This window comes from Sciurus vulgaris, assembly GCF_902686455.1.
Source record: "Sciurus vulgaris genome assembly, chromosome: 8".
NCBI lineage: Eukaryota > Metazoa > Chordata > Mammalia > Rodentia > Sciuridae > Sciurus > Sciurus vulgaris.
In genome coordinates this window covers 124,931,985-125,058,414 of record NC_136468.1, presented here as the reverse complement: position 1 = coordinate 125,058,414, position 126,430 = coordinate 124,931,985, and the positions used below count along the sequence as shown (strand labels likewise).

The following is a 126,430-nucleotide window of genomic DNA, read 5'->3' as shown; positions in this document are numbered from 1 at the left end:
TGCATTCTTAGAGGATATGTTCTAAGACCCCCAGTGGATGCCTGAAATCTTGGGTAATATTAAATCCTACATATACTTCGCGTACATGCCTCTGATTAAGTTTCAAATTAGGTACACTAAGAGATTAACAACAATAACTAAAAATAAAATAGAACAACTACACCAATATATGGTGGTCTTATGTAAATGATTTGGTATTCTTTTACTGGATCTATTGCTGAAGTCTTATAGGTTCAAAGCTTTCTGCTATGAATAGATTTTCTTTTTATGTCTCCCACCCATAAATGTAATGCATTTTTTTTTTTTTTTTAGTACTGGGAATTGAACCCCAGGGCACTTTACTACTGAGTATAACACCAGTCCCCTTTTATTTGTGAGACAGGGTCTCACTAAGTAGATGAGGGTATTGCTAAGTTGCAGAGGCTGGCCACAGACTCCTGAGATGCTCAGATTACAGGCAGGCATCACTGTGCCTAGCCACTTTTCATCTTAACTCAGTACTAATCACACATTGTAGCTCTATGTGTCCCAGTTTTTGGTAAATCAGTAAAACTAGCACAAGGTAACCCTTCTTCCTTCAATACATATATTTCCAAATAATTTTAACTTGCCTGTGGGTTGGGTCCTTAATAGGAAAGCCACCTTTTCAACCACAGAGTGGGGGAAGCAAACTTTGCTGAGAACCCGACACATGATGACAAATTTCTCAAGAATAATAAAGCAAGAATGGGGCTGGGGAGATAGCTCAGTCGGTAGAGTGCTTGCCTTGTGTGCACAAGGCCCTGGGTTCGATCCCCAGCACCGCAAAAAAAAAAAAAAAAAAAAAAGCAAGAATGAGTTCATTTCACAGATGGCCAAGACTTAGCCAAAGACCGACCACCATCTTGAATTTCATACCCAATCCTCAGCCCCTCCTTTGGAAATCCTCTTACTTGTATGGGCTGTTGGATGTGTTTGAACTGCAAGACCCAGTGAAGGTGGTCACCCAAAGGACATTGGATTGGATTTTGGCTCTGAGATGTTTCAGGCTGGTGTCAGCCAGCCCTGTGGCCCCCTACAGCCAGGGGCAGCAAGAAGCAGGCATAGGCAGCAGAGAGGGTTGACACTCCCCAAGGACTATCAGCCCCCTAGCTCCCTGTGCTCTTTGCACTTGGACTTGCATGAGAGCTGTTCCTCAGAGCCAACTGGGAGGCATCTGAGCCAGAACCAGGAGTAGCAAGTCCTCTCTGTTTAACAGCCAGCCATTTTGCTGTCCCAACAGAAATCTCCTTCAAAATGTGGAACTGTATCCTTTGGTGCCTTTTCAGAGGTTTAATGGTCATTTTCTAGAAAGAGGTCTCCCTTCTGCCCTGCTGGTAAGTCTGTGACCTATGTGATTGACTTGGACACCTCAGAGACCCTTAGCCAGGAGGCTGAGCCCCTGAGTGTGGTGCCCCAGGACTCCTTGTACTTCAGCCTTTACAAAGACTATTGTCTTTCTGGGTTTCCTTCCATTCTTTTTGTTCTTGAGGTTAGAATTACTATAATGAAATATACAGATCCTAAGGTAGCCTCTCCTTATCTGAAGTTTCTCTTTTCATGGTTTCAGTTACCCATGGTCAAACACAGACCGAAAATACTATATAAAAAATTCCATAAATAAACAATTTATAATTCTTAAATTACATGTCATTCTGAGTACCGAAATCTAGCACTGTCCCACTCCACCTACCCCAGGATGACCATCCCTTTGTTCAGCATATCCATGCTGTATACACGACGCAATGATTAGTCACTTAGTAGTTGTCTCATTTATCTGACTGACTTTCATGGTATTGCAGTACTTGTACTCAAGTATTTCTTATTTTATTTAATAATGGCCCCCATGCACAAGAATAGTGATATTGGCAATTTGGATATGCCAAAGAGAAGTTATAAATGCTTCCTTTGTTCTTTTGAGTAAAAAAGTGAAATTTCTCAATAAGAAAAAGATTTATGCTGAGGTTGCTAAGACTCATGGTAAGAACAGGTAGACTCACGTGCCTCCCAGTTGGCCCTGAGGAACAGCTCTCATGCAAGTCTAAGTGCAAAGAGCACAGGGAGCTAGGGGGCTGATAGTCCTTGGGGAGTGTCAACCCTCTCTGCTGCCTATGCCTGCTTCTTGCTGCCCCTGGCTGTAGGGGGCCACAGGGCTAATACCAGCCTGAAACATCTCAGAGCCAAAATCCAATCCAATGTCCTTTGGGTGACCACCTTCACTGGGTCTTGCAGTTCAAACACATCCAACAGCCCATACAAGTAAGAGGATTTCCAAAGGAGGGGCTGAGGATTGGGTATGAAATTCAAGATGGTGGTCGGTCTTTGGCTAAGTCTTGGCCATCTGTGAAATGAACTCATTCTTGCTTTATTATCCTTGAGAAATTTGTCATCATGTGTTGGGTTCTCAGCAAAGTTTGCTTCCCCCACTCTGTGGTTGAAAAGGTGGCTTTCCTATTAAGGACCCAACCCACAGGCATGTTAAAATTATTTGGAAATATAATGTACTGACGTCAATGTGATGCATCACATTAGTAGAGCAAAGAAAAAAAAACTGTGTGATCATTTCAATACATAAAAAGTATTTGACAAAACTCAACACTTTTCAAGACAAAAATACTCAACAGGGATGCTTCTTCAAAATAGTAAAGCTCATACATGAAAAACCCACAGTCAATATCATATTCCATGATGAAAGACTAAAAGCTATTCTTCTAAGACAGGGGACAAAACAAGGATGCACACTTCTGCCACATCTATTCTTGATATGGTTTAGAGATGAAGTCCCAAAAGTTCATGTGTGAGACAATGTAGGAAAGTTTAGAGGTGAAATGATTGGGTTTTGAGAGCTTTAACCTTATCAGAACATTAATCCACTGATGGGTTAACTGTGTGGTAAATGTAGGCAGGTGGAGTGGCTAGAGGAGGTAGGTCTCTGGGGATGTGCCTTTGGGCTTTTATTTTGTCCCTGGTGAGCAGAGCTCTCTCTGTTTCCTGATTGTTATGGCCTGAGCTGTTTTCCTCCTCCACACTCTTCCACCAAGATGTTCTGCCTCACCTGGGGCCTAGAGCAAAGATATGGGCCATCTATGGTCTGAGACCTCTGAAACCATGAGCACCAAATAAGCTTCCTTCTCTAAAATTGTTCCTATTGGGTCTTTTGGTCACAGCAGCAAAAAAGCTGACTAAAACAGCACTGGAAGTCCTAGCTAGAATAATTAGGCAAGAAAAGAAAATCCAAGTTGGAAAGAAAGAAGTAAAGATTGCTGTTCACAGATGATATGGTCTTACTAGAAAACCCTTAAGTTCCTTGAAAGCATTAAAACTACTAAGCTGGGGGTGATGGTGCCCCCAGTAATCCCAGCAACTTGGAAGGCTGAGGCAGGAGGATTGCAAGTCAGAGGTCAGCCTCAACAACTTAGTGAGGCCTTAAACAACTTAGCAAAACCCTGTCTCAAAATAAAACATAAAAAGGGCTGGGGATGAAGATCAGTAGTAAATTGCCCTGGATTAAATCTCCAGTAAACCCCCCCCCCCCCCCCCCCAGTTGCTGAAAGGAATTAAAGAAAACCTAAATAAAAAGAAAAGGCATAAAATAAAAGCTAAAAATAAAAGACTAAAATAACTTCCCCCCAGAGTTAAAGTATTGTACATAAGGCCTCATACATGCTAGGCAAGTGTTCTACCACTGAGCTCCAGCTCCAGCCCAATATTGTAAAGATGTCAATACTATTCAAGTTGATCTACAGATTCAATGAATTGCGATTAAAATCTTAATGGTGATTTTGCAGAAATAGAAAAACCTATCCTGAAATTCATATGGAATCTCAAGGGATCCCTAATAGCCAAAACAATCTCAAAAAGGAAATAACTTGGGAGGTCTCACACTTCCTTTGAAAACTTACTACGAATCTATAGTAATCAAAACATTGTGGTACTGGCATTAAGAGAAACATAGCCAGAAGTAGTGGTGCATCCCTGTAATTGCAGCTACTCCAAAGGCCAACCTGGGCAACTAAGTGAGACTCTGATTAGAATAAAAAAGGGCTGGGGATGTAGCTCAGTGGTAAAGTGCCCCTGAGTTCAATCCCTAGTACATAATAATAATTTAAAAATTAAAGGACACATAAACCAATGGAAATAAAAAGTCTAGAAATAAACCCTCACATATAATGATTTTTTGTTGTTGTTGTTGGTACCAGAGATTGAATCCAGAGGCACTTAATCACTGAGCCACATCCCCAGCCCTTTTTATTTTTCATTTTGAGGCAAGTTCTCACTAAGTTGCTTAGGGCCTTGCTAAGTTGCAGAGGCTGGCTTTGAACTTGTGATACTCCTGCCTCAGCCTCCCAGGCTGCTGGGATTATGGGAGTGTACCATTATGCCCACCACATATGATTTTGACAAGGGTACTAAGATCATTCAATGGGGAAAGGACAGTCTGTTTAACAAATAGTGCTGGAAGAATTGAATATTCACATACAAAAGAACGAAGCCCAGACCCTTACCAAACACCATACACAAAAGAAAAGAAAAATTAATTCAAAATGGATCAAAGACCTAAATTTAAAACCTAAAACTATAAAATTCTTAGAGGAAATTCATAGGGCAAAAGCTTCACAATATTGGATTTGGCAGTGATTTCTTGGTTAGAACATCAAAAGTACAGCAACTAAAGAAACATGTAGACAAACTGGACTTCACAAAAATTTTTAAATTTCTGTGTATTAAAGGACACTATCAATAGGATGAAAGGCAACCTGTGAAATGGGAGAAATATTAGCAAAATATATATCTATATACATATAATTCTCTAGAATATATAGAAAACTCTTAAAACTTAAAAATAAACAAAAGTTTAATTAAAAATAGGCATGATTTAAGTAGACTTTTTTTTCCAGTGGAGACATACAAATGGACAATAACAGGAAAAGGTACTATCACTAGTCATTTAGGGAAATGCAAATCAAAACTACTATGAGGGGCTGGGGATGTAGCTCAGTGGCAGAGTGCTTGCTTAGCATGTGTGAGGCACCGGGTTTGATCCTTAGCACCACATAAAATAAACATATAAAATAAAGGCATGCTGTCTATCTACAACCACAAAATTACAAAAAACACTATGAGATACCACATAATGTCCATCAAGATTGCTATTGTTGAAAAACCCAGAAAGTAATCAAGTGCTGGGAAGAATGTGGAGAAACTGGAACCCTTATGCACTGCTGGTAGGAATGTAAAATGGAAATGGAAAACACTTTGGTCGTTCCTCAAGAAGTGATACAGATCCTGTGTACATATATGAGTATACCACAGTCAATCTCACCACTGTGAACATCCACAAGAAATTAATTTAAAAAAATAACTATGGGTAAATGGCAGAAAGATTAACAGAGGGAAGGGAACAAGAGTGGGGGAGAGGGAAGGGGAAGGAGAGCTATTGGGATCTAAATTAGAATGAGATAGGTTCCATGCTTGCATAATTATGTTAAAATGAATTCCACTGTCATGTATAACTAAAAAGAACCAATAAAAATATGTAAATACAATAAAGGGGGAAAAAAGTGATACAGAATTACTATAACATCCAGTAATTCCACTCTTTTAGGCAAGTATTTAAAAGAATTGAAATCAGGGACCCAAAACAGAACTTTGTACAGCAATGTTCACAGCAGCATTATTCACAATTGCCAAAAGGTGGAAACAATACCAAGTGTCCATGGAGAGATGAGTGAATAAACAAAATGTATATAGGCGCAACACCTTTTAAAAGGAGTAAAATTCCAACACATGCTACAACATGAGTGCACCTTGAAAACATTATACTAAGTGAAATATGACAGCCACAAATATTTTGAGCCCACATAATGTGAGGTACCTAGAATAGTCAAATTCATAGAGACAGAATGTAAAATGTAGATGCAAGGGGTGGGGGTGGGCTGGATGAGGAGCTAGTGTTTAAGTGATACAGTTTCTGGGGTAATGAAAAAGGGCTGGGAATAGTAGTGATGATAAAATAATATGGATGTATGTATGCCACTGAATAGAATACCTAACAATGGTTAAGATGGTAAATTTTGTTATGTATATTTTACCACAACACACACACACACACACACACACACACACACACACGTACACACGGGGGAGAATGGCCTAAAACAACAAAAAAGCAACAAGGACTCTTTTTTTTTGGTCTTGTTGGATTAGTGTTTTGCACAAGCCTGCTGCCCATTCTGCTGTAGGCCCTGAGTTGGCCTGAGCTGCCCGGAGCTTGAGGTAAGCTGAATTCACAGGAACTGCCCTTCTCCCTCGAGGGAGGAAGTTTAAATTATCAGGTCAATTAGGAAAGATACAACCGAAAAATCCAAGTTTCATTCACACTTCAAGGAGGCGTTTCCTGGCTGGGTGCCACTTTTATTATTTTTGGCCCAGACGACTGAAAGCCCCACAGACCCAGAGAAGGCACAATGTGATCTTTGATTCGCGTTTCAAGGATCAAAGCAAGTGAGTTTGGGTGTAAATGCAGATAACATTTCAGAGATCTTTCATGAAAGGAGTCACTAGACCAGGGCCAAAAGGGAGCTGATATATTGTGTGTGCCTTTAGAAGCTTTGTTTTTCAGCAAATTCTGCTGCCCCTAACCCTAGAACTACTCCCCAACCCCTGCCCGCCTACATCCAGGTCCTTGGCCCATGATCATTAGGTACTGGGCTGGGGTGCTGGTATCCTCTCCCATCCCTTCTCTAGGTAGCTCGAAGTTGCAGGGAAGTAGTGTTGGACAGCCTGTCCACAGGCAAAGGAAGAGTACAGGATTTCATCCCCTCCTGGCTCTCGAAGGGTCTGGGTTCTGACGGGGCTCACCAATGCTGGGCGGTACACTTGGACTGGTTATGGCCCTGTGGCAAGGCGGCCCTGGCAGTATGCCCTATCTTTTCTGGGTCCAGCCTCAGCTGGAGCAGGGCAGCACACACCCACCCACAACAAGACCATACGCATTCAGATGGCCAGTCCTTGTAGCCAGCCCTCCCTCCCTCTCGCACCTGGGCTGGAAGTACTAGATCCATGTCCCAACTAGGTTTCGAGCACCGGCACTGGGTGGTAATACTCTGTGGGTCTAACATTCTCAGGAAGCTCTTAAGTATAGGCCCAGCAGCCCCTCTATACCCAAACCTCCCCCCGCCAGGAGCATCCTGGCTATCAGAAGTCCTGCTCACATCAGTGTCCAACTGATTCAGTACCGCGGACTGAGAAGTTATTGGTCCGCCTCTAGATCTTAGTTGCAGGAGGGTCCAAGGGAATTACAGCCAGGGGCAACTACAGCTCACCCGACCTGCGCCTGCGCAGGCGGCCCTGCTTGCTCTCGTGGCACTTGGCGCGGCGTGGTAAAGGGCGCGCGCTCCCATCACGCCCCGCGCTTCGCTGCCGCGCTGGCAAGACCCAGAAGCGCCTGCGCAGCAGAGGCCCCAAGGCGCAAGGCGCAGACGCGGAGGGGAGAAGGCGCGCGCGCGGCAGGGCAGGGAGGCTGTCTTGGGCTGTCACGGGACCCTGAGCGGGGACGTAGGGGGCGGCCGCGCGCACGCTGGGGGTGTGGCTGCACGACGCGGTTTTCTCTTGGGTTGCTCGCTCGTACCAGCGGGCGTCCAGGACTTTGTCTGAAGGGTCAGTGTTGCTGCGCGAGCCCGGGAGGCCGGCGGGGCAATACTGTGTTCACGCCCAACTTAGTCCTCTTTGTTCTTTCTCAACTCCCGGTCCACGGAGGGGCGCTCGGCGTCCCTGGCCAGGGTTCTGGTGTGCTTCGGGCCCTCGGGGCTCAGTTTCTCGGTCCGCACCGGGGACTGAGGAGCACTCGGAGATTTGGGGACAGTTCCCGCCGTCTCGGGACGTCGCTCCCGCCTCCGCCTTGCCTAGCTCAGGCTCCTCTTGTTCTCTGCTTTCTAGGAGCCGCGTGGATTTTCGCTCTCCAAGAGAGGCCCGTCCCTACGGTCTCCAGTTTCGAATCCCTGGACCCTCTCTGCGGGTGCCTCGCGTATTTGCAGGTACTTGGGCTTTATTGCTTTGGGGCTTTGAGCTCATATTTCTTGCATGGCGGGTGCTTGGGGGCGGGTGGGCGAGCGGTGCAGTCGTTTGCCTTCGACTTGCTTTGAGGCTTTGGGTATATTCTTTCCCTGGGTTTCTAAGGAGTAAAGAAGGCTCCAGCATTCTAGGTACTAACTTTAGCATTGCGGAGGTAAATACACACGCGCCACACATGCTTTTTTAATTGAGCGCTGTCCAGTTCAGGAGAAGGACTGAAATTCCCCAGTGCCTTGCAGGGAGGAGAGAGAAGCAAGAGGGACCAACATACCGATAGGTGAGGTGGGCATGGGAGGGCCAAGGTTTACAAAACGATGAGAGTCTGGTCCAATGTTAGGAAGGCTTAAAGCAAAGCAGGGCTCTCTGGCTAGTACAGGGTATCCCTCTCCCTGAGGCTGCAAGGGGCATACAGGTATGCAGGTGAATGGGCAGGGTGACAGCTAAATTTCCTAGTGTGGGTGGGAGTTGAAGACAGGGAAGAAGGACTGACAGAGGTCTGGATAGTACTAAGATCATCCCATGGCATGGAATATGATTTTGGAGTGGGTGGTCTCCTGACACCTATTCTTAGGCAGGTGGCAGGCACTAGGGCCTGAATTATAGACACTGCAGTTTTAGAACTCAGTTAAAAACAGGACTGAACTCGTGAATGAACTCCTCTCATATGCTGTCTTGTGGGGTACTGCTGCTGCAGGGCCTAGTGTATTCTTTTCTTGTAGTAGGTTGGGAAGCCAGGGTCAGTGGCTGGGCTTTCAGGGTGAAGTGGGGGGGATGTTTCTGAGGCATTCCAGAGAGCTTGGGTGGCAGAGTTTGGTGCTGGTAGTCCTGTCAACTTTGAGTGTTGCAGACCACGGAGGTACTGGGTACAAAGACCAACATAACTGTACCTCTGTGGAGGAACCTGAGATATGTTTACTATATGTGGAACTGGACGTAAAGATGGGTGTAGGCCATGGTGCTCCTAGGTGTGAACTAGTAGAAGATTGGGATATGTATGCAGGGATGAAGCAGAGAGACTTTCATGAAGGTCTCTATTTCTAGAGAGCCTGGGGAGGGAACTGGGACAGAGTGAGAGCCCCAGAGGATTCCCTGTCCTGGAAGAGAACTGTAGTTGCCAATGGTTTGGCCTCCTTGGTGACCTCTGCTTGGAAGGGGGCCAGTTCAGCCTTGTGAGAGGGTCTCTCCAGGCCCTCGGCATGGGTGATTGGAATGGTGGGAGCAGACACAGCAAAAGGGACATGGTTTCATAGGTGCTGACTGTAGACTGTGATAGCAAATGTAGGGAGATGTGTTTGGGGTAGAGGTAGCATTGCCTGTAGGTGATACTCAGTAAAAAGCATGGGAGAGGACAGTGCTGGAGGGAGCAAGTAATAGCTGGGGACCCTGCTTCTGTTGGGTGTGCCTGGTGCTGCAAGAACCTTAAGACATACTGTGTGTACTTAGTTTATAGTGTTTGGGGAGCCTGGAGCTTACTCAGCAGACTGAAGCATAGTCTATAACCTGTATGATATTGTGGTTAGACCTGTGGCCTCTACAACCCTATTCCACTGCTTTCTCTGTTACTTACTAGTTGGTGTGTAGCTACAGAACAAGTCCCTTTGCCATTCTTCCTTAGTTACCATAGTAGTACCAGCCTCATGCTGATGGTGGGGGGAGGAGGGGTCAATGTTCAGCTCAAATGGAGGACTCTTGTAAAGGTTTTTACTCTCATTGTCCTGAAATTCCCCAATAGTTCTGATCTGACCCCTTTTATTCTCCTGAGATCGACAGCATCTGTCATTATCCCTTTGCCTTGAAAGTCACAGGTGACATTTTCCTATCTTCTTGGACATCCCAGGCCAACCCCCTGGGCCCTTCCTTCTACTCAGAGCTCTTCGTTGGGTGCCAGGGGTTTGCTTGCTTGTTGCCTTCTCCTGCCAGCCTGTGATGGTTGGGCCTAGTTCCTGCTCTTCCTCACCTTGTTTTTGGACAGATTGCCTTGGATGATGGTCTGCGTCTGACAGTCCCCTCGGCTCACCTCTGCTCTCCTGAGGTCGCAGTTGTCAGCTCCTCTGGTCCTCAGCACTTGCCTGGAACTGCTGGGTCTGCCACATCCTGTCCAGCCGATCCCTATCCTGTTGTGCTGCCTGGGTCCACACCCTCCTTGTGCCAGCTCTTCCTCCTTTCTCCCCTCTGCTTCCAGCATGCCTCGGGGTCGTCGCCGTCGGCAGGGCCCTCGCATTCCCATCCGGGCAGCTGCCAATTATGCCAACGCACACCCTTGGCAGCAGATGGACCAGGCCTCTCCTGGGGTGGCATATACTCCCCTTGTGGATCCCTGGATTGAGCGGCCCTGCTGTGGGGACCCCGTGTGTGTACGCACAACCATGGAGCAGAAGAGCACAACTAGTGATTCTGTTGGTGGTAAGCCCACAGAAAGGGGCGTCCCGGCTGCACGCATGCCCGGCCCTTGGCCCCTCAGGATGGACTTCCACTGGGTGCCCGGCTCGGACCCAGGCACCTTTGACGGCTCTCCATGGCTGCTGGACCGCTTTTTGGCCCAGCTAGGCGATTACATGTCCTTCCGCTTTGAGCATTATCAAGACAACCTAAGCCGTGTCTGTGAGATTCTTGGACGCCTGACTGGACGAGCCAGGGCATGGGCAGCCCCCTACCTTGATGGGGACCTTCCCTTGCCTGATGATTATGAGCTGTTCTGCCAGGATCTTGAGGAAGTTATTCAAGACCCAAACAATTTTGCTGAGTACCATGCTGCAGTGCCCTGTCCCTTACCCCCAGCCTCAAGCCAGCCACCAGTGGCCCCGCAGCTGCCTGTGGTGAGAGAGTATTTAGCTAGGTTCTCAGAGGCCCTGGCACTCAACATGGGCACCCCTAGGCCTGTCTCAGCTGCTCTGGCCACCCCTGCTGTGTCTAGGCCCCTCTCTACATCCAGAAATGTCCTGGTGAAGGAGAGCACCCTTAGGTCCCAGGAGGTCCCTTCACTGTCCAGTTCTGCTTGTAGCCCTGATCCTGGTCCTGTTGGGCTAGCTGCCTTCCAGCCAGAGGAGGCAAACCCCACACCTGTCCATACACTTTCAAAATCTAATGCCCCTGCCCAGACAACAGACATAGCTTACCCAGAGGGTTCCGAAACCCAGAAAATAGAGGAGGAAGTTTCTGAGACTGAGGAAGTTCAGGATGTATCCTTAGGTGCACCACAGAGGGTGGTGGAGACCTCAGAAGAGACACCATTTTCTCCTGTTTGCCAGCATGCATCTATGGGCTCAGAACATAGCCCCGGCAGGAGCAATAGTGCACTTTGTGATCAAGTGGCCTGTGTTGCTAAGGAGCTCCACAATCCCCAGTCAGGACAGAGTGGTGTCCCCAGATGACTCCAGACAACTTCATAGCAAGGTTAGTAGATGCACCCATTTTGGACTTCTCCCTGTTGGAGCACAAGCAGTAACCCCGATCCCAAGCAGAACAAGGGCCTTTGTCCTGTGTTCTCATTCTCTGTTCCTGCTGGGTTTCCAGCTGTGTTCTCACCCTTTGTCTGGGAGTACTGTCTTACTGGGCCCATGCCCACTAGTTGGATAGTTCTGTAGATTAGCCCCCTCAGATATTTACACCACCCATGTTACCTGTTAACTCTCACAAAACACCACCCTTGGCATTTTTCAACAGTAGCTGGGACTGGACTGGGTCTGCCATGTCTGTCCTATTTGGACATGGTCCCTACATAGTGTCTGTGCTTCTGTCCCCTACCCGCAACATTCCTGTTCTCTGTGGCATATTGAGCTCCCGGTTGGAATCTAAGAAAGGCTGTGTGGAGGAAATGGCCACTTTTAAAAAATACTGTGCATACTTACATGGAATATAGTGTGATAATTTGATATACACATGTACATGTGTAATGATCAGGACAATTGGCATTTCCATCTCCTTAAGTGTTTATTATTTCTTTGTGTTGTGAACCTTTGAACTCCTAGTTCTTTATATAATACATTATTATAAACTAGGCACCCTGCTGTGTCATAGAATACTGGAACAACTTCTTACATAAGTGTATTTTGGTACTTGTTATCTAACCTCCATCTGTCTCTCCTGCCTCCATCCTTCCCAGCCCCTAGTTCTATGAAATCAACTTTTTTAAGCTTCCACATACAACAACATAGGGTATTTGTCTTTATGTGCCTGGCTTTTTTCACTAAATGTTTTCTAGTTCTGTGTTGCTTTATTTTGTTCTTTTTATGGTTGAATAATATTCCATTATGTAAAAATGCCACATTTACTTTATCCATTCTTCCATCAGTAGGCACTGTTGATTCCATACCTTGGCCTCTGTATATAATGGGGAAGCAGCAATCAATGTCCTGAATCCTGAATGAGTAAGATGGCATCTTGGCTTCCTTGTGGATTTACCAACAGCCCAAGCCAGCTGAAAGTGGGATCCAGGCCTCATTGCCTAGTTGAACTCTAGGCATTCTTCCCTCCGTATACTAATATGGACACACCAGTTTTCTTAAGAATTTGACACAGATCTCAATGTTTCTGTGCTACTCCCTGCCCCCCACCCCTTTTTAATTTTTTTGATATGGTGGATTGCTGTATTGCCCAGACTGTCTTCAAACTCCTGAACTTAAGCAGTCTTCTCAGCCCCCAAAGAGGCTATTATAGGCACATGCCACTATGCCTGGCTGTCTCCCCTTTATTCTTTTCTTTTTTAAAATTTAGCATATTATAAATATACATAATAGTGGGATTTATTGTTATATATTCATGTATGCATACAGTATAACTATGATTTGGTCAGTTTCATTCCTTAGTACCTGCCCTTCCCTATCCTTCCCCTGGTCTTTCTCTGCTCTCTTCTTTTTGCATGAGATTCCCACCTGACCACCACCACCACCTTTGCTTTTTTCTAATTTGCACATGAGAGAAAATACACAACCCTTGACTTTCTGAGTTCGGAATATTGCACTTAATATTCTCAAGTTCTATCCATTTTCCTGTAAATAACAATTTCATTCTTTATTGCCCCCTCTCCCTTTTCTAAAGCAGTATATGCCCTCCCCCATGTACTCTTGCCTATTGTTGATGCAGCGTTTAAAACCCCATTGATGTAAATAACTTGTATCTCCCAGCAGACTGTGAGCCTCTAGGGCAGGGACCTCAGTCTTAGCTTTGTGTCCCTGATACACAATTGGTGCTCATTAAAGATATGTTGGATCCACTGCTAAATGTGTGATGTGGTGGTTGCTGCTTAATAGAATCCTTGTTTTGTCAACAGAGGCCCAACTTTAAGCATCCCAGGTCAGTGTCACAGGTGTGGTTCCCACTGGGTACTTTGAGGATTGAGGGATCTGGTGGGAGGAGTTGGGGCCTAATGGGTGGGGATGGGAGGCTTGGCAGGTGAAGGATGGCCTTGAGAACTGACTTCTGAGAGCTGTAGGTAAAGTGAGTAGCAGGCATCAGATTAGAGCTTGGAGGCCCTGGGCCAGGGATTGGAATGAAGAAAGACCTGTTCTGCATGGAATGGGTTTTCTAGTGACAGCTGAGTGTGGAAGCGCCTTTAAACCAAGTTTACCTGAGGATGGGGTCTCAAGTCATCCCAGTGTACAGTGTGTGCCTACTCAGGTGCTTACACAAGAGTCTCAAACTCAGTTTTACCTTTGTGAAAAAACAACAACAAAAAAAGATGCCTTCCTGGAAAGTAGGATGAAAAAGTGGACACTAAAATTGAAAACAGCCAGTTATTTTAGGGAAAAACAGTAATAAGCAAACATCTGGTAAGATATTTTCAGAAAAGTAGAAATTGGCATTACTTTATTTGGTTACTTATTTTAAAAGGCTCTGGGTTCAGATGGTTTTATGTGTATTATTTCAGCTGGAAATCTTGGAAGTAGGTGAGAAGCTATTTTTAGGAAGCAGATATAAACCTGATAACAAAACAAGCAACCTGACAGAAGAATCTGATGTGCCTTCTTGATTGACATTTAGAAATCTCGATATCCTGGCCCAACCCTAGTCCTGTTCAGGGTCACACAACTGTCCCACCATGTGATTGTTGAAGGCCAGGACAGAATGTTCTACACCTCTCCAGCCGGCTGTGGCATGGCCTGGCCTGCCTATGACTCTGACCATAGAACTTGGGGCCACTAGAATAGATACCTCAGTCATCCAACTGACCTCCCACATTTTTCTGACATCTATACAACTGCCTTCTCTGTGTCCATCTGATGAACCTTCAGCTTGAGGTTGCCCTCTTCCCTGCTGTCTCATGTCCTGCCAGGGCAGCTCCTCAAGGCTTGGTTATAGTCCACCATACCTCTATCTAGGCAGGGAAGACAAATACTTAGGAGAGTTCATATGAGCTGTTTTTAATTTGGAAAATGTGTCCTATTCATTGTGATTGGGCCTTCTCAAAAAGAAAAGGAGTGTGGGCATTGCAGCAGCAGCTCCAAGGTTGTCCATTTCTGAGTGCCTATGCAGATGGTGTGGAGGAAAGAATGGGGGACTACAACTTGCCCTTGTTGCAAGGTGCCTTAGTTACCAGAAGCAGCTGCACCTGCCAGTGAGAGGCAATTACTGAGCGGCTCTCCCACTCCTTGGAAAGGAAGGCAAACAAAGGTCTTGAGAGAAGGCTATGCATGCATGGCCCATGTAAGGAGACCTTGTGTCATTTGCTCCTGCTGGCACCTGCATACAGGGCAAATGATGCTAGACATGCTCAGGGATGGACGTAGGTACTGATCCTGCCTTCCATGTGTCTATTCCTCACCTTTCTTAGAAATACTCAGAGGTTTTATTCCCTAAAGATAAAATGTGGAAGGTACTAGCATAGGGTTTTTTTTAAAAAGTATCTGTCTCCAAGGAAAATCTTAAAACAGGAAGTACTGAGGATGAAAGGTCATGTAAGATGTTGAGAGTATTTTATAAAACTATATAATTTAATGTTGGGTATCTGTATGGAGAGATGAACAGACAATAGTGAACTCTGAAATAGAACCACATAAATAGGAAAATTGTATATTCTTGAGTTATTTCAAATTAATGTGGGGTAAAATGAGTTGTTCAGTAAAATCAGTTGGAACTACTGGTTCACCATCTGGAAAATAGTAAAACTGAATATTTAGTACCTCTTGGGGACTATGTATATTCCAGATGGACTAAATATATCAATATAGCAACATTTTTAAAAAGTCATAAAAGTATTGCAGAAAATTATGGGTGTTTTTTTTTTTTTTTTTTCTTTCTTTCTTATGATTCCAGGATTTTAAGTTTTAGGTAGGCAGAATTGCTAAAGGTGAAGGTTTGGAGAAGCAGACTTTGTCTTGCTGTTGGTGGGTATATAAAACCCTTCAGTTCTACCCAAACAGTTCTGGGTACACATGTACTCTGATCATACCTGCCCATAGGCACAGAGGCTCATACCACAGGTAGTTGTGGCATGGTGCCGCCATAGTGTGTGGGTTCCAAGGGTGGACTTGTGCTTGGTTACATCTGGCCTCCTCACCTGACTATTAAAATATTTCTCTAAACTATTAAAATATTTTGTCCTCCTTGGGCATTCAGGAGGGTCTAATGAAGATGATGTTCTTCAGTACCTTGCCTAGGGCCTGAGCTGTTATGACTGCCTCATGGGTGTCATTGCATTATTATCAGCAAAACTGGGATAGCCCACAGATCCAACAATATGGGGTAAAGCAGATAAAACTGTTTATCCCTGCAGTGTCTTTTGGCATGAGTCAGATTGTGCTGCAGTGACAAAAGCCTCCAATGTCCTAGCAACTGGAGTGGCTCCACTGATTTCTTGTGCATGCCACATATCCAGTAGGGATGGTCTGGGATATACTCTGCCTTCTGGGTTCTCTTGGTAACCCATGTCAGGATCTCCATCTGGACATAATTCTTTTCATAATCACAGATGCAAGGGAAAGACCACAGTGAGCCAAAAAGGATATGAATCATCCCATTTAGGCCACTATGGCCAAAGAAAGCCACAGGTCCTTTTGTGAACTGGGTCACTCAGTACTGAGATGTGTGAGCCATTTTTTGTGCCACTGAATAGTGCTGCCATGGAGGGAAGAAAGGAGGGAAAAAGGCACGGGCCTATGGGAAGATGCCTGTGTTAATATGCGTAGGCCATGACAAAATACCACAAGCTGAGTGACTTAGACACAGAAAATTATTTCCTCACAGTTCTGGAAACTAGAAACCCAAGTCAAGGTGTCGGCAGGGTTGTTTTCTCCTGAGGCCTGAGACTTGTAGGTGGCTGTCTTCTTCCTGTGGCTTCACACAGTCCTTCTTTATATGCCTTTCCTAATCTCTTATAGGACCCCAGGCACATTGAATCAGGGCCTACCCTAGTGACATTATTTTACTTAATCACCTCTTTAAAGACCTTCTCCGAATATAGTCATGTTTTGATGAATTGAGGGTTAGGATTCTAACATAAGAATTTAGGGGGGCAAAATTCAGCTAATAACAATGTTCAAGATGTGTTTCTTTGGTTTTGTTTTTCATTTTCACAGTTTTGGACTGCTATTATGAGAGCCCTTTGTGGCTATGTACAGGGTTCATCCAGGGCCTGATGCCTTTGCCTAGGCATGGGATTGCTGAGTCTCTTCTGCCCTTGAATAGGCAATGCTTAACTGTTCTGTCTGTGGAACTCTTTTCATTACTTAAATTTAAGGAATTTTCTCCTTCATGGGGCTGAAAGACATTATCTAAGGTGTTGTCTTTTACAATAAACCTGGAGTCTACTTATCAGTGTAACTGGTGGAGGGAGAGTCCGTTGACATCATTGAGGGCCTGTGATGGGCAGAGTGTCTCTGCCAACTTCAATGGATGGGTAATATGAGCAAGAAATAAATTTTTGATGTGTTAAGCTGCTAAGTTGGGGGCTTGTGTTTTCCAGAGCATAACCTGTTATATCTTAAGTGGTAGAGGATCTCATTTCTCCTTTTTCCATAAGGCATGGAACTGCCCAGGCCATTGGCCACTGGGTGCCATCCTAGCCACAAATCAATAGAACTCTGGTCTGGTCTATCCCATATTAGTTATTTTGACTTTATAAGTAGTGCTGATTTTATGGTAGAGAAATGTCCACCACTGCCCTTGTTCTCCAGATTGTTTTGACTAATTTAAGAAACATTTGGTCACAAACACAATAGGGTACTCTGGGTGCTAGTGAGCCCCTCTCCCAGCTCCAGTAATGCCTTGCAGGTCCCTGGAAGTGCTATGCCTATGGGCAGCCTAGCCAAGCTCAGAAAGGATAGAGGGAGCCCTGAGCTCCCATAGTTTTTTTTTTTTTTTTTTCTGAGCCACAGTGTCCTCTGTAGAGGGACCACGCATCACTAGGAGACATTGGGTGGCCAGTAGAGGAAGAGCCCTGACCTGCAGGGTTTCCTCAGCAGCTAAATTCTTCCCTCCTGGTCTCAGGGGTCCCACAGTACAGGACTGGGTTCAGTGGTGGGAGTGAGTATATACTTGCCAGATTGTTATGTCCTTCCACTGACTGGGCCACTAGATGGGTGGAAAGGGATGTCTGGACCCACCACCCCCATTCTGTTTCTGTTTCTCTGTGTCTTTATGCTGCCCAGTCTTGGGCTTTTGGAGTAGCCCTATCCCTGTGAGGGCAGGTGGACAGTGGAAGCATGACTGGGTGCTTGAGAGCCCACCACATGATGGGGGCCCAGTGGGGACACTTTGCCAGAGTATCTTGCATCATCCTGGAGGCTGGGTGGTGGTTTGTGTGAGCCACAGAGATGGGTCCTTTGTTGCATGCTGTGCATATAGGGATTCCTCAGTGAGGGAAGTGCCTGCTTATAGTGCCCAGGGAAGCTGAGTTTCACCCTCATTTTTTTTGAATGTGGGTGTGGTAGACATATTGCTGTGGAATGTGTGAGCATGTGCACAACCAGAAGTGCACCAGGTGTGGGTACTCTGGAGTCCATAAGGCACACAGCTGGCCACACTGTCCCCAGGAGTGTGATGAACTCCTGCCACCTTAGGTGGCTTCTACCATGGGAGATACCAGATATGCAAGTATTTGTCAGAACGTGTCACCACCATTGTGGTTAGGGGTCCCTCTTATAAGTTAGACTATGTTCCCTTGAGCTGCCCGGGCATATCTCCAAGGGGATTGGCCCCCAACCCTACCCTGCATGAGTGTTTCTCTCTGATGGGACAGACAGTGGCCTCTGGTGGACTGGGCATCCTCGCTGTGGTGAGCTGCAGCTGGTTTTAGCACATGGGAATGGTCATGCTTTCTGTAGAGCACTAATTTTTCCCCCCATGTTTTCTAGACACAGTAAAGCTGGTGACCCATTACTGGCTGGGTTCCTACCTCTGCCCATAAGTGCCTGGAGGCAGACTGCTAAAAATCCCTCCTCAGTCAGGCTTCCTTCCTGTTGTCTCACAGGCTTCTCAAACCTGCTCCTGGTTGATGGATGTCCTCAGCCTCAGCTTGAGTCCCCTATTCATGGAGAGATACCCCCCTACCTGCTCCTGCAACCCAGCAGCCCCTCACCCTGCATTTCTTCTGACCCCAGTCTGTGACTTGTGCCCTCAAAACTACAGGTTGCCTTTGCAACTGAAGCTGACCAGCCCATCACCTCTCACATGCTCCAGCCAAGAGGATTCCAGACCTCACCAAGGAAGAAAACCAACCCATGCCTAGGTCTCCATGAGGTCACTCCAATTACCTCAGCTGGCCAGCATGATGGTAGCCACAAGATCTCAGTGCTGGTTGAATTCCCAACAGGGACTTGCTGGTGTCACCACTGGGGAGAAGAGCAGGCCTTGGGCTGGCAGGGGGACTACTATCAATTCTATTTGACATTAGCCCACTTGGGCCATGTCTTCAGCAGAGGAGACCATTCAGGAACACAGGGCTGTAACTTGCCCCCCTCCCCTAATCAGTGGGGCCTGTCTGGAAGGGGCATGTACAGACCCAGTCAGGTGTTCAAACATTGTATCAGGTGCTGACCTGCTTAGAGTGGCAGCATCTTCTCAGGTAGCCAGAGTGGTGTTTTGTGGGAGCTAAAGGCTTCTGTGGTGGAGCAAACAGAGCATTTTCCCTGGGTGAAAGGAGAGGCTCAGGCCCAGGCCCTGCAGGAAGGATGACTACTCCCTCCAGCAGGTCCTTCAGGACTACAGTTGGCTCCAGCATGGAAATCATGTCTATGACTAGAACCCAAGTTCTTTGTTGGTTTTGTTTTTGGGACTGAGAATTGAACCCAGGTGAACTTTACCACTAAGCTACATCCCCAGTCTTTTTGTATTTTTTATTTTGAGACCAGGTTTCACTAAGTTGCTGAGATTGGCTTCAAACTTGAAATCCCTCTGCCTGAGCCTCCCAAGTCACTGGGATTATAGACATGTGCCACTATGCCAGTCCAAGTTCTGTTGTTTTGGATACACCAGCTCTCAGGAGATGCCCTGCTACTGTGGTGCCCAGGTTAACTGCCTGGCCTCAGAATAGGGTTCCCTGAAGCTGAGGCTTGGCCTTCTCTCCTAGGTGTTTTTCCTGAACACACTTACTGAGCTGGTGCAGGGCCTCACTGGGCCTCAGGCCAAGCTGTCAGTCAAGGCTGCAGTCTGCTTGCCTCTTCTGGAAATGGATGTGCTAGATGCAGGCCTGGGGGGGCCACATTGTCCTCCAGGAGAAGGAGCTATTGAGGGCCCTATCAACTCCCACCCCCCTCCATAAGCACAAAGATTGACATCAGTCAGCCCTGGCAGGTGGGAGTGACTGTGATTGGGGTGTGTCCTCACTGCCCTGTGGCGGAAGGTGCCTAGCTCCCACCTTTGGCACTGGTATTGGGCTGCATAGCACTCACCCTCCCTGCTTCCCTGCATCCCCGGAATTCCTCCCCAGGATCCACATCTTTGAAGCTGCTACCTCCCTGCCCGCTTGGGCGCTTCCCAAGGTGGATACTGACAGAGGATTCAATGAATCGAAGGTCGCCAGTCAGGGCGTTGACAGATGCCCGACCATGATACTATTTCTGATTTAATAACCGAATGGGAGGCCGGCCCTTTGTAATAATTAGGGCTAATTACTGAGGAGGTGTTGACAGACGGGCTGAGAGGAAACAAACTACCTTTATCCCGTGGCTTAGAGTCAGATTACCAGCCCAGTGCTATCTGCCCCTCAGAAAGTAGACGCTTCAATCACTCAGCAAGGCTTCAAAGGGGAAAGGGCCCTGACAATGCATAGGATTTGGAAAGGAGCTATGAAGTGCGCCTTTGACTCTGAATTGCCAAACGGAGCCCCATTCCAGAAATGGTTTCTTTGTGTAGTCTGAGTTACTATGGCCAGACCTGCTTCCCAGGCTTAAGACCAGGGAGGGAGAGCTGTGTGGGCATGGGCAGGACTGTGGCTGTGGCTGATGCTGTGGTGGGACTGGCTTACTTAGATCCTTTCCAGGCTGGTCCTGAGCTGGGTGATACCAGTAGAGAACTGGGTGTCCCTCATGGCTGGCTCTGGCAGCCCATGTGCCCAAGCAGGGTGTGCAGTGTATTTTTCTCGACCTGGGAGCATATTCAGTTCTTGTGGCCATGGGTGGCAGGTAATGGCATAGTGATCTTGTCATCCCAGTAGGCTTGTACCTTCTCTTGTTTTCATCTGGAATACAGTCTTTCTATAGCCCACATAGGCAAGTCTGGTCTCTTTTGGTGATGGTTTTGTCCTAGGTTTTCTTTAAGGCAGGACCACTCCTCAGGGGCCTCACTATCTCAGTTTCTTCCCACTCATCTTGGGCTCAGAGCTAAGGCCATGGAAGTGATACTGACTTTGGGATCCCTCTTGGGCAGATTTTGATAAAGGAGTTGGAGCTGGTTTCTGATGGACTATATGCATGCCCACTGACTCCCCTAGATCTCCACGCATTTCAAAGACGGGGAGGGGTGTTTCTGGGTTTTCTGGTTTGATGCAGCAGCAATGTGCAGTGTGCCAGTGAGCGGGCCTAGACATCCCAGAGCTTTATCTGTGATGCAGTGCCGTGGGGTGAGCTGTGTGGGGCTGGCTGGAAGAGTGAAAATGCTGGCTGAGGCCATAGTGCGGGGCCAATTCTGAGGGTGTCATCTATTCTTATCAGGAAGACGAGGGGAGGACAACAGGAAAGGGAGCACCTTTCCTGTTCCAGGTGTAGCCTGGGAGAGGAGCAGGAGGTAGGAGGAAGCCCTGCTTCCTACTTGAATGCCACTTACATGCTTGCCCTGAGCCTTGTTGCCATGTCCTTGCTGGCCTGCAAACCTGGTTGGTTTTAACTCTATCTCAAAGACAGATAAAGTGGGGTAGGCTAAAGGAGACAACATGGGCCTTCTTTCTTTGCCTGGCATGATGCTCTGCTTACATTAGTAAAAGGTGTCTTTTGGAAGAAACAATGATAAAAGTCATTGCTAATATGCTTCACCAAATGAGGAGGAACTTTTGATAATTTGAATAAATCTACATTTGGACAGAAATAAGATGATGAATTATTTTATGTAGGAATTTATTTACTTAAAATTGAAAACTTTAATCTGTTTATAGTCACCTTGAGCAGAATTAGGTATTGTCTCTAAAGCCAAAAACCTGAGTTTTCATAATGTTAGTAGTAAATTAAACACCATTAACTATAACACAAGAAAAATAGCACAAGAATAGCACATATTTTATTTGAAATATAGCATCTCAGAAAATGGCCAAGAGAGCAGGGGCCCACTGTTAACTTGTGCATAGAAGCCTTTCTGAGTCCTCTTGACCTTGTTAACATCTTAAGTTGGGTATAACTAAGGAACTAGTATCCATACATTGTTAATGACTTAAACCCAGATTGTATTCAGGTTTCCCAAGTTTTTACCTCATGTCCTTTTTTTCTGTTCCCGGGTCCTGCCCAGGATCTCATGTTACATTTAGTATTTTGTCTCCCTTGATCCTTGTTTTTTTTTTTTAATTGTTGATTTGACTTTTTTTTTAAATTCATTTTTATTGTAAACAAATGAGAAAAAATAACAGAATGAATCCCTTGATTCTTCTTAACTGTGAGTTTCTTCAACTTCCTTATCCTCAATGACCTTGACAATTTTGAGACACAAAAGTCTGGGACTTTGTAGAAAGTCCCTCAGTTGAGTTTTGTCACCTGCTTTTTCATGATTAGACTGAGGTTATAGGTTTGGGGAAGAAATACCACAAAGATAAAGTGCCATTCTTATTTTCATATCATATCATTGATTCATATCATCAACATGACTTATCACTGTTGACACTGACCTTGATGACCTGGTGGAGTAGTGTTTACCAGGTTTTTCCACTGTAAAATAACTGTTTTCCCCCCTTTTCTTACTGTACTCTTAGGAAAAAAGTCACTGCATAGTCCACATTTGAAGGGTAACAGTTTTACACTCCTTCCTTAAGAGGGGAAATAGCTACGTAAAGTGGAATTCTGCATGGGAGATTTGTTTTCCTTCCTCATTTTAAAGCTTATTCAGTTATTTCTTTACCTCAGTATGGACTCAGGGATATTTTATTATTAGATATACTTACAATGTAACACTTATCTTTGCCAGCACCATCTCAATTGGGACCAGAAAACTGCCCCTTCCCTCAAAATCCTCCCTCTTGCGGCCTTTGGCAGTGAGCCCCTTCCCTTTTCTGCCCCTTGGCAGCCGTTGATTTGTCCTCATACCCTCTTTTTTGCCTTTCTCAGAATGCCATCTAAATAGAACTATACTTTACTCAACATAATTCTCTGGAGACTCATTCATGTTGTTGTGTATATCAGTAGCTTTTTTGTTATTGCTGAATAGTATTCCACTCATCTAAGGATGGTCGTTGGGGTTGTTTTCTATTTGGGGTGATTATGAAAGAAACTAAACATCCATGTACAGTTTTTCATTTGCACACAAGTTTTCATTTTTTCTAAATATCCAGGAGTAGAGTGGTTGGGTAGTAGAACACATATTTATTTTTGTAGGAAGCTGCCAAGCTGTTTTTCAGAGTACTCACACCACTTTCCATTCTCACCAACAATGTCTGAAAGTTCCTGTTGCTGCACATTCTTGCCAGCCCTTGGTTTCTTTCTTTTTCTTCCCCTTAATTTTAACCATTCAAATGGGTATGTAGTTGTATTTCATTATGGGTTTAATTTACATTTCCCTAACAGCTAATGTTGAGCATCTTTTTGTAATTGTGATCTTTATCTTCTTAGGTGAAATGACTGTTCCAATCTTTTGTATATTTCAAATTGGTTTGTTTAATGCTAATGGCTTTTTTTTTACCCAAGGTATAATTATATACAATAAACTTCACATATTTAAAATTTTCACCAACTGTGACACCATCCCCACTCCCAAGATAATGAGTGTGTCCATTGTCCCTGAGGTTTCCTTCTGTCCCTTTGTGTGTTTCTCTCTTCCCCTTCCCTCATTTTCCCATCCCCAAGTCTTCACTAATTAGCTTTTCCATCACTCTAGCTCACTTAGCATTTCCTAGAATTTTATATAAATAGAATCACGGTATTCACTCTTTTTTCTGGCTTCTTTCATACAGTATGATTATTTTGAGATTTATTCACATTGAAGTGTGTGTTAATACTTCCTACAATTTGGAGAGTTGCCCACAGTTCACAAGGCTGTCATAGGATCTCACACTGTACACCCTCTAACTACCATGACCTAAACTGCTATGTCTTACTGCCATCTTGAAACTGGATCTTCTGCTAGAATGCCGGTCACCTAGAGGACTAGGGGCCACAGTGTGTCTTCATTCTTGAGACTCTACCATCATTCTGCTATGCTCATATGAGTAACTGCAGAACCACAACCCCAATTGCTAAAAACCCAGGTCTATCAAAAAAGGCAGAGACCCTGGCTTCCAAAGGCTCTTGGTACCCCATGTCCCAGGGAACTTTTGAACTTGCAAAGGGAGAGCTGACACACAACCAGGGACTTCTTTGTACATCTGTGCATGGCCTGACAGCTATCAAGGTAACAGCCTCATCCTGTACCCTGTGGACCAGCTGCATAGCTGACCATCTTGCAACAACAGGGTACACCTGAACCCAGCCTGACAGCCATCTAGGTGGCAACTCCTCCTCTCCAGCGAGCCTACTACATAGCTAGCTAGCCCATAAGTATGCAAACCCAACCTGTTAGCCAACCAAGTAAAGAGCCTGCCACACAACCACTGGCCGGCAGCATCTGTGGACCCCATGTTTGGTTTAACAACCTGCCAGGTAGCAGCCTTATCCCTAGCAAAAGCACACCACACCACCACAGTTACAATCACCCACAAACAACCAGAGATATCACTTGAGAGGATGTAGTTGAAGAAACTGTACAGAAACCACACTACTGTCTCTACTCAGAATCAGTTCTAACACATCATACCGAACTGACACTCTCACACCTATCCATAGGAAAGAGTCTCCATACCAGGGTGGGGGTGGTAAACTCTCCATAAAGTTGGAAAAGGCACAGATATCAACATAAGGACACAGGAAACATGAAAAAGGAAGAAAACATGTTACCCCCAAAGGAACCCAATAATTCTCCAGTAACAGAACCCAAGGAAAAGGAAATTTATGAAGTACCTGAAAAGGAATTAAAAATAATTATCTTAAGGAAGTTTGGTGAGATACAAGGGAATATGGACAAATGGTTTAATGAAATCAGGAAAGGATTTTATGTGTCGAATGAGATATTTAACAAGAAACTATAAAAAGGGATCAAACAGAAGTCTTTCAGCAAAAGAATTCAGTGAATAAAATAAATACAAAATAAATACAACTGAGAGCCACAACAACAGGCCAGTCAAGCAGAAAAAGTAATTTCTGAACTTTAAGACAGATCTTTAGGATTAACAGAAAGACAAAAAGAATGAAAAAGTGAAGAAAGCCAGCCTATGGCACTTATGGGATGACTTTAAGTAAACGTATACTCACATTTTAGGAACTTCAGGGGAACAAGAGTGGAAAAGTCACAAAAAACATTTAACATAATATTGCCTAAAAACTTCCCAAGTCTTGGGAGAGATTTGGACATTTAGATCCATGAAGCTCAAGGAACCCCAATTAGTCTGAACCCAAAGAGATCCTCTCCAAGGCACATTATAGTCAAACTGTCAAAAATCAAAGATGTATTTCTAAAAGCAGCAAGAGAAAAAAATGATAAATCACATATAAGGGAATCCCCATTAGACCAAGAGATTTCTCAGCAGAAACCTTGAAGGCAGGAGAAAATGGTATGATATATTCAGAGTGCTGAAAGAAAAAAAATTATTTGCCAAGAATACAATACCTAGCAAAGAAAGCTATTCTTCAGCAATGAAGAAGAAATATGTCTTTCTTAGATAAGCAAAAACAGGGAATTCCTTACCACTAGACTAGCCTTACAAGAAATGCTGGGGGAAGTTTTACAACTAGAAGTATAATGACAATAACTACCAACATGAAAACATACAAAATTATAAAACTCACTAGTAGAGTAGGTAAAAAAGTAGAAGTAAAGCAAACCTTATCACTACAAAAAAACCATCAAACCACAAATATTAATAATAAGAGAAGAAGAAAGGAACAAGAAATATACAAAACAACCAGACAACAATGAGCAAAATGACTTGAATATATTGTTATATATCAATAATTACTTTAAAGGTAAATGGGTTAAATTCCCCAAATTAAAAAGAAATACTACTTGAATGAATGAAAACATAAGACCCAGCTCTATGCTGCCTACAAAGGACCCACTTCACTAGTAAAGATACACACAGATTAAAAATGAAGGCATGGAAAAATAAACCAAACAGAAACTAAAAGCGAAACCAGGCACAGTGGCTGCATATCTGTAATCCCAGCAACTTGGGAGGCTGAGGCAGGAGGATTGCAAGTTCGAGGTCAGCTTCAGCAATTTAGCAAGGCCCTAAGCAACTTAGTGAAACCCTGTCTCAAAATTTAAAAAAATAAATAAGTGCTGGGGATATACCTTAAAAAAAGGAAAAAAAAAAAAAAAAAAAAAAAAAGCTGAGGATGTAACTCAGTGTTCAATTCCAAGTTCTGCAAAAAGCAAAACAAAACAAAAAACCAAAAGTGAGCAAGAGTTGCCATACTCAGGTAAAACAGGCTTTAAGTCAAAAGAGCCAGGTGCAGTGGCACATGCCTGTAATCCTATCAGCTTGTGAGGCTGAGGTAGGATGATGCTGAGTTCAAAGCTAGATACAGCAATTTATCTAGGCCCTAAGCAATTTAGTGAGACCCTGTCTCAAAATAAGATATAAAAAAGGAATGGGGATGTGGCTCAGTGATTAAGTGCCCCTGGGTTCAATACCTGGCACCAAACCCCCCCACTCCAAACACATAAAAACCCAAAACCAAAAAAAAAGAAAAAAGGAACAAACTGTAAAAAGAGACAAGGAAAGTCATTATATGATAATAAAAGGATCAATTTAACAAAAGGCTATAACAATAAAAAATGTGTATGTACCCACCACCAAGCCACCTAAATATGTAAAGTAAATATTACTAGATCTAAAGGGAAAGGTAGACTCCTCTACAATAATAGTTGGGAACTTCAACATCCCACTTTCATCAATGGACAGATTATCCACACAGAAAATGAACAATGAAACATTGGCGTTAAACTATATTATAGACTAAATGGACCTGACATACTTCATAGATCATTTTGTCTAATAGCTGAAGAATACACATTCTTCTCATTAGCACATTTTCCAGGATATGTCACGTGGTAGGTCACAAAACATATCTCAATACATTTTTAAAAACTGAAATCACACATTTATCTTCTCTGACCACAATGGAATAAAATTAGAAATCAACAAGAGGAACTGTGGAATTTATACAACTATATGGAAATTAGACTCTAGGCTCCTGAATAACAAATAGGTCAGTGAATTAAAAGTTTTTTTTAAACTTCTTGAAACAAATTAAATTTGAAACAGCATAACAAAACCTATGGAATACAGCAAAAGTAGTACTAAGATGTTAATGGTTACATCAAATGATTACATCAAATTATAAATGATTACATCAAAAAAGTAGATTTCAAATAAACAATCTAACAGTGCAACAACTCGAACTAGAAAAGCAAAATCAAACTCAGACCAATGGAACAGAAGACACAGAGACACCCACATAAATACAGTCATCTCATACTAGACAAAGGAACCATAAACACATTGGGGAGCAGATAGCCTCATCAACAAATGGTGCTGAGAAAACTGGAAATCCATATGTAGTAGAATGAAATTTAACCCCTATCTCTCACACTGCACAAAACTCAAAGTGGATCAAGGACCTAGGCATTGGACCAGAGACCTTGCGCCTACTAGAAGAAAAAGTAGGCCCAACTTTCCATCATCTTAGCTTAGGAACTGACTTCCTCAACAAGACTCCTAAAGCACAAGAAGTAAAATCAAGAATCAATAAGTGGGATGGTATCAAACAAAAAAGCTTTTTCACAGCAAAGGAAACAATCAAAATGTGGAGAGCCTACAAAATGAAAGGAAATCTTTGCCATTTGAACCTCAGATCATTAATCTCCAGGATATACAAGGAACTCAAAAAACTTAACACTGAAAAAACAAATAACCCAATCAATAAATGGGCAAAGGAACTGAACAGGTACTTCACAGAAGAAGAAATATGAATGATACAGAAATATATGAAAAAATGTTCAACATCTCTGGCAATTTGAGAAATTCAAATTAAAACTACACGGAGATTCCATCTCACTCCAGTCAGAAGGACAATTATCAGGAAAACAAATAACAATAAAAGTTGGTTAGGATGTGGGGAAAAGGTTCACTCATATGTTGGTACAACCACTATGGAAAGCAGTATAGAGATTCCTCATAATACGTGGAATGGAACCACCATTTGACCAGTTATCCCACCTCTTGGCTTATACCCAAAGGACTTAAAATCAGCACACTGCATACATCAATGTTTATAGCAGCTCAGTTCACAATAACTAAGCTATGGAACCCACCTAGGTGCCCTTCAACTGATGAATGGATAAAGAAAATGTGGTATATATATGCAGTGAAATATTAGTCATAAAAAAAAATAAAATTGTGGCATTTGCTGGTAAATGGATGGAACTGGAAACTATCATCCTAAGTGATATAAGCCAATTCCTAAACACCAAAGGCTGAATGTTTTCTCTGATATGTGGATGCTAACACATAATTAGGGAGGGGGAGAGAATAGAAGTTCATTGGATTAGACAAAGGCGAATGAAGGGAAGAGAGAGGGGATGGGAGTAGGAAACACAGTAGAATAAACTGGACATTACCTTCCTATGTTCATGTATGAATACATGACCAGTGAAACTCCATGTCATGTACAACCATAAAAATGGGATCCTAATTAGAATAAGTTGTACCTCACTTATGTATAATATGTCAAAATACACTCTACTGTCATGTATATCTAAAAAGACCAAATAAATTTTTTTTTCAGAAATCAAACCAAACTCAAAATTAGTAGAGGGAAAGAAAGAACAAGGCAGAAATAAATGAAACTGAGACACAAAAATCACTGAAACTAGTTATTTGAAAAGAAGCAAAATCAACAAATCTTTAGCTAGACTAATAAGAAAAGAGAGACGACCCAAATAAATGAAATGACAAAAAAAAAAAAAAAAAGGAGATATTACAACTGATACCACAGAAGTACAAAAGAGATTAAGGGAACATTATGAAAAACTATATGCCAATAAATTGGAAATCCTAGAAGAAATGGTTAAATTCCTGGACATATAACTTACCAAGAGTGAAACATGAAGAAATAGAAAACCTAAACACTAAAAGCAAGCAATGAAATTGAATCAGTAGTTTTAAAAAATCTCCTAGCCAGAAACAGTGATGCACAACTATAATCCCAGCTACTCAGGAGATTGAGACAGGAAGATTACAAATTTGGAACCAGCTTTGGCAATTTATTGAGACTCTGTCTCAAAATTTTTAAAAAAGTTAAAGAGCTGGGGATGTAGCTCAGTTGTAAAACACCTGCTGGATTCAATTCCCAATACCAAAAAAAAAAAAAAAAAAAAAAAAAAAAAAAACCAAAAAAAACCAAAAACAAAAACCAAACCAAACAAAAACTCAACCTCTCAGCAAAGAAAAGTTCAGGAATGAATTCTACTAAACTTTTAAAGAACTAGCACAATTCTTAAACTATTCCAGTAAATTAAGAGGGAGGGAATTCTTACAAACTTATTGCCCAGACAAGTATATAGCACCACCAAAATTATAGACCGATACCCTGATGACCACAGATGCAAAAATTCTCAGCAGAATAGTAGCAAACCAAATCCAACAGCACATCAAAAAGATTTTACACATGATCAAGTGGGATTTATCCCAGGGATGCAACACTGGTTCAATATACACAAATCAATTAACTTGATGTATTACATCAATGGAATGATAGAAATATATGATTGTGTAAATAGATACAGAAAACAGCATTTGGTAAAATTCAACAACCCTTCATGATAAAAACTCTCAATAAATTAGGTACAGAAGGAACATACATAAGCCCAATTAAGGTAGTAAATGACAAACCCATTAGTAACAGCATAACACTGGGAAATGTGTTTCCTCTAAGACCTTCAATAAGACAAAGATGACTACTTTCACTGCTCTCATTCAAATTAGTACTAGAAGTCCTAGCTAGAGCGATGAAATAAGATAAAGAAATACAGGGCATCCAAATTAGAAAGAAGGAGGATAAACTATCCCTATTTATGGATGACATAAAAACCTACATACTACCAAAAAAGTGTTAGAACTGATAAATGAATTCATTAAAGTTACAGGATATAAGATCAGTACACAAAATTGGTAGTGTTTCTATTTACCAATAATGAACTAGATGAAAAAGAAGTCAAGAAAGCAATCTCATTTGCAGTAGCTACAAAAAACTCAAAATGCCTTGTAATAAATTTAACTGAGGTGAAAGAACTCTATAGTGAAAACTATAATTGATGAAAGAAACTAAAAAATGGAAAGATACCCCATATTCTTAAATTGGAAGAATTAATATTGTTAAAAGATTCTTATTATCCCAAGCAACCTACAGATTCAATGCAATCCCTATAAAAATATCAATGATATTCTTCACAGAAATGGAAAAAAATCCTAAAATTCCTATGGAACTGTAGAAGACATTGAATAGCCAAAATATGCCTGAGCAAAAAGACAAAACTGGAGGCATCATAATACTTGACTTCCAAATGTACAATGAAGTTGTAGTAACCAGAATAGCATGGTACTGGCATAAAGACAGACACACAGGCCAGTGGAGGCAAATAGGAAACAGAGGTACCAAGAAAGGAAACTTAAACAAAGGACAACCTCTTCAATAAAGAGTGCTGGGGAAAGTGTATATCCATAGGCAGGAGAATGAAACTAGATCACTTTCATGATGTATATACTAGTTAACTTTGTTACTGTAACAGTATACCCAAGGTAATTAACTTGTGAGAAAAGGCTTATTTATTGGCTCACAGGTCTGGAGGTTCTAGTCCAAGATTAGGCCGGTCCATTGCTTTGGGCTTCTGGTGGGTATGCCAGATGGTAGTGGTAGGGGAGCACATGGCAGAGAAAACTGTTTACTTCAGGGCCAAGAAGCATAAAAGAAAGAGGAAAAAGCCAGGATCCCACAGTCCCCTTTCAGGGGCCTGCACCTGATGACCTAAGGACCTCCCACTGAGTCCCAACTGCTAAAGGTTCCTGCCTCCCAGTAGCAGTACCTTGGGGAACAAGCCTTTAAAACACAAACTTTTGGGGAAACATTCGACAGAGTGGAGAGACAAGCAGTAGAATGGGAGAAAATATTTGCAAACTATTTATCTGACAAGGGATTAATATCCAGAACATATGAAACTAAACAACTAAAACAATACAAAAACAAGTAATATAATTAAAAACTGGACAAATTATCAGAATAGACACTTCTCAAAAGAAGAAATACAAATGGCTAACAAGAACATGAAAAACTGGTCAACGTCACTAGAAGAAGGGAAATGCAAACTAAAACCATTATTATCTCACCCCAGAGTGGTTATAAAAAAAAAAAAAATAACAAATACTTGCAAGGATGTGGACAAAGAAGGGCTCTCCTACACTATTGGTAGGAATATAAATTAGTGCAGCCATTATAGAAAGTAGTATGGAGAGTTCTGGAAAAATTAGAAACAAAACTACCATATAATCTGGCAATTCCACTACTGGGTCTTTATCTGAAGGAAATGAAATTGATATGTTGAAGAGATCTGTACTCCCATGTTTTTCGTTTAATTGTTTGTTTGTTTTTGGTTTTGTTTAACCAGGAATTGAACCCAGGGGCAATTAACGACCTGAGCTACATCCCCTTTTGATTTTTAATTCTGAGACAAGGTCTCCCTAAATTGCTTAGATCCTCAACAAGTTGCCCAGGGTGGCCTTGAACTTGTGATCCTCCTGCCTCATCCTCCTGAGTAGGGAGATTACAGGCAAGCAACACCATGATTGACTCAGGCATTTTTTTATTCAAGTAATTTTTCTGCTCTATTTTCTCTCTTCTTGGACTCCACTATCCTAAATATTAGACTTCTACTGTATTTAACAAGTCCCTAATAGTCCTATTGTTTTTTCAGTCTTTTTTCTTTCTGATCTTATTCTGAATAATTTCTATTGATCAATCTTTGTGTTCTCTCTGTCATCTGCCATTCTATTATCAGATTTTTTTTAGTTTCAGATATTGTATTATTCAATTCTGAAATGTCTATTTTTTTAAAAGGTAATTTCTATTTCTCTGTCAAGAACTATGTTTATTCATGAATGTTTACCTTTGCCTCATGAAGCACAATCAAAAACTACCTTAATATCTTTTTCTGAATGGGGTACAGTGGTGCTCACCTGAAATCCCAGCAACTCTGGAATCTGAGGCAGGAGGATCAGAGATTCAAGGCCAGCCTCAGCAATTTAGCAAGGCCCTAAGCAGTAATAAGAAAATTGCTTAATGAGACCCTGAAAGTAAAAAAATTAAAAGGGCTGGGGATATAGCTCAGTGGTAAAGCCCTCCTGGATTCAATTTCCAGTAACAACCCCCCACACATTAAAAAATCTTTTTCTGATATTTCCAACTTCTAAGTCCTCTCAAGGATGACATCTATAAATTGTCTTTACCTTAAGAATTGCTCTCAGTTTTCCTGGTTCTTTGAATGTTCAATAATTTGGGATTATATCCTAGACATATCCTAGATTGAGTATTAGGTAGGATCTTTGGAAAAATGGTTTGTGTTAGCAGGAATTTCACAAAGTTAGATGTACATCATAGAGTCAATTTTCACCTATGGACTATTTTTCATGTGCTTATTGGACATTTATGTTGCTTATGCATTTCCATTTTCAGATTTTTTTACACCACTGAGTGACATACCCAACCCTTTTTAAAAATTTATTTTTAGTATTGTTTATTTGTTCTAATTTGTTGTGTATGACAGTAGAATGCATTTATACATTTTGGTAGATCATACATAAATGGAGTACCCAACCCTTTTTTAAAATTTTTTATTTTATTTTTTATTTTTTAAATTTTTTTGTGGTGCTGGGGATTGAACCCAGGGTCTTGTGTTTGCAAGGCAAGCACTCTACCGACTGAGCTAGCTCCCCAGCCCCGCTTTTTATTTTTTATGTTAAGTCAGGTCTGGATTATTCAGGCTGGTCTCAAACTTGTGATCCTCCTGCCTCAGGCTCCTTATTACCTGGGATTGCTGGTAGGCACCACTATGCCTCACTCACTTAAGAGTTGGTTTAATTAATGGTTCTTAATTTCTAGTTGGGGGGTGCCTTTTGGTATTTACTTTGTTAATCTGTATTCTATTGCATTGGCATCATACAATCTTATTGATACTTATTTCTTCTTTATAAAACCCACTGATGTTTCTTTGTGGCCTCATATATAATTTTTACATGTTTCATGAGCACTTGAGAAGAAGGTATAGGCTGTATATCAGAGTATACATTGAACATGGATTCATTATCTCTTCTCTGTCATTCGTGTTGTTTGGGTCATCTCATTATTATTGTGTACTTTTTCTGACTTGTACTAAGAATAGTATGTCATAATCTCTAATCATTAGTAAGCTTCTTTCTGTAACTCCTTGCATCTTCTGTAGTTTCTGTTTTATAAAAGTGATTTCAGGCTGGGGCTGGGGCTCAGTGGTAGAGTGCTTGCCTAGCATATGTGAGGCACTGGGTTCAATCCTCAGCACCACATAAATAAATATTGATGGTATTGTGTCCCTCTACAACTAAAATAATATTTTTTTAAAAAGCAATATCTGTTATTTACTGAATTCATATTCAAAGTTGTTGTGTCTTCATTGTGGATCACAAACTTCAAAGTGTTAGGGTTTGTCAATCAAAGGTTTTTGGTTAGAATTCAGCTGTGTGATATTAATATTTCAACCCTAACTTTATTATTATGTTTGCCTCATATACCTTTGCCTAGCTCTAATTTTAGCATTTTGCTTATTTTCGTTTTCTTATTGACATATATTCTGAGTCAGTAGTATATTCTGAACATGAATTCTTTAACAAATGTGTATTATGAATGTTTTCTTCCTATTTGTAGCCTCTTTTTTTTTTTCCATTTCTGTAATGTCTCTTGATGAGAATTAAGATTTTGAACTTCATCCATGTAAGACTGGAGTTTATTCTTTTCAGTTCTATGAAGTATTCTAGTATATGAATTTACTAAACTAATCCTATTCTGCAGTTGATAGCCACTTTGATTGTTTCTAGTTTTTGTTACTATGCACAATACTGCTGTGAACATTCATGTTCTCTTTGTGCACATCTGAGAATTTCTTTAGTGTATTTAAGAGTCACAAAGTGTACAAGATAGTACCAGATTGTTTTCTAAAATGGTTGTTTCAATTTATGCTCCTTTCAGCATGGTAGAAGGCTTCCAGTTGTTCTGTATCTTTTTCAGCATTTGACAGACTGTTTAATATTTTGTTAATTGGTCAGGAGTATAATTATACACATTGTGATTTTGACAAGCATTTTCGAGATTATTAATTTGCTTAAACATCCTTTTGTATGTTTATTGGACATTTATGTTGCTTATGCAGTATCTGTTCAAGTCTTTTGCACATTTTTCTTTTTTGGGTTTGCTCCTCCACCCCCATTCTGGTGTTTGCTCTTTTATTGCATTGACCTGTATATTCTGAATGAGTCTAATATGAACTTATCTATATCCCTGTCCCCTAGGATGCTGTTATACTTTTAAACCTACAGGAAAGTTTCAAATGTGGTATCAAATGCCTGTATACACTTGACCTGTGTTCACCAATTGTTAGCATTTTGCAACATTTGCTTTATTTCTGTGCCTGTACATAGTTATCCCCCTGTGTTCATAGGTCTCACATCTGTGGATTCAACCATTTGTGTTTGTACCAAATATGTACAGGCATTTTCCTCTAAATAATATAACAACCATTTATGTTGCATTTATGTTATATTGAATATTCTAAATATCTACAAATGATTTAAAGTATATGGGAGAATGCACATAGGTTCCACCCAAATACTAAACCATATAAGAAACTTACGCATCCTTAGATTTTGATATCTACATCGTAGGGCCAGGGGATGTCCTGGAACCAATCTCCCACAGATACTGAGGGACAACAGTACTCAGTAGATAGATACAGGTTAAGAGATATTTTTTCTGAAACGTTTTGGAAATAAATTGCTGATATGATGACTATTTACACCTAAATCCTTTAGGATTTAGGAATAAGACATTCTTCTGTATGAAATATCAATGCTATTGTCTGTCTCAAGAAAATAATTCTGCATGATCTGTAGTCTATATTCAGATTATCCCAAAGTCCCAAAAATGTCCTTTATAGTCCCCCCCCCTTTTTTGATCCAGGACCTAATTTAATATCTAGGATCATATGTTGCATTTGGTTGTGCTCTCTCTTTTGCTCCCCCCCCCCCCGATCTTGACCTTTTTCATGAGTTTAAGCTAGCTATCTTGTCCAGTGTCCCATATCTGCATGTATTTGATTGTTTCCTCATGGCCAGGTTCAAGTTGAACATTGTTGGCACAAATATGCAAGGCTGGTGCCATGACTTCTTATTGCATCATGTCAGGAGATAAGTGATGCCTGTTGTTTGCTATTGGCAGCACCACCTTCTATCAGTTGGTGAAGGTGGTGACAGCCAGATATCTCCATTGTAAAGATATTTTCTTTTTGCGATTAGTAAATAATCTGGAGAGTAACACCTTGGCATAATGCAAATCAGTTCCCCAGCAACCTTTTACCAGATTGGATCCTATTCAAATCTGTGGTGATTTTTTGTCTTGCTTTCTACTTGTAGCTACAGTTTCCTATTTTTATTTACTTAAAACTATGAAACATTCTTATTTTATATACTCGGGTGCTTTGCTCTGTTCACCCAGTTCTACTTCCTTTTGTTTCTGATGGCTCTCACTCATGGTGCCCTGTGTCCTTGTTGTTTTTATGATTTCTGACCACCAGACTGTATCTGTGATTTCACTGACACCTGGGTGGAAGGTGGAGTCTCTGAAAAGAGACTGAAGTTTTGGAGAGTTTCCAAGGTGATGTGAATTGAGGGTGAAACCTTAGGCCAGCATCTTTCTGGCACTTGTGGATGATGTGAGTTTAGTTCTGGTTTAGCTTAAGCATGAAGTGAACATATATCCTTGTAGGTTCTCATCTTTATTGGGGTTCTTCTATGAGACTAACTACCTTGAGAGGGCCCTAAGCTTTGTCTTTTGTTATCCCAGAGGCCATCAGAACCCAAATCCCAGGTTATCAGGTCACTCAGAGAAGGTGCCAGCTACAGGCTTCGCAGACCCCACTAGGTTGCATTTTTTACTTAGTGTTTGGCCTTTGAAGGTTTCAGACCTTCAAAGTGTGTCAACTTGTGCCACACTGGAAATTTTGTTTTCTATGTTTTCAACATTTTTATTTATTTACTTGTGGAGGACCCATCAAAGCATCCATCCTGCTGGAAAGTGCCATCTACTGAATCCATGGATACATATACACATACATATACAGTGATGGGGGCTGGAGGATTCCATGGGAGGTGCTCCTGCATCCTATGTAGTCTGTCTTGGTGTCATTACACACACACACACACACACACACACACACATACACGAAACTGGTGGGCTGTGGCAGGCAGGGGCAGTGCTCAGGTTGTCTCTGGGTGGTGACGCCCCGATTTAGTTTGCTTCTTGGTGTTTTTTGCTGATTTCCAAACTTACCCAGTGAACAGTGGTCCTATTATAGTGAAATGAGAGTGCTGGGCACAGGACAATGCAACCCTGATTGTGGCACAGGTGCCTAGGGATGACCTTTAGCCTGCCTCTCTGGGTCAGGCTATGGGGCACATGGGTTAAACCTCAACAACCTGAAGAAAATGTCTTGGGCCTGTGGTCTCTGAGTACCAGCCACACCTCAGGTCCTGCCTTATCTGCCTTGAATTGCATGAACCTGTCTGAGTTGACTGTATCCAGCCCCCCATGGGCTACAGGTCTGTGTCAGCATGCTGGTCATTTGCATACCTGCTCTACCTTCCTCTTGGGGTTGTCCTTGGATCACCTTGGCTGCTATGCCTGTCCAGGCTAGAAAGGTGGGATGCAACCTGTCCCCAGCCACCCACTGTTGGGGTCTCCTCTCCAAGGGAATAACCCTGAGGCCTGCTGGGCTGCTGCTGCTGTGGTGTCTCAACAGCATACTATCATGGTCCATTGTGTGCCATAGCCAAGGGCCTGTGGGACTTTCAGGGTGTTTGTAGTACCTTAAGAAAGCCTGTCAGAGTTATACAGATTATATCAGATTCTTTCCTTTTAATTTTTGAAAGAATCTGTCTGACTTTGACATTTTGAAGAGCAGGAAGAACCAAAGTTGTGCTCTGGATTAATTTCCTGTTCCTTTGCCCTTTGGGAAGAAAAGACAAGGGCTAGAACCAGGCACTGCATAGCACCCTGTGGCTGGTACTGCCGACAAGCTGTATGCAGGGGCCGCAGCCTCCACCCCAGGAGGCCTGGTGCCAGAGGAGATAGGATAATGCGATTATTCTCAATTAGATTAATAAAGAATAATTAGATGTCATAAATCAAATAATCATAGGATATTGTCATGGGAAAAATATGTAGGTAGAATTAATTAGTTTTCAAATAAAGCGTTTATTTTAATTGCTTGAAATGATGGAGCCCTTAATTGCTAATGCATCATTTTGGCCTGAGCATTTCAGCTGTTGTAACAACGTGACGGGTTTGTTCCCTGAAGTTCTGGGGAAACAATAGAGGAGAACTTGATTTCATCACCTCACAGTGAGTCTTCTGCTGTGAAGTTCTGGAAACTCCCACCAGGCCGCAGGCAGGTGGCAAGTGTGGGCCGGGCTTTGGCTGGCACTGCCTGAGGCCACTATGCTGTGTCTGTGAGTGTGTGTGTGTACTCTTTTTTTTTTTTTTTTTTTTTTTTTGGGTGCTGGGGATCGAACCCAGGGCCTTGTGCTTACAAGGCAAGCACTCTACCGACTGAGCTATCTCCCCAGCCCCCTGTGTATTCTTATATATGTGTGAAATGTATATTTTTGTGAGCCTGTGTGGATACGTATGAATTGTGAATGTGTAGCTATGTGTATATTTGCATGAGTGTGTGCATGAGTACATGTATGAGTGCATATAGGTAGGTATACATCTGTGGGTGTGTGAGTGTGCATATGTGAGTACAAGCATGTATATGTGTGTGTGTGTGTGTGTGTGTGTGTGTGTGTGTGTATAATGAATTTAAGACTTTAAGCATGTATGCATGTGAATATGAGTGTATGTGTGTGCCTGTATGTGTCCTATGTGTGAGTTATGCACATGTGTATGTGCCCTGTGTACATGCATGTGTGTGCACACTTTCCTACATTGTCTGGGCTACACATGAGAGCCTGTGCAGAGATGACCTGTCAGAGCCTGCTGCCTGGACTACCATGGTGGGAGGGATGCTCATCCTGACTTGGTGCTTTCCTGTAGGTTGAATTACTTAAGCTGGGGCAGCATTCTTGGGCCCCTTTGAACTGAGACCTACAGCTTTGGATCTGGCAGGGCATCCACTTCTCAGGGCTCAAAAGCTACCACTCTGAACTTGTCCTCCAGGCCAGCCTGCCTGGGAGCAGTCCTTCCAGTGTTTACAGCCCTGTCAAGGGCCATAGTGGGGGTGTGAGTCCTGGGAGTAATGTGGGGTTGGGTCTCTCTCCTCCTGCAAGAAGTACCCTTGCATTTGGGAAAAGTTAGCTGACTTTTAGCCAAAAGTCAGAGGGGCTGTTTGACTAAAACCCCCTTCCAGCAACCTCATTCTTTTTGAAAGCCCTTGAGAGAAGCAGGTTTGGTGTTGGATTGCCACCTGAGGTCCAAGAAAGGCAGACACTCATCCTGGAGTCAGAGTCTGTTCCTGGACCTGGCCTTGTGGGTTGCAGCCCTAGCCTCTTATGCCCAGCAGTTCACTCTGCCCAGGCTCTGGTGATCTTTTGAGACCCTTGCTCTGGCCATTGCCTACTTTCTATGCTCTGTGCATCTTGGAACCTACTCCTTGCTTCTTTTGTAGAAAGAGAGAGATAAGGGCTTAGAATAGCTTTGGGGACCGACTTTAGTGGGTAAGCAGCAGGGCTTGGTGGTGGAGACATAGCTGAAAAAAGGTGCTGTATGTGGGCTGCCCACTCAAGAGTTCCTCCCCTTTTCTTTCTCTCTACCTACTCATGTGCTATATGTGACCTCAACTGTATGTCCTCTACCTTCCTCTCACACACTGCTCTGGCCTCCCAACCAAAGCTTGGTTTTGAAGGAATTCTTTCTATTTTCTTTGCTCCCATTTTTTTTTTTTTACTTGCCACAGTCCTTCTGATGGCTGTGGTGGCCTCCCCAGTGGAGCAGGGCTATTCCTTCCCATTGTGTGCTGCCTGCACAGGGTAGATTTGGGACTATTCCAGAGCCCAGTGGAAAAGGCCCCCAAGACACACTGCTGTAGCCTTTCAGCTATCTACTTTTGCCCTTTTCCTCTGTACCCTCTACTTAGCACCAACACATGTGCCCTTGGCCTTTGGGACAGGTCACTTCTAGCTCTAGGGCCACCCCTGCCTGTCAAGAGCATCAACCTGTGAAACTGAGGTGGCATGGAAGGCTCTGCAGGGTTAAATGAGTGGAGTGGGCTCTGAAGGAACATTGGAAGCCTCTCCTTTGTGGGGTGGATCTTAACAGGTTTTAAACACAGACCCTACAATTTGGGAAGTGGCTTCTTATCTTCCCATGGGAAGCAGCTAGGCAACTCTGCTCTGGCCTCTGTCCATATACTGCTGTGCTGGCTGCTGTGCCCCTTAGTGATGGCACACAGGCTCTAGGGCACTAAAACCTAAGCCCAAAGGGCCTGGGGTAGCTCACCCAAACTATTTCCTGTCTCAAATTTCCCAAAGCCAAGGAGTGCTGCTTCTTCACAGTTTGGTTGTAATAATTAGAAATTTGTGACAATTCATCTCAGGACCCAGTGAGGCTATTTGCTCTAGAGGTGAGGAGGACACCTCTCCTTCAGCCCCACTAGGACCTTGTGTGGCTTCTGTCTGTTCAGCACATATCTGCTGAGTGGGTGCTAGGGGAGGGAGTAGTCCTTCACAGCCCCTGCTCCCTAAGCTGGCCATGGGGCAGAAGTGGCAGCATGTTCTGGCACATTATTACCATACTGCAGGGAAAGAGAAGAGGTACTCAAGGATGGAACTTTCAGGAGGGTGAAGAGGGGAGGGGTTTTGAGGGAGACACTGGATGGGGATAGGACTCAGTCTGGCACAGTATCTGGACAAGCAACTCCAGTGTTCAGGGGGCAGGAGCAGAGAAATACAGGTGTGATTGATAGAATCTGGGCAGCCAGAGGGTACAGCCAGTGTCAAAACAAAACAAAACAAAAGCAAAAATAAAACATGATTAAATGACACTAAAACATGGTAAGGCAGATTTTATTCAGGACTGTCTAGATAGGTACAGGGATCATGGCAATGAGGCTTAGCAGCAGAGAAGAGAAATTAGTCTCAACTTTGAATACAGTTAGGTAGGAATGTATAGTCAAGAGCAGAATGAGGATGAGTGAGTAAGAGGAAACATCAGGGGTCAGGGGGATTCTGATTAAACCAACCTAACAGAACTCTCACTGAAGGCAGGGTTGAGCAGTCAGAGTCATCATCTGGAGATGCTGAGAAACCTAATCAGATATGGAGGGCAGGCAGATTGGGTCTGGGATAGAGGGGGATTCTTGCCTAACTAACTTAGCAGAATTCTTGCTGAAACTGGATTTTACAAAGAATTGCACAGATAGGCCTGGGAGAAGGTTCAGGAGCCCGAATTAAGCAAAGGATCTTTTTTTGTACTATTGCTTACACTTACACTTTCTACACAAGTGCTGTACCACTGAGCTCTACCTCCAGCCCCAAGAAAAGAATCTTTACCACTGGCAGTGGACTGGAAGCCTTGGAGACAGCATGGGTCTCTGTATAGGACACCCAGGGCCATAAATGCCACGGGTGGGCATGAGTGCTCTGTACTTGCCCAGGGAAGGTACAGATTGGGACCTTGGGTGCAGAAGCTAACAGACAGGATGGGGTTAGGATGTCTAGGGAGGGTTCCCAGATCCCAGGAGAAACAACTAGAAGAAGCTGGCTGTTGGGAAAGGGTGAATCTCTTACCTATGGCAGAGACTCCAGTGGCCCATGCAAGGGTTGTTTCCTCTACAACCACAGAACCATTCAATACTTTTGGGGAACAGGGAGTCTCCTCCCAGGAAGACCAGGAGCATTAAGCAGGGCAGTGTCCCAAACACCTCTTTCCTGGCTCCCTTCCTGGAGAAGGAGAGAGGATTCTCTCACTCATATGTCTTCCTTTGTTTCCAGGTGGATATACCCTTCCCAGCATGGCAGCCCCCCTTTTACCACCACCACCAGATCCCCAGTTTGTCCTCCGAGGCACACAGTCAGCAGTGAATGCTCTTCATTTCTGTGGAGGAACCCAGGCTCAGGGGTGCCCTCTCCTCTTCTCAGGGTGAGTAGCAGCTGCCTCTACATAAGATCAGGAGTGAAGTCAAGTAGTCATGGGCTAGAATGAAGCCCATCACTTGTTTGGGTGCTGGCAGAGAGCTTCAACCACCTGTCACCTATGCTCACTGAACTTTTAGAGACTGTTTGATATGTTTGGGAACCCCTAGGAGGAGCAGGATACATGGTCTTGCTCCTACATGGTCTTTACATTTTTGTGGCCTGGCCCACCCTCTACTTCAGAGTAGTACATACCACCCAAGTTCCCAGGCAAAGGCCCTCTCCTCCCTATCTTGTAAAGAAGTCAGTTTTACCCTGGGTTCACAGTTAAAGCTGTCAGCTTTTAACACTTAAAATTCTTTGTCTACTGAAGAGCCCATATCTACCAGCTGTGTGTGGTATCCAGGTCAGCCCCAGAGTGAGCTCAGAATGTCTGCCTTACTCTAGCACCTGTTTCTAACCTATGCGTGGCTTTTCTCTAACAGGTCTCAGAGTGGCTTGGTGCATATCTGGAGCCTGCAGACACGGAGAGCAATCGCCACCCTGGATGGTCATGGGGGTCAGAGTGTGACCTGGCTGCAGACACTGCCCCAGGGACCGCAGCTCCTCAGGTAGGTCATAGTAGCAGTGAATAAGTTCCCAAAGGAGTCCCATCAGACCATCTAGCAGGAAACAAGAGCTCCCTGTCAGAGGCTCTTGAGGTTCCCACCTGGCTGCTAGAGAAGAATGGGGGTGACCTAAAGGGGTTAGGGGGCAGCGGCCAGCTTAACCATCATGCGGAGGTGCAGGGGCAACCTTTTGTCCTTGGGAAGGCATGCAGATGTGACTTCTGAAGCACCATCATCCTCACTGGGGCCCTTTGCTGCTCTGAGGTGGGTCTGGGAGGTGATATCTCAGGAGATCAGAAAGCTGGAGCTGGTGACATCGGGGGGCCTGCTGCCAGTCTGGGTGTGAGGTGGTGAAGGCCAGGCTTCATGGAGGGCACCAGGATGTGGCTTGGAGATAGGCAGAGGTAACAGCACCACATATTGAGAGGAAGGGAGTGGAATGAAGTATATGTTTGGAGACTAAGAGTAGGTAAGGAAATAAGTGAACACAGCAAGTCAAAGACTGCTTGGACTGGACCTGGAGCCTTGGCCTTGTGTCCTTTTACTAAGTTATAATAGCCCACCTAACTGTCACATTGTCTTTTGTTTTGGTGTACTTCTGAAGTAGGTGCTGTGACGTGGCCAATTACCTACGCATAGGCCCTACAGCATTTCCTATGTTTTTTGCCCATTTAGTCTCCTTCCAATGTTCTGGGCCCATGTGTGAGAGACTGTGTGTGTGTTTGTGTACATGTTCTGTCTCCTACAAATCACTTGGGCATCATTTATGTAGGCTTCACTATAGCTGGAAAGGACCATAGAGGTTGCCTATCCCCATCGAGATATTCACTAGCCCAAGAGTGGGGTTCTGGTACAAGGGTCTGTTGCCAGGCAGTGTGTTCAGGGTGTGCTGGCTGTTGGTCACCCAACACTCTTAACTGTGGTGCTATCTGGACAGGTAACTACTTAGAAGAACCTGATAAATGTATAAGGATGGCTCTTCCTGCAGCTTGGTGCCAGCCTGTGGCTTCAACACAGCAGGATCTTTTTGTAGAGGAGACCACATGTGCAGAGGCCACAGAGAGCCTGGCCAGTGAGCATCATAAGGGGATATGAGGGATTTGGGGCTGGGAAACCTCAGGAACCTCAAGCCAGAGGCAACCCTTGGTATTTGACTGGGACTACATTTTGGCATTGTCACTGCAGCCTTGTGGAGATGATGGAACCAGGGACACTAGGCAGGCCAGGCAGGAGCAGGAAGGGGCAGATAGATGGATAAGAGACTTTCCATGGGGAGAGGAAAGGACAGAGCATCATGGAGAGAGGGAGAATATGCAGGGAATTAGCAACAAGTCCTCTTCCCAGGGCTACCTGGCTGCCGCAGCAGGCCATTGTCCTCAATCACAGGAATATCTGCCCCTGCACAGGTACCACTGTCGTCAGCCCAGAAGTACACCAAGTGAAATTGCTACCTTCTTGAGCAGCCTCTGGCCCCTCATGGGCTTTGTGCTACCCTCTGAGACTTGGCACCCTTCACATTCAGGCATTCATCTGCCATTACCTTCATGACCCAGAACTCCAGAAGGACAGGTTTGTCTTCCTGTTCCAGACTTGATATCCAGGATTCCTGGGTGCTGTGGAGTCTAGGCCCCAGAGTACAAGGCCTATCTGGCCTCTGACAGTCTGCAGAGCACTTTTTTTTTTTTTTCGTGGTGCTAGGGATTGAACCCAGGGCCTCATGTATACTAGGCAAGTACCAACTGAGCTACATACCCACCCCTGCAGAGCACTTTTGTGCCTGACTCAGGCTGTATCACCACTCCAAAGATGGCTGGCAGTTGACTGAGGGATCAGAGTTGTCCAAGAAGGTGATGGCTCTGACCTTTGTGCTTGTAGAGTCCTTACTGAGGGAGCTTAACTCCTTTCTGACTAAGCTGCCCCAGCTCTCCCCACTTTGGCACAGAGAACTCTGTGTAGTTTTGATCTTTCATTGATTTTCAGAGTAGACCTAATTTCCATATACCCACTAAGCCACTTGCATGAGGAGTGGTCATTTGTAAATGTTCTCCCTGAGTTTTTAGCTGAGAGATAGGCTGTTGGTGGCCTTCTGTTTCTCCTGGACCCAGACACCTGGGTGACCTTGGGCAGTCCTTTGGGCTGGGGCCATGGGAGGCACACTCAGAGGGCAGCCTGGGACCAGTGTTTGATGGTGCCTCTTCTCCCAGCTAGGATGGTGCTTCAGCAGGCCCTTTCCAGGTAGGGCCCCTCTCTGAGTAGGGCTCCTCTCCAAGTAGGCCAGGCCATGGGTCAGGAAGCCTGCAGATGGCAACTGCAGGTGTGGAATGCCCAGGTGCGTTTACATTGCTCTAGAGACTACAGCCCTGCTATACTTGGCCTGTAATCAGCTGAGTTTGGAAGTCAAGTCTCTCCAAGTGGCCCTTGAAGTGGGCCATGCACTTTCATGTTTTGGGGAGGCTAGAAGATAATACCCAACTCCACCTGCACCTGTGCCATGACAGCTGCCTCAGCAGGACATTTCTTTTACTTTTTTTATACTTAAATGTAACACACTTAGAGCAATGTGAAAGAATGAGTATATAGACCATTGCATCATCACAGAGGCAGCACCTGGGTGTTGCCAGTCCTGCAACCCCACTCCCCCAATCCCACCTGCCACCCTTATAAGTGCTACCTGCCCTCCCCAATGGCAGAGGGTGGCCTTATGCCTTGTTCTTGCTTTGCCTTTTTTTTTTTTTTTTCAGCAGTGCAGGGAATTGAACCCAGGGCCTTTTGCTTGCAAGGCAAGCACTCTACCAACTGAGCTATGTCCTCAACCCTTGCTTTTCCTTCTTAATATGTGTCTCAAAAAAGTATAGATTAGTTTTTTTCTGTTTTTTTTTTTTTTTTTAACTTAAAGAAAAAATAAAAACAAACATAAGGAGCAACTTCGTCTGTGCCTGATTTCTGTCACTTGTCCTCATCTCTGCAAGGTCCACCATGGTACATATAGCCACAAGTAGTTGTGTTATGGCTGTTTTCTTTTTGGTACCTACTAGATGCATCTGCCTGTATCATTTACTGTGCTCCTGTAGGTGAAAATCTGGATTGCCTACTTGGGGCTGTTGTGAATGAAACTGCCAGGATGACTCCTGTCTGAGTCTCCTGGTACCCAGATGCAGACATGTCTATGGGTTGGAACTCTGTACCTAAAGCTGGGATATCTGGGCCACAGTGCCTACACACATTGGATTTGTCAGCAGATACTCATCTGTACCCCTGAGCAAGAGTACCTCATTCCTCTGCTTCCATTCAGGACAGGGATATTTCTGAGTACAGTTCAAATTGAGTTTTCTAATCACAGTGGACCTTGTTCTTGTGTATCAGCCATTGGGAATAAACTCTCTTAAATACCTCTTTGATCTCTTGCCTGTTCTGTCATATTGACTGCCTTTTTCTTACTGATGTATAGAGTTCTTTTTCATAGTCTAGATGTGATAGAATTTTTATATCAAAAATTCTTTCTCCAACACGGTGGCTTACATTTTTCATTTACTTAATGGTGTCTTCAGTGAACCAAAGTTCTTCATTTTAATGGAGTCACATTTGCCAGGCTTGCCCCTCCTGGTCTGTGCTTCTGGTTCTTATGGTGGAATCTTGCCATTGAAGGCCCCTCCCTTTCTTGTCACCATTCGTTTTTAGATCCAGTTTCTCTGGAATTCACTGCTAGTGTGTTCCGTGTTTCCATAGGAAAACCTGATAGCCCCATTTTTCCTTCCCTCATTCCCCTCCAGATTCAGCCATGTTGACCTCTGAGGTCACAGACAGGAAAGGATGGTGCCAGGTTGGGAAAGAAGGTGGGCAGGTTGGGAAGTCTGGAGGTCAGTCATATCACACAAACAAGCTCACAAGTTGGGCATGTCAGTAAATGTCTGGAAAATAATGGGAATTGGGGTTTTTCCTGTGCAGGGAAGAGAGTTACAAACATGCAAGGGGGGAAGGGTGACATGGAGGTGGCATTAGTGAGTACTTAGGTTGGGGTCCTTTGAGGACATCAGAATATCTTCCCCCACAGAATCATAATCAGACAAGGGGAAATGGTGGCTTTGTTGTGGACAGGCCTAGTGGGGACCATTTTGACCTAGTGGACAGGATTGCTATCCCCAGCAGTGGGCAAATTGTATCATGTGCCCCCTGGTTAGATAGATGACTAAGACAGGTGCAGCATTGTCCTCATGGTCTGTCTCCCATCCCCAAAATGTGGCTTGTGACTTGTGACTAGGCAGCATCACCCTAAGGAACAAAGGTATGCCAGGGTCATGATAGGTGGGAAAAGGAGGGACTGTGGCAGGTTGTCAGAGGCAAATGAGTACCGGCAGCCAGTGCAGTGTGCATCCCATGTGGGGCTTGATGGGCAGCACTAAGACACTGGAACAGTGTGCCTCCGGGGACTACCTCTAGAGGGGGGATGTTGGTGATGAGGTGGTGTCCTTGTTTGAGGAGGGGCACAGGGAGAGAATGGGCACAAGTATATATATATGGAACAGACAAGAGGCTGAAGAAGGTCTGAGCTGGGATAAGTAAGTTACTAAGCAGAAGGCCTTCATACTCTTCTCACAATTCTCTTATGAGTACAAAACTGATGTAAGAAGTTATAATCATCTTTTGGCATCTACAGGAGATTGGTCCCAGGATCCCCTGGAGATAGCAAAATCTGTAGATATTCAAATTCCTTTTATAAAATGGTGTAGTATTTGCATATAACCTATGCACTTCCTCCTGTATACTTTAAATCATCTCTATAATACCTGGTACAATGTTAATGCTATACAAGTAGTTATTATGATGTATTGTTTGGAAATAATGACTAGAAAAAAGTCTGTTCATGGTCAGTATAGACACAAACTTTTTTCCAAAGTCATTTCTGATCTGCAGTTAGTTGAATCCACAGATTCAGACCCCACCGATACAGAGAAACAATGTATTTGAAAAATAGATTAGTACCTTTGCTCACTGCCTGGTACACACTGGTCTACCTGCTACCTCCAGGTGTGAGCATAACTGCCTTCTCCATCTTGGGCTTCCTTGTGTCAAGGACACCTTCCTGTTGTCCTTGTTGTCATAGGTTTATGCTGGACCTTACCATCCAGCAGAGCATCATGAAAGCCATGTGAGTAATAATTCTCCTTATGTCCAGTTACATTTAAACTTCAGTCTAGCAGGTTCTCCAGAGACCAAGTAAAGATTGCGACTGAGTTGCTCTGGGTCAGCACAGGGAGATTGTCCTCCACAGTGCCAGGTTCTCTGAAGCATGGGCATCTCACATAAGATTGCTCACACAATGTTGGTACATTTAGAAATTAAGTCCAGCTTTGTTCAATTTCTTCAGTTTCCCATTGATGTCTTCTTGTGCAGCATGGTCCACTGAGTTTTCCTGGGTCCTTTGTCCCTTCTGGACTGAGATTGTTTCTCTGTTCCTTATTTTTCATGACTTTGACATTTTTAAAAAGCACTGCTCAGGTGTTTCATAAGATGTCCTTCCGGTTTCCTCAGGATTAAAAGAGAGTCATGGTTTGGGGGAGGAAACCCACAGAGTCAAATGCCCTTCTTGTCAAGAAGGCATCTCCATGACTCATTGTAGGTGAAGTTGACCTTGATCACTTAAGTTGGGAGGTATCTGCTGTGGCCTACTGTCAACATCTAACAGATGAGCATCCTTAATCCAGAAATCCAAAGTCCAAGGTGCTCTGAAGTCTGAAACTTTTTCCGTGTCATGTCAGCTCTCGAGATACTTAGGATTTCGGAGCATTTCAAGTTTGATATTTTTGGATTAAGAATGCCAAACCAGCAAAGTGTATGAAAATATTCCAAAATCTGTAAAACTAAAATCTGGTCCCAAGACCAGATTTTATGTTCCCAAGAATTTTAGATAAGAGGTCCTCTTCCTGTATTGCTCCCTGGGTTCCTGAGAAGCAGATCACTATGTCCTGTCCACACTCATGTGAGGAGAATTGTGTTCTAAATCCTGATGGGAGGAGGTTCAAGAACATGCAGGCCTTTGTTAAAACCAACACAGTTAAGAAATATTTAGGGGAAGACATTTTGAGCCTATACAAATGCCCTATGTCTCCTTAAGATCTCACCCACTAATGTGAGTGGATTCTGCCACTGTAGTGGCTATACTGGAATATTCTTATGGGGGCTTTTTATTTGGGAGGGGTACTAGGGATTGAACTCAGGTGCTCTACCACTAAGCTATATCCCCAGCTTTCCCCACCCTGTTGAGACAAGTTTTCTCAAAGTTGCTGAGGCTGACTGAGTTTATAATCCTCCTGCCTTAGCCTCCTAGGTCTCTTGGATTACAGGTGTGTGCCACCATGTCTGGCTCTCATGGGGACCTTTTATTTCTATCATTTCTCCTCATTTTCCTTTTGGTAGAATACTATGTAGTTGAAACATGGAACCAACCTATAAGGAAGGTTTGTTCCTACTTCCACATTTATTTATATGTTCACTCAAAAGAAGGGGCTCAGGTAGATTTGCTTCATTCTTTGGGTTAAAATATAATATTATCAAAATTTGTTACTCAATTGTTATAGCTCTGGGGCCTACATCCTTTTCATGTGCCCCTATCCTATATTTTATTTTTTAAAAAGTACTTCCTTACTTTCTAGCATTAGATGCTGAAATTCATCTTAAGGTTTTCCCCTTACCCCAGCTCTAAAATCAGCTATTTCTCCAGAAACCTGGATCCTGTATTTGAAGAATAGGAGAAACTGAACCTGGGGCACAAGTGTGCTCATTGCTTCTAGGTCTCCCAGTGGGCAGTGCTAGTACACCTGGGGACATGCCACCCACACTTGCATACATATCCACATTTATCTCTATGTCTGCACATGTATGTAACTACACACACATTCATACTGACCTCTTGACTTTGATACAGCCCCACAGGTCTATCAGGCTTACCTGCTTTGTAATAACTCTCTGTGAAAGGCAAACAAGGCTTTGGCCATCCACCACTGATTCAAGTATTTGTTTCACCCTGCCAGACACGTACTAAGGATTCAGAACTGCTGCCTACCTGCTGTGAGAAACCAAGTTACCATTTGGACCACCATGTCTCTACAGGGTTATCTTTAACTTTACAGTTGGGACACTTCCTCAAATTCCTTTGGTTGACTTCTGTTTACCCTCTCCCCCAAGTGCGTTATCCAGTTTGTCACAGTGCACCATCCTTCCTGGGGCCCCTGATATGCTGCTTGGTTGGCTGGTTGTTTTTAATGCACATACATTGAAGTTTATTGGGGGAGGGGGTGTCCAGAGGTTTAGCAGATACATTGTCATGAACCCCCTTCCCCAAAGCCACAAGGAACATCTGTGTGCCTGACATTGGGTGCCTTGAATGCAGACTCAGTTGTGAATACCAGGAGATCTGATATTCATAACAGCTGCTGTCTCTGGAAACATGTTTACCTTTGACCTTGGGGGACTGAAGGCTCAATGTTGGTCCAAGTGGGTGTGCCTGTCTGTACTCACTGGACGTCTCACAGCATTTCCTCATGATTTGCCAGTCAGGGCCGGGACCTGCAGCTGTGCTTGTGGGACCTGGCAGAGGGCAGGAACACCATCGTGGACTCTGTGCACCTGAAAAGTGTGGGCTTCTGCAGGAGCTCCATCCTGGTTGAGGAGCAGCTGCACTGGATGCTTGCTGTGCCAGGGAAGGACAATGATGAGGTGAGGACCCTTGAGGCTCCTTGTTCCATGAGCCTCTGGCTCTGGGCTCTTAACAGGTATGCTCATGAGGTATGTGTCCCCTGGTGAGGGGACACACTGCTGCTTGTAGGACTCTATGGAGCTACTGGGTGCAGGTCTAGGGACTACCAACTTCACTGTAGCTCCAGCGACCAGTGAGTACATGGCTGGCTCCACCTTGGTCTGTTCACCTGTGAGGTGGCCCTGGTGGTAAGCCATTCTCCCAGGGGAGTGATAAGAATCCAAAAGGGGCCTGCCCAGAAAGAGGGGCCTGTATCTCAGGCCTTGTTACCCTTGTTATGTTATCCACGGAGGAGTGCTTGGAATAGCTAAATATTTAGGCCCAAGGCCTCCAAGGGCATTTGGGGGAGAAACCACTCACATCCTCAGGGGTCTTAGACTAGAGCAGAAGGAATGTTTAGGTGGATGGGAAAAAGTGGTGGACAAGAGACCAAGGTCCTGGTGAAGTTAGAAGTAGGGCATTACAGCAGTAATCGTAATTGCAGGGGAGGGGGAAGGTAAGCAAGAAGATGGGGTTCAATGGGAGCAGGGAGGTCATAGTCAGAGTGACCAGAGGCATTGGTGATGAGGAATTGGTCAGCTGCATAGTGGTATCCAAACCCCCAGGATCAGAGGAAGCAGAGTCCACCAAGGGAAGGGGTATCCATGACACGAGGAAGGGCAGGGAACAGGAAACCAGGGTGGAGGGTGGTGTATAGGAGTAGGGTGGGGCTATAGACTCAGCTTCTGGGGGAGATGAAGGGAAAGTGGAGAAAAACCTGAGAGTGCTGATTTTCTGGCCTGGTAAGTGTGCAGTACAGCTGCTCCAGGGCCCAGAGGGTAAGGGAGGAAAAGGAGAGAACTTTCGTCTATCACCCTGTCTTCTGTGGGCCTGTGGGCCTTTGTGGCCTGTGGTGCTGGGCAGGGTGGCTCCTACTGGTGCTGGCAGATGAAGCCCCATGTACTCAGTTAGACTTGGCCCCCACCCAAGAAAAGTCATTTTGTCTTCAAGTAGATCCAGTTCATAAATAATGAGATAGGAACAGGCATTTATTTGTTCATGATTGCATTTAAATCACCAATTAGGAACTACATACACTTTTCTTGCCAATTTGCCAAAAACCTGTTAAAAGTTTTATTAATGTGAGAAGGAGGGGCATGCTTCCCCCTGAACAGTGGAAGCAGTTCATGCCAGATCCTTTTGAGCTACATAGTCACATAATGCCATCCTGAAGTGTGTGAAAGCTCTTCCCCAAGGTGGTGCTATTGGCCATCCTGTGTGTTCATCTCAGCCACCCCTAGCCAGCACACAGTCAGCCTACCATTTTTCTTTCTGTAGGCTATCCATCTCTGCATGGTTTTAACCAGCTTCCTGGCCCCTGGCTCTCCCAGTGCAGGTGGTATTGGTATTTTTCAGGAGCAACCAGTCTGGGGACTATGTACATCCTGGGAAAATGGTTTGTTTCCACATTCCCACCTGGAATCTGCCTGGACTGGGCCCTGGAAAAGAATTGCTGGCCTGTGCCCAGACAATGCCTGGGGAGCATGCTCCTGCCATGCTTGGCCGTCTGGGTGGCCACACTTGCCCAAACTCAACATTTTTCCTTCTGGAAACAAAAGTTGCAGTCGGGTGCCAGATGGAAAGTTCTTGGTTTCTGTAGGAGGCTCTGAATACAGGTCAGGAATTCTTCCTCTAACCCCTCAGAGGCCTGGGCTGGGGCACCCAGACCAGGTAGATGTGGGCTTACCTTAGGTGCCCAGACCCTGAGCTCTCTGCTGTCTTGCACACAAGTTGCGGGTCATGGTACCGCCACTCCCCCATCCTCCCTCCCACAATTTTCAGCTTAGTTTCTCAGGACCTCCCTCGTTTTTACTCTCCCCTTTTCCCTAGACAAAGAACAGACTTGCTATATGACTTACACCTGCCCGCTGACCTGCTGGAGTCCCCTTATCCTTGAGCCCCACTTCACTGCAACCAGAGGAGTCTTCTTGAGCCTGCAGATGGGAACAGGCCCTCCTTTATTGACATGTAGGCTGTGTGAATTTCTGCCTCCTTACACATGCATGTACTGTGGCATCTCTTCCTGTCCACTGTATTTGGGTTGCAGTTCTAGCCCTTGCCTGCTGGCTGCTCCCTACAGGCTACACCCTGTACCTATAGCTCTTCACATAGTGACTGGTTGATTCTGCAAGGAGAAAGCTGAGACTGAAGCACTGTGGGGACCTTGATGAGAGTACCCTGCCCAAAGAACCTAGCCTGCCAGTGGTAGGTGCATTGGCTGACTCTAGCTGAAGACACAGGCTGCTCAGTACTCTACCCTGCCCAGAGACTACTCTGGACTTGGCCCTACCAGCACATGCATGGTGGAACTAGAATTCAGAATTAGGGACCGAGGCCTCTTGTGCTAGACGGTTGGTGAAAGCAATGCAGCTCTTACCTGCATGGGCACTGGGCCCTCAGACATTGTCCTCCAACCCAGCCTGAGAGGTTGAGTCAGTAGGTATAAGTTCTGTCCAGCTGATACCTCCAACCTCTCTGGACCTTAGATTCCTCATGTGCAAACCAGAGGATACCTGTGTTGGCTGGCCTTTTTTTTTTTTTTTTCAGGGTGGCTGAATATCAATGTGCTTGTTACTTTATTGATAGTGATCCACTCTGACCAGTACCTAGAGAAATAAATTCAGGGCCAGCAGAGACCCTCCCACCCCCAATTTGGAGAGTGATGGCAGAAGGCACAAACAGGCTTCACTTGCTATAGAACTACTTGACAACGCAAAATACAAGGCAGGAGGAGCATTTGGCCAGCTCTATGCTACATGTGTCTTGAGGGAACCCCTTATTCCTATGAGATCAGAGGAGGTGCTGCCCTGTCCCCATTAGATGATGCAGGAGCTCAATGACTCAGGGACACAGAACAACTAGGACCTGACTCTGGCCATTGATGCTTCAGAGCCCAAGTCCAATTCTTGTGGCTTTGGCTATCTTCTAGGGACAGAGTTGGGTAGAGCCTAGCCTATCTGGTCAGACGGGTAGTTCACTCAGGTTGACAGACCTGCACATGAGGCTGGACTATATTGGCCACAAGGTATGTCTCCCAACCTGGTTGTAAGAGGGCCTGGCACCTATGCAGGATAGGTACTCAGGGACTGGAAAGCCAGGATCCAAATGAACTTGCCCTAGGCACCCACACATTGTGCTCATTTGTAGGCTGGTGGTGGATCCTAGGTCCTATGCAAGTCATTGCACCACTTGATGTGTCTGAGATGGTTCAGAGTGGTTCCTGTATAAAACCTATGCCAGGAAAGAAAGACAAACAGGAGGAATAATGGCCAAGGTAAGTCAGGGTCAGTTGAGCTAGGCCTGTTCTGCCTAGATGGCAAAAATCAGGAGAGGCCAAAGGCAGCCATCAGTTGGTAATGGGCTGGTCACTCAGGAATGATGCGAACATTTGTTTCGCAATGGCCCTGGCAGCACCCAAGCCCACGAGCCTTTGCAGCCTAATTAGGAGACTCAGCTTCCAGGTCCCCACAGGGAGGGGAATAGACAGAAACTCGCAGCAGCCTTGGTTAATCGCCTTAAAAGTCTCTTGTTTGTATAGCACAAACTCAACTTGGCATTGACCCAAATCACCTTGTTTTCTTACTGTCAGGTTCAGATTCTGGAGATGCCATCCAAGACGTCGGTGTGCACCCTGAAGCCAGAGGCAGATGCCAAGCCAGGCATGCCCATGTGCCTGGGGCTGTGGCAGGTAAGGCAAGTGCGTACCAGCCACGCCCTGCTGCCACACCCGCCAGACTGTGAGTCATGCCCCATTCAGGATTTGATTTGTTGTCAAACCAATTGGACAGTATCCCCCTTCAGAGAATATGTGTACCTGCTACCACAGCCCCAATGTCCATGGCCGGGCCTCTGCTCTTCTCTCCACATCTCCACACTCCTAGCTGCTGATGCTGCTACTTCAAAAGGGCTCCTGCAAATTTCACAGAGAACCCTGGTTTTGGTGCTTATCCTCTGCAGGCTTGATTGGGCTCACCTCACAGAGTACCCTCCTGCTAGTAGTGGTAAAGAGGGCACAGTAGGGTCAGTTGCCTTCCAGTGGGGATTCAAACCCTCTCCTCAACACCTTGGTCCCAGGTTCTTAACTAACTTTGACAACCCCTCATGGCCCTCAATGTGCTTGGAATTAATTCGTGGACCTTTCTTAGAGGTAGGAGTGGGCTTGACACTTTGACTTTCCCTGCAGCCACCTGGGAATTTCTGATCTGCAGTCATTTTCTTCTTAGTTGTATTTTCTGGTTAGAGAGAATTAGGAGGCATCTCCTGGTGTTGGTAACAGAAACTGAGACCCCAGTTTTTCAGTCTAGGGCCTGGGATGGATCCTCCCCCAGGCAGCCCCTTTGGAGGTAAGGCCTCCTTCCTAGCCATATGCCTAGGTCAGCACTGGCTCATTGGTTCTCCTCCTGGGGTCACTGGAGCAGCAAAGCGGATGGTCTAATGTGTCCATTTGCAAAGAATCCCAGAAACTGCTTTGCCATTGCAGAAACCATGGTTGGCAGATCACTGAGAGCACCTATCTCAGGAACAATTGCTCAACCTTAGGTCATCTTCCTAGTCCTAGATGCTGAGAATAACCCTATGCTGGTCCTTGGTCAGGCAGAAGCAATTCCTGCCTTGTGCCTGTTGCTTCTTTGAACTCTGTCTACGAGTTAGATGAGATGAGTCTCTGCAGTTTGGAAGTATCTGCATACCCCACAAGAACCACTGGGGCAGGCACCCCCAGAGACCCTGTCCCAAGTATTTCTGTCTACCCACCTGAGCAGAAAGATTGCTGGCCTATCTGGCAGTTGGTGCCCCCTGCAGTTTCTTGACTGAGCAGGTCCAAGTTGGAATTCAAGATTTTCGCAAAGTTGATCCTGGGTGTTCCCTCTGCTTCTGGAGCCTCTTGGAGAGAAGCCCCTAGGGAATTTGAGGAGGTGGGGGCTTCTGAGAGACGCATGAGACTCATGAAATGATGAAAGTGAAGTGCCTAGAGCTGTGACATTTGCAGCCAGGCCTTAGGTATTGCAGTGGAGCCTAGGTCATTGGACTTAATGTGTCCAGACAGGGTTCCCTGGAAGGCTCATTGGTACTTTCCTGGGAAGACAAACACCCCCCTCCTCCCACTCCACACACACCCCTAAGTGCCATAGGCAGTGACCATGATGCTCCCAGAACCCGGGGCAGAACTCTCTTCTATTCTGCACCCTGAGAAATATGGGTCATTGCACAATCATGTAAAAATTCCAACAGAAAAATGTGTAGAAAGGGATGTACAAACTTGTTAAGGTAATTAATATAGTTGACAGAAGGACAAATCACGGTTTTGTTGGTGATATGGATCCAACATGAAGTGTTCAGCTGAGGAAAGCATACGGTAATTTGGAATGTTCCACTTTTTCTACCCAAACCTGATGATCTGGGTTATAAACTTATTAACCTGAGTATAGCAGAGTAATCAGACTGGATATTTTTTTCTGAAACATTGAGGTCTATTATTTTGCTCTTCAAAGCAACTGAACTACATTGTTTATTATTGCATAAAAGATTGGGATCTAAATCAGGCTGGAGGCAGAATCATTGGCACCATCCCTCAGAGCAAGGACTTCCCAGTTCCCCAGTCTCTGGCCCCCTCCCTCTGGCCCCACCTGAGTTGGGAAACAGAGAGTTGGGGGCTCCCCATGGGACTCTGGCCTGCTGGGACGAGCAGGCTGCATGCCAAGGGACAGGAGGGACTACAGAGTGAGTTCTTATCTCCAGATCTCAGCTGGGAATGAGGAGAGAACCAGAGATATACCGATCAGGATGACTTCAGCTCCTCATCCCCAAAGAGGCCTCTGTACCATGATAGCCTGTCTGACCCAGGGTGTCTAAAACCTGGGGCATAGTAGAAAGCTAGATGGCCAGGTGCTGGACCAGTGGTAGTGACTGGGAGGGACCAAAACTACCACGCAAGCCCCTCCAGGCCAGGCTGGTTCTTTCTCTAGACACCCCATGGAACCATGACAGGTGGATTATCATACCTAGCCTTTGAATTAGCTGTTGTGCTCAGCCCTCAGAGACCACAGGCATCACTGAGAGACTGGCCAGAACCAATTTCAGTGATGAAGAGAAGCTCCTGGACCAGAAAACACAGAAAGGAAAACACAGAAGGAAAATATCCCATGGAGGAGGAGGAGGGGCAGGCTTGGCTAAGGCTCCAAAATTGGGGGTAGATACCACCATAAAGCACAAGTCTAGGGGAGTGGATCCAAGAGCCCCCAAGCAAGTTCTGTAGAGTGGTTTCTGGGGCAGTGTCCAGCAAATAAACATACCTCAACTGATGTCAGGGGTTGGTGTGTGTTCCTGGTTGGATGCAGAGTTCCAGACTTCTCCCACCTGGCCCTGACCCTGACCTGGATACAGACACAGCTGTTGGCTCAGGGAGGCACATCTAGAGAGGCTTGACTGCCCACACAGACTTGTAATATATAGTGTTTCTACTTTGGCACACTCTGTGTCCATATCTGAGAGAGGAGTGACATGAATCTGCACAAATCATTTCCAAGCAAGTGGTCTGAAAAGCACCAGCAGGGAACTCTTCCCTGTGATGAAACTACAGGAACAGCACAGCAGCACCACCAGAGCCTCTGCCAGTGGAGACAGGGCCAGTGCACAGGGCACATGTACTCAGAGACCCTAGGCAGCCCTGCCTTTTGGGTTGAGCTGAAGAGCACATTGTGGGCTTGGCAGGGGAGCAGGGCATGACTCCAGATGATGCTTCAGGGGAATTGCCCAGGAAGACACACAGCTGCCAGTACCTCCTTCCAGGATCCTCCTTTCTTCCTGTTTTGTGTGTGTGAATTTGAATTACCATCAGGATGCAGTCTGTTTACAAGCCATTTCTGGGGACATGTATATGTTGCCTCTAGACCAACTTTGGCCTTAGCAGGTTTGCTGTGTCTACGTATAAGCCTGGTGATTTGTCCTTCCCATTCCTGCTGCAGCCATCCCTCCAGATTAGAGCTGACCTGTAGTGGCCCCAGGCCTGGCTTCCCCAGCTCCCATCATCACATATCCCCAGCCTTAGCTTCCCAGCCCCAGCATTTTTTTATTTTTCCTGTAGTGCCCACACTGATCTTGAACTCCTAGACTCAAAGTTATCCTCCTGCCTAAAGTTCTGAAGTAGTATTTGGGACTACAGTGTGCTCCACTGTGCCTGTCTCTTCTGATACTGAGGAGAGCCATGGTACTTGTGCTGTTTGACCATATAGTATCCACTTGTTAGACTCCAGTTAACCCAGGCCTCCTTGCCCAACCATGCAAGGTTTCTGTTGGGTAGCTGCTCTTAGCCAGGACTGATGGCTGCATCCCCCAGGGTGACTTGGAATCCTGCTGTGCTCTTCTTCTGTAGTTGTTTCAGAGGCTAAATAAACGAGGCATCTACCCAGGGCGCAAAGCCCTCTGACCCTCTACCTCATTCATCATGATAGCAAGGACTGCTAGAGCCCACTCACACCAGGCTTCCAGAGGTGGGGGCTTCCGCAGCCACATTGACAAAGCACAGAAAGTTCGTTTTTCATTGAGATGGAGTTTGCAGTCTTCCTGGATGGTGGTTACAGACAGGTAACCAACCCCAGTGAGGGGTGGCCTTGAGCTTCTGACCTGAGGAGTGGAGGCAGTTAGATAGTTTGCCATCAGCCCCAAGGAATTGGCAGATACCCACATGTGCCCCTTTGGGCAATATGCAATACCAGCAGCTGCTGTGTCATGGGGCTGGCAAAAAGCAGCATGGCCATGTGAAGCCTGGTGGGCTTGGCTGGTATACTCAGGGCTGTACCCTCCAGACCCTCAGGTGCTTAGCAACAGCCCTGCCAAGACCCATATGGGTTGTATTAGTCACCCAGTAGATGGGGGTGCAGGACACTGGGTGTACAAAGCCTCAAGACTATCATGAGAGCATGGGAAACCACTCCCAGGCTGGTCTACCCCAAGTCTGGGCCCAGCAGGAGAGGTAATCTGTCTCCAGAGCACTGTCTTCCTGTAACTCACTGAAGGTAGGGAACTTCAGGGAGCTGACCATTCTGTCGTTCCCTGCAGGCTGACACCAGTCCCCGCCCTCTCCTTCTGGTCGGCTATGAGGATGGATCAGTGGCCCTGTGGGACATCTCAGAGCGGAAGGTGTGCAGCCGCATTGCCTGCCATGGGGAGCCTGTCATGGGCCTTGACTTTGACTCCCAGAAGGCCAGAGGCATCTCAGGCTCTGCAGGGAAGGAGCTGGCTGTCTGGAGCCTAGATGGGCAGCAGGCCCTACAGGTCAGTGTGCCGGCCCTGTACATCATTTATCCTGCTCTGCACTAACAGTATGATAGGCTGAAACAATATTTAGGCATGAAGAGGAGCTGCTGCAGATCCCTAGCTAATTAATCACTTGGAGGTGGTGCAGGAGGGCCTGTCCACGGCTGGTGCAGGGGGAAAGGGGCATGGGCACGGGCCAGCTATTCACATGGTTTGGGTTTCTCCTAGATCTCGGGTTAACAGCCATCACGTCTTGTCCATCTAGAGAAAGGCACGTAGAGTCCAGGCAGACTCAAACCCCTTTGTGAAAACTCAGAGGAATTTTGTCAGTAAGGAACTGATTAATCAAAAAAAGAAATCAAAAACCAAACTCTGGAAAACTACACTAAGCCATAGCCCCCAGTAATGGTCTATAAGCTGACTCTAGGGAGGTTGTGGCTCATGGGTAGCAGGAAAGCCTACTGTACAGGAGATGAGGCCTCAGGTCTGAGTGGGGGTTATTGGAAATCTCCCCATGATATCTTATAGACTGTTCCAGTTGGTATGACTTGAGGATTACCTGTTATCCAGGCTTGAACCTATGGCCACACTGCCTAGCACAGGGTAGTCTGGCCTGCGTGCTTCACCTCATTTGAGATAGGAGGGTTTGGGTTGAGGTGAGGGTATATGAGACATGCCCAGACCTTTCTCTGGTGCAGGTCTTCTGGGGAGCTGCAGACCACAAGCCCTGCCAGAGAGAGGCCTAGGTATATAATAGTTCTGGGGGTGGGCAAAGAACCCCATTCGCCAGGAGTCTCAGGAGGCAAACTTGGCCTCTACCTGCAAGTAGAAACTTTGGAAGTAGCCCTATGAAAACAGGTCTGGTGGGAGTTGTGTGTCCTTTGGGGTGGCTGGTAGTAGCCACAGCAGGCCCAGCTCCCAGCCCCACGGGGGCTTTTGAACCCAGAGCACCAAGGACAGGGCTCATGCCTGCCTTCTTCCGTGGGGTGTGGTATTCCAGGCTTCCCACACACAACAGGAGGCACAGAGAAGACATTGCCAAGGCCCCTCCCAAGACAGGGAGGCCTTTCTCAGCAAACTCAGCATTCTCCAGCCCAGACCCTGCTGCCAGGGGGAATGAGCTCACCTTTGGCCCATTAGGCCTAGCCCTGAGTAGACACTGGCAAAGTCCTGAGGCACATGAATCAGGGGTGGACCCTGAGTAAATGTAGGGGTACAGATGGTGCTAAACAGCATCCAGGCCCCTATGGGTGCCACCAAACTTGGAGTGCAACTAGGGGCATCATCCTAAAATCATATGGAAGAGGGATCAAGTAAGGATAGCAAGGGTAGGGGTCATTGGATAGGGAAGGAGTCTTGGGCAAGGAGGCTGACATGGAACAAAGCTAAAAGGGGTACCTGAGAGGACAAGACAGAGTGATAGCCTGGGGACAGGTACCAAAGTCAAGCAGGGGAAGATCTTGGACTGCCCCTTTGGAAATGGAGGATAGAGCTATAGTGAGGGGCCAGCAGAATTCATGATGTTGTGCACACTGCCTTGGTATGAGGCTGACCTAGCATCTCTGCTGAGCAGTATCTGAGCAGAGCCCTGCAGGGTCATGCCCAGTTAGACCCCAGTAAGGAAAAGGGAGAGATGGCAGTGTGGGGCCTGCTGGTTTGGCAGGTGCATGTCATACTCAAAATAGAATATAGGTTCACATCCCCTGTGTACAACCTTTTCCCTGGGTGACCACCTATGACAGGCACACAGTGAACTCAGAGTAAGCTGTTATATTTGTCCATCTATTAGTCCATCAGTGTCCCTGAGAGGCCCTCAGAAGCCCTGCTGTGAGGGCAGAGCTTCTCATGACTCACCCAGGAAGAGAAGTCTCCAAGGCCTTAGAGACCTGGGTAGTGATTGGGTGTGAAAACCATAATGCTAAAAGTCATTTGTACAAATCGAAGGCTGAGCCACTCCACGTGCTGGCTCTACATGTCCTGAACTACTACCAGGTAGGCATGGGGGCAGGGGAGGTCTCCCTCATACCCCTCCCTCCTTTTCCTCAAACCCGATGGGGAGACCCAGCAGTGCCACCCCTCATGGGTTCCAGTGTTCATTCCCCTGTAACTTGACCCTCATCAGCCTGACTTTGTAAAGAGCTGAAGACCAGGCAGCTTCCCCAAGGTCTCTGTGGCTCCCCCACCCAGGCTTCTCTGCACCCAGTATTCTGGGAAGGGGTCGTCCTGGCCCAGATCTACTTGGTCTCTCTTGACATGTTTGGGAAACAGCTGCTGGAACTTAAGATTTAAATTTATGGGGCACGTTCCAGTCCAGAGATGAACTTTTATTCTACTAATGAATTGAAAAGTTAAAGCAGAAGGGGGAAGCAGGAATTAATGAATTGAAAAGTTAAAGCAGAAGGGGAACCAGGAATTGCAGCTTGGAAGTGGTTGGGGTGATGGTGGGCCTTGGGCAGGTCTGGCTGAGCCTCCCACATCAAAGGAAGAGGAGAGTTCCCCCAACCCCCACTGAGCACCAACTGCTCCTGCTGCTGAAAGAGATCCTGGGAGGGGAGGGAACAGCCCCACGGAGAGGGTAAAGGCAGATATTCTATGCTTTACCTAATGGCATATCCAGTGCTGGTCCCATAGGCCCTGGAAATTTCAATTTCCTTAAAGCCCAGGCCTTTGGGGAGTAAGCATTCTAGGGTGTTTTGAGGATGTGAGCCATCTGAGAGCAGCCTTGATACCTGGGAGCAGGCGAGATAATTCATGCCCTCAGGCATCCAAAGGCATTCTCATCTATGCCATAGTGCTACATCATGGCTGCCTGCCTTGGCCTAAGAGCCACATACCACAGATGTGCCTTCCTCATGTCCTTCTGCTGAAACCTCTAATGAGCCCAAATCAATCTCTCCCAGGCGGGCGCTGGGAGCAGACGTGGATGAGGTTCCCTGCAACAGAGCACGGGTAATCAGAACCAGATGGCAGCCAAGCTGTGCATTCCTGGCACCTGAGGTCATGTGCTATAAGAGCCACTGGTGGCCAGAGATCCTTTCCGGAGGGTCTTGCCCCAGGCCAGGGCCTGGCCAGAGGCTGCTGTGGTGACCAAGAGGCTACTTGTTCAGGATGATACCCAGGGGTTGCCTTGGAGACATTTGGTGACAACAGAGCTGTGGGCCTGCCTTACCCAGGTGGCTTTCCCGTGAGCCATCAGGTTTGTGCCTTGGCTGTCGTCAAAAACAGGTGGTATGCAGGCCCTGCTCCTTCCTCTCACACTTGGGGCAGGGCCCACAGCCTTGAAGCAGGGCCTGATTTACAGCCAGTAGTATTTTTAGGTCTTTAAGTAATAATGAGGCTTCTCCACCCCAGTCAGCCCTGGGCTGGGAATGGACCCACTGTGCTCTCCCCATGCTATACTCGGTCAACATTCTGGCTGCACCACAGTGGTGGCTGCTCCCCTCCCTCTCTTTGGCTTTGCCAGGGGCTTCCTTTTAAATGGCAGTAGCACAGCTACCTATGGCAGCCAGGAATGAGACTGCAGGGCCCAGGGCCAGCTACCCCTGCATCCAGAATTCCTGTGCCCATTTTAACAGGAGACATGGATGAGGGCATAGAGCTCTGGCCAGTCTTTCTGCATTCCCTTGGAGCCAGGTCCTCCTCATCCTTGGGAATACAGCCCCCAGGTTGATGCTGACCTTTCTCCAGTTTAGGTCTCTGTACAGACTTCTTGTGTCTCCCTCACTGGCTACCAGGAACCCTGTCCTGCCAGGCTGTCTCTGCCTGATGCCATCATTTATTTTCAGGAGTGGCTATGGTGAATGTGGAGTCACTTCTATCCCTGAGGGCAGTGGCTACTCAGCTGGTTGCTCAGTACAGCCAAGTTCCTAGGCAGGAGCTGGATCTTTTAGTCCCTCGCAGGTGAAATCACCGGTGTGGAAGCATGAGAAGACTGGTGTTAAGCTGCCCTCTGCCCTGCCTGTGAAGACCATGGTTCAAGATTCTGTTGAACCCTTCTACTTGCCCTGGAGCAGCAGGGGTCAGGTTTAAAAGCAGCACTTTTCTCCTGGGAAAACTTCACACAGTTAGGAAATTTGTAGAAAGAGGGAATAGCAAGGAAGTGACCTTGAGCCCCTGAGTAAGGGTTCCTAGCCAGGCCTACTGCTTGTTACTGAGAGATCCCTTCTCTATCACTGAGCCAGGGCAGAGTTCACGGGACAGAAAAGAAAAAGATGATATCAAGTCAGCCTTTTGTCCTGGTTCCCACCTTCCAGTGCTCCCTGGGCCAACAGTTATTCTGGTCCTTGGGAATCAGGGAAGGGGCTTGTGTCTGTAGACAAATGCAGGTGCACCCCACATACACCTGCACTGCCTCATAGTCTTGCCCAGCGTGGGCCATCAGATGGGTCATGGGAATGCTCCTGAGGGCAGCTAGTATGTGTAGCCATGTGGGGATAAGGGGGGACGTATAGAGGGGAGGGGACAGCCCAGCAGCTGGGCATTTTGTACACTGAGGGCCCATCTGGGGTTATGGTCACAGAGTTGAACACTTGTTCAATTGCTTGTGTGCAAGCATAGACAGGAAGCACAGATTCCCTAGAGCTAGGGTTCTGACAGATAAGATCAACAGAAGGCAAGCAAAGTGTCCTGCAGATAGGGACAGTGCTGGCTGAGATGGCCAGCCAGAGAAGGGTGAGCTCATGAGGGGTGGTCAGGGCTGGTGGGCTGGGGACATTGGCGGGTCCACAAATAGGTGGAACCAGGCATTGGAGAGATGACTAGAAGAAAGAAGGTTGAGCTGACAGGGTCCTTGGCCATGAGATATAAAATAGGTGATAAGGTGATTGAAGGATAAGCAGTTGAGGTGCTGATTGTACAGGTCAGAACCCAGAACTTGCCTCATGTAAAGACAGTGACATCCCAGACTGGGCTGGTTCAACAGGGAGGCTGTGTTTGTTGCAGGTTATTGACAGGTTTTCATCAGGTGAGATTCCTTCTTATGGGGGAAGAATCTGAATCGTGAATAGGTACTGGATTTTACCAAATGCGTTTACTACATCCATCAGACTGGTTAGGCTTTTCTCCAAGAATTTTAATTTAGTGAGTTTCGTTGTTCAGGGTTTTGTTGTTGTTTGTTTGTTTGTTCGTTTTTTAATAGCAACCAAATAAAGTGTGGTGGAACACATCTGTAGTCTCAGGAAGCTGAGGCAAGAGGATTGCTTGAACCAGGGAATTTGAGACCAGCCTATTCTATGCAACATAACAAGACCCTGACTCGAAAGAAAAAAAGTCCTAAAATAACCTAATATTTAGCATGTTGTCTTCTGACTCGGCTGTGCTCAGTTGGAGTTGTTCAGGGCCTTGGATTGGCCAGTACCTGCTCTCTTCTTTCACTTGATTATGCAAATGGTATGGAAAGGCCAGGAGCCCTAAAATTGGTAGTCAAGCAACCCCTCTCTCATCTAATTGCTGAATAGTTCTGGGCAGGAAGAATCTGCTTCATTGTTGTTTTATTTGGGGGATGGAACCCAGGACTTCATTCATGGTAGGCAAATACTCTACACTGAGCTATAACCAGTCTGAAATCTGTTTGAGTGGCCATGGTCAATCTTTGCCTGTAGCACTTAGGGCAGGTATTTTCTCTGTAGAGATGGTTCAATTTTTGTGGATTTATTTTGGCTTTCTGATTTTAAGGGAAGATTTTTCTAGGAGTCTGTCTATAGGAATAAAAATCTTTAAGGTATTTTCCTAATGACCATTTTATAGTTGTTCATAATGAATATGTAAATTGTTGCCATATTCACAATATTGTGCCTTATTAATCTTATCTCTCTCTTTTTTTCTTTTTATTTTTTGGTACTGGGGATTGATCTCAGGGTCGTTTTATATTTTGAGACAGTCTTGCTAAGTTGCTGAGGCTGGCCTTGAACTTGTAATCCTCCTGCCTCAGCCTCCTGAGTTACTGAGATTACAATCTTTGTTGATCTTGAAAGTCTGTATTTTTCTAATTCATCATTTCTGTTTTTATCCGTCTCTTCCTTTTTTCTGTGTTGTCTGGGTTTGCCCTGTCACTCTATGTAACCTGTCAGTTCACAACCTTCCTTTGCCTGTGTGTTCCCACTGGGTGATCCTTTTTCTGGGTCCTATATCATGAGATGTCATCGTCTTCATCATCCCTCACTTGTAGGCAAACCCTGTTTTTATTTGTTTTCTGACTGCCCAGCTGATTAGAGTGTTTTTACGGTTCCAAATGTTTTATTTGATTCTCCCCCCAACTCCAGTTATCTTTTAGTTTTCAAATCCTAACTTAATTACATTGTGGTCAGAGAACAAGGTCTGAATGATATCAGTTCTTTGAAATTTGAAGGGCCTGTCCAGTTTGCATAAGTATTCCATATGTGCTTGAAAAGAAAGTGCTCATGCTGTTAGACACACAGCTGCACACATAAACACTGGATCAGGCACAGAGGCCTAGTTGTGGGCTTGGTCAGGGTCCCTGAAGGTAGATCTCATGCTGTGCCCATATTGTTACTTTTCCCTGAGTTCCTGTCCATTTTTGCTTTATGCATTTGAAAGCTAGCTTAGGAAGATGCAAGTTTAAAATGATAATCTTCTTGTTTAATTGGTCCTGTTTTTAGTCACCCTCATTATTTCCAGAAAGGACTTTTGCCCAAAAGCCTATTTGTATGTAGTAATTAGTATGGCTCAGACTGAGTTTCTTTTGGTTACTACTTCCTTTTATCAATTTTAGTTTTTTGATTCTTTTCCTTCATCCTTCCTGGCCCTTCAGGTACAGATACATCTTACTGAGCTGGGTGACTGCATTTTGTACTGTGAAGTTGCCCAGGACATTCTCTCATTTCAGACCCTCTTCCAAGGAGGCCCTCCTTTGGTGGGGCCTGTTGGTAACCAGTGCCAGTAGCCTCTGGGTTTGTTTACCTGGGTATGGATGGTGCCATGCTCTGGAAAGTCAGCCATTGGGCCCTTACTTCTACATTCTGCTTGTGCTGGGTGTTGAAAAGTCAACTCCCAGTCTAGTAACCTTCCCCCATGGGCCTGTCCCACAGATTTTGACATATTGTATCTTTGTTTTAATCCAGTTCCAAATACTGTCTTTACCCTTGAAATTTCTTCTTTGATCCAGAGGTTCCTTAGAAGTATATTAGTTAATTTCCAAATATTTGTTGATTTTATAGATATTTTTAATCTAGTTTAATTCTATTGTCAGTGAATGTATCCTGTACAATTTCAGTGTTTAGAAATTTATGGAAGCTGTTTTTTGGTCCAGCACGTGGTGTGTCTTGGGGAGTAGACCACATGTTCTTGGAAAGGACGGGTGTTCTGCAGTTGTTGGGTGGAGTCTTCTGTCAGCATGAGTTAGGTCACTCCAGGCAGTCTGTAGTTCAAGTCTTCAGCATCCTTACCAATTTTTTTTTTTTTTTGTCTACTTTTCTACCAGTTCCTGAAGAAGGGGTCTTAAAATCTCTGATTGTGATTGTGAATGTGCCTATTTCGCCCTTCAGTTCTGCTGGTTTTGCTTCATGATCTTTGAAGCTGTTGTTATATATATAAACACTTCAGATGATTACTGCCTCCACTGACCCTTTTTTCATTATGAAATGTCCGTGTGTGTGTGTGTGTGTGTGTGTGTGTGTGTGTGTGTGTGTGTGTGTTGCAGAGGACCCAGGCCCTCATGCATACTAGGTAAGCGATCTATGGCTGAGCTGTATCTCTAGTCCTAAAACATCTTCCTTTATTGCTAATGATGTCCTTTGTCTTAAAGTCACTTTGACTTCAACTTTCTTAGGTTTGTTCTTTGCATGGTACATCTTTTTCCATGCTTCTATTTTCAACCTATTTTCATGTCTTCATATTTTATTTTGGGGGTTGAACCAACGGGTGCTTTACTATGTTCCCAGCCCTTTTTACTTTTTGAGTCCCAGTCCCCCTAAGTTTATGAGGCTGGCCTTAAACTTGCAGTCTTTCTGCCTCAGTCACTGGGATTACTGACCCCAACTTAATCTCTTCATGTTTTAAAAAAGTATCTTTTGTAGACAGCATGTAGTTATATCTTATATTTTGATCCTTTCTGACAATCTCTTCTTCTAATGGGAGCATTCAATCTATTTGCATTTAATGTAGCTATTGAAACATTTGGGAATAAGTCCATCTTTGATGTTTGTTTTCCACTTGTCCCTTCTGTTCCTGACCCTTCTTGTGTACTTTTCCTGCCTTTTCTAATGTTAATCAAATAGAGTTGTGCATTATGGGATACATTCTGAGAAATGCATTGTTGGATATTTTCATCAGTATTTGGACATCGTAGAGTATACTTTCACAAACCTAGGTGGTATACCTGTATACCTAGGTCTCCATGGCATGTACCATCATAATATGTGGTCCATCACTGGCCAAAAGATCATTAGGTAGCACATGACTACATTTCATTTTTAGTATTTAGTTTCATTTTCTCTCTTGGCATCTTAGCTATACCTCTTGTATATTTTTTTCCTGAGTGATTACTCATGAGTTAAAAATATTCATCCTTATCAAAGTCTGTGTAGTCAGTGTTGTCCACATCCCACCTCACAAATGAAATGATCATATATTAGTACCATTCCATTTCTCCACCCCCAGTCCTTACTGCTGCTATTGCTATATATTTGACTTCTGCACATATCAGAATCCACCTTACAATATTAGTTTTAAGGCATCAGTTGTTTTTTTTTTTAAAAATAAGAAATTTAAAAATACAGTGTTTTATACTTACTCGCTTATTTTACCATTTATAGTATTCCTCCTATAAAATTAAATTTCTTTAACTGGAAGAACAACCAAGAAATGTAGTGCAGTTCTGCTGGCAAAAAATTTCCCTAGTTTTTTGTTTTGTTTTTGCAGTACTGGGTCTGGTTTTGAACTCAGGAGCACCCTACCACTGGGCCTTTTTGTTAATTTTTTATTTTAGACAGGATCTTGCTAAGTTGCTGAGGCTGGCCTCGAACTTAACAATCCTCCCCACTCAGCCTCTTGAGTTTGGCATTACAGGTATGTGCTACTACACCTGTTCTAGCTTTTGTTTATATAGAATATATTTTTATTTCTCCTTCCTGTTTGTTTATTTTTGGTGCCAGGTATTGAACCCAGGGCCTCATACATGCTAAGAATGCACTCTCCTACTGAGATATACCCCCAGCACCTCTTCCTTTTTCAAGATTCCTAGATATAGAATTTGCAGATGATAATTTTATGGCAGTTTATTCCATTGCTGCCCCTTTTTTGGCAGGGGTGGGACATTGGGGATTGAACCACTTAACCACTGAGCCAAATTTCCAGCCCTTTTATTTTTTATTTTGAGATAGGGTCTTGCTAAGTTGCTTAAGGGCCTCACTAAGTTGCTGAGGTTGGCCTCAAACCTGCAATCCTCCTGCCTCAGTCTCCTGAGTCACTGAGATTACAGGCATCTGCTACCACGCCCAGCTCTGGCCCATTGTTTCTGATAAGAAATGCTGTTATCTTATCATTATTGCCATGTATACAATGTGTCCAATATTCCTTGGCTGTGCCCAAGATTATCCTTTTTATTAGTGATTTTCAGTAATTTGACTTACTTGCTTTGGTGTGTTTTTTTCTTATGATTGTATTTTGCTGAGCTTTTGACCTGTAAATTGATGTTTTTCACTAAAATTGGGAAATTACTGGTCATTATTTCTTCAAATAATTTTTCTCTACCCTTTTTATTTCTTTTTAACCTCCTGTTACTTCAGTAAGTAAGTTTAGACAGTTCGACATTGTCTCATTGGTCCTGAGGTTCTGTTCATTTCCTTTTATCTTTTCTTCAGATTGGATAATGTCTATTGATCTACTTTCTTAATTCACTGACTTTATAGAAAATAATTTCCTAATAAATAAATAAATAAATAAATAAATAAATAATGAGAATATAATCCCAATCTGCTGTTTATTCTGTAAAATTTTTATTTCAGTTATTGAGATGTTCAATTCTTTATTTTCTCTTTTTAAAATAATTTCTATTCCTCTACTGGTAGTTCCTATCTGCTCACTCACTCAGATAAATTTTTTGTAATTATTTGAATACATTTTCCTTAATTTAAAAAAAAAATTAAATAGCTTCTTTCTAGTCTTCATTATGTTCAATATCTATACCATTTTGGGATCAGTTTCTGTTAACTAGTTGCGTTTTTTTTTTTTTTTTACCTTGACTGTGAGTCTTATTTCCTGCTTCTTTGCATATCTAATAATTTTTGTGTGTCCAACATAAATAATAAATTATAGAGACTCCAAATCCTGTTATTTTGCTCTCAAGAATGTTTACCTTTTTTTCTAGTAAGCACTTCAGTTACTGCTGCTCACCTTGAACTTGTGTAGGCTTGGCTTTGTGCTTTGTTAAGGCAGGTTTGTGGAAAAGTTATTCCCAATTCCTTTAGTGTAATAGAACTCAACTCCCAAACCTATCTCCACTTCAGACCTTGCCAAGGTTTGGTTTCGAGCTTTATTATAGTATGTATAGTGAGGCTATTCTGGCATCTCAATTGGTCTTAGGCCATCATTGTTGACCTCTCATACCAATTCCACCTAACCCTGCAGTAGCCACACTCTGTTAAGCTCCACATAGTGTTCTCTAAGCAGGCATAGCCCAGTCCTTGAACAAGGACTTGTGAGGAACCCCCAGTCTTCAGCACCTCCAAAACACCCCCAGCTCCATTCATTCTGCCACCTCATCCCCTTAGATTTCAGCCCTCTAGCTTCCCCAAATCCTGATTTCTGCCACATCAGCTTAACATGACTGCTGTGTTCTACCTGGAATTTGTGGCCAGAACATTGTCCCTTGGCAAACACCCTTGGGCATTAGGGAGGCTCACTCATCAGCAGACCTCCTCTGCCTGTTAATTGCCTATAATCTGTTACCTTGTGTGTTTTGTTCACTTTTATGGTTGTTTACAGTGAGATGACTAGTGTGGTACCAGTTACTCTATTGTAGCCACTTTCCTATTGTTTTTGCTTTATGAAGGATAAACCTATTTATTTGCTAGTCATAGTTCTTCATTGTGAATTATATTCTTTTTTTAATATTTTTTAGTGGACCTTTATTTTTTAATTTATTTATATGTGAGCTGAGAATCGAACCCAGTGCCCCACACGTGCCAGGCAAATGCTCCATCACTAAGCCACAACCCCAGCCCGAATTGTATTCTTTATCATTGTTTAAGTGTCATATGTGGTCTTAGTGCTTTAGCTCTAAATTAAATTTTTCTATTACTAAATGGGCTCCTATTTCTCTTGTTTGCATTTTCCTGGTATATCTGCCATTCACCCTTATGGAGTCTCATACATAGCAGAGATCTGGATTTAACTCTGGAATCTGACCATAACATTGTTGAGTATATTTGTATTTTTATTATTTTATGCAAATATACAGAACAAATTGCTAAGAAACTAAGGTAGTTCATGTCAGGTGGAAAAGAAAGAAATAATGCTGATTTTTTCATTATTTATGGTGGGATGTCCTATAATCTCTCAAGTGGGAGGTTGACTATTGTGTCTTTGACTCCGTATGACAAACGATGAGCAAATCAAGTGAACTTAACTAATAATTTCCTCTCATTATGCCCCCCCATATTTCTGTTTGTTACATAACCAGTTCTATAGCCATAATCCCCATGTTTTAGACTTAATCCTGCAGGTAAGTAGACTCAGTACTGTCTGCCAGACCATTTGCCATAGTTCTTCAGTATCTTTTATATGAGTAAAACTAATCTTCTTGTTCTTCCAGAAGAGCTTATGGGAGCAATATTCTTTGAGTTCTTACATGTTCAAAAATGTCTATGTATTGTTTTTATTGAGTGACAGTTTGGCTGGATATAAAATTCTTGGGCCACACTTACTTTCTCAGCCCCTGTGGGCATTACTCCACTGTCTATTGGCACAGATGTAGCCATAGAACATTCTGAGGACAGCCTACACTTTACCCTCATAATCAATATTATCTTTTTACCTGGCTACCAAAAGGACTTTATAAGCTATTAGGTCTAGTAATTTTACTAGAACATAGTTTTTCTTTTCTTTCTTTCTTTCTTTTTTTTTTTTTTTGCACCAAGGATTGAGCCTAGAGGTGCTTAACCACTGAGCCACATCCCCAGCCCATTTTTTATGTTTTATTTAGAGACAGGGTCTTGCTGAGTTGCTTAGTGCCTCTCTAAATTGCTGAGGCTGGCTTTGAACTTCTATCCTCCTGCCTCAGCTTCCTGAACTGCTGGAATTAAGGTGTGTGCCACCGCACCTGGCTAGAGCATATCTTAAGGTTGATTGCAATATAGTCTTTCTTTGGATTTATAGTACTTCAATTTTAAGAAATTAGTATTGCTTTTCTAAATCAGTGAATACCAATATCCCAACATCTCATCTTTCATTATCCTCCCATATTCTCTCTTGTTCATTTGAACTTTTTGTTTTCCTAATTTTTCTCACTTTTCATCTTTTTCCTGCCCTCCATGTTCTTCCTCTCTTTTTTCAGGGTCTACTCCTGTTTCTGATTCCCCTTCATTTCTTTGAGTTTTTTCTTCCACTTATTTCCTGAGCTCTGCTATTTCCAATCTCCTCAGTATTTTTCTGTTTTATAGAGGTAATTTAATTTATTGTTTTATTTTGTTAATTTATGGATAAATTGCTTAGTGACCATTTCCATTGCCTTTGATGAGTGTTGTCATTTGCTTTTCCTATTTCTTTCCTCCTTTTTCTGTGTGCTATCTTTGTAGAAATAGTGATTTTTCAACTGAAGATAGTGACTCTCTTAGGAGTCTCTTAAGGAAAAAAGAGACGAGCATGGTGGTGCATGCCTCTAATCCCAGCATTTTGGGAGGCTGAGGCAGGAGGATCATGAGTTCAAAGCCAGCCTCAGCAACAGCGAGGCACTAAGAAACTCAGTGAGACCCTGTCTCTAAATAAAATAGGGATGTGGCTCAGTGGTGGAGTGCCCCTGAGTTCAATCCCCAGTAGCCCCCACCAAGAAAAACGAAAAGAAAAGAGGCTGATACAAAGAGTTCATGGTGCTCAGGGCCAGACCACATGCACAATCAATTGGTGGAAGAAATGGTGTCACAATGTTAGCAAAGTGCCTTTGTCATTAAAATGTGGGAAGAGAGATGCCAGTTACCTTGCAAAGCATGGTACTGTTCTACATAACCAAGAATGCTGTGTAATAGTTAGTTTTTTATTACTAATACATGACAAAATACCTGTCATGTAGGCCAACTTTATAAAGAAGCTTATTTAAATCAAAGTTCTGGAGGGGAGGTTCAAAGTCCAAGATTGGGTGAGCCCATTGGTTTGTCCTCAGTGAGGGCCCAGTGGTGGGAGCATGTGTAGAGGAATAGATTATATTACCAGACAGGAAGCCAGAGAGGCTAGGGTTCCAAAATTTCTTTTAAGGGTACATCCCCAACTGAGCTAATGACCTCCCATTAGGCCCCAACTCTTAAAAGATTCCATACCATCATTACCACACTGAGGACCAGGCTTGCAACCCAGAAACCTTTAGTGAGCACATACTTCAATATACTCAAACCATAGCATGTTGTGACAGGCAGCTTTGATTCCTTACTCCAGGAGGCATGTTTCAGGAAGGGATCAGGCAGGAGGCTTTCCATTCACCCAATACGGAATGTGGGGGCACTTGGCCTCTAGAGGAGGCCAACTCTCTGCTAACTCCATGCAGGTAGAAAATACCTGTGTAATTCCTTGTTTTGTCCAGTGCTCTGCCCATTTATCAGGACCAACCAGAGAGTAGGTTTCACCCACAGCCCACTGAGGAGCACTACTATACATATGACTTCTCTTGCCACCTTCAGTATTATCTCTCCCTTATCTGTGTCTTGCTCTACTTTCAGTTGCTAAAATAAAATATCTGAGACTAGATAATTTATAAATAACAGCAACTCACAGTTTTGGTTGTTATAAAATCCTAGAGTATAGTGCCAGCATCTGGTGAGGGCCTTCTTGCTTCATGACGCCATGGCAGAAGGCATCCCATGGTGACACAGAGCAAGTGTACTAGCTCAAGTCGTTTTCTCTTCTGATAAAGCAACCATCACAATTTCCCCATCCTCATGACCTCATCTAATCCTAATTACCTCCCAACAGTCCCACTTCCAAATACTATCAACATATGAATTTGAGGATTAATTTCCCAACACATAAACTTTGGGGGACATATTGAAACCACAGGACCCTGTCTGCACCCTGTTGATTCCTACTCTTGGTAGCTCTCTAACCCCTTCCATGTTTCCTTTTTTTTCTTTTTCTTTTTCTTTTTTTTTTTTTGCAGTGCTGGGGGTTGTACCCAGGGCCTTGTGCTTGCAAGGCAAGCACTCTACCAACTGAGCTATCTCCCCAGCCCCCCTCTTCCATGTTTCTGCATTTCACTTAACTCTTAGTCTTTCTGAAGATGAAGTTTGTGTTTCTTATTCCCCTGGAGCATTGGAGTAGTGGCCAAGGTTCCTCCAGGAAAAATACTGACTTCATGATGCATTCAAGTTAGAAATGTGGCCTCTCACTGGATACGAGGGTGCAGTATATTCCCATTACGAGAGATCCCAGGACCCAGTTGTGTTGAGTTCTCCCCTGAAGGCTGGGGATTCTCTGTCTGCTGACCCAAGGGCTCTTTGCTGATGTCACCCACATCAGCAAGTCAGAGCAGGTCCAGGGAAGGAGCAACTCTGCAGGTTTTCAGGCTACCCAGAGGGATTTCTGAAGTCCCCCATCATGGCCAAGAGCAAACGACTTCCATGGAAGAACAGGAGGAAGAGGTGGCCAGCCACAGGGAGCACATGGCTGTCTGGGAACCCATGGCTATCTCCTGTTTCAACTATGGGACACGGCAGTGGGATATTTATGACCAGGTCTACCACAGGCTTAGGAACAGTCTAACAATTTTGTTACAGGTGCGCCACATCCATGAACTCACCAATCCTGGAATTGCTGACATCATGATCCGGCCAGACCGCAAGATTCTGGCCACGGCAGGTTGGGACCATCGTATCCGCATATTTCACTGGAGAACAATGAAGCCACTGGCTGTGCTTGCCTTCCACAGTGCTTCTGTCCACTGTGTGGCCTTTGCTGCTGACGGCTTGTTGGCCGCAGGATCCAAGGACCAGCGCATCAGCATTTGGTCTCTGTATCCACACACATAACTTGGCTACTCCCTTCTTGAAAGACTCAAAAGACAGAAGGTGGGCATCTCACTCCAGCCTTGACCCAATCATGTGAAAACTGACCCTCAAAGCCTCTGAGGACCAGCAACTTTTGGTCCAAAGAGCATGGAGTTCTCACTTTCTTTATGAGACTTGCTATTCCTTTCACAAACCACAATGTCCATCTGATGATAACTCTGGTGACCAGCCAGATACCTGGCACCTGTGGCCTGGTGAGAGGCGTGGCTGAAGCCCGGCCATACTGCCAGGCTAAGGGGATTTTACAATAAATTTTCCATTGAAAACCTGCAAGCTCAAGGTAGGAACCATCAAAGGAGACATCCCCTGACACCTGCCCTCCACATAGTGTCAGAGCCCTCAGATCCTCCCTGAACAAGCCTATTCCTCAGTCTTGCTATTGACTAACTAAGCATGTTGAGGGCTGGACCTTGGCTACAGAACCCCTAGTGTGGCCTCCTACAGATGTCCACAGGGTTCCTGCCTCCAGAGATGGGCAGGAGCTCCTGTCACCCAGGACAGAGGCCAGAATCTGGAAAAGATTGTAACTCAAATCCCTGAAGAGTGTGGTGAAAAAGGGCCAGTGGGAGGTGGCCAACATGTTCAGGACAGAAGGAACTCATGGTGCATAGAGCAAGGCCAGATGCAGGATCCCCCTGTAAACAGGGTTAGGTGAAAGGGGGTCAGGGCCATTTCCAAGTGAGCCTGACAGAAGGCATAGGGGTATCAAGTGAGAAAAGCCACTGGCTCTTTATGGTGACCATGGACATAAGTGCAGCTACATGTGCATAAAGTAGCAACACCATACAAACTGGGAATGGGCACCCAGAGCCAAGAGGGTGCTCAGATCTGGTGCACCCTCTAAGGTAGAATCAATTGGGAAGGAATGGGATCTCAAAGGTGGGGATGGGGTAGACCGACAGACCTCAAAGAAGCAGGAGACCTCAGGCCTCTCTATTCTGCCATTATTGCCAGAAGAGTTGCCAGTCCTACCTGCAGCCAGCCCCCTTTACCTGAAGAACTGGCATAGCTCGCAGGTGCTGCCCTACAATGCACTAACATTCAGGACCCCCCCTCCCCTCTGGAACTCTAGTGCTATAACTAGACTCTACTCCCAGCATAGCAGAGGGTGAAGTGCAAAGTGTGTCCTGTGCCGAGAGCACCATATTGCAATAGGATGGCCTGGTATCTCCTATTTATAAACAGAAATCTGGAGAACATGCATGAAACTGGGAATAAAGGATGTGGGGTCAGGGACTGGAGTATGAAATGGGTCAGGTCATTAATGTATACAGGCCCTCTGAGCAGAGAGCCTGGGCTTTGCATTGCAGCTTCAGGGGCTTTCTAGAAAGGGCCCACAGTTGGATTAGTAATAGGTTGGCTGAAACATGGACCCCAAAAAGTGTCCACATATGTGAAGTTGAAGTGCCCAACTGCCTTGGTATACAGAAGAGGAAGGGATCCAGAGGCTGGAGGATTGGAATGTTGAAAAGGGATTTGTCACCTAAGATCTATTTACCTGCTGCTAAAGGGTCCTAAGGCTTTCACTCCCATGATGGAAGGATGAAGTTACTGGGGAGGCCCATCATCCTCAAAGTACTCTGTGATCACTCTTCTCTGTAGGTAAGAAATTAAGATGAGAGCCAGGTGGTGTGGTGGGTGTCTCTTCTAGCTACTCACATGGCTGAGGTAGGAGGATCGCAAGTTCAAAGCCACCCTCAGCAAAGGCGAGGTGCTAATAAGGAACTCAGTGAGACCCTGTCTCTAAATAAAATACAAAATAGGGCTGGGGATGTGGCTCAGTGGTCGAATGCCCTGGAGTTCAATCCCTGGTACCAAAATAAATAAATAGGTAGATAGGTAGGTAGGCAGATAGATAGGTAGATAAATAGATAAATGCATGAAGTTACAGTGAGAACTGATGCTTCTAGCCTGGGATATCTAAATGCAATGAGAATCACTGGATCCAGTGTAGGAGGGGCCAAGTGGTAGCACTTAATTGCCAAAGACAGGGGTGGTTCCCAAGATGGGCAGTGGAGTCAGAGCCTCCATCAGAAGAGTCTCCCTGGCAGAGACCTATAATGGGGCCAGTTGACATTAGTCTCTGGAGACTGAATCAATGAGACACCTACAAAGTTGACTTGATTCACATAAGCAGATGTGTTCTAGATCTAGTAAGCAGAAGTCTGACCTGGGTCATCAAAAGAGAGAGGCAATAGCCTCCTGATCACAGACCCAGACCCCTCCAATGGAGGGAGTATGGTTTCCTTAAAGAAAGCCCCCTATACTGCTAACTGTGTATACTGCTCATTCTCTTTCCAGCCTTCCTTGGGGGCTACCACACTGTCCCAGGAGGTCCTAGTGTTGACTGGGGAAGGCAAACCCATGTCCAAGCCTCCCTGTTTGGGCACTGGTCTGGTCCAGGTAGCGCTGTTATAGGTAGCTGCTTATGTCCAGAACATCTCCAGAGCCCATGTTGAGCATCCTGTAGCCAGCTGCCAGGATGTTGGGGAACATATCCAGAGACATTTTCACATCACTGGAATGTCCGAAGGAGCAAACCTGATTTAGGATGCAGTGACTTAGATCTGTTAGGCACCAAAGGATGGTGCTGGGAGAGCCTTGCTGTGGGGTGCTGGTCAACTCTGTCACAATTGTCAGGTTTTAATTCTCCTATGACAGTGGCTGAGAATCTAGAGACATCGAAGGATGTATGAAGTTTTGTTGAAGAAGTCAAACCAAAGCTCCAAAGAGAGGTTGTGCTCCTGGGGCAGCAAATGCAGCTTCCACCAGGACCAGGGGCCTCATCTTTGGGAGCAGTCTTGGTGCCTTGATCAGAATTTGGATCAGTTTAGCTCCACATGAAGCACTGTTAGCTAACACAGCCATAAACAGATAGCACCTGGTTGTAGGCAATTATTTTGGAAACTTGTTCCACCCATGGACCCCAACACCTCTTGCAAAGCTTCCAGGCCATTACCAGGGAAATCTAGGGCACACTAGCCTGTCCTGGTGACTCAACCAAAAGGTGACAGCATGTACAGGTTAGACCTTGCTGATGCCAAAGAGCAAAGAGCTCTAACAGCTTTGTCCTCACTGAAACAAAGGCATGAACACAGTACCTAATGGCATATCCTCTTTTTAAAAAATTTTAGTTGTCGATGGACCTTTATTTTTTTTAATTTATATGCAGTGCTGAGAATCGAACCCAGAACCTCACACATGCTAGGCAAGAGCTCTACCACTGAGCTTCAACCCCAGCCCTAATGGCCCATCCTTGTCCTTGTTATCCTCATCCTCAATGGGTGCTCTAGAGAGAATGGCATTGGAAGGATGAGATAAACAGCAGAAGAGGGGGGCAGGTCTCACAAATGGTCACCCTCTTGCAGCCTTGCCTGTACTACTCCCAGGCCTCCAGAAGCCTCTGAGGCAGCATCTGCCCTGCCTCATTTCTGACCCTGAGGCCCCTGGGTATAGGGTACATTCTTGAGAACCTCTGGAATTGGCACAAGACCCCATTTATGCCCCTACCTCCATTTATGCCCCTGTTGTCTTTGGCATCATCACTATAGTCACAGAAACAGAATAGAGCTGGGGCTGAGGATATAGCTCAGTGGTAGAGGTCCTAGGTTCACTCCTCAGCTCTGGAGGTAAAAAAAAAGATTAGGGCCAATAGCCATGAGGCATGTGTTCCAGACAAAGGAACAAGAATGCTGTGAGTCAGTGGGAAATTTGCTAAATGAAGAAATATTCTCTTTTAAAATGTCTAAGGAGAGCTGCTGCTCATGGACTACCAGCATCTCACCTGGAGACAAAAGATGGTAAAGAGGTGGTGTTGGCAGGGACACACACCTCACATCTGATCCCTGGACCTTGCATTTTTTTTTTCTTTTTTGTCTCCTGTTTGCTAGGCAAGTGCCCTACTGCTGAGCCACACCCCCACGCCCACTGCTTAAGGGCACAAGCAGGGTAAAACAGACTGCTGACTGGGAGCCTGGGTCAGTTCTGAGGCCCATGCAGTGTCGAGCAGTTATCTGGTCACATCTTGTGGCTGAATCTTTTATATATATAGTTTATTTTATATATGTATTTAATGTGGTGCTGAGTATCAAACCCAGGGCCTCATGTGTTAGGCAAGCACTCTACCACTGAGCTACAACCCCAGTCCTTGTGGCTGAATCTTGATGTTCAGGGACAAAGGTAGTGAACAGCCCCTAAATCTTGCATGCTTGATATGGTTTTTGCTCCTACAAACCAGCCATGAACTCTGTATGGGTGGATAAGGCAGGCTGGGTCCTACCCTTCAGGCAGATTCATATCCTCCAAAGCATTATAGCTGGTGGCCCAGGACTTCTGGTTGCTCAGTTGAGCTGCCTGGAATAGCAGTTAAGCCAATGCTATGAGAGCACTGGAATCCAAGAGTCTTGACTGATGTTTGTTCAGTTTATGTCCCACCTGATGACCATTGCTCTGGTACTGGGAACCTAATCTTGAGTCCCTCCCTGCCCCTTGCCCTAGCATCCCAGAGGAAACAGCCCAGGATCCTGGTTCTTCTGATGGAAGGTTCAAATTCAGTATTCACCGCAAAAAGGTGAGGATGTAGCTCAGTGATAGATCTTTTGCCTGGAATGCATGAAGTCCTAGGTTTGATCTCCAGCATGTGTGCGTGCACACGCACACACACACACACCAAAAAAAAAAAAAAAAAATGATGAAACACCAAACTAAGGATTATTACTTATAGATCCTCCTGGGCAGGGAGGGTGCAATGAGTCAGGAGGACAGTTCTCCATCCCCAGATCATGCAAAACAGGAATGGAGAGTCAGGCAAAAAGAGCACAACTAATTATATATATATATGTATATATATATATATATACATATATATATATATATATACACACATATATGAAGAAGGTGTGAGTTGCTTTAAGTTTACAGGCAAATGCTTGACTGATCTGTTTAAAGGAAGCAGCCTGAAAAGTGGGAACCCAGTCTACGAGGCAGGGGAGATGCCTCCCAGGTTCTTATTTCTGGTCATGGGCTTGAGCCACATGGTGATGTTCTGGTCTCCAGGTGTCCTCCCATTCAATGCCACAAAATGGAGTTTCTCCAGTTGCCACTTTACCATAATAAAAACAGCCTATTTTCCTTAGAGTTGTTGCTACTCCCTGGATCAGTCAGTAAGGCCTTCCTGGGAAGTGGAGAGTATGGTGGTCATCCATCTCATAGACACAGACTGCACAGCAAGACTTGGGCAGGCCACTGTTTCCCTTTCCCCATCACACCTGGAGGTGGCAATCTGGAGTTCTGTGCAGTGTCCCTGGGATGAGCCCGGGGATGATGGCTTCTGGAGGCAGTATGTTGGACCCCAGCCTCACGCATGCAGCAAGACATTTCCCATTGCATCCAGCCTATCAACTGAGAGAGGCACAGATTTCATTTATCTGCCTCTCCAAATGTTCTCCCATAACATTCCAATGTGGGGAGGCTACCCACAACCAAAGAAAACTTGTATTTGGAGGTAGCAATAGACATTTCTTGTATTTAGTACTGAATCTGGTGTAGTCTACCATATATCCTTCCTCCCTCCCTCCCTCCCTCCCTCCCTCCCTTCCTTCCTTGCGTACCAGGGATTAAACTCAGGGCACTTGACCACTGAGCTGCATCCCCAGCCCTATTTTGTATTTATTTAGAGACAAGGTCTTATTGAGTTGCTTAGCACCTTGTTTTTGCTGAGGCTGGCTCTGAACTTGCGATCCTCCTGCCTCAGCCTCTTGAGCTGCTGGGATTACGGGAGTGTACCACCATGCCCAGCTCCCTAATGTTCCTATTGGAAGAGTTTCTGTGGGTCAAGAACACAGTTGTGGTATGACTATCCTGGCTCAGGGCCACATAGGGCTGCAGTTGGAGTGACAGCAGCCTGGGCTCCTATTCAAATCCAGATCCTGTGGCTACAGAATGGAGCTCTCAGCTCCAGGGGGTTGACCAGGACCTGCCCTAGGCCTCCCTCATCAGTACACTGTGAATAGTAGTGTATCTTCACAGCAAGCAAGGTGGTCTTGGGATATTCTGTTTAGTGACTTGGATGGCCCAGGGTGGGGTTCAGACAGACTGCAAAGCTAATGAGCTCTACCAGGGAGATCCAGCATCCTCAGCTACTATCTCTGGTACAAGGTAGGGGCTCCTCATAGGAATAGTAGAAGGTGTGCAGCTCTGGACAGGGGCACCAAGGCAGTCTGGCATGTCTACATGATAGGATTCTGCCTTCAGAGGAATCTGCTGCCAGTACCAAGGACCTCCTACCTTAATATTAAGTGTTACTATGTGCCACTCATTCAGCCCCATGGTCACCCTATGACATGGACGCAGTCATTATCCACCCAGCAGGTGGGCAGCACATACTCAGCATTACACTGTCCCTCCCTGAAAAATGGCCCTGGGAGTGCTTTCTCCTTTTCCCCTCAAGTGTCCCAAACAGGATCCCAGTCATGAACTCTGGGAATAGGCATACCGGACCCTGCATCTGGCCACAGGTGACCCCACAGATGTTGGCTTGGACTCAACACTTGGATGCTGAGTTAGTTGACACCATGAAATAATCTGAGGAAGGACTCCCAGAGCAATGCATCCAGGGAAGCCACCACCACTGCCTGGGGCTTGCTATGTTGACGTGTGGTGCGTGTCTCCACACTCCTCACGTAGTGATGTTCACTCAGGTGTTTCCCACCTGTGTCTGCCAAGAAGCTGCAGAACTCCCTCTTCACAAAAGACTGTTTGCACAAAGAAAAAAACATCCCTTCAGGGGGTTCTTTAGAAACGCTTGATTCTCAACTAGCTATAACTTCGTATGGAAACCTAGCATGGCAGACAACAAGCTGGCACTGATGACAACATTAAAGCTGAACTTGCTGTGCACCTGTGCCCTGTGCAGGCAAACCATGCAGCCAAGCCACCAGCCCCACCAGCTCCACAGCTCTGGGAAGATGTGGCTGCTCCAGGGTCTATCTCCCCACCTCTTCACACCAGGTTTTCCAGCATCCACTTCCCAGGGGTGGTTTCCACATCTACCTTGGGAATGGGGGGCCTCTTGGGAAACTCAGCAGGTGAGGCCCTTCTGAGATTCCCCCTCTCACTTATAGCTTCCCCAAGTCAGTGAGCTGCAGCTCAGCCCCCATCCCCAGTGCTGGTTCTTAGTGAGCCCCTGTGAAGAAGCCAGGCAGGAGGGTCAGATGAAGAGAGGAACACTAAGATCAACAGTGCATCCATCCACTGCTGCCTACTGTATACAATAAATTACAGCCTGTGTCCCATCCACAACTGCCCTTGTATTTCAGCATCAGAGATCATGGAGACTTCAGAACTACAAACATCAGCTGGTCCTTCACAGAGACATGTGTTTATCCCTATCTTAAAAAATAGCTGCTGGCCTAGGGATGTAGCTCAGGGGAGAGCACATACCTGTGTGTGTGAAGCCCTGAGTTTGATCCTGGGTACCACAAGGGGAAAAAAAAAAAAGATTCCATGTGATGAGCAGACATGGGGGAACTCGGTCACTGCCACAAATATGAATGTGGTCCAAGATGTCAGAGCAGCACTGGAGCTCCAAGAGCCTCTTCCGTGAGGCCAAGATGGCTCACACATCAAGGTGACTTCACTATAGTCTGTCAAGATGGGTGAAACTGACAGGCTAGGAATTCTCACTAACAAACAGGAAAAACTTAAATGTATAGAAGAAAGATGCTGGGATATTTACATAGGACAAGTATGACCGAGAGATGCTTTTATTTATATTTTTATAGATGCAGAATGTTGAGAAATTGAGTCATTTGGTTTCATTCTGTTGTAATTATCTGTGACTGCATTAATATATTGCCAAAAACTCTGCAATGTAACGCAGCCATTCTCTGCACCTGAAGGCTATAGTCAGGAATTCAGGAGGGGCTCCGAGTATGTGGTTTGTCTCTGTTCCACATGGTGGCAGCCAGAGCTGGCATATCTACTTCCACTAAGGCTTCTGCACTCATGTGCGAGGCACTTTGGCAGAGACCACCAAAAGGCTGGGTTTAGTGGGGACCATTAACACAAGGGCCTTTGTGTGTCCTTTCAAAGTGATAGTCTCAGGGGAATCAACACTCCTTACATGGGGGCTCTAAGAGCAAAGCCAGCAAGCTTGGTAGAGCCCAGAACCTTCTATGACCAGCCCTGAAGTCAGAGGAAGGAATACAGATCTCAAATCTTGGTGGATGGTCTAAGTGTTTTCAGGCATTAAAAACTAAGGCTCATCCTTTTTCTTTATGTAGCCAGAAAAAGCACAGACAACTGAGACTTCAGAAACAGGAAGAATGTATGAATGGTTCTCACACACCATCAGAAGATGGGAGGTTCCAGCTGCACACCCACTCAGGCTTGCATGGCCACACACACGGAGGCAGTGATCACTATGGCCCTCACTCATCCAATTGGGTGTGTTACAATGAAAAGAACTGAAATGAAAAAAGGAAGGAAGGTTTGTCATCCTAACATATCAGGGCAGTATTTCCATATGAACTGAGATCTCTCATCCACATAAACCCCAAAGAATTGCACATCTCAGGAAGAGATGCCAAAATGTCAACTATTGAAAGTAAATATGAAAGATGGGCTGTAGTAATGAATTCCTCAACATAAGCCTGGCACAGTGGTGCACGCCTGTAATCCCAGCTTCTTGAGAGGCTGAGGTAGGAAGATTACAAGTTCAAGGACAGCCCTAGCAATTTAGTGAGCTCTGTCTAAAAAAAAAAAGGGGGGGGGGACTAGGGACTAGGGGATGTGGGAAAGCACCATCATTTTCAATCCCCAGTACCCCCCCCAAAAAAATAGTTTCATAAAAGAAGTTTTGTTGTAAAAAGAGACGGAAGCATCAGAAAGAATAAAGTACTTAGGAATGAATTAACAAAGGAGGTAAAAAACTCATACCCTAAAAACTACAAAACATTGCCAAAAGAAATTAAAGACATAGCTGCTCGGGTGGCACATGCCTATAATCCCAGTTACTTGGGAGGTTAAGGCAGGAGGATTGAAAGTTCAAAGACAGCCTGTCCAACTTGGCAAGATCCTATCTCAAAATAAAACTTGTTCAAAAAGAGCTAGGGGTGTAGCTCAGTGGTAAAGCACCTCTGGGTTCAATCTCAGAAAGGAAGGAAGGAAGGAAGAAGAGAGGGAGGGAGGAGGAAATTAGACATAAGTAAAGATAAATATATCCACATTCATGGATTAGAAAACAATATTGTTAAAATATCAATACTACCCAAACCAATCTACAGATTCAATGCAATCTTTATTTTAAAAATCTCAATGATATATTTTGTAAAAACAGAAAAGTTTATCCTAAAATTCACTTGGGATCTCAAAGGACTCCCTAATGGTCAAAACAATCTTGAAAAAATAAATCTGGAGGACTTGTACCTTCTGATTTCAAAATTTATTACAAACCTACAATAATCAAAACAGTGTGGTAAAGTGTAGCATGAAGACAGACATATAATCCAATGAAATAGAATACAGAACCCAGAAATAAGCCCTCACATATATTGTCAAATGATTTTTTTAAAGGATGCCAAGACCATTCGATGGGGAAAGGACAGTCTTTTTAACAAATAGTACTGAGACAACTGAATAACCACATGCAAAAGAATGAAGCCAGATTCTTACCTGATATCATATGCAAAAATTAACTCAAAATAGATCAGAGACCTAAATGTAAAGCTTCATGACAATGGACTTAACAATGATTTATTGGATACAATACCAAAGGCCAGAGGCAACAAAACAGACAAACTGGACCTCTTGAAAATTTAAAAATTGTGTGCATCAAAAGATACTATCAAAAAAAGATACTATCAACAGTTAAAAAAAGCAACCCATAGAGTTGTAGAAAATATTTGCAGCTCATGTATCTGATAAGGGAGATATATATATATATATATATATATATATATATATATATATATATATATAAATATATATGTATATAAAGTGAATCAGTTAAAAAATAGGCAAAGGACTTGAATAGACATGTTTCCAGAGACCATGTAGGAATAACCAAAAAGCACATCACTAAGGAAAAGGAAATCAAAACCACGAGATACTACTATGTCATACCTGTTAGGATAGCCACTATCAAAAGAAAAAAAAACAAAAAAACAAAAAAAAAAACAGAAAATAAGCCAGGTGATGTGGTGCACATCTGTAATCCCAGAAGCTCAAGAAGCTGAGGCAGGAAAAACACAAGTTCTAAGCCAGCCTCAGCAACCTGGTGAGACTGTCTCTCAAGATAAAATTTAAAAGGTGCTGAGGATGTAGCTCTGTGGTCAAGCACCCCTGAGTCCAACCCCCAGTACCATACACACACACACACACACACACACACACACACACACACACAGAGAACAGAAATTAGCAAGTGTTGACATGGATGTAGAGAAATTGCAACATTTGTGCACTGTTGATGGGAAGTAAAATGGTGGAATCACCATGGGAAAGCATGGTGAGGCCTCAAAAAGTTAAAAATAGAATGCCACTTCTAGGTATTGGCATTCTAATCAACCTGAGAGTATCATATCATTGAAAGCAGGATCACAATGAGATATTTATATGTCCATGTTCATAGCATCATTAATCACAATAGCCAAGAGGTGAAAGCAGTCCAAGTTTCCAACCACAAGTGAATAAACAATGTGGTATATCTACAAACGATGAAATATTATTCAGCCTTGAAAAGGAAGTAAATCGTGACATATGCTACAACATGGATAAACCTTGAGGACCTTATGTTCAATGAAATAAGCCTGTCACCAAAAGACAAATACTGTTATGATTCCACTTACAGGAAGAACCTAAAGCTGTCAAATTCACAGACAGAGAGTAGAATGGTGGTTTGCTGGGGAGCAGGAACAGGGAATTATTGTCTAATGGGAACAGAGTTTTGGTTTTAGAAGATGCGAAGTATTCTGGAGATGGATGGTGGTGATGGCTGTACCACATAATGAATGTGTTTAATCTCACTGAACTGTATACTTTGAAATGACTGGGATAGTAAATTTTATATTACATGTATTTTGCTTCAAAAGATTTTTGGGAAAAAAGTGCATAAGGCTGGGGTGGGTCAACCTCACTGAATGATAGCACTTGGTCCCTCCACGGTGCCCCCTAGCCATAGACCTGGCAGGTGCTCTTACTCTCAGGTTGATTAGAATGCCAATCCGTGGCAAGGTCCTGAGAACACACCTAAGAAATAATAGGAAAAAATAAAAGAGAACATAAAAACATAGTTTAGTACTTTTGGAACCAATTTTAGTGAATCATTCTCAAGCTCTATATGTGTCTTTCCTAAAATGTTTAGGATATTTTCAGATTGGATATGTTAATCTTGTAGTTTTCATTTAATATTTATGAGTTTTTGTTTTTGTTTCTGCAGAGCTGGGGACTGAGTCAAGGCTGTAAGCATGTTAGGTGTTATGGTTTAGATAGGAGGTATCACCTAAAAGCTCATGTGGGAGACAATGCAAGGAAGTTCAGAGGTGAAATGATTGGGTTATGAGAGCCTTATCCCAATCAGTGCATTAATCCACTGATAGAGATTAAGTGGGCAGCAGCTATAGTCAGATAAGGTGTGGTTGGAGGAGATAGGTCACTGGGGGTATGACTTTGGGGTATATATTTAGTCCCTGGTAAGCAGAATGTTCTCTATGCTACCTGACTGCAATGTCTTGAGCTGCTTTTCTACATCATGCCTTTCCACCATGATGTTCTGCCTCATCTCTGGTTCAGAGCAATGGAATAGACCATCTATGGTCTGAGACCACAAATCATGAGCCCTAAATAAATTTCTCTCCTCTATGTTGTTCTTGTCAGGTTTTTGATCACAGTGACAAAAACAGTTGAGTAAAACACTAGGCAAGGGCTCTACCATTGAGCTATACCTCCCTTTTTATTTTATTTTGAGATGTGGTCTCGGCAAGTTGTCCAGGTTGGGCTTGAATTTGCAATCCTCCTGTTCTGGCCTCCTGACTAGCTGGGGTTACAGGGATATGCCATTGCACCCAGCCTACTAGTGATTTTATAAAACAATTTTGCAATCAACGTTTAAATATTGGGGCAAGGGGAAACAAAAAAGAAGTGTCTGTAGAAATTTACTGTTACATCCATAATATTTGAATTTGGATTCTCAAGTTAGAGTGTGAGTATACAGAGAATTGTTTATTATATAGCATAATTTATAAATCTTGAGCATTTGTTGAACAATTATCTTTCTCTTTAGTTTTGGAAATTTCAAACATAACCCAAAATGAAGGGAAAACATGTACCTTCAGCATTAAGCAAAGGTCTTTCTGGTAGTCACACCCCAACCTCATGTCCTTCTCACCAATCTCTCCCAGGCTCCAGAACATTGAAGGGTTAGCATTTGGGAGGTCAGGGAGTTCCAGGTTCACATAGCCACCTTCATCCCTCAGGAGCATCACTTATCCATGAGGTGTGTTCCTGGGACACCTCTGAATTTTCACTTTTCCAGCCTGAACATGGAGACAACTCCATCCAATAAGAGTAGACAGAAGTGCTCTGTGAGATGTATGTCTCTTTGAGTAGATGAGACAAGACAGTAGATGAGTGTCACATGTCTGACTTATATGGAAGGACCAGCTAGAACTTGATTTACCCCAAAGAAGGACTGTCTACAAAAAATAGTTGCCCAGTCCAGTAGCAAAACCAGGCCCAGCTTTAGCAACAGTAATCAGTGACCCAAAGGAAATAAGTTGGATTAGGAAACTAAAAATCCCCATACCTACTTTAGAAATAAGGAACAGGAATATGCTATTTTCCTAGTTTAGAATAACAAATTCTGGGTCCAGGGTGTAGTATAGTGGTAGAGCACTTGCTTAGCATGTGTGAGGGTCGAATTTCCAGCGCCGCAAAAGAAATGAAGACAAATCCTAAAGCACGCTGTGACACTCAGCTAAAGCAGCCAAGAGGGTAGAGGATGGAGATGTCTTAATCCATTTTCTGTTGTAATTTATTAAAAAAAAAAAAAAGTTTTATTTTGGCTGGAGGCTGGCAAGTCCAAGATTGAGTGGCCACATCTGGTGAGGGCCTGTGCCTCTTCAACTCATGGTTAAAGGCAGAAGGACAAGCAGGAATGTGCAAAGAGAATACAAGAAGCAAAACAACCAGCTCCTGAGATAACAAACCCACTCCTGAAAGGCATTAGTCTGTCTTAGTGACCTATCACCTCTTAAAGCATCCACCTCCCAGTACCACCGTGACACCAATCAAATTTCAGCATGAGTTTCAGAGGGGACAAACCATATTCAAACAAGAGCAAGAAAGGAGAAGGAAAAGGAGACACACTAGAATGGGGTCAAAACAAGACAAGGAGCAAGTTAAAGTCCCAGCAAGTCATTCTTAATATATGAGAGAACGTTTGTTCAATAAAGTTCACCCATGTTAGTATAGGGTTTTGTGAATTTTTACAAGTTTTCGATGAAAGTTCCATTACCTGGTATAATCCTGTAGTGCTGTGGTTTGCCTTTCCCACCCCTGAAGCCCTTGGCATGGCTTGTCTTTCATCACTGTGTTTTTGCCCTTGTCCCACAGTGTGGTGCCTCCAGGGCCTGGCTTCTTCCACTCAGTGCAATGTATGGAGACTCCTGCAGGTCCTCTTGCCTCAGCAGTTCCCTCCTTTTCATTGCTGAGTTGCGCTCCAGGGACATACACACATGTCCTGAAGCACACCTGGGTTATGTCCTAATTTGGGCAGACGCTGCTATGGATGCTGAGCAGATGTCTCTGCCTCTATGTTCCAAGCCTTGCCCAACCAACGTCATCACCTGCTGTGTCACATGTAAGCTGCCCCTGAGAAGCAGCTGCCCACTCCTCCAATGAACCTCAGGTGTGTGATACCTGATGCCTGAGCAGGGTGGCAGGCTGGGTTCTAGGGAAGACAGAGGTCCCCTTTGCCCACCCCTGCTCTGAACTTGTTTCTGCTGAGCCCTTTTGTCCCTCCACCCCCACAGAGGTCTAGGCATCCTGAGGAAGTCATCTGTCCCTCCCTATGGAACATAAACTTTTTGGAGCAGAATTTGTGTCTCTCACCATCCGGAATTGTGTGACATGCCCATGATTTGACTCCAGCCACCCATAGCTCTGTACCTTTGCCTGTCCTGGGCAAGGGCAGGCTGGGTTCTTCCTGAGCAACTAAGTGGCTTTGCTGTCCTCCTCCTAAAGATTCAGTCTCTAACTAATCTTTAGAGTACTGCACTATGGGGAAGAGGGAACAGAGAGACTCTTTCAGAGAGGGAGGCACACAGCCAGGCCACAAGTGTCAAGGAGCTCTGTCTGGGAGCTCTACCATTCTGGGGAAGCCACTGGGCTTTGCAGATGGTCTCAGAGGTGCCAACATCATGGTTGATGCAAACTAACTTCCATCCACACCTGCCCCATGTACACCTTCTGCTCTGGAACCAGCAAGATTTGCAAAGGGCAGGGGCACTTGGAGATGTCATCTCTAGGGAATGGCACCAATAGTCCTCTGCCCCCTTTAGGGCTGTCAGCTTTCTTAGCCCCTTGAGGCCACCCCACTGCAGCCATCCCCCCTTCAGCACTGGCTTCATTGGAAATTCAAGTTCCACCCGGGCAAGGGGAGACCTGCAGAGAGTGCCCCAGAGCACCTCTGATCCAGAAAAAGAAGCAACTCCTACTTGGAGGGGTAGCTACATGCCAAGTGGGACTTGAGGGCCTCCTGGGATCAGAATATTTGGCTCTGAGCTATTGGCTTATCCATACCATGTATGGCTCTCTGGGAAGGTCCATATAGGCCTCTCCACTGTGGCCCTGTGACACCTGGGCTGAATGACTCTGTGAGGAGGCCTCCCTGTGCATTGCAGGGTATTGGGCAGTATCCCTGGCCTCAACCCACCAGATACCAGAGGCAACCCCTACCTTGAGTGACAACCATAGTTGTCTCCAGGCTTTGCCAAATGCCCCTGGGGGACAAAATGACTCCTGTTTAAAAAGTACTGGCTAAGAAGTTGGGGATGCAACTCAATAATAGAGTACTTGCCTAGCATATGCAAGGTCCTGGGTTCAATACCCAGTATTGCAAAACAAGGAAACTCATAAACAAACAAAAAAATAAAACATGGTTTAGAGACAGGGAAGGAATTGATCAATCCAAGATTAACGTAAGTGACAAATTTGCCATTTTAACCCTTTTTAAGTGTCGGTACATTTACGTTGTCATGCAGCAGGCACCACCTCCAGAATTTGTTATCTTGCAAAACTGAAACTTTATAAGATTGCCATTAAGCATTCTCATTCTTCCCTTCCCCCAGCCCCTGGCACCCACCATTCTACTTTCTGTTTCTATAGACACGCCTACTCTATGTGCCTCATATATGTAAAGTCATACAGTATTTGTCCTTTTATGACTGACTTATTTCACTGAGTATAATGTCAAGTTAGCCTGTGTTGTAGCATTTGTCAGAATTTCCTTCCTTTTTAAGGTTGAATAAAAGTCCACTGTGGGGCTGTAGTAGTAACTCAGTGGTAGAGTGCTTGCCTAGCATGTGTGAGGTACTGGGTTCAATTCTCAGCACCACGTACAAATAAATAAATACAATAAAGGTCCATAAACAACCAAAAAAAATTTTTAAAGTCCATTGTGTTGATAGACCCATTTGCTTATTCATCTGTTGATGAACACTTGAGTTGCTTCTATCTCTTTGTTGTTATGAATGATGATGCTATGCACATGGGCATGTACACATATATTTGAGTCCCTGCTTTTAATTGTCTGGGGTATATACCGAGAAGTGGTCTTTCTGTATCATAGATAATTCTATTTTTATTTTTTTGAGAAACCACAGTGGCTGTGCTGTTTTACATTCCAAATAGTGCACAAAAGTTTCAATATCCCTACATCCTTTATAAAAAACAGTGACCATCCGAATGGGTGTAAAATGGTATCTAATCCAGGTATTTTTATTCACCAGAAATCATGCAATAGGATCTCTATCTTCCAGACACTTAAATTCTTATTGGAGATGAGATATGTGAGACATGTGCCTGGGAAACACGGAAATCAAGGGAAACAGCTGCTGAAGTCAGAGGAGTTAAGTGGACTTCGAGAAGCAGATCAGCCTCACTGCCTAAGCAAGGAGGCCACAATGACCCTAGGTGTCCCGGCTAACCCCAAGACCCTTCCTGGCAGCATCCTCCTAAGGATTCCTGGAAGCCTGGAGGCTCTATGAGTAATCTTGGGACTAAAGAGAGCAGGTGGTGGCTGGAAAATAGGGGTCCAGCCCTACGATAAACTTCCTGGGCTGTGACCTAGGTGTCCAGTTCTCCTGAAGTAGGTCCTAACTGTGGTCCTGGGTCCTGCCTGTAAATGCTACCCCACACAGGTTGACTGCTCACATTGATGGAGGACTTGACCATTAGAGACAAGGAGGACCACTCAGCCAAACAGAAGGGACCACTATGAAATGCCTCCATAGGGTGCTGGGGAAATACCAAAGGCAGTCCTCTTTGAAGCAAGGTGTTCCTTTCCAGCTGGGTAATTGTGTTTGGGGATGTATGTGTTAGTGTCTACCTTGTGGTTCTGCCACAGTGTATGACCTGCTTGCTCCCCCCTCTGCCTCTGTGATCCCTATGGCTCAGTCCCCCACCTCTATCTCCCTTCAGGCTGTGTCCTGAATGCTGAGATGAAGGCCTGAGCCTGGGGTAGCCCCTCCTTTCCAAAGTGCAGTCCCTATAGGCTGTCCCAGGAGGCAGCACTTTCTAAAGCTTTCTAAATGGTCAGCTGCTCGGGAAAGGGGCTCATTTGTCTTCATCCCTTAAGACTTTACTCATTGTCATCAGAAGGGTGATCATTTGCATTGAAGTGGCTGCTTTCATATTTTTCTATTTTGCTTCAGACCAATAGCTCACACAGCTCTGAATCTGGAAATCAACAGTGACACTGCCTGCCACTCTGTGCTGTCTGGGCTTCTGTAGGCATAGCCACCACCTTCACCTGCAGACCTAGCAGGAGCTCACCAAAAAAGGGAAGCTCTCAGGGACATCAAGGAAGGGGGACTGTGTCCCCAAGTCTACCAGGTTGTCTCTTATCACAAAGGAGATCTGGCAGGGGGAGGGGGTAGTCCAGGGCTTCTGAGACTCAGCACTGTAATGAAGGTCCCTGCTATGCCCTTGGGGATGTACTGACCAATGGTGAAAAATTCAAGCTGTGGCCCTGTGCAGCCAGGTGGACTTGGGAAGCTCTGGCTATTTTTTCCACCTTCACTGTAGGATAATATTGTAAGAGAAACTGTATTGGAGAAAGATCTAGAAACCCCATATGAATAAAAGATCTGTTTAGAAATGGGGGTGGGAATGTTGAGAGGAACTGAGTTTAGAATGGGAGGGAAGAGTGAAAAGTAGACAGGGAAGACTGGATGTGTGCAGGGAGTGGGTAAGAAACGTATGAGAAACCATGTCTCAGAAGGGCGGGGCCACTTGGGGAGTCCCATTTGCAAGATCTTCCAAGGTGTGATGCTAAAACCCAGAGTTGCCCCAACCACAGTCAGGGAACATAAGTTTGTGCCTGAAAAAGTGGCCATTGTTCTCAGTTCTGGCATCCATCAACTATAACTGTGCCATTATTTCATGTGTGACCAAGACCTTTCTAGTTAGACTGAGAACCTCACCCTTTGATTAAGATGTCTCCCAACTTCAGAACTGTTGAAATGTGAGTGCTTGCCTAGCATGTACAAGGTCCTCATTTCAATCCCCAGCATGGCAAAACACAAAACAAAACAAATAAGAAAAAAACTGTGTATATCACAATCAGTGCAAGGGGTGATGCACCCCAATCCTTCCCCAGCAGGGATCTATGCTGCAGGAGAAAGTATTGGGCTGGCCCAAAGAAGAAAGGGGGATGGATGCTGCTGGAAGTGGGGATTAAGTGTGTATTATACAATTGAAAGCTGATAAAAGATGTCAACAATGCCATCTCTCCTTATAATTAAGAAGATAATTTAATTACTGATATTAAAACCTAAACCACTGTCCCATATTGGCTGCTTTTAGCAGAACACCTTTGGTTCTGCTGTTTTCCACACAGACCTGGCAGCCATTAACATAGAGCCTCCAAGTGTCCAGACTTCATCTTATGAGCCCATCTGGTTTGAAGTAATATAACAAGCAGGAGAGGGAACTGAATCAAAGGCACGATTTGTGTTTTTTAAAGTACAGAAAATGTGTGAAGCAGCACCAGGAGAAAGTCTCATCCAGCCTTGTAAGGGCTGGGGCCGTGTCCCTGCTTACTCTGAGGCTGAGCCCAAGGCAAGACACAGAAATGGCTTGAGAGGTGAAGGAGGAGCGTGCAGATGCTTTGGATGAGCCTGGTTAGAGCCTTAGAGAAGCACATGGTCTCACTAGAACTTAGATGATAAAGGAAATAAAAAACATGTTTTCCCCAGCCAGAGGGCACTGCCCTATGCTCATGGTTCATGTGGACCTTCACTGTGTACAGAAAGGTTCCCCGCACAGGGCAGAGGTCAGCACCACATGTGAAGGGGAAACTGAGGCACAGAGCCTCTAGAACACAGGCTGCTCCATGTGGGCTCCACTGACACCACTGACATCACGCCTTGGTTCTAGAAGATGCTCCTTGGCCACTTCATTCCATCCACCAACACATGGCCCTCCTCACTTGACCCTACTCACTCTGGTCTGCTTAGTGCTTGGCAGCTGTGGCCACGTGGAATTCTCTGGCTTCAGGGCTGCTTTGATCTGCAGTACACCTGGAACTCAGTGTCTCATCCTCACACAGCTGTCATCACACGGGTCCCACACACTCTGTGGATTTCCCCAGCTGGTGGGGGCTAGAGGCCCACAGTGGACAAAATCTCCTCTCCCTCTACATCTGGAGGTGTCCCCAGGCAGACTTCCCTCTTCTAGCAGCTGAATCCTGCAGCATTCCTGCCTCTTTTCTCCATATACTTCCCTGGCAGACTCTGCAATTAGCCCCTCCAGATAGTGCTGAGTTCCCATCCGTACTTAGACAAGGGTGCCATTGCAGAGCAGGAGGCTGTGGAGGTTCCTGGCAGCCTGCATGTGACTCTGGATTTGGTCTCATCTTCCCCCACTTAGTCAAGAGTTGACCTATTTCCCAAGTTGGGTATCTACTATTTTCTGAAAGGTTTCGAGGCATGAATAAGAGACTGGACTCTCTAAGGTGCTTTCTGGTCTGAGTATTCATCCTACCAAGTCTTGGCAGTTGGACACTGGAAACAGGCTAGGGGAGAAGAATGCAGCCTCTGTACCAATGAAGATGCTTGGGGGTATCCAATAACAGGGGTGTGAGTAAGGAGCCCACAAGTGGGATAACCCCGCCACACACACACACACAGGACAGCTCAGAAGCTCACACTAGACAGCACAGAAGCTCACGGAAAGACAGAGCAAACATGTTCACAGAGAAACCTAAGGTGAGGGGAAAAGGGAGTCATTCTCAGTCCGTTCTGGCTGCTATGACAAATAAACCATAAACTAGGTGGCTTATAAACAATGGAAATTTCTGTCTCATAGTCCAAGATCTACAGAGGTTAGAAGTCCAAGATCAGGGTGGCAGTATGGTCAGTTCTGCTGAAGGCCCTCTTCTGGATTGACACAAATGCTTTCTCTCTGTGTCTTCACATGGCAGAAGGGATAAGGGATTTCTCTGGGCCCTTTTATGGGACACTAATCCCATTCATGAGGGCCTAACCCATGACCAAATTACCTTCCAAAGGCCCTATCTTCTAATACTAGCGTGGGGACACAATCTTTCAGAATATAGCAATCACAGAAAAGAAACTGCCAGAAAGCTATTTCATAGGGCAGTTAAAGGATGTCCAGAGCAACTGCCCACAGGGACGTCAGCTCCACAAGTGTAGCAGTCAGGGCAGCGAACAGACAGCACCTGCAGCTGATGGGAGCTCACCAAGCACTTATTTAAGGAATGAATGAAGGAGGGATGATCAGCATGGGGGAGACTCACAATGTACCATGGAGTTGAAACTACCAGCCACAGAGTACCCTGTTGTATATTCCCATTTACTACAAGCTCTCAGACAAATTCATGCATGGGGGTGCAGGGGAGAAAAAACATGCCTTTAAGGGCCATTACCCAACACATGGTACACCCTCATCTGAAGCAGCCAGTATGGTGACCCTTAGCACCTGAGCCACTAAGCATTTGGAATGGGGCCAGTGAGGACCTGAATATTTCATTTTATTCTAAGTCATTAAAATGTTAAGTGGCCACACGTGGCTAGTGGTAGCTCAGTTAAATAGCAGGGTGATTCTCCATCTTCACTGCCATCACAATGGGAACAGGCAAGTCTGTACAAGGCCAGCAAGCTCCACCCCTATTTACAAACACTAGATGCTGTTATTTGTGCAAGGGACAGTTTCTTCTTGCTTTAGCTTTGAACAAAACCAAAGCACAGGCCTCTCTAATGACAGCTCTTTTCCTGGTGTCCCTCCTGGAGCACCCTGGGTGTTGAAAAGTGTGGAGTGACTGCATTCCACTGCAGAGAAGGAAGGCCTGAGATGTGCTCAGAACCCTCTGCAAGGCAAACTCCAATCTGCCACTCCTGGGGTGGGGTAACCACAAACAGGTAACCGCTGCTCCACGCAGAAGCCCACTATCACATGTAGGTAACCCAAAGAGAAAGTTGCAATTGGGGGTATGGTAGGAAGCAGAACTCAGGAAAGGACATCAACAGCTACCCATAAGAATAGATCCCTGAAGCTTTGTCCATGAAGCCTGCTGGCCACTTGGACAGACCTGTAGAAATCTTGATGCCCTGGTACTAGAAAATGTGCCCTTGGAGGCTCTGGGTGGGTCTGGTCACCCCCTTCCTTCCTAGATTTGCCTCATGGGAATTGTTTCTGCCTTTTTGTTACTAACCCCCTTCTAATTGCTAAACTTCACCACTTCAGGGTGAACACAACCTGAAACAGGTCCAATTCAGGGTCAACATCTGAAAATACCTGGGTGTGCCCTTGGAGAGGTGGTACCAGGGCTGCTGCTGCCATGCAGGAGCAATAAGCCAGGCAGCCTGGGAAGCAGCAACTGCCACAAACATATTAGGACATGCACAGAAGGCCAGGGACAGAACCTGGCCACATGCATTTCCTGTTCATCTTGTGTCCAAGTTAGCCTTGATGTTGACCTGGCTGTCAGCTTTTCCTGCTTGGATTCAGGAAGGGAGGGATCAAAGGATTCCTCTAGCCCATCCCTGGTGTTGAGTTAATGGGGAGAGATCTCTCAGGCACCTGGTCTGGGAAAAATGCTTCACAAACGAGCTTTAAGATGACTCATGACCACTATCATTGTGCCCCCTGTCCTGCTCACTCCGCAGGGACACTCTCAGTGAATAAAGTCAATAAACAGGGGAAAACGAAGGCCTGGGTTGGGGCTGGGCCAGGAAAGTGCTACAAGAGCAGCACTGCCTGTTTGTCTTTCCACAATCCCATCCGGGTCAAGGGCTTCTCCCTTTCCCAGACTGGATGAACTGTGTCCTGTCATGACCATTATTCCCAGCTTCAATGCAAAAGTATGCAGGACAAGTTCTGAAAATAGGTTAGGGCCAGCCTAAGTCCTATGACCGTAGCAACTTCAGGTGTGAAGAATTTAAGTAAAAAGGACAGAACTAGTACCTGGGGCTGGTACCAGTTCTGGGGATGTGGGATGATTGGGAGGGTGATTGGGCAGAGAACAGGGGAAGGGAGTGAGCCCAGCGGGGATGGGGGAGTAACAGGAAGGACAGGATGGGCAATGCAAGGACTTCACTCCCACTGCCCAGGACCCTAATGAACCTGACCTGGGACCTGTGGGGACTGGGACTGGAGAGACACTGAAGTCCTGAGTCACATCCAACTTGCTCTTCCTGAGATCTTCTGCAAGATCTGACTCTGCGCTAAATAAAGAAAGAAAAAGAAAAGAAAGAGAAAAGAAAAAGAAAAAAACCCATACACAGGCAGCTTCCAAAAGAAGCGAAATCGTTTATCAAGTCAGCGCCGGCGCGGTATCTACAATATCTACACATATCTACATGTATCTACACCGCCTGCAGGCGGAGCTCTCGGGTCGTCTACACTGCCACTACCGGCGGGCCGGAGACGATGCGGTCTCGCGGTCTTGGGGAAAACAATAAATACCACTTCCTTCCACCTCCGACCCTGCGCTTTGGCACTGGCGGGCGGGAACCCCCCCACACCCATGGCCCTTAGGGCTGGGAAAGGACCCGTGTTTACTCCGGGGCTGAAATGACCGAATAGTCCTCGGGGCTGGAGAGTGGAGGACCCTAATGACTTCGAGGTTGGGGAAGGACAGGATCCGAGGTGGCCCCGGGCCTGGGAGAGTGTCCTTTGACAGGGCTGAGTGGGGCTTCGGTAGGTCGGTGCCCAAAGAGCAGCGACTGCTCGCATTATCTGGGGCAGTAGTCGTAGGAGCCGGGCGGCGCGGCCCCAGCAGATGAGTACATGTTGGCGGCAGCGGCGGCGGCAGCCGCTGCAGCGGCAGCAGCAGCAGCTGGACTCACCGCAGGGTGGTGGTGGTGCGGGTGTGCGTGCGCGTGCGGGTGGTAGCCGTGGCCGCGCAGACCCGGCAGAGGGTAGGGCGCTGGTCGGCTCTTGGCCCCGAGGTAGTGGTCGTAGGCTGCCGCCGGGTATTTGTAAGGATGGTGGTGTAGGGGCTCCGATGCGCCGGGCGCCTCCAGGCGCAGCTCAGTGTGCGGGGGACTGGGTCGACCTCCGGACGCACCGGGTAACTGGACGAGGCCGCCGGTGCCACCGGCTCCAGGCAGCGCAGGGCTCAGCACCCGGGCCAGCAGCTGCGGTGGGTGCGCGGGATCCCCGAGCATGGCCGATCCGCCCGCGTCGCGTTCGAATTCTCGCCGGACCTCAGCAGGGTCTGCGGGAGCGAGCCGAAGGGTGAGAGCGGCGGACTGGGACAGCCTAGATGACTCCCAGAAAGCCCAGCCGGCAAGGAGGCGCGAGGCCGCGCTCGAGAGGCTCTCGCCCCTACTCGGCGAACCAGCGCTCCCCTGGGGCCCGAGCCCCTCCGCGGGCGGCAACAGCGGGCGGGGCGCAGCCTTCGGGCGGGCGGGCGAGTGCGCGCTTGCCCGCCGCCACCGCCGTTGTGCAACCAGCGCGAGGGCTGCGAGCGCCGCAGGGGTACAGGCGAGGCCGGGCGCGGCCGTCGACCCGGGGTGGAACGCGCGCGAGTCTGCGACCCGGATCCCAAGACCCCGGCCCTACCTTTCTCCGCACCGTTGGGCTGCGTTGGGGAGGCCACCGGATTCCGCGAGCGCGCAAAGGCGCTCATTAGCGGCAACGGACCGGGCCGGTGATTCCGGGGCCTGCGAAAGGGGGCGGATCAAGGTGGCGCCCCAGTCGGGCGCCCGGGCATTCGCTTTCTGCTCGGAGGACACTCACCAGTCCTCAGGGTCGCAGTCCCGGAAGCCTTTGGCGAAAGGGTTGCTGGCAATCTTCAGCTGCGTGATCTGCAGGGAAGCCGACAAGAGCAAGCTGCTGAAGCCCTGCAGCCCGCGGCCACCCAACCCCAGCGGCAGCGAACAAGGGAGTGTTAGGAACCTCTCTGCGCTGCCCAGACAAGAACCGTCCCACATCTCTCCCATTCTCCACGGACATTTTGCCTCCCTCTTGCAGTAGGGAGACTGGCGAGCCTTCTCTTTCACTAGGGGACAACTTATTGCCGCCCCAACAATTGGGTATGAAGACTGTGCCCTGGCTGGGATGGGAATGGGGTCACCTCTGGCCCCCAAGTCGTAGCAGAGAGATCTGAGCTGGCGCCCTAGGAATCTGAGTAAACCTAGAATCAGGCCCCTGATGGGGAGTTTCCGGAATGGTTTGGAAAACAAACTTTCAGGAGGCAGTGACAGTTGCTGCTACAGAGGTCAAGCTGATAGGAGGTTGGGCCAGCCTGGCAGAGGGAGGGGGCAACTAGAGGCCCTTGAGGGAGGGGTTGTTCTCTCAGGAACCACAACCTGCAGGTCCAAGCTGTCTGTGACCCCAGGCATCGAAAGTACCTTGCACCCCATTCCCAGAAGTGTTGAATGTACCCCTCCCCAGGACCTCCCTGCAGGCCCTCACCCGGTGGTTCTGGTAGGCAGTGACCGCAGTGAAGCGTGTCTCCTCAAATACAAAGGTTTTGAAGTTCTCCTCTGCGTATTTCTCACTATCTTTGCGTGGGTCCACATAGACAACATGGAAGCGAGGCTGGTATCTGTGCATGGAGTTGAGAATAATCTAGAAGGCAAGGTGGAAGATCAGCTCCAACAACGGGGCTGGGACTGAGAATCTGGTGAGGGCTGAAAAACCGGTGGAAGTCTGAGTAGGCAATGAACTTCCTTGGATAATTTGAGCAAAATGCTTAACTTCTGAAATGAGGCCAAGCTGTGAGATCCATTTGGGACCTCCTAGAAAGATATTCCAAGTGACAAGTGGTCAGGATTTATATTCTTTCCTCAGGTCCCCAGCAATTGCTGTGGGGCCTGCACAGGGTGGTCGCTGTAGAGCAGAATTCAGCAAGAAAGCAGCCCCACAGGCCTGAATTCCAGTCTCCTGCCTTCCCCACCTCCCCATACCCCAGTCGTCAGTCCTTTGCAATTAAAAAGCCTCCAGCATAAGATCAGGGGATAAGGAAAGGGTAATCCCCTTTTCCCAGGTCTGCAGCCTACCCGCTAACCAGAGGTCCATTCTCTGAATGTGTCCTCTCCGATCAGTGAGGACTGCCAAGGGCCTGCAACAGGGACAGCTTGGAAGCCTGGGGAGAAGGGGTCGCTCACATGGCCATTGTCATCCAGCAGGTTGTTGGTCAGCTTGAGCTTGTCGAAGGACACAATTTGCTTCATCCACTGTGCACCTTTGGCGGGTGAGTCAGGGTGGTAATGCACTCGCCCCGGTGTGGCAGGGTCTGCCTTGCCCGCTACCAGCCAGGAGGAACTATGGAAGGCATACCTAGGGCAGCACCAGGACAGGGGTCATGCCATACTGGGGTGAACCAACAGGGTCTTGCCCCATGTGCCAGTTGAACCCAGAAAGTGCCTCTGAGGAGTTTCTTCATCAGCGAAATCAAGCCCCCAATGCCATATGGACTGGAAGTTTCCACAAGGGGATTATGGAAAAACCCGGAAAATTCCCACCCTCACACAAAATGAGCAGGGGTTGGGCCCCACTGGGATACCAAGAGGAGGTTGTGCTCCCCTTTTCTCCTCATTTCGCTGCACACGGGTCTGCCCCGTGCGGATATGGTGGGAGGCTGGCTTTGGCCTCCCTGGCAGCCTCAGGCACAGGGCGGTCCAAATTCACTTTATTAATTGCTGTTAATTGTCCGGGCAGCAGAGGCCCGCCCTGCATAATCTCTCCCGGCCACCCCACCTTTCCGGATCAGCTCTGGGACCCAGCGTTCCCTGGAGATGGGGGAAGGGGACAAGGCGCTCTTGAATGGCTTCTGGAAGAGGGAGACCAAGGAAACTGAGGGCTGTGCTTGGCCCACCCTTTCCAGGCCATGCAGGCTCAAGGGCATCAGAGCTGCCTCAGGCTTGAAGGTTCAAGGGGTTCCCAGCTGTGTGACTTCCTGAGGCAGGTTCTGGAGGAAAAGTGGGGGTGGGCGTGGGTCTGATGGGGATAGGGAAGGGAGCAGGCTGAGAATGTCAGCGGGGCAGTGAGTTCAGGTGCCTGGGTGAATCCGGTGATACTTGGAGTTAGTCAGCCAGCATGAAACTGCAGCGACTTAGGGTGCCCTCCCTTGTCCCAAGCATATACAGCCAGCCAAAGCAGTCCCAAGGACTTGCTCACCGGTAGCGCTTGTCATCTACCGGCACGAAGTCCATGAGCAGCATGTAGTCAGCCATGGGGTCCATACCGAAGAGCTTCACTTGGAACGTGGGGAACATTCGCCTGGGGACAGTGGAGCCTCAAGTCACCTCATTTGGGGGAGAACATAGCTGTCCTACCTTGACTTGCAGGGGCACAGGCAGCACCTCACTCAGCCCTTCCTTCTCCTTCTGGTTGCTGTTTGGTCCAGCCCTCACTCAGCTGCTCTAACCCAAGTAGGCCCCTACCCTACCACGGGTAAGTGAAGCAGGTCCTAACCCAGCGTGGAATCCTGGAGTCCCAACCTTCTTCGTAGATCCAACTTTGCCTTGCTGATTCCTTGGCATCCCGGACCTAGTCTTGGCCACGGCAGGGAAGGGTCCCTAGGATGCAATCTCCTGGCTTCTCTGCCCTTGACAGAGCCTCCCCAGCTTGATCTAAGTGGCTCCCGGTTCCAACAAAGTGAAACTGGATGGTCAATGTAATTCCAAGGAGTCTCTGTTGCCTTTTGAACTGGGTCTACGGCTATTCCCCAGTCCCGCCGGAGAGGCCAGCTGTGGAGAGCTGGGTCTGTGGCTGTTCCCAAATTCCTCCCAAGAGCCCACAATCCCTGACTCTCAGATCCTGGCCTAATACTGGAATCTCCCTACCGTTCTCTGGATACAGGCAAGTTCCTGCTTCCTCAAGACCCGCAAGCCCAGATGCAGTTGCCTAGGGCAGACTTTGCTTATGCCTTCGTGGTTCCCCAATATCCTTTCTTCTGGACCCTGACCCAGTGACAGATCAGGGCTCTTGAAAGGACCTTTTGCAGCTCCTGGTTGAGCCGTTGGCCATGGTCCAGCCCTGGCCTGACAGCACAGAAGTACCAGCCACGGGGCACTGAAGGACAGCACAAGGCTTGGTCCCCTCTTGTCCTTCTCACTGCCTCCCCTCACAGGCAACTCCCTGCAGTCAGTGGGCAGAAAACAGATGCCAGGAGCCAGGCCTCCAGGACAGGCTGCTTGCCACCCGCACCCAAATCCTCTGCTAGTCAAGGGTTCTGCAGAATATTGTCTTCTAGGATAAAGACAGCGACGACAAGGCCCTTGCTGGGCTGAGTTGGCCTGGGCCAGGGGCCCGGCCACTGTCCCCAGGAGGACCCGTGTATATAGGGGCAGCAAAGACCCTGAAAAAAAAAAAAATCCATGGAGCAGGAGGTGAGGACAGGCCCTAGGCTCCCCAGGGAAGACGGCTGTGGCAGGGAAACAGAAACCAAGAGAAGGCTCTGCAAACAGGCCTTGAGTTCCCCTTGGCTGTGCCGACACAGAGCTGGTGTGTACATTAGACACAGCCCAGCACCGGCCTTTGTCTACTGGTCAAATCGGGTGCATCTGCAAAACTTGTTCCCCTTCTCTCTCGGCCCTTAAAACAAATACAGGCCAACTGAAAGGCGATGGCCGGGCTTGCGCAAAGCCGGGCCCACTACTACCCGAAATTTAGGCCTGAGAATACTGGGTAGCAAGTTCCACCAAACCAACCACACTTTTAAAGGATCTTAATTCACTCCTAAAATCTTCCATACAATTACTCAGCTTCTGTTTTTTATCTTGCCCGCATTGACTGAACTCCGGAACCCAAACAGTAGTTTCCTTTGAGGTGGGATCCACCAGGAACCTGCTGGGCGGCCTGGCCCCTAGTCTCTGCAGCCTGCCCCCAGCTCAATGCGCTTTAGTCCGCTGCTTCCCCGCGCGGCATCCTGGGGCTGCGGGTCGAGCGGGCCTGTTCCGGGCTTCTCTCTGCCACCCGAGCTGTCCTCTCGCTCAGCGCTACCCATGGCTATCGCAGGAGCCGGGACCACAGAGAGTAAAGAAGGCGACAAGGCCGAGAAGAGCTCGCAGGTGGCCAAGCCGCACCCCCCACCCTGCTTTTAAACCCCACTCTCGCGTATCCGAACGAGGGGCGCGGTCCGTATATGGCAGCATATGGGGAAGGTCGCGGCGCGCGGAAGGGGCACCCTGACCTGCCGGCTTTGGTGACGATCATCTCGGTGCCCAGCTGATTGAACTCGTCCCACAGTGCCTTCATCTCCAGCTGCACGCTCACGCTGGCTACCTTCGCGTTCTTCTTCACTGGCGCCTTGGCGGCAGCCACGCAGCTAGCCCCGGGACCCTCGGGCTCCGCAGCGGCACTGGTGACGGCCCCTGAGGCCGGCGCGAACGGGTAGGCGTGCGGCGGCGGCTGCGGCGGGCCTGGGGCGCCCGGGGCAGGGGCGGGAGCGGCGGTGCAAGGGTCGTAGCGCGGTGGCGGAGGATCGCGCGGGCCGTACGGGTCGGCGCCCGGCGACGCGGCGCCCGGGAAGCCCCCCGCGGCCCCCAGGCTGCTCAGGCTGCTGGCCGTGAAGGCTGCAACGTCGCAGAAGTGCGAGAGCTGAGTGAGCCACGGGCTGGACACAGCGGAGATCATGACCCGAGGGCCGCCGCCGTCGCCGCCGCCCCCGCCGCCGAGGTGAGCGCTGTCCCGCGCCGAGGGCCGAGTGGCGGGCGCAGCGCTGCGTGCGCCCCGGGCCGCGCCGCCCCACACCGCAGGCCGGCCCCGAGGAGGCGCCCCGCCCCGCCCCGCCCCGCGCCCCCCCTCCCGCTCCCAGACAATGGCCTCGTTCCCCTCCCCCGTCCCTCGCCCCTCCCCCCCTTTCCCCCCTCCCAGGCCCCCAACCCGCCCGCCCTGGCTCGCTCGGCCCGGGGGCCCCGACCGCCCGGACCGGCTCCCCGGAGCTCCGGGCTCCTCCGTGGCCCCTGCCCTGCCGCCCTCCCGCATTGTATTTCTCCTTTTTCTGTTCCAGATTTTCTTTCCCCAATTTACTTCTTTACCTTTGTTTCCTTTCGTTTAAGTTTTCCTCCTAATCATTTTTCCTTTTTCCAATATCTCTTTATTTTTCTCGTTACTTTTTCTGCCTCTTTTTTCTGTCCCTTTCTTTGCATTTTATTTTTCATTACCTTTTGTTTTTTTTTTTTTTTTTGTCTACCATTTTTCTCTTGTTTCTGTATACTCCGTTATTCATGATCCCCCCCCCCTTTTTTTTAAACGCTGGAGTCTTTCCCCTGTTTTTTTTAATGACTTTACTTTCTGTCGTCAATTTTTCCTTCATTTTTTCTCTTCTCTTTCGTTCTTGCCGTCTTTTAAAATCGTCTTTTTTTCTTTCCTACCGTCTTACAGATTTTCTGTGATTTTTCCCTCCTCTTTTTCTGTTTTTTTTTTTTTTCCCTCCTGGCCGCCCTCCCCATTTTGTTTTTGTTTGTTTTTGTTATCCTTTTCTCTCCTTTTTCTGTGTTCCCTGATTCTCTTGCAGTCTCTTCTCTTACATCTTTCCTCCCACCTCTCCAAGATCACAGCCACCTCTTGTTTCTCCCTCCCGGGCTCCACTCGCCCTCTTCCGGGCCTATGTCAAGCTGCGTGCCAGTCTCCGAGGCTGGGGCCCCCAGACTAGTGGATGAACAAACTTTATAGGAGATGCCCGTCCTTCCTCCCTGCTCCAGAGTCCCATCTGCGAGCCTGGAACCCACCCCGCCCGGAGTTCCCTCTACCTACTCCGCAGCGGGATCTCACGGCAGCGGAGACAGTGGGTTGGCGGGCAGGCCAGTGTAGACGCGGCCAAGAGGCTCACCTTCCATGTCCCTGGTGACCGTGCTGAAGTGCATCCCGGCTGTGTATCCTGGTAGCCGGCGAAACTTCGCCCGGTCGGAGGCCCCGGGGCCCCGGTGGGCGGTGCCCTCCAAAGCCTCGGCTGCAACCAGAGAGGCGATGCTGAACGCGCTGGCCCGAGGAGAAAGCGGGCTCCGAGCGTCCATAGGCGCCCGCCGGCCTGGCCGGCGCCGCCTCCGACTGCGTGCGCCCAGCCGCACCGCGCCCAGTCCAGCCCACCGGGCCCAGGGGCGGGGGCCTGCGGTGCCACTCACAGCTTCAGTCCCCTAGCCCAGGGGATTATGGCGCCATGGGCCCCCACTTGGGGCTAGTATCGACCCAGGGGCCCGAATGGGTGGAATACCCTGGAAGTTCGGGGACCTCCTGCTTTCCAAGCTATCCGCCCCTCCTCCGCTGCAAAGGCCCTCTGTGACCAACGCCCCTTGAACATCCCGCTGCTCCTGCCAAGGCTGGGCCTCCCTCTGTTCAGAAAAGCCACCTTCAGCCTCCTCAGCCCCAAAGGAAAGGCCGCTATGCCAGGAGCACCCAATCCCAGACAGATGGCAGGGCACCGTGAAGCACCAAGGGGCTGCCTGGGCTCCGTTCTGCTCCTGCCCTTGCCTTGACTCCTCCCGTCTCTACCTTCTCCCCGGCTACCCGTGCACCTGGGTAAGGAGAGAGCAGCTCGGGCTCCCGCGCCGGACACGGGCAGATAGCCTCAGGGCTGCGGAGTTCTCCGTTCCTCGGTGCGGCGGGACAGGACCCAGCTCAGCAAGTGCCCTACAGACCCCTTAGGACTCGCTGTCCTAACTGGGGACCCGAGCCGGGGGACGCCGCCCAGGCCGCGCAGCCCCAGAGCCCGAGCGTCACGCGCACCCGCGCGCACCGCCCGCCTCTGACCGGGACGCTTTTACATCCGGAGGGTGGGCAGTGCCCGCTCCTCCGACCTCCCAGCGCACCGGCCGGGCGCAGGGAGGGCCGGGGGCGGGGCCTGGCCGGGCGATGGACTCCCAGGACACGTCGGAGAAGTTCAGGCCGCATGGTTGGGTGCAGCCTGCTTGTCACCCCACAGCCAGCTTGCCCACCGGGGAAGATCCTGCTGCCAGTGGTGCCCGATCAGGCCCTCGGCCTTGGGTCTCTAGACTCACACATGCTCATGCCTAATGTCCAGCTCGGCCTGTGTCTTTCCTCAAACGACTATTTTCTGGGGTCTCCTTTGACCAGTTCAGCAATCCCTGAAGTTCATGTCCAGGGTCTCTTCAGCTGGGTGTCAAGCCTGCGGCCTTCCTGATCTTGTGCTAAGGGTACTGGGCAGTTAGGACCTCAATTTCTAAGGTCTTTCTGCCTAGGACCTTGTAGGCCTCTTGCAGCACTTGATTGGAATGGGGTGGGAGGCAGGCAGCCTCTCCCAGGTCTCTTACAATTTCAGGGCCTCAGATCCTGAGCTGTAGAGAACCCTAGCTGTGAGCCACTGGTCCCCAGTTTCCAGGGGAGTGGGCTCAAGCAGGAAGGGACTGGACTGAGGAAAGAGCTTGAGGCCAGGAGTACAGGGGGTATATATATGGTGCCATGTCCTGTGTGTGGTATGTGTAACCGTGAGCACCTCTACTCCCGGGCCTGCAGCTAGGGCCTTATGGACCATATAGGGAAAGAGAAACTATCATCAAGGCATTCCTCAGGCCCTGAGTGGCCATTCAGGGCTGTGACAGTGACCTGTCATCCAGCAACTGTCATTGAGGGGACCCAGGGCAAAGTCCAGGGAGGTGTAGTGTAGAGTGCAGGGACCAACTGGTTCTAGGTTCCTTTCTCTCCTCCCTGAGTAGGGTCAGTCCTTATGTCCAGGACCCCAGAAGGCGTTGCCTCTGAAGGAGGGGAGATCCTGGCTGTGAGCAGGTGAGAGGGTCATTGGTGGGTGCAGGAGATAAGGCCAGTGTGGGAGATCTGTGCCTAGAGAGGCTCTGGGTCCTGCAGACTGTGAGTGGGTCCCTGTGTGGGGATATGGGGATGGAGGCTCCTGCATGTGACATGTATCATCAGGGTGCACAGTGCCCTAGAATGTAGGGTGCCCAAGGTTGTTCCGGTGTACTTAAGGGAGCCTTCCCAGTGTTCACACACCTGAGGGCAGCAGCCAGATGCTGAGCCGGAGAATGAGGCCAACATTGAGAAGGGAGAAAGGGAGAAGTGAAAGTGAAAAACCCTGAAACTCTAGGTCAGGCCTTTAGGGCGCTGTCCTGAGGTCCCCACCTGAAGATGGGGACTGGGAGCAGTTCTCCCAGCCTGTCCTCCATTAACCCTTTTCGTGCTGTGACGGAACGTGCTGGGCCAGCAAGGTGGACAAAAGTGCCAGACCCAAGGAAACCTTGGCAACCGAGGAGCGGGGAAGGGGTGAGGGGCCTCATTCAATCAGCTCGGTCGGTGGCTCACCCGCCCCACCCGCCACGGATACTTACCCGCTTGATCCTGAAATCCCTAACCCCGAGGCTCAATGCCGAGACCATTAGGGGGCCTTCCGTTGGCTGAAGAGACCTAAAGAAGCCCGAAGCTCTAGAAGCGCGAGGTCGTCCTAATTTCCAGACCTCGCCTGAGCCGCAACCTCCAACGCCCACAGGGCAGAGCTCTTCTGACCCTCCCATCCTCGTGCACCGCACCGCCCTCTTACTCTGCGCTCCGCCACGCACAGCAGCCACCAGGAAACCCTCCGGCGCTCCTCTGCCCGCTCACTCCCAGTGCCGCCCTCAGTTCGGAGGGGGCGCACGCACCCGGTGGTCCTACGCCCCACAAACTCTGGTTCGGCGGCGGCACCTAGATCGCGGGAACTATTTCTCCCTCACCTGGACCGGCCGCGGCTCCCTTCCGTCTCGCTCCCCCTGCCGGCCGCGCCTCCATTACGGTAAGTTTGGAGGCCTGGCTGGGAACCGGCCTTGGGCAAACAGAGTCCCAGGCGCGGCACGGAGTCTTGAGCTACTCAGGGTATGACTTCTTAGGGCGTTGTGCTCGGCTGGGACCTGGACTGCTCGGTCCCTTCTACCACGTGCCACACAGAGTGAGGACGAGACCCGCATTTCTCCAAGCAGGAGGCGGAGAAATGGGGGCCCTGATGAGACCACTTTACAGCTCTAAAACCGAGGCTAGTGGGGATGAGATAAGAAGCTTGGATGAGTGCAGGAGGCTGGAAGGGTGGGATGGGCTAAGGACACCGGGTAGCCTTTGCCTTGCCCTCTATGCCCTAGGGCAGATGCCCAAGAGGCGTTTGGTTGCACCCCAATCCTGCCTTTGGAGTCCGATGTGCCCCAGCTCACTCACCCTTTGGCCCGGCATCTTCAGAGAAGTCGAACGCGAAGCAAGTCTAATTTCCGAAGTTTTCTCCCCAGTGCGCTGAAGGCGGCCCCTAGAGAATCTTGGCTGCTCTGCTGCCCGCCCAGCTCCGCCTCCCCTGGGCACACGTGGCTCCCCCAGGGGAGCCGTCAGACCGGCGCCCTCGCCCTCACGCCCACCAACCCCACTCCTCACTTCTCAGTAGTTTGTAAAGACACAGCGCCGCACCCACCGCTCAGAGTTTATTCAGCCAGCCCTGTGAACCTTTGAAACCTCCTATGTCTTTGGAGGGCTCACAGCCCACCCATCAATGAGCTCACCGGCTCCCCAGACTAGGTGTGCAGGACCAGCAGCTCCTGCGTTGGCCCCAGAATGTTTGGAGCAAATAAGCACACAGATGGGGTCACAAGAGCTGTCACAGTTTGTCAGCACTGAGAATGGCACAGGAGAGTGCCGGGTGGGGAGTGTAGCGGGCTGGGGACTCCTTTAGAAATCAGAGCACGGAGGTGGGTATGAGACTGAATACCCGCCCCCCCCACACACACCCCCAGGGCGCAGAGGGACGCACAGGAGAAGGCCTGGGCTTTTCTTGACCTGGTTAATTCGTTTCAAGATTGATAGCGGGTGAATTGCCTCCAGCGCTTGTCTGGATGTGGCCTCAGTATCTCGAAGAAAGCTCAGAGTTACTCCAGAAGTAGCCTGCAACCGGCCTCTCTGTTGCTATCAGCATCTCTGCCCCAGGTCCCAGCCGCCTGGGACACATCTAGTGTCCTGAGGGCGGGCAAGCAGCGCCACTGAGAGCAAGGGGACTCGACCTTCGCTGGAAACTAGAGAGGTGGGCATGCCTGAAGGCTCTGTCTTCTTTTTCCCGGTATGGTCTCCCACTAGACTCCTAACCCACCAGCGGGGGCCTGAGCCCATTGGGTGCACTCCATCATCCCTCCATCCCACCGAGATGTTTGTCCCCAGATGCTGGCAAATGCCACATTCCTGATGACCCTCATGGATGTGGGCAGGCAGAGACCCACACCCTGGAAGTGGGTGGGTTGTGACTTGCTTGGCTGTGAACTCCAGCTGCCAAGCCAGAGAAGAACCCGAGGGTGCTGTGAGGCTGGGGAGAAGGAGCTGGTGGCTTGAGGTCTGCATCAAAGACGTCGTCTCATATTCCATGGGCGCCTGCACATTACACCACTGGCAGGAGCATCACGTGTGCATACGCTGTGGGTTTGCAAACCCTCCAGGTGCTGGGCCAAAACTGGGGGGCTGCGGAAGCTTCTGGTATGGTCCACAGCTCAAGCCAGAACAGCAGACAGACAGGGAACAGTTGGGCCCATCTTAATAGCACTTGTGTCCTTTGGCAATGGTCCTTTGGCAACCTGGTGAAGTTGGAGACCCTTCTCCCCCAGTCTGGGGTATCCATGAGATTCCTCCCTACCTGTTCCTTGACCCTTCCCTTGGCTCCTCTCTAGGCAGTGGTTACTGCCCCTCTACTGAAATGGAAGTTCCTGCCAAGCCCATTCCAAAGTGCCCTCCTCAGTGTCAAGCCTTTACCCAAACTGTCAGGGGGAGGGCATTCTGTGACTAGTGCTGAGCACTGTGATGTATGCGAGGCCACAGTGGGATTCACAGGAGAAGGACCAAGGGCTCCCAGGAAGTGTCCTAGTGAGCCTTGCCAGCTAGACCTGACTGATAAAAGTCCAGGGAGTTAGGAAGAATCTAGTATGGCTTGACAAGGATGCCACATTGGGGTGAGCTGGTGTGTGGCCAGACAGGGATCTGATCCCTTCACCCCTCCCATAGCATCACCTGAGACCCTTCCTGGGCCTCAGAGACACCTGTATTATGTCTTGGGGCAGGGCCTGACCCATCTCAGAATCCTAGTGCCTAGACCCTGGAGACCTGATGACTGCAGGATGAACAAAAAGGGAATCAGACCCAAGAGAGGCAGACATGGGAGGAGGTAACTAGAGTGGGTAGAAAAGAAGACAGGACAGAGAGGCTTTCACCCCTGTGACCTCAGCCTGCTCAAAGATGAGAGATGATGGGCCAGGGTTTACACAGCAGTGGACATCTGGTCTCCTGCCTTCTTTCTGCACAGAGCCTACACCCTTCCCCAATGGGTGCTGTATTTCTGGGCCAAGTTCTCAGAAGGACAGATGGAGGGAGATATGGTGAGAGGGATGATGGGCCAGATGGGTGATAGCACCACCTACCCTCCACCCCCACCTCTGGGGAAACCAAGGACCCCTGCAGGCTGGAAGTTCCCACAACTCCAGAACAAACAAACAAACAGACAGACTGATGGACAGCCAGGCTCTGGGCCCCTCTCCAATTTCTGAGACTGTTGATTTAGCTGCCCACTTGGTGGGAGGACCCAGACACATGGGGAGCTGGCTGTCCATCTTCTGGCCATGCTAGCCCCTCCACCCCAGGTGCTATCAGACAGAGGTGAGACAGATGCCCAGATGGCCAGGCCAGTGACATGACCAGGTCTCTACATATGGAGGTGGCAGCTTATAAAGACAGCCCCCTGCCAGCCCCTTCCCTCTTGTGGCCATAAAGGAGGAACCACTCTGTCCAAGGAAAGGTATGTGCCCCCAAAGTCCCTAGAGGTGTGTTGGCTTAGGATGAGTGACCCTTTCCAATTGTACCTTCAGGTTCTTTTCCCCTGCAGAGGACCCTGACTACGTAGGATTCCCTATCTGTCCATGAACAGGCACCCCACACCACCAACACCACACACACACACACACACACACACACACACACTTGAGGGCTACCATATGCTCACTTGAACACATATACATGAGTGTGCACATATACCCACATATGTGAGCACACTGTAATACTTGTGACCTTGGGCATGCCTGTATACATGCACACATTTGACAGAGATATAACCATAGACTTGAGCTTGAACTCACACATGCACACTGTACACACATAAACCCACACAGGAGAGTGTGCACACTCTGGCATGTATAGCACATACACAGAGACATGTACAAATGTGTAGGCTTTTCACTGACAGTGGCCTTGGTAGCTCATCTTCAGTGGTGATGACATTTCAGTAACTCAAGGAGAATTTGAAAGTGACTTCACTTGACTAGGTGTGAATGGCACACACCTGTAATCCTAGCTATTTGGAAGACTGAGGCAGAAAGATCTGTATTCAAGGTCAGCCTAGGCAGGTTAGCGAAACTCTGTCTCAAAATAAAAAGAACTGGGGTGTAGCTCAATAGTAGAGCACTTGCCTAGCATGCATGAGACCTTGAGTTCAATCCCTAGTAACACACACACACACAGAAACAAATTCACTGGGACAAGGTCCTTGTGGAACCTCAGTGCTGCATGATGAAGGAACAGTGAAATGTTTCTAATCATTCTCATCAAGTCATTTTCTGAAGGTGACACACTCAGGTAATGGTCCTTGAAGGTCTCATTAGCAGGACTGATCTCCTGGACACTGGAAACAGGAAAAGTCCCTGTAAGTAGTGCTGCCAATGAGGAACCTTATGAATAAAAGTGCCTCAGCCACTTTCCATGCTTAGACCCCTCTCTCCCACAGTCCTGAGTTTGGCTTGGTGGTAAAATGAATCCTAGGAAGCTCCAAGTAGTAAGAAATAAGACAGGGCCAATATAATGACAGCTAAGCCAGTGATATCAGTCCATATGTCAGTAGGTTCCAGCAAGGGTGTGAGGGTGGGCTGCCTCTAGTCATTGAATATATTGTCTCTCCCTTTAAAGATGTTTAAAGCACTAAAAATAATTAAATATGAAATAATCAAATAATGAAAATCTGGAATTTTCATTTAATGCTCAATTAAATCACGTTGTTCATGTATTCACCATAGCAGCAAAGTGTGACTAGAGACTGTGGAAATCCATCCCAAGTGCAGTGGAGTCAGCTTCCAGTCACCTCTCCTTGACGTGCCTCATGCCCCTCTTGGTCCACTCTGCTCCCTGCCCCTTTGGTCTAGGGCTGCTGAACTGTCCCCATTAGCTTAGGACCAGGCCCAGGTGCCCCCTCATCTGGCATTCAGAGCCTGTACCCACTGCTCATAGCAGATCCCCTTAGGCTGTCTTCCCCTACCCTTAGAGGCCAACCATGTCACTGTGGCCTTCCCCAGAATGACCTGAGACTGGAGGTAGTTGAGCTGTCCAGCCTGGGGCAGGTGGCAAGTACACTACTGTCACAGGAGAAATGGTGTGAGAGCAGAGTGGCCTGATAGGCAAGGAAGTCTCCAGCATGGAGCTTCTCTGCTGGGGGGCCTAAGGAAAGTACTACCATGGGAGGATGGGGGGAAAAGGCCTGGAAAGAGCAGGGGAGGGAGCCAGACCCCATGCCAGCCAGATTTTGCCAGCTGCAAATGGTCTCCAGCTTTTTCCAGGGTTGGGTGGGAGGGCCAGTAGGAAGGCATAAAGGGAGAAGGGCAGTATTAACATTATGAGGAGGGAATAGCCAATGGTGATGGTGTGCCCCAGTCGTCACTAGCTGGGCCTGGAAGCAAGCTTCCTCTATAGTGCTCTGTGTCTGATACCATACCCTGGACCCTCCAAGCATCAGGATTTTTGTCAGAAAAATGGGGAGAATGCTTGAGGCCACACAAGGTGGATAGAGTGCAATCAATGGTAGCTTCTCAGCTGATGTCACTACTGCAGCTGCTGGGCCTCTTTGGGCCACCCTCAAATCCCAGCTGGTCCTCTAGCACTGTGAGTAGGGTGGCTATTGCCTCTGCTACTCCTGAAAAGCATGTAAGCCTGGTCTGGGGTTTGGGGAGGGGGGCATCCCAGCTGTGCCCCTGCCTTGAAACCAAATTAGGCACCCTTTACCTGGCTTCCCCATTGGTCCATGTGCCCCAACACAGCCTTGGTTTCTCTTGGTCCAAGAGCATGGCCCCAGCCCCACCCCAGCCCTGACAAATCCCTTTCCTCCTCCAAGGCTTTGCTGAACCAGGTTGGAATTTCTCAAAAGCAAACAAACAGGCGAGCTCAGAGTTGTGGTTTCCAGAGCTCAGATTCCTCCCGGGTCTGTCTGAGCCAGCATCAGGCCCTGCCTGCTGCCCCTCAGCAGACTGGATGGGGGCCCTCAGCTGAGGCTCCCTAGTCTGATGGCTGTTAAACTGGAGCAGGGGCCCAGGATCACAGCCCATGGTCCTGGACAGCGTGGGTCAGCTCAGTTCCCTTCCGACACCTGGCAGGGAAGGCAGGAGGCTGCAGCCAGAGCTGGTTGGGCTTGGGCAGGAGGTGAATGAATCCACTGCAAGGACAGCGGCTGGTAACAGTGCCCAAGCGAGGCACAGCAGGCAAGGGATTGGGGGCATAAGAGGGTAAGGGTGGGGAGGGTTGGGGACTCAGAAGAGGGACGGACCAGGGTAGTGGGCTTTGGCCAAGAGGTGATCAGAATGGCAGTGGTGTTGTGGGGGCCTGAAGCAGGGAAGGGTGTGGGGGCTTTATGGGAATGTCGGGGGTGGGAGAGATCAGTGGGGGTGGGAGAGCACCTCGAGGGGCCTGCAGGGCTAGGAGGGAGGGCTGGGATAAGGGAGGGTGGGAGGGGGCTCTTGCCAGGTGGTCTTAATCTCCTCAGTGAAATAGGAGTCCTGGAGGCGGGCGGGGGAGATGGGAGCTCAAGACAGCTGCCGGGAGGGGGTCGGGTCTGACAGCCCAGAAGCTCTGTGGCCCAGGAGTCCCTGCCTGCCGGACCTTCTCCCCAAATCAGAGCCCTGGGCTGTGCCTGTTCTGCCACCCACCCATTGTTTCACAGCTTCTTCTGCCCTTGTAGGGAAGATTTCAATGGCGGAGAGGGTTTGGCACGGGACTGTGCATTTAGGGGTTTGCCTGGCAGGTCAAAGACTGGGTTCATTTTGCCTCTACTGAAGCCCCCATGCGTGGGTCCCCACTAAGCTGTTGAAAGCTCTGAGGTGATGTGGGGGCAGGGACGGGGAGGGGCACAGGGGAAAGGACAGAGCTTCACCCAGCCAGCCCACCCCTGGGACTAGAAGGGCAGAGGGGAGGGTCCACCCCACTCAGACTTTGTTCTCTCCTTACCCACTGAGGGGTCTCCCAGAGGTAGGGAAACTGAGGCTGAGAAGGAATGAGTGGAGCTGGCCTCACAGCCAGGCAGCAGGGGCAGGATGGTTATGGGCAGCATGGAGGCGCCGGCTGCCCTATCCTGCTAAGTGGGTGCTTGGCACCAGCTGTGCTTGGGTGGACAGACAAATGGATATGAGCTTTCACTGGTGCCCTGAAGCCAGTCCAGCCCCTCCCTCCAGTGTGTTTGCCAGAACCCCATGACTGAAGGCCACCCCATACTGGGGGGGGGGGGGGGGGTGGGCGGGCGCCAGGCTGTCTAAGGCTTTGCTGGGAACAGCCAAGCCCTAAGGCCCATGTGAGTATCCAAGGTACCCACTGCAGCTGGAGGTCAATCCCAGCCTGGAGAAACCGAGGCAGTAGCCCCTGACAAATCCTGGCATCAAGCAAGTGGAACTGGAGCACTCAGGACACTCCAGATTTAGCCAGGCTATCCATTGCTCGTTTGCCTGGGTCCTGGTTTCTGTGTGTATGAAGCCCTTGACCATATGTTTCCTCCTTCTCCAGCTCTGTACCTGGCCCCCACCACCAGATCAACCAGTCTCAGGGCTGCACCTCCTCATACCAATGGGGTCCTGTGTTCTACTCTGCTATTTCTGTTATTCCTTGAGGCTGTAGGGTGGTGCTTGCCCCAGAGCATTTGCCAGTTATATCACTGTTCCCTTCCAGGTCAAGCTTGGGGTCACCAGAGCTTCCAGGATCACCAAGGGACCCTGGACCGGGGAGGGTAATCAGGCTCACATGTGTGGAGCAACAAGGAAAAAGGACCAAGGTGTCTTGGTGAGTGGCATCAAATGCCATGAAGGGGATGGCACAGAAGGCTGGCTTTGCCAGCCCTCATGAGCTGGAGCCTGGGCTTTGGGGCCTGTGGTCATGGGATCAGCCCCTCACTTCACCCTGCACTTGAGTGAAGGCAGGACTGGTTCAGCTTCACCAGAATCCTTCAACACAGAACTCAGAGAGTTCCCTCATATGATCTCAAACATCATTCCCTCCTTGAGCTCCTCCTTTCCAGTCCTGCATATTGAAGAAAGATGACTATTAGTTACACCCACCTTACAGTGGATTGTTGCAATCATATTTTCTTTCTTTTTTTTTCTTTTTTCTTTTTTTTTGCGGTACTGGGGATTGAACTCTGGGCCTTGTACTTGCGAGGCAAGCACTCTACCAGCTGAGCTATCTCCCCAGCCTGCAATCATATTTTCTTAACATCTGCTGTGACCAGCCAAAGTCTTATTGTTTTATTTTTAGAATGTTTGAATTTATTTTTTAAAACTGATAGATAAGATTGTACATGTTTATCATGCACAGGGCTATGTATTGGAGTACATATATATACATTGTGAAATGATTAAATCTGGTTAATTAACAAATTACATTACCTCACATGATTATCATTTTTGTGGTGAATACACATAACATTCACCCTGTTGGCATTTTTCAAGAGTATAATATATCATCATTAACTATAGTCACCATGCTATATAATAGATTAACTTATTCTTCTTAACTGTAATTATGCCTCTTTGATCAACATCTCTCCATCTTCCCCCTCAACCAGAGTAGCCCCTAGGACCCACCACTCTACTCTCCATTTCTATGAGATGAACTTTTTAGATTCTGTATATGAGTGAAATCATGTGGTATTTGTCTTCCTATGCCTGACTTATTTCACTTAACATAATGTTCTCCAGGTTCATTCATATTGTGGTAACTGGTAGGATTCCATTCTTTTTAATGGCTGAATAGTATGCTATTGTGTATAAGTACCACACTTTCTTTATCCATTCATCTTGTGTGTGTGTGTGTGTGTGTGTGTGTGTGTGTGTGTGTGTGTGTGTGTGTCTGGTACTGGGAACCCAGGGTCTTAATGCATGCTAGATAAGTACTCTGCCACTGATCTACATCCTAGCCCTTTTCATTTTTGCTTTGAGACAGGGTCTCACTAAGTTGCTAAGGCTGTTTCAATCCTGCTGCCTCAACCTCCTGTGTTGCTGAAATTACAGGCATGTACCACCATTTGGGGGCCATTGTGAATAGTGCTGCAATGAACATGTGAGTTTAGATATTTCTTCAACCTACTGATTTTTTCCCCCTTTGGACATAGACTTAGTCCAATGACAATAGACTTAATAACATGGCAATTCTATTTTTTTATTTAAAAACAATTTTTAAAAACTTTTTGGTGCTAGGGATTGAACTCAGGGGCATTTTACCCCTGAGCTATATTGCAAGTCCTTTTTATTTTGTATTTTGATACAGGGTCTCACTAAGTTGCTTAGGGCTTAATAAATCAGTGAGGCTGACCTTGAACTTGGTATCCTCCTGCCTCAGCCTTATGAGTTACTGGGATTACAGGCATGTGCCACCGTACCCAGCTATTTTTAACTTTTTAAGAAGCCACCTTACTGTTTTCCAAAATGGCAGTAAAAATTTATATACCCACGAACACTGTGCACAGGTACCCTTCTCTCCACATCCTCAACGATACTTGTTGTCTTGTCTTTTTTGATAATAGCCATTGTAACAAATAATGTTGTATCACTCTGGTTTTGATTTGCATTTTCCTAATGATTAATGATACTGAGCATTATTTCATGTATCTGCTGACTATTTGTATGTCTTCTTTTGAGAAATATCTATTTAGACTTTTGCCCAATTTTTAATATTTTGTGTGTGTGTGTTTGTGTGTGTGTGTGTGTGTGTGTGTGTGTGTGTGTGTGTGTGTGCGTGCACGCGCATGCGCACTGTTGAGTTAGCTGATTTCCTCATATATCTGGATATTGAGCCCTCAGCAGACGCTACTAGAGTTGGCAGATATTTTCTCCCATTCTGTAAGTTGTCTCTTCATTCTGTCGATTGTTTCTGTTGTGGTACAGAAGCTTTTTAGTTTGACGTAATACCATTTGTCTGATTTTGGTTTTGTTGTCTGGACTTTTGACAGTCAAAGTCTTAATTTGAGGCAGAGTATCTTTCAGTTTGGGGAGATAAAATAGGGTAGGCCAGACCTTGCAAACATCTGCAGAGATGTCCTGAAGTACAGGAAACAGCCCAGGTCTCAGGGAAGAAAGTCTGAGAAGGAGATTGTTGCTCCCAAATGACCAAGAGTTTTGCAATCATTAGAACTTCCTGGGAGATAAGAAGACAGAGGTGCCTGCTGTGGAAGAAGGCAGGAGTCCCTTCTTCCCTTTTTTTTTTTTTTTTTTTTTTTCCCTTTTTTTTCCCCCTTCTTTCTTGAGGACAGTAGGACACCAAGCTACAGGGACTAAAACTAGTAGGTATATCTCTAGCACTGGGCTTCTGACTTTGCATCTTGGGAATGGAGGCCCCTTCAGATTCACTGTAAGAGTTTGGTCTCTGTGCCAGCATCTGCCTTAGGAGCAGAAACTTACTGACCCCTGTCTAGATGCTGTGGACTTTACATTTCACTTTCTTTGCCCATAGACCTCTCTTGGTAGCCCAGAACTGAGGGAGTGAAGAGTGACCATGTGATAATCGGGGAATAAGGGCATAAGTCTGAGACTGTAGTAGTAAAAGATATTTCAGGCAGTGTGTGGCGGCATATGCCTATAGTCCCAGCTACTCAAGGGGTGAAGGCAGGAGGATCTTTTGAGCCCAGACGTTGGAGATCAGCCTGGACAATAGTGAGAATCCATCTCAAGAAAAAAAAAAATGACATATCCCAAGGGGTCTCAGAACCTCCAAGGAATTGTAAAGAGGAGCAATTAAATGGTTATTGGGTGCCCAGCACAGTTGTCAGCAAATTATACTTGTTTGTATATACTTTGTACAAGTATATATAGATATAAAATCTATGTAATTATACCTTCATATATATACATATATAATGTGTATACCTTCATGTATAATCTATATCATCATAATTTCATATAATGCAAATTATACTTTCATGAAGCAGCAAGTGTTACTGCGTAGGTGGTGAGGACACTGCCCCTGGTCTGAGCACTAGCCTCCTTATATGGGATGTTATCGCCTCCATTATACATGTGCTGCCTCTTTTAATGTGGGCCCAAGTGTATCCAGCTCTGATCTCAAGGCTGAATGTCTCCAAATCAATGCCTAAGCTCCTCCAAATCTTCTGGCAGCCTCCCCACAAGTTAGTCTATGACTTGTATCTAGCCCTAGAGTTGCTCCCTATGACCAGTATGGACAATAGGATCAAGCATCTTAGATTTCAGATAGGGAGACCCCCTACCTGGTGGCCTCTGACACCTGAGCCCACTCTACCCAGTGGCAAGAAGCAGGGGTGAGTGACCTGCCTGGAGACAGCTACCATGGGAATTCTCAGAAAATTCCTAATGTCACTTGTCTTGGTGCCAGAAGGGAGACTGAGGTACAGAATAGGGCAAGACTGTAGACATCTACATAGGACCTGGATGAGCCAAGGGACCCACCATATCCCAACCTGGTAACCAGCCCACCCCTACTGTCCATCTGCCTGCCCAAGCAGAAAATGGTCATTTCCTCTGGCCCCTGCCCCAGGGAACAACATGGAGCTGGCAAAACAAACAGGCCATTCCTCCTGTGGCTGCCGACTGGTGATGGATGGCCAGAGGGGCTGGCGGTGCTGACGGACAACTGCTCGTCATGTGTGGGCTAGAGATGGGGCTCAGCCAGGCTCAAACATGAGCTGAGGTGTTGTTTGCTACCCGCCTTAAAGCTGTTCCGGGCCAAAGACCTAGGGGGACTGGGACCTAGGCACATCAGTCCCTAGAACATCTGTCTCTCCATCATTGTCATGAGGATCATAGTCCAGGCCCCCACTGCAAGTCGGGGAATGAACTAAGGTGACAACGTACACATGGATGGTATCCTTCACAGTCCCTAGGGCAAGAGCCCCCTCTTTGCCCTTCTGCACCTTGGGCCCAGTTAAGCTGGGATCCTCTGAAGCCTCTACCTCCAGCTGTGTATGCTTGTGTGGGCCCAGGGGCTTCCATAGCCCAGGTTTCCACAAAGCCCCAACAGGTTGGATCTGTGCTGGGATAACTTAGCATTATGTGTTTGTGGGACTGATGGGACCAGGCTTATGGGCCTGCCACCTGGTAGGGGAGAAAGGGCCCTGGAGGGCTGGGTCCTGAGCTTAGTCAAAGTCAGCTAGGCCATGGTGTGAATAATAGCAGTGTAGTGGGGCCCAGGGTCTTGAAGTTCTGATGGACCCAGCCCACCTATATTGCTTCAGCTTCAGTGTAAGCCCTTTTGTCTGGTGTGGGTAGGAAATGCCACCTCACTGCCCAAATAGGTAAACCAAGGCTTAGGGGAGGTCTAGCTAGAGGAAATGCAGGCCAAACCGAGGTATGCCCTGCTGTGTGCTCTTGAGCCGTACCACCCCTATTTCACAGTCCCCACAGTCTCCAAAATAGTCATTCTCAAACTGGGCTGGGATGAGAGCTTTTCAGGCTTGACTGCGGGGGCCTGCTATAATATGGGCCACCCAGCTGATGACTTGCCTGAGAGGAAGGTGCAGCTGCAACCAGGCCTCTGACCCTCTGGCTGCCCAGTCCCATGGAGAGCACGTCTGGCTGAGAGGAAACTTCGGAGACCCCTATTTCCTGAACTTCAGAGTGGGCTGAGGCCTGCCACTTCCGTCCAGAGCCCCCAGCCTTGCTTTTAGCTCCTCCAGTCCTAGTCTGTAGCCCCCAGTGATGTGTTTCCTGCTACTGAGGGTGGAGGGAGAATTCAGGGGTGTGACCCAGAGACTTAATCCAGATCTGGGGTCAGCAGGACAGGAAGTCTGGTGGGTGAGGGTTGAGCTGAACAGTGACCTCCCTTGGAGAAGGGACTGCCCACAGAGCAGTGTGGTGAACTGTGTGCATAGGACCCATCTGATCGAGGATGGCCCACTGGTTCAAGGCCAGCCCTGTGGGACTGTAGCCAGGGGATACTCTGATGTAGCCACCAGTTTCCAGAGCTGGGCTAGGATGGCTGGGTCTCACAGTCCCCTGCTGAGATGGGTGATGAGAGCAGCAGGTGATACCAGAGCAGGGACTGTCTGAAGAAGGGGGTCTGTGGTACTGGGGAAGGTTGGGACAAGGAACATGTCAGGTTTTGCTTCCACACCCAACCCAGGGTTGTGGGGCAGGGATCTGGTTATTTCCAATTATACCTACCAGGCTGTGTGAATCTGTGATACCTCTGCCCCTTCAGGGTTTAGGGGGAAGGAAGTCTGGGGTCTGACGCAGGCTGGCAGAATGGTGGGTAGAACCAAGGCCCACATAAGGCAGGAAGTGGCTCTGAACTCTAGCAGTGGTAGTGTGGCTTTTGAGGGGCCATTTCCTCCCTGGGAATATCCTGTCAGCACATAAGGGAAGAGGAATTCATCCTTAGTTGAACAGGAAGGGCCTGAGGCTCAGGGTCCCCTATAGCAGGGCCCTGGGAGCTCCCAGGAGGGAATGACCTCATGGCATGTCATTTGAGCCCCTAGAGCTAAAAGGCTGCCATAGGCACCCCTGCTGTGCCACCCACAAGCCAGGAGCTCCTAGGCCTTCCCCTCAGTCTGGGTGGGCCCCTAGAGTTTCCACTGCTATCAGTGTCATCTTTCCATGACCAGAAGTTCAGACCCCTGGCCTAGCCTCAGTTTCTCATGTGAACCATGGCCAGAGCCTAGGCCTCCTAGCCTGCATATAGCTGATGGACAGAAGGATCAAGAGCTAAGGGAGAGGCTCTGCAGGCAGCAACCTGGGCATCAGAGCTCAGCTTGAGCCACCAGGCTGGGCCTGGGCAGAAGGCCCAGCCCCAGCTGCCCCTGCTCCAGGCCCCAGGAGAGGGTCAGTAGCCCAGCACCACCCGCCCCCTGCCCATGGCCTAAATATAACCCTAGCAGGCGCCTGACTGGGAATAGAGACCTCTGTCAGCCCCTAGCAGGTGCTAGTGGGAAGAAGGTCAGCATGATTGGCAGGGGGGCCGGCGGGCAGGCAGCCAGACATGGGTCATGTGAGTGTCCGGTGGCATGGCCTAAGGGTAGAGCAGTGTGTCCTCTCAGGACAGCTGGGTCCCTGGCCCGCTTTGCTCAGAGCAATCCTCAACCCTGCCCTCGCCCATGTTCTATGTCTGAGGCTGCTTCCAGGCCCGCCAAAAGGGCAGACCAGCCCAGCACTCCAGTATGGCTAGGTCTCATGCATGGGTCTGGCCCTGCCACTCTGGTCAGCTACCTTCTGGCCTCCATAACCTCAGGCTTGTAGCCCCATATGGGGACAGGCCCATCCATCCAACTCTGTGGGGTCACTGAACTGCGAGGAACAATCTTCAATCCTATCCAAATGTTCCTGTGTCCCTTGCATTTAAAATTTTTTCTGTCCCCTCTACTCTCAAGCCCCATCTTGCTCTTTGTTCTTGTCTTTGTCTCCCCAACCCCACAAAACCCACTTCTGGCTTTTCTGAGCTAGCCCAGTTGATAGAACTTGACCATTGTCCTCTGGAGTCCTCTGTAGACATCACCTTCCATTCCAGACTCCAGTACCCAACCTGTCAGGTGAGATCCCCTTGAGTCCCATATCACTGTCACTGGGACCAGGGCACTGAGGGAGGCAGATGGGGCTTAGTCTGGGGAGGAGCCCTTGCCTTCACCCACTCTTGGTTGCCCTCTCCAGACCCCTCAGACAATGTTCTGGGTGTCAGGTCCCTCTCTGGCCTGTTTCCCAAACCCAGAGTTGCATCCCTGCTGCTAGTTCACCCTTGCACATGGCTCTCTCCAGTTTCCTTTAGGTATCCTACAGCATAGTGCTTTTGTCCTATTCTTTTCTGTAAAGAGGAAATTGCTAAGCTAAGAATCTGTAAAATACTGAAAAACACCAAGCAAACCTGGAAGAGAGGTATCCTTCCTAGTGTCTATCTGTGTAAGGTTCCTGGGGTAGGAGTAGCAGTTGCTGGGGAGAGAGAGAGACCTGACTGAAGCTCTGCAGGGATCCAAAGGCCTGACCTGACCCTTAGAGAGGGAAGAGGGGTAGCAGGAACAGATGGAGGAGAGGGTGAACGCCGATGAATCTGAGGTATCCAACTGCCCCTGGACTTCACTGAGGTTATTGATTGAACCAGTGAGAATTTGTCTACAAGCACTGTGCTTGCCACATGACAAAATCTAAGAATTTGAACTCTTGGAAGGAGTCTTGGGTCCAGGGATTTGGGGTCTGAAAAGAACCTTGGGGAATCAGTCCTACCTAACCAGCCTGTAGTGGCCTTCTGGCCTTATTCCTAACCCTAGTGAAATTTGCTCCCCAGAGGTAGCCCATCACATCTGGGGCAGCTGACTTAGCAGTGTTTGCTTCGCAGGTTAGTGGGTATAAAGATCGTTCTGGTGAATGGCAAGCAAGGGGGTGCCCAGCAAGGCAGGATGTGGGTTGTTGATAGGCAGTATGGGGCACGTTGGGGGGTTCTGCGGGGTCCCCAGGCTACTCTTCCCACTCTGACCCTTAGGATCCCAAGAGGGTGGAATCAGCTCCATGGCCTTGCTCACACTGGATGTGTTGGAGGCTGCAGCATGGGATTGTTTATTCTGTCTCATTTTTCTGGTTTGGAGCCTGGGTGCCCAAGAAGATCTAGGGCCATGGGAAGAGGCCTGGGGCCTTTGTAGGGTGTGACTGAAGGAAGGGATTGAACCCAGGTTGGAGGTCATCACTAGGCCTGACCTCACTGCCACCTTGGTATCCTAGCCTGTGGGGACTTAGGGTGCAGATCGATAGGGATCCTATAGTGAGATGGTCTAGGATCAAGGGTGGGAGCAGGCTCCTGGTGAGCCCCAACCTTGGTCCTCAGCCCCTCAGCCTTCCTTGGAGAAATGTGGGAAACAGGATTTGTGCGCAGGGGTGGCAGGAGCAGTTGGCAGTGGCCAGGACCTCAAGGCCCCAGGCATGTGGAACCTCCCACCCCGCGTGGCATCATTCCCTCAGTTTTAATCTGGGCTCCTATGCTCATTCCTTGTGGATCCCTGGCCTCTGGAGGGAACTGCTGGGAGTCTTGCCACCCTTTTTGCCTATCCTGCCCCCACCCCAAGTTCCATTGCTTATACTTCCTCCATACCCCAAACTCAGCTGCCCTTACCTGGGATACCCTCTCCTCTGGTCACATTCTGTCACACGGAGAAATTGAGGTCCAAAGAATGGAAAAATGCTGAAATGAAGCAGTGATGGGTGGTTGTGGCCAGAGCTCTCATACTGGCAAAGGTGGGTGAGGTGCTGGCTACAGCCACTGGTTCTGGGCAGCCTGGTTTTGAGGGAGGGCTTCTCTGCAGGCTTCAACTCCCAGTGGTCACTGTTCCCCAGATCTCCAGCCTGGCAGAGCTGTTAATCAGGGGTTTGCCTGCAGACAGCAGGGTTCTGACTTCCCAACTTGATGAGGTGGTGAGGCCCTGAGCAGCTGGCTGGAAGTATCTGTCTGTGACCAGTATCTGGGCCCTGGAGTGGAGAATAGGGCCATAGAGGTCCATGTAAGTGCTATTCTCAGCCCTCCCACCAGCTTCCCTTCCTCTGAATAGCTCAACATCTACTCAATATTTACAAGATTCATTCCAGAGCTGGGGAAACTGAGGCACAGCCATATAGTGTTTCTGTCCTTACAGCACTTGTGCAGGCCTGGCAATGAAGGTGACCTGTCTACTGAGGTGAGAGGTACAGGCTGAGGCCTGGCACTGCCCAAAATAAGAAGTGGTGGGCTCCGGGGGGTACAATGAAGTAAAGAAATTCCCCTGGCAGAGGAAATTCAATTAGCAGTTGAGCTGGAGTTGGGTGTATGTGCAGCATTCTGGGGCTCACAATTCAGACCTCAGTGGGTTTTGAAGGTGCATAGGAGTTCACCAGGGAAGTAAGGCTAGTGAAGAACAGAACGATGTCAGGTGGTAACATTCACCAAGGCAGAAACTGTCTAGAGCTCTGTTCCTCATATGGGTCACAGAGAAGGGGGCAGAGGAGGGGTTGAGTAGTGCTGAGGAAGAGTCCACATGGTAAGGTTGTAACCTTGGAAGGGTTGTGTAACCCTGGAAGGATTGTCCTCTTTCTCTCAGCCTCAGTGCCCCCATCTGTAAAATGGTGAAGATAGCTCCAAGGAGGTCCTAGGCTTTTCGCTCTGACAGGTTTGTAGTTCTGGGTTGGAAGCATGACCCATTCCTGCCAACTGAGATCAGACCAGGGACTCAGCACCAGGTACTTTGAGGACTGGGGGCCTGGCTGGCTGGGGTCGTTAGGATGGCCCACCATGGAAGAATTCCCAGAACATCTCTCCTCCCATCCCACATTCCCAGCTGGGCCTCCTTTGGCCCAGCCTCCGAAACATATTTTAGAGATTAGACCTTAATCCCTAACTGCCTTAGTGTAGCCCTAGCCTTCTTGCCCTGCACCGTCTGCCCACCCACCAGGTTTCCCATTTGGGGTGCTCTAGCCCTAAAGGGCTCCCACAGGGAAGATGGTACCAGGAGTGGGGCCCAAGGCCTAAGCTTCACCCTGGCAGAGCCCAAGCCAGCTCTTCACCCAACCTGAGCTGAGCTTCAGGCCCACCTGTCATCCAGGTAATGGGAAGTCTTTTCTGATTCTGATGTAAAGAAACCTTGTCACATTGCTTTTCTGTCTCCATGGAGCATGTTCTAACACAATTCCCTGCTTTTACTTCTGAACCCCAGGCACACATGGCCAATTGATCCCAGACCTCCTTTCCTTCAGATGGGAAGCTTCAGGCTTCTTAGCCCTGAGCTGCATGTAGCTTCTGCCAGAGGCTAAAAATAGTACTTACGCATCCCCATCCTGATGGTGACAGGGTAGGGCAGGGTAGGAGGCTCTGAATCAGGCAAGGGGTTCAGAACTTCTTATGTGCCTCATCTGGTGCTAGAGACCTGAGAGAAAGAGAAAAAATCAGCACAGTAGGGAGCCAGTGCTAAGCCTTCCACTCTCAGTGTTCAAGGAGGGGTGGTTCCAGCCCTCCAGTTCTTCTATAATCAGCAACTGCAACCCAGGGAGGGGCAGGGCTAGTTCATGGGCGGGAATAGGAAAGGGTCCTCTCTTCTGCACTGGCCCTGCCCCCGTGAGCCCTGGGCAAGCGCCTCATTGCAGTTTGGGGCCCCAGAAACATTTGCTTTAAGTCTTAAAATATCAGGTTCCCTCATCCCTGGGCTTCCCTGGGGACCATTGGGCAGGCGGGAGGGATTTTAGAGGTAAGAAGATTCTGCCGCTGGCCCCTGCCCCACCGACCCCTCTACCCCCACCTCAGCCTCAGATGAAGTTAGCCAAGTGTTTGTGGGGCAGATAGCTGAACCCTCACTCCCCTATTCTGGAGGAGCCCTCAGGTCACTCAGATCACACCACTACCTCTCCAAAGTCCCTCCACCCTCCTCAGAACAGCTGGCAGGGTGGACGCCAGACCCCAACAGCCTTAGTCTCCCTCAAGAACTCAATCTTGCTCTCCCATAGGACCCACAGGTATCTGTAGCCAAAGACAGTTCAGTTAGGGAAAATGAGTCATAGGGAAGTAAAGCCTCTTTAATGAGTGAACCCTTAGTTCACAGCAGAGGACCTGTGCCCCTTACCCTGGTGTCCAGCCTTATACCAGATGAGGGACACTAGGAAGGGGTGCAGGGCCCAGACTCATGTGGGTCTTGAAGGGTGAGTTTTCAAAGAGGCTCCTTGGACAGAAGGTCTAGCCCTGACAAAGGTCTGAAGGGCACTAATTGATGCCAGGCTTTGGTACAGAAGGGAGGCCCTGGGTAAGTGACAAACAGTAGTGTCCCCTTCCTTGAACACAGCTCCAGGTACAGGTTGTCCCAGGTGCCAGAAGAGGGTCTGATAGACCCTGGAGATTCAGGTGCTTAGAGCAGGCTGCAGGACCTGCAGCATATGGGGCTTAAGGAGGCAAGAAAGCCCACTCTGATGACTGGTTCTGCCCTTCAGCATGAAGGTGGCTCCTTTCTACCCCTGCTGTCCCAGGGACCACCACCTAGAGGAAGATACACCCCCTGAGCCACCCCCACTCCCTCTCAGGCAGACCACCAGCTTTGGCTCTTGGGACTAGCCTCTGTGCAGATCGGGAATTAGAGCCAGTTTGCAACAGCTGGGCCAACTCCAGTATTCCCTGGAGGCTACTGCCTTCATTCTCAAGCCCCCATCCCAGCTCATTCCCAGGCTGAACCCCACCCGCCAAAACACTGCTTGGGATGTGGTCAGATGAGGCTGTGAGAGGACAACCAGCAGGGAAGTCTTGCCTGCCCTCTGGCTACCAGGATACAGGACTGGCTGCCTATAGAATGGCAGGAGGCTCTGTCCATCTGGCCCTGCCCACCCACTGGAAGTTCCTTGTGCTTGTGTTTGTGGGCACAGCCTCCCTGCAGAGTGGAAGACCCCAGGGGACCCACCTCAGGGCCAGAGGGGACCACATGGGGAGGTGCAATACCCGTAGCAGTACTTGAATCAGTTGTCCACAGATCTGGGTGTGTGCAGAAGTAGTCATCCCTCCCTACCAAATCTGTGGGTTCAACTAGATTTGAAAATATTTTAAAAAATTGTGTCTATACTAAACACATGGACTTTCATTTGCCATTATTTCCTAAACAATATAACAACTACTTATGTGGCAGTTACACTGTATTAGGTATATATAAACTAGAGATGATTTAAGGTATATCGAATGGAATGCATATGTAAATACTATATCATTTCATATAAGGAATTTGAGCATCCTTGGATTTTGGTATCCTGGTAGGGGATACCTCCAGGTCCTAGATCTAATACCCCTTGGATACAGAGGGACAGTTATATGTAACTTTTGTAGCTGCTGTTCTTTTTGGTGGCACTGATAGGATTAATTCTTCCATTTGTTTCACTGGAAGCTGATCTTGTAAAGCCTTTTGAGCAATGCCTGCCAATGGTGTGTTCCTGTACTTACCCCAGTGGCCTACAGTTAGGGATACCAATTTCTATCTGTGGCCACTGAGGCTATGCTGAGGTAGTGAGGGTCTCTGTGCCCACATATGTCCTTTGGAGAGACCCAGGCAAGGCCCACCCTGGTCCCAATCTCAAGAGGATTCTGGACATGGCTATTTATTAGGGTGTTGGCCTCTTGAGAGGGGCATTGATGTCCAATTGATTGGCATTTCTCTGATATTGTCTGTACACATCCTTCTCCAGCTGCTCCTGAGCATCTGACTGTGAGCTGCCCCATCTACTCAGGATCCTGGGCATATTACCCATTTTATAGGTGAGGAAACTGAGGCCCAGAGAGATTGTGAGTCTGAGGCTATAGAGAGTCCCTGAGGGGATATCAGCCATGACTGCCAAGTCACACAGAGGTATGAGGGAGGAGACAAGGACAAGAATAGGATAGAAGCCAGGGATGGACCCCTGTGATCCACACTGTTTATACTGCCCCCTTCATGGTCAGGGCCAGAGGAGGCAAGAACTGGAGTAGTTCTCTCAACCCAAAGGTACCAAGTACTGTGTCCCAAGGAGGAAGAATTATAGCCAGGCAGAGGATTAGGAGGTTGTTGGCACCCCTGAAACCTGAGCTGGCAGCCAGCTCTGGGAATAGGCGTCTGACCCCTCTGTGGCCTCTGGGATCCTGGAGAAAATCCTGGAGGCTGAGTTAATACCAAGACCAATTTTTATTTCAACAAAGTTAATTCTCAACAATGTGATACTTAGGCAGAGGGATTTTCCTTCTTTGGGGGAAGAAGGAAAGGGTCCTGACACAGTGACTCCACTGCTGGGGGCAGGAACACCCCACAGAGCTTTGCTTCCTCAGGAATCTCGGACCTGTTCTTCCCACACAGGGTATCTCTTAGACCCTTGAGATGGGTCTGGGGACCTCCAAGCCCCTCTACTCTTCCTGTGGAAGGCTGGTCCAACTACTGTTAGTTACTTGTGTGGGCAGAGCTCAGGAAGGTTTGCTGAGGAATGCCTAAGCCCCTGTCATGCAATCATGCAATCTTAGCAGGCCATGCCCAGAAGAGATAGCCACATGTCCTCCTATTTCTTGATTACTGTGATTGGCCTAGACTCAGACCCTGATTAGGGGTCTGAGTTGTGGGCAGGAACAAGGGTCTGGGTGGCATGGGGGCCATCACATGTCCAGAGATGGCCACCCATCTGCTCACCTTGGGGAATCCCAAGATGGTAGGAATAGAGGAGCTGGGGAAGAAAGGGAGCACTCAGACTCGACATTGCTGACCCCACAGCTGAATGTGGGACCAGACCCGGAAGCCACTCCTTCTACTGAATAATCGAAAATCTGGGGGCCATAGAGGCTACAGGCAGGTCTGTAGCCCTGTCAGAAATTCTTCCTGACAATGACCACATGGGTTGCTTTACAGGGCCAGGCCCTGCCCCCACTGCCCTGCCTTCCCTCCATCCAGACCCACTCTATCACCTTCTCTTTGGCTTCTCTGTCTGAGGTGGGTGCTCACTCCTCTGTATACCACAGGTTGGGAGGCAGA

General features: G+C 47.3%; 3 protein-coding genes across 10 annotated transcripts; 2 read left to right on the top strand and 1 right to left on the bottom strand.

Annotated features, from left to right (window-relative positions):
- The first annotated feature begins 7,637 nt into the window (after positions 1-7,637).
- On the top strand, positions 7,638-13,304 carry RTL10 (retrotransposon Gag like 10). 4 transcript variants are annotated; one of them, XM_079152011.1, is made up of 3 exons: positions 7,638-7,677; positions 7,957-8,054; positions 10,064-13,304. In XM_079152011.1, the coding sequence occupies exon 3, from the start codon at positions 10,275-10,277 to the stop codon at positions 11,460-11,462; it is 1,188 nt and encodes a 395-aa protein (XP_079008137.1). In that variant the 5' UTR covers positions 7,638-7,677; positions 7,957-8,054; positions 10,064-10,274; the 3' UTR covers positions 11,463-13,304. The 4 variants fall into 4 exon arrangements, with proteins under 4 accessions (XP_079008137.1, XP_079008140.1, XP_079008139.1 ...); XM_079152014.1 differs by lacking the exon at positions 7,638-7,677 and adding an exon at positions 8,282-8,368 and having other exon boundaries at positions 7,962-8,054; positions 10,274-13,304; XM_079152013.1 differs by lacking the exon at positions 7,638-7,677 and having other exon boundaries at positions 7,962-8,054; positions 10,274-13,304.
- Positions 7,660-76,546, top strand: GNB1L (G protein subunit beta 1 like). Its single transcript, XM_079152022.1, has 8 exons — positions 7,660-7,677; positions 7,957-8,054; positions 41,039-41,186; positions 41,665-41,790; positions 49,338-49,500; positions 53,169-53,267; positions 57,635-57,850; positions 72,769-76,546. The coding sequence occupies exons 3-8, from the start codon at positions 41,059-41,061 to the stop codon at positions 73,018-73,020; spliced, it is 984 nt and encodes a 327-aa protein (XP_079008148.1). The 5' UTR covers positions 7,660-7,677; positions 7,957-8,054; positions 41,039-41,058; the 3' UTR covers positions 73,021-76,546.
- An 8,411-nt stretch (positions 76,547-84,957) lies between these two features.
- TBX1 (T-box transcription factor 1) lies at positions 84,958-105,979 on the bottom strand. Of its 5 annotated transcripts, none has more exons than XM_079152595.1 (9): positions 105,907-105,979; positions 102,587-102,706; positions 100,946-101,327; positions 98,929-99,030; positions 97,917-98,088; positions 97,222-97,377; positions 96,544-96,611; positions 96,367-96,467; positions 84,958-96,019 (listed from the first exon to the last, which is right to left on the bottom strand). In XM_079152595.1, exons 2-9 carry the CDS (start codon positions 102,618-102,620, stop codon positions 95,535-95,537), a joined length of 1,500 nt encoding a protein of 499 aa, XP_079008721.1. In that variant the 5' UTR covers positions 102,621-102,706; positions 105,907-105,979; the 3' UTR covers positions 84,958-95,534. The 5 variants fall into 5 exon arrangements, with proteins under 5 accessions (XP_079008721.1, XP_079008719.1, XP_079008720.1 ...); XM_079152593.1 differs by lacking the exon at positions 105,907-105,979 and adding an exon at positions 103,246-103,499; XM_079152594.1 differs by lacking the exon at positions 105,907-105,979 and adding an exon at positions 103,269-103,499.
- Positions 105,980-126,430: the final 20,451 nt, after the last annotated feature.

What these genes read in the sequence shown, in the direction of transcription:
- GNB1L (XM_079152022.1), top strand. Translation starts at nt 41,059, where the DNA reads ATGGCAGCCCCCCTTTTACCACCACCACCAGATCCCCAGTTTGTCCTC. An exon ending in CAGGGACCGCAGCTCCTCAG is followed by an intron (nt 41,791 to 49,337) that starts GTAGGTCATAGT and finishes ATGATTTGCCAG; the next exon opens with TCAGGGCCGGGACCTGCAGC. An exon ending in TGTGCCTGGGGCTGTGGCAG is followed by an intron (nt 53,268 to 57,634) that starts GTAAGGCAAGTG and finishes CGTTCCCTGCAG; the next exon opens with GCTGACACCAGTCCCCGCCC.
- RTL10 (XM_079152011.1), top strand. Translation starts at nt 10,275, where the DNA reads ATGCCTCGGGGTCGTCGCCGTCGGCAGGGCCCTCGCATTCCCATCCGG.
- TBX1 (XM_079152592.1), bottom strand. Translation starts at nt 102,770, where the DNA reads ATGGACGCTCGGAGCCCGCTTTCTCCTCGGGCCAGCGCGTTCAGCATC. An exon ending in GTAGATGACAAGCGCTACCG is followed by an intron (nt 98,089 to 98,928) that starts GTGAGCAAGTCC and finishes GTGCTGCCCTAG; the next exon opens with GTATGCCTTCCATAGTTCCT. An exon ending in TGCTGGATGACAATGGCCAT is followed by an intron (nt 97,378 to 97,916) that starts GTGAGCGACCCC and finishes CTTGCCTTCTAG; the next exon opens with ATTATTCTCAACTCCATGCA.